Source organism: Pangasianodon hypophthalmus, chromosome 9, assembly GCF_027358585.1.
Source record: "Pangasianodon hypophthalmus isolate fPanHyp1 chromosome 9, fPanHyp1.pri, whole genome shotgun sequence".
Lineage (NCBI taxonomy): Eukaryota > Metazoa > Chordata > Actinopteri > Siluriformes > Pangasiidae > Pangasianodon > Pangasianodon hypophthalmus.
In genome coordinates this window covers 20,490,546-20,634,724 of record NC_069718.1, presented here as the reverse complement: position 1 = coordinate 20,634,724, position 144,179 = coordinate 20,490,546, and the positions used below count along the sequence as shown (strand labels likewise).

The 144,179-nt window shown below is 37.9% G+C and overlaps 1 protein-coding gene and 1 long non-coding RNA gene across 4 annotated transcripts; one reads left to right on the top strand and one right to left on the bottom strand.

Annotated features, from left to right (window-relative positions):
• Nucleotides 1–48,667: 48,667 nt before the first annotated feature.
• On the bottom strand, nt 48,668–135,032 carry LOC113529760 (A disintegrin and metalloproteinase with thrombospondin motifs 20). Of its 3 annotated transcripts, XM_026919192.3 has the most exons (38): nt 134,667–135,032; nt 134,038–134,387; nt 127,472–127,634; nt 111,739–111,992; nt 110,699–110,782; nt 109,895–110,019; nt 108,951–108,991; nt 106,276–106,381; nt 101,697–101,843; nt 98,306–98,447; nt 97,307–97,411; nt 87,388–87,533; nt 87,025–87,206; nt 84,846–84,982; nt 84,636–84,753; nt 81,710–81,805; nt 80,045–80,211; nt 79,783–79,912; nt 79,508–79,634; nt 78,246–78,456; nt 77,648–77,812; nt 76,781–76,945; nt 75,159–75,278; nt 74,961–75,068; nt 73,190–73,354; nt 72,819–73,082; nt 72,517–72,678; nt 71,589–71,765; nt 59,491–59,658; nt 55,718–55,891; nt 54,320–54,490; nt 53,914–54,123; nt 53,614–53,743; nt 52,582–52,771; nt 52,216–52,349; nt 51,856–51,947; nt 51,648–51,752; nt 48,668–51,495 (listed from the first exon to the last, which is right to left on the bottom strand). In XM_026919192.3, the coding sequence occupies exons 1-38, from the start codon at nt 134,755–134,757 to the stop codon at nt 51,406–51,408; spliced, it is 5,712 nt and encodes a 1,903-aa protein (XP_026774993.3). In that variant the 5' UTR covers nt 134,758–135,032; the 3' UTR covers nt 48,668–51,405. The 3 variants fall into 3 exon arrangements, with proteins under 3 accessions (XP_026774993.3, XP_034163224.2, XP_053092767.1); XM_034307333.2 differs by lacking the exons at nt 134,038–134,387; nt 134,667–135,032 and having other exon boundaries at nt 111,746–111,992; nt 127,472–127,610; XM_053236792.1 differs by lacking the exons at nt 127,472–127,634; nt 134,038–134,387; nt 134,667–135,032 and having other exon boundaries at nt 111,735–111,858.
• LOC128318825 (uncharacterized) lies at nt 59,672–67,088 on the top strand. The gene is made up of 2 exons (XR_008302277.1): nt 59,672–61,002; nt 62,649–67,088. It is a non-coding gene; the product is annotated as an uncharacterized LOC128318825 (long non-coding RNA).
• Nucleotides 135,033–144,179: the final 9,147 nt, after the last annotated feature.

Below are 144,179 nucleotides of genomic sequence, written 5' to 3'. Positions count from 1 at the left end.
CATGAATGAATACTTCAGCATTTTTCATTTTAGCTCTATGACAGAGGTCCACAACCCACATCATTTGGCTGGTTTTACTCTTAAAAAGTCATCATTGGCATTCATTTAGGCTTAAGGCACTCAGAAGGCTCATATTCCAATAAATACTGAGACGTTGCAGCAAAATCACAAAGTGACCGTATGGCATTGTATTTGATATAAATACTGTTGTCATACAGCCATTGTTTCCCTGGAACCTTCCTGTCGAGTTCCTGCTGGATTGGCGCCAGTTCCAACTAACAGATAACCATGGCGTTATCTTATGTTCATAGAACAGCAGTTACATACATAGTACAGTAACTAGCATTCTGTAAACACCAGATTACCACCATGCTTCTGAACAACATGGAGCCCTGGTGGTTATCTGGTGTTCATATGACCACAGTTCTATTTCACCCCCCTTAACCAGAGGTTGGTGAATATTACCAGGATAATGTATGGCACACTATCCTTATAAACTGACACACCCTGGGACTGATTAGAAAGGTTATATCATGCCAATGGGAGGGGCAATGTTAACCCTGAAGATCGTGAAGATCCTTCACAGAATGCTGCAAGGTCACGTGATTAGCTAGAAAATTGGATCATATGTCCTTGGGCAGAAATCCTGGGTTTAGCCACAAGTTCAACTGAGTCACCTGGCCACCCTTGCATGCAATGTGAGCTTATAACAAGATCATGCAGATTCCCCACTCTTTTTGCTGAGGTGATTGCTAGCAAAAAGACAGTTTTAGAGACACTCATTTCATTTACATTTACATTTATGGCATTTGGCAGACACCTTTATCCAGAGCAACTTACATTTATCTCATTTATACATCTGAGCAGTTGAGGGTTAAGGGCCTTGCTCAAGGACCCTTAATTTCAGTTTAATATCCTGCATGGGTTCATAAGGAGAGGCCTTAAGGGACTCCAGGGCAAGGGAGAGAACACACACTAGCTCTTGGGGAAGCATAGTGGACAAAGGGGCTGTGCTCTGTTCAGAACAGTTATAGGTACTAATTTATGAACCCCCACTGAGATGCCATCCAAATTGCACCTTTAGCATAGATAGGGACTTGCCCTTACAGTAGACCAGGGGCAAGTCATTGGGCAGTGCATCCTATTCCAGCGGGCTATCTGGCTCAGCCAGGGAGAACCACAGTTAACTAAAAGTTGACTTTAGTCCTATTCAGGTTGTTACCATTTAGAAAGTGGCTACTTTACTGGCTACTTTAGGGCCTGTCAATGGATCCGGACACTTTTCTGGACACTACTGAAGCCAAGTTTAGCAATTCTCCCAGACATAGCCATAGACCTAGCATGCCTACACTCCTCAGGTGAGGAACAGGAATGAAGACTGGACCTTGGGCTATAGGAAGGGCTATACTATAAATACTCCCTCAGTATGCATGTTTGCATGCTCAAGAAGGTATCCAGGTCATTCCCAGTATCCCTGGTGGTTAGGAGGGGTGCAATAGAATAGCAAAATTCACACTCTATATCAGCACACCTCTTTATATAACAACTGAATGTTTTTATGTTACGTATGCTGAGATGAACAGAAATGGTCATTCAGTGGGTGAATGAATTGATTTTATGTGCAGTCATTATAGCATAGAGGTAATCCATCACGTTCTGTGAATTCTTTTTGAAGTAATCTCCAAAGGAGTGATGAATACTAATGGTGTGAATATAGTTGTATAGAGGTATGGTTGTATTGTATAATTTCCCAAAGGGCTCATAAATTAGAAATGTAACACTATTTTTGTACACCTGGTACTTTTGACTTTAGCTTCTACAGACAGCCATTTAAAATGTGTTACAGGAACCCTGGGACCTGCCAAGGAGCACAAAAGGTGTTATAGCCTTGATGGTGTAGCATAACATTTGTGTATATGATCCTGTCAACTGATGTCTTTCTCTTCTTAAACTGTACATCCGTCATCTGAGACATGCCATTTCAGTCTCTACAAGACTTATGTCCCTGAACCTGCTATAATAGATGGTGGCATTAGGGTAGATGACTGGATGAGGGATGTAGGAGATGGATAGACAGTTGGACATTGCATCCCTTTGGGGGACAAATACTTGAGAAACTCAGCTGGGTCTGACCCAGCTTACCCCCTCCTGTCCTTTTGGGATCACTCCATCAGTCACTAAAACTCTTTTGAGAGGGGGTTCCATCATATGGGATAGAGCCTGTCAGCCGAATAATGGGTTGGCGATTAGAACTGTGGCCATAGTGGAAATACAACGCAGAAAGGGATGGTGTGACGAAACTGTGTCTTTTTTTAACGCTGCATTGCTCTAATGTGGTCTTCTCTTTGTCCTGCATTCAAGGCCAGAATGGACAGGAACAATAGGAATTATATATGACACACTGTAAAGGGGTGGCCTGGAAATATCATTCAGTGTCAGGATGTGGTTAATGTATGAGCCTCATTTGCATGCTGTTTTATTCAACCAGTGAATCACACAACAAACCAGTGCCTTAGGTAAACATAGTCAGGTTGTCCATCAAAGATGGATGACAGCCATTTTGGAAAAGTTAAAAGTACTATCTACTGCCATTGGGCACTGCTCAGCTACTGCTCAATTAAAAATCGGTTTGTCAATTAGTTGATCAATAATCAATGTATTTTTATTTGCAGTTTGTAAAAGAATGTTTTGTGTAGAAATCAAATGCTTTTTTCTCTATATCAGACAAATCTAATTTTCTACTAAAATGTCATTTTTACATGTACAAAACATGCATTAAACCAGCTGGAGCTGCCTGAGAGAAGCAGACTATACTACAGACGAGGCACACTGGGGTATACATTGTTCCTGCAATCTACAAAACCTGATTTAAATGTAACCTAATTTGAGTCATTTCTGTAACCCAACATACAGTATAAGACAACACAAACTGGATTTCTTTGACCTCATACTATTGGGTTATGTGTAAAACCCCATGTGTTGGGTTGCTTTATCTACCCAAAATTGGTTTTACATTTATTTATGGATTGTTTACTCTATTCCTGATTATTTATTATCCAGATTTGAAGAAATTTTGATTACAAAATTTAAAAAAAGACTGGAAGCTCACTTTTACTTTTATGGACTATATTTAGTTGTTAAATCAATAAATTAGTTTATAAATTAGTTTGCTATATCTCATTTTAGGCCAGTGTTAAATAATTTTAAACATGATAACCAATGACAACATGTTCTATTTACTTAATACAATTAATTTAATTTCACTTATTTATTTATATAATTCATTAAGCTGGGCACATTTAACTAGTATGTAAGTTTACTTACTGTATATATCAAATAAAACAGCTATAATATATATTTCAAAATACAAATGGAATCATTGAATATGTAAACATAATACAATACTGAGAAATATAAGCATTAACAATGCGACATAAATTGAAATTTAATCATTAAGCACTGGAATACTTGTGTTGAATGAAATGGTGATTATGTAGAAAACGATACACTTTGCAAACACCTATTTACAATAAACAATGCAAAATTAAAAAAAATTATGTTGACATTTAACTCACCTTCATGTGTAATTATCACCTAAACTCCACAAAATTAACTAAACCAAAGAAACTGGCAAAAGACATAAACTATTAAGCAAAGAGCAATACATTTCTTTTAGTATAGAGTCTCTCAATGACTGAATTAGCTGATGATGGCCAATCCCCCATCATTTAATCGCTGTCTGTGACTCACACCTTTAACATCATGTGACTGACATGACACCAGGGTACAGGTGTGAAACGGAGTGAAACCACCAGGGTAAACGTCAGGGTGATGTTGTAGGTGGGTGATAGGTGCTGTTGCAGACCTTCTTCTCTAACCAAAGAAGGTTATGCTCCAGTTGGACTTCCACAATTTGTACATTGTTGTCCCCAAAGGAGTATCTTTTAGTTGTAGGTAGACAGCGGGGTCCTTTCTTGAGGATGTATTCGATAGCTAATGTTAGCTAGGTTTGTTTTCTCAAACCATTTAGCAGTGCTGGCAGTGAGCTCATGGGTATCAGTTTAACAAGCTGGAGTTATAAAATCTGTCAATCTAAATGCTAAAATTAGCCTCGGCTTTTATATTTAATTGGTTATAGCTAACTTTGGAGATGATAGATAAGGTTATTTACAGTCTGAGGCTAACTAGCTAATATTTGATACCAAACTTGAGTAAATGCAAGTAATGCTGCAAAATTAATGCTCATTGCTAAAAAATTAAACCAAATACTGGGTTCTAATGCTGGCAGTTACATTGTGTTAACTATTTAAAAAATGGGTTAGCATGCTGAGTAAAATACTGACATTTACATAACCTAATCACTGGGTTCATCGGGTTGGGTTATTTTGGAGAACGGATGTTTTGTAAGGGGGTTATGTTATGTTGGAAAATATACAGAGTAGAAATATGGATACCCTGTAATATGGATTGAACTTGTGTTGACCTAATGCAGAGTCATCAACACTTTATCAGATCTGTTTAAATTAAAACAAACAATTTATTGCTGGGAAAAGTATGACATCTTTCCTTTCCTCTATATGAATAACTTTTATGTTAGGAATATTCGGGCTGTTAAGGTGTTGAAAGCTCTATATTTGAAAATCAATATACCGGTGTTGACACCCATGCTTTTGAAGAGAAAAAAAGAAAGAAACAAATGTTCTAGCATTGTAAGGCTCAAGCCAAACATATTAAACCAAATGGCTTATCACAGCTCCTTGCAGAGACACGGAGGATCTCGTATGCTAAAAACAACAAACCCCCCGAAGACAGATCTGCTGAATCTGAATGGGGGCAGCTGTGGGTATTACTACATGGATGAGAATGTGACGATGACAAATTGAATGTCACCTCTGAGTAATGACAAGGAGCTTTTTCAATGCTCTTAGTGTGTCATGCAGGCTAATAGGCAGTCGTGTCTCTGAAGCACTCAAGAATGTACGTGGCTTTTTTGAGTGATTCTGTGCACATGAGCATATCTATACTTTAAAATAACACAAATCCACAAAGACCACCAAAACTTTGTTATAAAAACTACATACATCTGCAGAGATGTAGCATTTTTGTCAGTGCATGCTCTGATAAATCCAACATTAAAGTATCATGGTCAAAGAAATGAAAAAACTTTGGTAGCACTTGTACTAATCTTTAGCACATCAGCAAATAATACAGTATATACTGTACATGTATTAACATTTTGTTAACTCATTCTGTTAATTAATATTATGACCTGCAGTATTAATTGCTGAATTGGATTGATAATTAATACAGTTTATTACTTAGTTGTGGACTGTTATGGTAAATTGTTCCCAAAATTGTATAATTAAAGTTATACCATGCTGTTCTGGGAGAAATTAGCATCAGTTAGCAATATTCCACCATATACCTTCATAATTCTCTAAAAAGATCCTCAACTGTAACATATACTATATAGTAGAGATACAGAAAGTCCTCAGCAACCTCAAAACATGTATTGATGACTCTGCTAGGTAACTAGGTTCGCTATCTACATCTAAGTAGTAATATACAACCTAAATGCCATGGGCATCACTGGATATCATAATGTTAAATAAGGTTACAGATAGCATTCCAGACATCTAGCTGGCTTACATGTTGACGGTAAGTATGTATCTAGTGATGAAAAGCTACAGTAATGTTTATTCTGGTCTTTTTTGTTTGCTTCAAGTGTTTTTTCCTGGTCTTTCATCATTCTAGAGACATGTTATGCACCTCATATTTTTTTTAAATCATCACTGAACATTATGCAACATAATGTGCAAAAAAGACAAAACTGAGATCTATAACAGCCCTGCAGCTGTATATTTGAAATGATGCTCCTCCAGCAATACTGTATAAGAGCCTCCAGGGGATCTGCAGGCATCTCAGGGTTTCGTGGACGCATATAGGGCTCAATTCCTGAGGGCAAGCTGTAGCCGTGCCAACAAAGCTGCTTTACTCCCAGATCTTCTGACGGGAATCTGTCAGTGGCTTCACAAGTATGTAAACAGAGCAGAAGTCTGTGGTCTCTCTCCCCACGGAAGTGTATACCTCATATTAAAATACCACCAAGTATAGGTGCTGCACGGCTTCTTTCAAACATGCTATATGTTAAAACAGGAACTCGTATGATGTGTAAAATATCTTATTGACTTGATCTTACACATTTTTGTATATACATAGTATTTTGTCAAAAAGATCAAATCTTTAAACTGCTTGGAGATAAATGCATTGAATAAGTCAAAAATGGACTCTGCTATCCTTCACTCCTAATATCTGTTTTTACAATTTGGTTTCATGCAGATGCCTGGCTGCAGACAGCACAAGGTATAACTGAGATTCAAACCTGAGTCCCAGCGTGGCAGATTGCATTCATTTTATGAGTTGTATTTCACATTGTGTGTCTGAACAAGGGTTGGAACACAGTTAAGTTTGATCTTACTGCTGAAAGAGCAAGCTCATATGGTTCCACTCAGCACATATGTTGTGCAGAAATGCGCTTCGAGGAGCTCTTGTTTCTAGCATGCGTAGGTGCGGCCGTGTATTTAGGTCATGGCAGAGAGGAGCAGCAGCGCTGTTTTGCTCAGAATCCAAGAGCAGCTTTATGAACTGCACTCTTGATGGCTGCAATGAGCCATGTCAGCTTGCATTTACATTAAAGTTCCTCACTGAACAGACTCTCATGAGAACTGGCTAAAGCCCCTGGGATGTAATCAACTGTGAAAATCACATGAGGTCATTGTGCTAGAGCGTATCAGTGAATTCATTCCAGTATTATATTCAGAAAATATATTAACACAATCAGACATGCATCTCTTTTGTTGTCTGCTTTACTTAGAGAGAATCAGTGTGTTAGACAATGGCAGTCATTTCTGTATTTAAATGTCTAGTAAATGAAACTCAGTCACATATTCTTAATTACACAGCAGTGCTTTCAAACACTGCATAGACATCCAGTTTGTGTGTGTGTGTATGTGTCTGTGTGTGTGTGTGTTCTTGAGGCTCTGTGGATTAGACCTAGCCTCTGGCTCAGCTCTCTTCACGCTGGTCTCTAAAGCACACCATTCATTCCATGTTGTTTTCATTCCCCCCTCTTCCACTATACGCACGGAAAAAGTGTTTTCCCAAGCAGTGGCGTTCCACAGAAAAAAAAAGATTCTTTCTTTCAGTCTCTCTAGCTTTCCGTCTCCCTCACATACACACCTGGATGAAATATGTTCATATGATACCCTGACTTTTGGTTTTTTACTCAAAATTATACTGTTCGATGTCCAAGAATATATCCTCTCTTTGTGGCAATGTAAAAACAGAACAAATTACATATTTGGATCAGCAAATACAAGCAAATACTGTTAGCTGAACATGTCTTTTGTGTTCTTTGCTTATTTAAGCAATGTATGTTTGACAAGGTCAGGTATATTTGAGTTCTGTCCAGGTACAGTACCAAGATCTTAATCCTGCTGTAAAATTAGTGCCGCGGCGTACAGGAAGCATCATTTCTTTCTGTAACGAAAGAAAAATAAATATTCTAATGGAGGAAATCAGTTTTTTATAGAAGCAACACACTGGACGCAGTCAGACCATTAGTATACACTGGCTTGAAACTCTACATTTCAAAATCTCAAAAGTCTGCTTATTTTAAATCTACAACATTTCATGAGACAGAGCACACTGGCTGGGATTACAAACGCATCATCTTGTCCTTTGTAAATCACAGCATTTCATGGTGGTTCTGCAGGCTTTTATTGCATATAGGTTTCCTACCAAGAGTAACAGTGCAGTGTGTGAACTGTGTTAGTGGTGTCCTGTTAGCCACGCTTTTTGTGCTATGGACATCTGATAGCTGTGTTCTGAGTGTGGGGAAGCTCGAGGCCATGACCTGTGCTGTGCTGATCATGATCTCCAGACCAGCATGAGAATATGTGGTGGCCCAGTCTCTGCCCGTATGGAGAGAACGTTCCAGCAGCACGCACCATTCCACAGAGATGAGTTGCAGCTAGTCGAATGAGGTCACCCAGTTAGACTCGCTCTCACTGCCAGCACTGCAGACCTGTTCACTCCCTTTCAAGACAGATGTCTTTAAACAGTATAGATACTGGCTCTCAAATCTTTCCCAACATTAGTGTGATTAGTACAATGTTAAAACTTTTTCTATTTCTTGCTGATTATGTACGTGCAAGTTTATACTAGCACTCTCCCAAGAGCGGAAAGTCTGAAATCTATTACGTTATGTGGTCAGATGTAGATAGCATTCACAGCTTTGTATCCAGCGGATGTGTCCACCCTCTCCCCACAAACCAGTGTGGAAATGGAGGCCCACGGGTACTTTGTTGTCAGTGCAGGCAGTGCTATCCCACCATCAGTCTTTCTCTCCCTCTGAACAAGAGCAGCTTTCAGGTATTAAACCCCTACAGGAACAGAATTAGATTCAATATCACCCCAAGCTTCCACCTCCTTCATAAACAAGATAAGATTCAGTCTCAGTGGTGGGATTGTGACTACCCTTGTGCACCCATATTTTTCTAATTTACTGAGACGGTTCTTCACAGAGCAAGTCTCATGTAAAGCCATGACATCATTGTGGACGATTTATGAAGTTCAAATTAGTTTGGAGCACATATGAAAGTTTGACGTAGTGTCTTAGAACACAAGTGACATTTATATGAAAAGGATCTGGTCTAAATAATGCTTTTTTTTGTTTGTCATGTTTTCACCTTGTAAACACCTAGGTGTCCTTATGGTGAAAGTTTGTACTCTTAAAATCTTCAAATCACATCAAAAGCAAAAGCTTGAAACATTTACATTTACAGCATTTAGCAAATGCCCTTGTTCAGAGCAACTTATGAAAGTGCTTTGTAGTCTCTATGAAAAACATGTCCTCATCCTCATACACATACGTCAGGGTCTAAGAATACCATCAAGCTGAAACCCTGTTAGAGTTAGATAATTTGTTTAAAAGTTTTTTTTAATTAAAATGAATGCTCACTAAACCCACTCAATTGAGCATGACTGCAAGTTAAATTATTCATATTATGTCATAATTTATGTGTTATATTTTATATCACATCAACTAAGTACTGACTCTAGGAAGAGTAAGTGTGAAAACAGACACTATGTCGAGTAATACTCTGCTCACTGGCTGCTGTACTACTTACCCTGTTACTGAATTCATATAAGCAGAACTTTCATACTGTGAGAAAGTTGTTTTTAGAGACAATGACACAGAAAAGATTACAATGCTACAGACTTTATTTTGGAGGTAGTATATTATTGATTGCCAAATAAAGCAGCACTGCTGTAGGAACAGCATTTTTTTATCCTTCAGCTGTATGCACAGCCTATTTTTGCAGGAAAGATGATTGTTTGCATGAGCATAGCACACTTGCTCCCTGTTCACTTTGTACATCCACGAATTTCATGTAGCAGCGCTCTGGTGCAGTTCTAACATGTTTCGTACACATTTACATAATGTGGCCAATAGCTCTAAAAATCTCAATATAAAAAACTACCTACTGCCATAATCATGTTTGAGGTAATCATGTTCCTATGCCCTTTAACAAAAAGTAAAAGCATGTCTCATGTAAAAATTGTGTCACACTGTGAGTCAGTTCTATAGAAAATAGAGAAGTCACAATGAGAAATGACATGGTGGATAGGTGCAATATTTTTCAGGACAGAATACAAACTGTTTAATAGTTTGTTTAAACGAAACAGCAGGACATTTGGTAGATGTTTTATTTTCTTTTTTAAATGTGGTTTTGTTCAGCATTTTAAAATTCTGTTATAAGGTCAAGAATTTAATCAATAGTTAAATAAGATAAAAAAATTGATGTGCGTTTTGGCTCAACTTCTCAACCAAAACATTTAAAGGTCAGGATTTTATATATGTGCAAATAACTTCTTTAGTATCTTCACTAGTAGCATTTAATGCATACAAATGAATGTTGAGAACAAAGGAAGGCATAAAAATATTAACTTCTGTATTTGTATTTATACTTTACTCTGAGAAAATGTTAGAATTGTAAGTGTGCTTGTGTACATTACTTGGATTACTATCATAAATTATTTAATTCTTTAAGCCCTTCCACTTAAGCAATGTGCTGTTATAGCAACAATACATAAACATTGGCATTCTTGGATTGATATGAAATGGTTTTGTTCTTTTGTTTTATTTCATCCAATGTAACCAATACATTGTGAATCCCTAGCAAATGTTGTGTGTAAACTTGCCCCTGTGAGAGGATAATTAGCTTTTAAAAGGCGACAACCAAAACAAAGTAGACCCAATGCAAATCCTGTTGGGCCTGGGAGAGCATGCCCAACATCGGGATGACCCCAGGGCAGAGTAAACATTCCATTTGCCCTTCATGACTCTCGAGTAATTATCCAGTCACCCCTGGGGCACCACTGCGTGCCTTTTACCAGCCACACACACTTGCCAAGAAGTGACCTTTCATTTTCAAGAATTGGCCAATCCACTACTGATCAGCTGAATGTTATCCAGGGAGGTATTAAAATTATGGAATGTGGCCAAAGTGACAGGAAGGTCACTCAAACTGTATAAAAATTTTTTTAAAGGCTGAAAATTCCAGTTTTACTTTTACATGGGTGCTACACCTTTGCGCCAGTGCAGCACCAATTCACTCAACAGCATATAATTTCCATAGACCAAGTGAAATTAATATGCATTTCCAAGTTTTTATTTATGATTTTAAAAATTTTACATCAAAAAAAGTACTACTAAGTTCCATAGCTTTGGCCGTTCAATATATTTAGGTTGTATATGTGTGTATATGTCTGTATTTGCATGATGCACATGTCATGTTTAAATGAACAACCAATTTGATTAGCTTTGATTTAATCTGACTTGCTCATTCAGTGTTTCTCCACAGCCTTCTATGACCTTTGCACAGTCAGGTTTACAATTAGATTTTCTACAGCCTGGTTCTCTCCCCACTTCAGTGAATGACTGAGAAACAACCAAATTAGTATCTGATTAACTGGACATGGGACTTGCTGCATTTTAGCTATACTCTGGAAGAGAGCTTATAGTTAACATACAGCAAGTTCCATTTGCAGGTAATCGGACACTAGTTCTGCTGATCAGTTCTAGCCTACATGTTTCTGAATATGGGTTGATGTAATTGCGAAGCTGTGTTTATTCAGGTTACATTAAATCAGTTATCTAAAACAGGCCATACTCTCAGAGCTGCAATGCCAAGGATAGAGGAGTGGCAGGCTCTACTACTACTGTTACTACTATTACTACTAATACTACTACTACTATGAATAATAATTTATTCATTCGCCTTCAGTAACCGCTTGGTCCTGGTCAGGGTTGTGGTGGCCATTTGGTATTTTCCATTGCCAGTCCCAGGAAAACTAGGTGCAAGGCAGATAAATTTACCCTGGATGAGACAACCGTCAATCACAGGACACCATTCACACACATATTCATGACTAGGGGCAATTTAGTATAGCCAATCAGCCTACCTGCATGTTTTGGAAAGTTGGAGGAAACCTGAGAATCCAGAGAAAACCCACGTGAACCACAGGGAGATCATCAATACATACATACATACCTGAGCTCAGGATCGAACTGGAGATATAATAATAATAATAATAATAATAATAATAATAACCACTACTATGACTACTACTACTCTTTCTTTTGTTGAGGAATATTATCACCATAAGTCCAGCTTGGTGTTGGAGTTGGAAAGCATTGTATAAGTTGTATGAGTTAATATTGTGGATTTAAATATGTAAAAATTTGTTTAAACAAAAAATTCACTCACTACTAATAGATACATATATTACTTAGCAAACCACATCTAAACGTTTACACAAACAAGATATTCACAGTTAAGATTTTTATGTGCACCCATAATTGCACTACTTGACCTTTCCCAAAAATATACCGTTTACTGTCTTTAAAGCAAAACACAATCTCCTTTTAAAACTTCTACTTTAGTCTGTATCAGTGACATGTCTTGCTTGTATTCTGTCAAATGCCTAATGGTCAGGTTGTTAGGCTGATGGATGTGTGTTTCCTAAAAAGTGGCTCCTAATTCAGACATGAAACTATACATCATCCGAATTGACTGGGGCGAGACTGTGACTTGTGACAGTTAAAGCCTAGCAAATGCAGCTAGTGTGGAGGCAAACAGTTTAGCCTGGTGCTAATGCAATCATCAGGCCAAAGTGCTCACCCTTGGTAAGTGATTTAAGACTTTGGCTACTCTGGCACCCTTCAAACTGTGTCTGTGTATATGGAGTATACATAATCACATATACGACTGACCTAAGTCTAAAATATTTGAAATGAACTTTGTTTATTTTAATGCTTCTATAAAACTTTTTCATATTTGTACAGTACTGTGCAAAAGTCTTTGGCACCCAATTTGTTGTAATACAAACATTTTATTTTATGACTTCTACATTATCGAGTTAATAGCTACAGAAAAATGTTTGTAAAAAGCAAGTGTAACAGTCAAAGTCTCCAGAAGAACTGTGGCTAGTTCTGCAAGATGCTCAGTAACACTTACCAGCTAATTTCCTTATAAAGCTGCACAAATTGTACCTGAGACTACTAATTTTTTTTTAAAGCGAATGATCGTCACACCAAATATTGACTTTGTTTCATTTATTACTCTTTACTGCTTTTTATAGTTTTTTTTTTAATGTAGAAACATTTAATTTCATTATTTTTGAAGGCATCTTTGCATGTGCCTAAGATAATATATATAACTGTGTAAGGATAAAACAACAAAAACAGGAGCAATAAAAGTATATTCACTTGATCAGAGTAGCTTATACCATGTAAAAACCCAGTCCAAAGACTAAAACTGTAGAGGCCTTTGCAGAGACTGAGCTGTCTACATAGTCTTGGCCTGAATAAGGCTACTGTTCGCTGAGACTAGCCTCTGAGTATGTGTTTACAGAACCAGTCACATGGCTACATGAAAAAGGACCATTACCTCTTCCAGTCTGATTAACCTTAAAACTCCAGGTTAACAAGTTTATGAGTGTTTAAATACATATTTTTACTGTGAAGGGAGAAACAGATATTAAAGTGCACACAAGGTTCTCTTTGATGAGAAGCAAGCATTAAAAGTCTACTTAGAAACACAGAGCAATACTGGTGTCGGACCAAGGGCTTTGAAAAGATCGTATGAGAGGAAAAGGTAATAACTGCATTGCTCACAGTTTGCATTAGATGACTGAAATTTGACAGTGGAGCCCTGAGTGTGCTACAGATGTACATTGACAAAGTGCGCTTATTTATTTGGAATTTTTACTGTAATTTCTTCTTCTTCTTCTTTTCAGTATATTAGGTATTGCGAAGATGGTACTATGGTAAAGAAGCTGTCAAATGGGGAAATATTTCCTTGTTTCAAATGACCCAGACACACAAATGCTATTTGTACATAAGGTCACTGGATAACTATGAATGAAGAGCACCAGGTCTCCAGGCTTTTGCCTTATAAGGACACTGTGTGATCCTGCGAGCAGTCCCAGGGACTCTGATCCACAGGAACAAATGGAAAACACTGTCACTGTTTCTACCAGGAGATCAAGCGCAGCAGTGGGGTGGTCCTGAGACATCTATTTTACAGATGCAAGCACTTGTATGTTTTGACAGTTCTGACTTTATATACTAAAAAGCAGTTGAGAACAAAAGTTAGGACAGGAATCCTTCTCAATGTTGAACAAATTATATTAAAATAGTCAGTAACATTATTTACATAGTGTTATTTTTGTATCTTTATCTTTGTTAGTTTGCTATTACTTACACATTCATGACACTTAGAGGAAGTATACTTGTAGAGGAAGTATACTTGTAGGGTATATATAGTGCTTCATAAGAGCATTATAAATGCCAATGATAAGTTTGAGGGCATTAAAAACAATTCATTTGGCAGGCATATTGGTATTGTAAAATAAGTGAAGTTGTATTGAAATGGTCAATACTTCATTAATGTGGTAAAGACCAAATAATGACCTGATATATATATATTTGAAAAAATACAGATACAACAGTCTCAAACAGTCAAAAGTTTATTGTTCTTTTCTTTCTTTCATGTAAAAACAAACAAAATATCTCATAAAATGTTTTATATCATTTAGTGGAGTAAACCTTACATAAATTCTCCAGTTTTGCTTTGTAAGTGAGCATGGCCTAAATAGGAAGTGCATGTTTGTTTGTTTGTTTGTTTGCTTGTTTGTTGTTTGTTTAAACAGAGGTAGAAATGCCAGCCTTGTCGGCAAGGTCTGTGAATTCTGATTCTGATTTCTTCAACATCAGCTACATCACTTGAGTTCATAATTGGTCTCAACTAAAGATGACCGTGGGACTGTTTTTCAATCCTGTTCATGCACATATTATTTTTATTTGTACCTATATGTGGTATTTCCTATTGAATTTAGGTAATTTCCTAAGATGTAAACAAACTAGCAGACTAATTTAAACCAACACAACCCTGACCAGGCAGAGACTAAAGATAAATGAATGAATGAATGCTGTTACTGAGCTTCATGCTTGCTCCTGCCTTCGTGAAAGGAAAGAACCTCCTGTTTTCGTGACTTTTTTCTTGAGTCCCAGTCCTGATGCACAGCAACCAGGTGCTCTGTGAACCTTTCTGGAAGCTTTCTAAAAAAAATAAAATAAATTAATAAAAAGTAGTGAGCCTCCGATTCATAGCTGTATCTGTTTAGAATATATTATCTGTTCATTCTGAATAATGTATTCATATTGGATTACATCCCTAACAGAGGCCCAAATAAAGTGTTACCTAATAATCTTTATTATAGATGCCTTAAATTAGAAAAATCCTGGTATAAGTCCAATATGGTAATAAACGAATGAACCATAACTGATAGCTGAATGTCCTCACGCAATACTTCACATTTAGACAGCTACTTAAAAACTGATAGTGGGTTGTATGAAACTATAATCATTTTAGTTACTAAATATTCAGCTTTATAGCTGAAACTGTCCCATCATAAAAGATCTCCCTAGCATAGCTTGGTTCCATGTGTGCATAATTTATAAGAAAGGCACCATGCCAGCACGTAGACACAAAACACAAGCTAACATCACTCACTGATGACTGCAGGCCTTTTGGAGCATATCAGCAGGGAAAAAAATAAGGGAGGACTGACAGAAATCCCAAATTATTCTTTCTTGCAGGATGAAAGGTTGGAATTCATCCATCCCAGGCCCTGTTGAAAGTACATCTCATTTCCAGGTCAGGGCAGGGTGTGGACTACAGTGGAGCTTAAACCCCTTTGGAGCACATGTGTCTTAAAGATGAGTTTAAGAACTGGCTTTTTCCCCTCTCCTCACCTAACAGTGGCTTAAAGAGATTATAGTATTACAGTTTATCATCCATGTTAGTGTGATATCTGTGGAAGAAATTATGAATGCTAATGAGATGAATGTTGAAAAGAAAGAAGGGTGAATGTGATTAACATTGGATGTGAATATACTTGGACAGAGCACATGCACTTGAGCCAATGCCATTTTATCTACACATGGCAACTATAAAAGTATCCAAAATTACTATGAACAAAAGTTCATGTAGCTGCATTTTGAAATATTAGTATCAATCTAATGCCTATTGTGTACAGAGGTAACTTTGGATGCCTTGTGTGCATGAAATGGAACTTACAGGAGATAAGCCTTAAAAATTCCTTTTAGTCTGGACAATAATCTCAAACTGCATAAAAAAAAATTCATCGTATCTTTATCCTTCACTCTATATTGGACAAATGCAATAAATTCCTACTTATGTCCTTGTTTAGGCATGTTTTGCAAACTTCAGCAAACCCTTCAATCCTGCAAAAGCATCAGTCCAGTACTAAATGTACAACATCTGTGCCAAATCATCACAATCTCTCGGCACATCTGTGGTATAAAAGCATTCCAATGCATTTGGGACACAAACGTGATAAAACTCCAGACTGTTCATTGGTTCATTAATAAGGCCAGCAGTAAAACACTGCATATTTGCTTGTTGATACAGTCCCAGGGGCCATATCTTTTCATCTCTCTTCATTCAAGCATCAGCCTCAGGAGACTGTGCTGGAGGAAGACACAGCTAAATATCTAAATACACAAACCTTCTGCTGTTCTTTTGGCTGGTGTGAAAATATGTAATTATCTTGCGAATATGGATTTTGGTTTTTTTAAAAGCAGCTGTCGTGGCTCTTCCCAGCTAGCAGAGTCAAGTGCGACGACCACCCAGCAGCTATGAAGGTCCAGAGCGTTCGTCATTCCTGCCATAACCATGCAGGTGTAGTGCTTCACTCCTGAGAGAGCTGGACTTCATCCAGCCCTTTTCACTGCTTCTCGTATGGCTGTTTTGAAGCTGTAACTCATACAAGGCTAATGCTGTTTGATCAAGACTTATTGTGTCAGATTAACTTCATCAGGCTGTTTAAATGTTTCACGGAGAGCCAGTTACAGGCTTTCAGCCTTGCTGCTACCACATTGATAAAAGATCTAAATGAACAATAGCATTTTGTTTGATTATACCACAGTACTGTCAAATTCTCAATTCTGATTGGCCAAAAGTTGTTGATTAATTTTATATAACAGCAGCTCTGACATTAGCACTGGCTGTATTGCAAATCACAGGTTTATATTAATTCTAATACATTATAATTTCTGTAATAACAATTCATTCATAGGGACTTGTACAGCAGATGCTCCACATGATCTAAGGCTAGTAACAAACAGATTTTGAAAAACGTGTTGTTATTTAACAAAGACGTATAATTGTTGATATGGTGATGCTTTCTGTTAGGAGATGTTTACTTAACATTTATGGAAGGAATCTTCAATGTCTGCACTTTGTAACAGGTTTTCCAATTTATGAGAGTCTTTCTGGTTTTGAAGTAATACGGCAAGATGCGTGTCCTGTCTTATTAATTTCAAGATAGAGACAAAACAGAGGCTGATGAAGGAATGACTGTTTATAGCTGCTCTGATGTAAGTGATGTTACACAACTTGTAACTGTTAAATGTATGGCATGCTGTTCTTTAGCAAATTAATAATTGTTACTGTTGGTAAACTGCTGTGGTATAAGAGGAATAAAACACTTCAGGATGTGCTGTTATTATAAATTAATCAAATTTGGACAGGAAAAAACATCACACCACCCCAACGTTGATTATTGTCCTGTAACAGCATGCCTTGTCGTGTTTCATTCCTTACATACACTGATCGTCCACTTTATTAGGAACACCTGTACACTTGCAGCTATCTAATCACTAATCATGTGTCAGCAGCACAAAGCAAAAAATCACACAGATACAGGTCAAGAGCTTCAGTTAATGTTCACATTAGACATCAGAACAAAGAAAAAATGTGATCTCTGTGACTTTGATCGTGGAATGGATGTGTGTACCAGAAGGGCTGGTTTGAGTATTTCATAAACTGCTAATCTCCTGGGAATTTCACGCACAACAGTCTCTAGTGTTTACCCAGAATGGTGGGAAAAACAAAAAACTTCGAGTTAGTGAGAGTTCTGTGAGTGGAAACACCTTGTTGATAAGAGAGGTCAGAGGAAAATGGCCAGATTGGTTTGAGCTGCTAGGAAGGATATAGTAACTCAAATAATCACTCCTTAAAACAATGGTGAGCAGAAAAGTATCTCAAAACGCACAAAACATCGAAACTTGAGGTGGGCTACAACAGCAGAAGACCACATTCCTCTCCTGTCCTGTTTTTTATATTAACAGACATTCTAAAATAAAATAAAGGAAAATGTTTAGTCTAAGTCTCTTAAAATGTAGACTTCAGCACAATATGGTTTTAATATAATGATATACTGAAACACTTGGGTCACAAAATCCCTCCTCTGTGCATCCCTCCTGCTCTGATCCCCCGTCCACTATGACGCCACTCTCTGTAAACAAATGGGGCAGACGTGTCCCAAATGACATTCTGACAGCGGAGTGTGACAGCTGGCCCTTAACTTAACACACAAAGAGTTAGGGCAGGACCCAACAGAGAGGGAATAGCCTGCATGCTCAATTCCCTCTCCCTCAGGGTTTTCCGTCTGCTAAGGGTGCTCTTCCTCTTGGAGCGGGCTGAGCTAAACTCTTAATCCCCCTGAACTCTCAATGGCAATGGGATTAACCTCACTGCCAGTTCTGGGACAGAATAGAGTAGGAATCCCATTTTTCTACTGAACTACTGTGTCTGGGCTCTATTTACATGCCATAAGGGCCCTGTTTTAGTCTGATCTTTAAGAGAGGTACTATTTTGGTCTGAGGGCATGCACTCTCTTTTTTTAAAATCACCTTCATAGCAGGCCTTGTTGACCAAAACCAGCTTTGCTTTCCACCAGGAAGGACTGTATAAATATCTCATTACCTGTTTGCCATTATTTGTGTTAAACTTACCCGATATACCAGTGGCATCTGTGACCATTTGTGTGTTGGATTGTAAATCACTTTAAGATAGGTCAAATGATAAATTTAAAATCAAACATTTTACAGTACCTTTGTGTACAAGAAAACTATATAAGAGAATGTCCCTGTTTCTAGCTTTTCCCCAAACGGTTCACGGCAGCAAAAGTAAACGAGCTAATGGTGGCACACAATAATATTTCCCATTTTGCCATGCCAAATATGGGCCATATATATATACACTATATATATATATATATATATATATATATATATATATATATATATACACACACACACTCCACTATATATAATAGTTACATTAAGCAATGATGCCCATCTGACTCTGGGCTCAATCATGCAAGTGCAAGCATAATTTGTAGACATTGTTCCCATTTTGCCATTTTTGTTGTCAGGATGCCAGTTTTAGCCTGTTTGCGCTCAGTTGCTGCTATTTTTAAGGTCAGAAATGAATGCACTCTTGAGACCTCCTCTTCACACAATGCCAACATGACATTTTCTGACCTAAAGCTCCGACCTAAAGTCCCATTCGTGATGATCCAGTTTAATGAATGTGAAGTACACTCCTGGGCAAAAAAAAAGGGGGCCAAACCCAAAATGTTAAATATTAAGCTTTTAATGGTCTTAGCAACACATAATTGGTCAGGAAATTAGCAAGAACTGAACAAATAGATAAAGGAACTTAGTATGGGATAGCTTTTCCCTTTGATTTCTTTAAATGTTTAAGCCTCGTGGCCCTTAAGATAGCAAAATTGGTTGTGGGCCTTATCTGGTTGAATTTAGGCCCACATACCGCCACGGCCCACTCCCCTCGAATGGCCCTTAAGCTGCAAACTCATGCCAGAGCTCAGCCTAATGCTGTTTCACACAAGACTGTGAAAAAAAACTGTGCCAGAATTAAACCAGAAGGGCCTAAAGTAAGCCAGATCTCGCCCAGATTTTGTTGCTATCTATTTTTTTTCTTAAAAGATTAGTGATTATTTGGTTATCTGCCACATGAGGCTACAATATTGTAATACAATATTGTAAGGCTACAATACCAAATAATCACTAATTGTTTAAGAAAAAAAAATCCCAGAAGATATTTTTTGAAAAAATAAAAAAGTTTGTACACCCAGACAGAGTTTGAATTTTACATCAAACATTTTAATCATTATAATGATTTTACCTTTGTGTACAAGAAGACTATATAAGTGAATTTCCCTGTTTCTAGCTTTTCCCCCAAACAGTTCACTGCAGCAAAAGTAAATGAGAAAATGGTGGCACAGGAGCTCTCAGGAGTGCACTTGCTTAATTCTTGCTAATTTTCTGACAAATGGTTTGTTGTTAAGGCCATTAAAAGCTTAATTTTTGCCTTTTTTTGCCCAGATGTGTATAATCTGTAAACTCTAATTATATATCTTTATGTAAATTGTCACTTCCACTCTTCAAAAACTTGTTTTTTACATGAGTGCTATTAGAAAAAAGGCTGTTTCAAATGGAAGTTTTTCTACATTTATTATGAATTACACTGCAGTTACTCCCTGGATTTTACTCCCTGGAAGAGTGGGAGCTACTCTTTGTCTCTCATCACCTGAGCCCTAAGTATTTTCTGCTGAATGACAGATACAGAAAACAACTGAACTGATACTTTTTTCCAAAGAATGAGTGACAAGTATGCAACTCCACATAAGACCAAATCAAACGCAGAGCCTTATTGTGGAGAAACAGCTGTATAGCCTTGAGACTGTCTCATATGACCCTGTTGTTGTGCTCTGTTCTGAGATCTCTCCCTGTGGCAAAGCACGACACTGAATATACTGTAGATCTTTATCGCTGGGAGTGGTGGTGATGGATTGCCTTGTGGGTTACTGTATACTCGTACAGCTAGACACCTGCAGTATATTATTACTGCACTGTTTCATTCGGGGACACGTATCTCCAAAAGACTTAGACCTTGTATTTCAGTAGCTAATCTCATTGATCTGAAGTTTTTGTTATGAACATTAGGTAAAAAAAAAAAACTATTATTTTGTAAAGATAAACTTAACATGAGGACTATTCCCTAAAAGCAGAATTATTTATCAAGAAGCATTTGAAAGAATGTATCTATCTGAATAATGTTCCACTAGGATTATATTTATTACTTGTAAAGAGGTTTTGGCCATGCACGTAACTTTCCAAAATAGTGTAGCTTTTCTAAGCATAATGGAAGAACTATTGACACAACCTGTCTTTGTGATTGCGCTGCTGCTGTATTTCTCGAGGATTAGTGAGTTTATTGGCTTAGGTAAATGGATTCTGGTATGTCCTGTAAAGTGGAAACAGGTGTCTCTGTTCTGAGAGCTTTTCACCGAAAGAGAGAAAAAGAGGACACTGTTGTACTGTAATGCTTCTGCTGAGTTTGTACAGGACATTTCCCTCCTGGGAATGATATCACATGGATTCTATTTTATGTTTAAAATAGAAATGTGTTTCATATTTTTTCCATCCATTCTCTAATGCTGAAAGTGGTTTCAATATTAAGTAGAGTAAGAGTAAGGCTTTATTATAACATTACCGTTAAACATATTTCAACATTTTCTTCTAATTTGTGTATGTTTGAACTGTAACCATATGAACTTTCACAGAATTCAAGCTGTTTAATCATTCCAACATATAACAATACATATTAAAAGGTAAATCAACAAAATATGTTTTCTCTCTTCATGATGCCAAAAAATAAACACCCCCTGACAAGTTAATAACTTTCCTGGCAAAGATAGTTGTTATACGTCTGAGCAGAAATCCTCATCTGGCTTCATTTCCAGCTGCACTGAGGTATTATGGAACAAATTTAAAGATGTAGGTGAGCTAAATTTCTAGCATGCTGGTTTACTGCTGAGAGAATTATGGCACTGCTGGCTGCCTTGTGGCTTCCCCGAGGTTCCTCTTGTCTGAGGGCTATCAGCCTGCTCCCTGGTCCACAGAGAGTATTTGGCTTACAGGATGCGGAGAGGGTGTGCCTAAGTGATAGGGTTTAGAGCTCTGGGTGGCACTCTATAAAGCAAAGAATCAGATTTTATCTCGTTAAGCTATTTTCTGACCTCTCCCAGGCACATTCCTCTCCATCAAGGGAGCTCCAGGGTCAGACTGCAGTTTGTTCTCTGATGATTCAGTGCCCATGGTACAGGAATAGCATCTCATTAAGGCCTTCAATTGAGCACTGACACATTATCTTTTGATAACATAAATAAAATGTTACTGACTGAACTAGGGCAGTTATTTTAATCTAGCACTTGTTTTTTTTTTTCCGTGTGAGATAAAATGCTTTTTGTGTTGCTAAAGAAAAAAATCACCCCTTAGGGTTCTTCTAAATATTTTATCTGAATGAATCCCTATCTAATCAGCCAACAACACATCAAATTAGTGTGTGAAAGCAGGAGCTTTACCTTTGCCCTTTGATGTTCTTTGAAGGAGCCTGGTTCATTCAGTCTCTGCTGGCTTGAGTTACATGCACGGCCTCTGAGGTTAGAGGAGGGTCATGGTAACTGAAAATAGGGATGCATGGATAGTCATAGATAAGAACTTTGTAGATAGTGAGGTAATGTTTACATCTGACAGGGGTGAGGGTCAGGTGAGGTCAGCATTATGCAGTCTCATGACCAGTCCCTCATAACGTGCAGTGTTTAGGTGCACATTATGTCTTTAGTATTGTACATTAGGTGCACATTATGTCTTTAGTATTGTATGTACTGTCTATGATCAAATGTGTAGGTGCACAGAATAAAATTCCAGCCAAGGTGTGTACGTTTTTAGGAAATGCCACAATGCAAGAAAAAAAAAAGATATCTTAGCAAGTGAACATATCTTGAATATGGGCAAATTTATCAAACAGTTATTATTATGAGATAATTATAAATCAAATATAAGATTAATAAGCTTAATTATGCTTTTTTTCATTTCGAGCTTTACATTTTCTTATTCTATTGGCAGATCATTTTGCTTCTTTCTAAAAATAAATACTTAAAATTTAAAGAATTATCTGCCAATAGAACAAGCTTATTTCAAGCTTGAACTTAGTAAAATATATCTCGAAAAATACATTTAATAATCTTATATTTGGTTTATAATAATTTTATAACAGGAAATACTAGATTAATTTCACTATATTCAAGATATTTTCACTTGCTAAGATGCGGGGTTTTTTTGCAGTGTGGTCAGTGAAGAGTTAATAAACATGATCTTAGATAGCTTGTAGTTGAAATGTTAACTATTGTCCACTGTAACATAAGTGTTTTATATGTAATGTAGGTCTTTACACAATATTTCGCAAAAGCTTATGTCTCAGTTTCATAAACACAGGTGACTAAGGCTGGATATGAGACCCTAGTTTACCTGTACAAGAGAAAAAGGGTTATAAGACACATTTGTGACCCGTCTGTGACACACTTTTTGTCACGGTAGTCACTTAATAATAGTAGTAGTAACTGAGTAACTGAGTAATGTGTTTTATCATGAATGACTGAAAATTGAGCACTGAAAATAAACACGAACTCTTATTGCTTTGCAATTTGAAAGGATAAAGAACTATTCAAGGGGAAACATGCTTCAAATAATTTCTTTTATGGCGTGAACTCGAAATTAATAAGATCATTGTATGGATTTTAATGGCAAAGGTCAAGCACAGCAGTACGTGTAATTGTATTCTTCTATTCCATCCTTCTTATGCTCTGTTATATGCTTGTCTATGTTTCCAGTTTTTAGCCCTTCATTAAATATTAAAACATTGAACAAAATACATCCATTATAATAAATCAAGTCAGGTCTGATATAAAATCAGCTGCACTGTGTGTATGTTTCCAGGCTGCTGGCTTATGACTTAATTGTTATGTAACTAATTTCCTTTCCTCACATACTGCATTCTTTATGTTTTTGATTGTTTTAAGATGCTGAACTGCTTTCAACAACTGAGAAGTCTTTTCTCTGTGGTTTCAGTGAAATGTGCATAATTTGTTTATTCTTCAGTGTGTGTGTGTGTGTGTGTGTTTGTGTGTGTGTGTGTGTGTGTGTGTCTGTTTTTGTTCAGGGTGCTGGCACATTAGAACAGCCATGGAAAGCTCTTATTTGGCCAAGTTAGGATCTGCTGCCTGGTTTAGTACATCAACCTTCCATATTAATCATGTTCCTGATCTCCACTGAAACTGTGCATAGAGCAGAAACAACAAGGAAGGATGCAGGACCATTCTCGTTCTCTATATTGTGGTAACATTCTCTTGTTAAATGCATCATAAAAATGGGGAAACCATGGTCACTATTGCCAGTTTATCCTGTAGGAATTAACAATGGAATATGAAGATATATTTGAACAAAGCAGAACTGAACCTCAGGAAGTCCTATAAATATTAGACTGACAAAAAGTACCAAAAAAATCAACATTTGCTCATAGTAGGAATTTTTTAGAATAATAGTGAAGACAACAAATCTATTTTATAACATAAGTAAGGAATAAAACACAATGGGGTATGCTGTTATAGTAAAATATAACCACATGTAACAGTACGTACCAAAGGGTTTTAGTCTTCTTATAGTTCAGCAGTTTTACCAACGCTAACAATGTTTTATTTATTAAAGAACGGCATGTCATACTTTTTCTTCATTTATAGTTATGTTTCAGTTTGTGGAACATCAGGAAACCATGTTTGTATCTATTATCATTTATGTTGTAACAGCCATAAAATTCCTTCACCAGCCTCATTTTTTTCTCTCACTTGAAGACAAATTGCAGAATGTCACGTTACTGAGAAACTGCCAAACTTTCCATCCTGAAGAATTTTCCGTGAAAGAAATTTACAGCTTTAGCTCTGATTGTTACAAAGCGCTGACACTGGAGACTCCATTAAATATGCTAAACACTATACGTTTCTCCCACCAGAAAACTTCACCATGTCTTCAATTCCATCCATTTTATCTGTTTATATGGAGAAATGATAACATATTAGAATAAATGCTTTAAAATAAATCTAATTTACGAGCCATGTGGTTACAGAAAGTTAATCAACACTTTCTGACCCTTCGGAAATGAGAATTCAATGATGCTGTGGTATAAATGGAATTATGCTCTGATCATAAAAGCATTAAACATAAAAAAAATTTATATTTTAGAATCATAGGTCTTGAGCCATGATGTTCTTCCAACAGTCTTAAAGAATGTTCCATAAATACTGAGCAATTCTTGGCTGCTTTTCTAAGAACTACTTAGTGTTACTTAGGGTGGGGCGACATTTTAAAAAATGATACATATTCATGTTGTTTATATTGCCTGTCAAAACTTTGGGAACATCAAGCTTCTCAAAATTGTTTTCATATTTAACACCTCTATAACTGATGCACACTTTCTGCATATGAATGGTCAGTTTTTCCAGGTGTTCCTGACAAATGCTCTACCGTGTCTCTTGCAGGACTTCTCACAGGATTTTAGAGCTGGCTAGACATTACTTTTAAACCTTTTGATCCAACTCCATGCAGAGCAGCTTGATTGGTTTAAAGTTGGGTGACTTGGCAGGCTGTTTCATTACAGACAGCCCTGCCTCATTCCATTCCAAATATGTCCTGAGTGACTTCGAGGTATTTGTTATCCCTGAAAATCAAATGTTACTTTGAAGATTTCAAAAAGAGACAAGGTGTCTGAGAACATTTGGTACGGAGCATGTACTTGTCTTATGTACAGATTTAACCCCCTAAATATACAGCCTATTATTCCATCACATTAATGCACATTATTTAATAACTAATATTAAATAGCGGTACTAAAAGGACGATGTGTAGGTTTGGAGTCCTCTGGGTCCTGAGCCTTAATGTGGTTAAAGTATAAACCTTTTCAGAATGTCTTTAAGATCATGAAAAACACATATTAGCTCAGGTGTGCCCAAACATTTGGTGCTATGTGGTGTGAAGGATTCAAGGATGCCACAGAAAATCATAAGCAAAATCATCCTTCACTGACTTTGCTTTCTTAAAATATGGTACTTTGCTCTCTGAACTGTTCCTCTACAACTACATAAACCCATTAGACCACTAATGTTTCTGTGAATTTTCATATACCTCTGTTTAGTTGAACTAGGGTATAAAGTTAAGTCAGTGAAGTTCATCTCTTCAATTTGCTAGCTGGATACAAGTCTGGAAACCCTTATAGCTACAGTCATAGCGGTATGTGTAATAGCAGCTCTGGGTAGCTACAGCCCATCTACATGGATCATTTTCACATATTGGCATGCAGCTGTTTTTTCCTGATTGCACACTTAAATGTTTCAGTCCAGGTAGTTGTAAAAGTATTTTATGGGTTTTCCCCATGCACTCCACAATCATTAGCCTAGAAATGATGGAAAATGTGTTCTCCAGTAAATTCTAGGGATTTGAGTAGAAATTAAACATTGTCACATGGGCGCAATAGGCTGATAATAGTATGGTGGAAAACATTGACTGCATGTAACTATAAGATGGAAAGGTTCATTGTTCATGACATAAATTCTCATATGTAAGAAAAAGTGGTAAAATAAACAATTCATTATTTTTACCCTTTTTCCAGATGTTTTATTTCCATAGTAATTTTGACTGAGGAGTGGACAGAAAATAAAATACCAGCTCCCCACTGAGAGACGACGAACACTTTTTACCTCATTGAAATACTACATAGTCCCTTGATGACTGTAGACAAGATGGATGGCTGAACAAATTAAAGGGTCTCTTTGATGCTGCTTTGTTCTCTGCGCTGTAGTGTTTCTTGGCCAAACACTGTAACAAGGTCAAGGACAGATGGTTCCATGCATTTACCACAATATCCCAACAAAACAGCGTTAGGAATTAAGTGATTTAGTTGTAACAGGGCATCTTTGTACTGTTCTGTGCACCAGTTCTTCCTTCAGGGCCAAATTTGTGTATTTGTTGAGTATATCCATATTGCGAATTAAGCCAGATATACTGTAAAGTACACAATAAGCGTTTTATAATGAACCCATTGTATGATATAGGTTCCAGCCTAAAAGACTGCATCTCTCGTGACAATGAGCCTTTACAATGAGAACCACTACAAAGGCTACAACTATTTGAGGAATGAGACTGTTTTCCACATGTTTGCTTGCGCTAGGTAACAGTCAGACTCTGTCTTAGTGATTGATGCATGTAGTTTGGGATGGAAATCTTGGCACGTGATCTCTCTGTTCTTTGTTTTTTTGAGGGCAGTTGATAGTATCAGTTGGACCATGCCAAATAGTAGTATTCTGAAGCTGTAGCATGCCATTTAGATGGAGGCATTTGGATCGGAATATACTCCACAAAGTATTTCAGCTCCATTCGTGTAGTATCTTATATTGTAGGAGGTAAGGTACTGGGCATCTTTGCATGTGAAAGCTCAAAGTGTTGTCATGTCACAAGGAATTTTAACGATTGATTTTAAGCAGATTCCCTGGAATTAAGGATAATAAAGATAAGGAATGCTACCTCGATGTACTGGTATGATCACCTAATCCACATGCCTGTAATAGGGCAAGAGGGTTGTACTTCATTTTTCCTGACAGAGCTCCTGATGCAAGAACCAAACCCAAAGAAACATTTTTTTTAATGTATCATTGCTCTCAAGACAGGACTGAACTTTAAGAATAAATGTTTGTATATAGAATTTAAATTCAACTAGTTTCAAACAGTTATAAAAGTTTGAAACAAAGGTATAATACTAATTCATCCTATAGCTGTCATGCCTAAACAAAGTCTCCAACTCTGTAAATCTGAAGGATTTCTACCAAAAAAGGAGTTAATTTGTTGAAGGGGTGTAAGGAAAAGATGTATTTTAAACAAAACTGAGCCATTTTAAGTGCAAAATGGAAAGTGGTTAAGTCAGAGTAAGCATACACACAACAGCTGACCACTTGCTAAAATATACAGGGAGAGGATTTATTGAATTTCAAATACAACCACTAGAAGAAGTGGGGATTAGGTTTAAATGTTTCATGTCTTTGAACCTGGTATATTTCTATAATGTTTCTGCCATGTTATTTTAAATTATATACACTATAAGCTGAGAGAAAACCATGAGTATAGTAAATAGTATATACTCTATTTAAATCCAGTCTGTACTTCAGTTTCTTAGAATTGACAGCTGAAAAAAAAAACAACTCAACTGTAGAAACTTGCAGTGTAAAAAGTCTATATGAGCACTGCTCAAATGTATGGGAATGCCTAGTTTCAAAATATTTTTAAATAAATAAACATTTATTCTTCGTGTTGACTTTGCTGAGATTAACAGATTAACAAAAACTCCCTTTTGTTACTAAAGAGAACAAAAAAATTCAGGTGGTTTCCTGAGATCCAGACAAAATGGTTGCTTTATTTCATAAGTGCCTGATTGAATGTAAGATTTGTAGAGGGATCCCTCTAAAGACTCACTTCAAAGCAAGCAGAGACAGTAGATAACTGGCCTTAAAAACGAAACTGCAGGGATGAAATGTCCTCATAAACAGAAACATGATACCAGATAGCCAGAGAAGCAGACAAGATCAAAATTCTAAAAAAAAAAAAAAAAAAAAAAGAGTTAGCAGTTAAGTACAAAACAGATCTACAAGAGCAAAATATTTAGCAAAAGATTAAATCTGATTAACACCATAAACTCCCAAACGTACATTCCTCACACTTGTATCTGCATGCCGTTGCTCTTTGGTTTCACTGCAGCTTTATATATACAGTATATATATATAAAACATGACTGTAAAACATGACTGGATGTGCTGTTACAGGAAAATAATCAAAAACAGGGTCTAGGCCTGATAATTTTCCAATTAAAGCGGGCATCAAATTGTTTTCTTCCTCTTATACCACAGCAATTTGCCAATGATTTCATTTTTTTTATTTTTAAGGAACAACACACTGTACTTTTATCCACTTATAGTTACATTTAATGTTGTGGAATACCTGTAAGAAAAGTTAGTTTCCTTTATGACTTACTTTAAAGCAGCTAAAAACAGCCAGTCCAACACCAGCCTCTCTTTTTTCTCGCACATGAAGTTAATAAGACCAAAAAGCAGCTTGTTACTTAGAAACCGCAAAGCGCATCCTCTGTCCTGAAGCCTCTCCCATGTCAAAAAACATATTGACTGTTACAAGGCGGTGACACTGGAGACACCCTCCTTAAATGTTAAATAAATAAATAAATAAATCTTTATGGAAAAATCCACCATATCAATGAAATTAATCAATCAAATTTATATTTTTCTTTGTTAAATAACACGTTGTTTTTTTTATCTATATCTTATTAGGCTTAGTGTATTGTGTAGAGTCTGCTGTACAAGTTGTTAGTATAGAAATGAAAATGTATTAGAATAAACACAGTAAAGTAAACCTGTGATCTGAGTTACAGCTTGCACTACACTCCTAGGCAAAAAAATGGGCCAAGCCCAAACTGGCAAAATATTAATCTTCTAATGGTCTTAGCAGTGGTCTTTGCCAGAGATGCTGTTGTAGAATATTAATCAACACCTTCTGACCAATCAGAATCAAGAATTCAACAGTGCTGTGGTATAAAATATTAAAATACACTATTCATACACATTATACATTCAACACATTACAGTGTAAGTTCAGTAGCTGGTTTTGCTGTCTAGGGTCAGTATAGATGAGGTGTGTATAGATGTCTATTCAGGAAACCGGGGTGAACAGAGCAGTGTGGAAAACAAGTGGAAAATTGGACTGTTATTTCCTGTGGTTGGTTTGCATTTTGGAGTCTGGCTGTGAACTGCTGGAAGGTTGTGTGACGAAATGCCTAAAGAGATCCATAAAATATGTTATGTTATGTTAAGTTAAAGCCCACCTACCAATAAGACCACCCACTAGTGTACACACAAACACACACACACACACTGGAGCAATATGAGCATTTCATATGGTTTTTATACCCATAAACACATTTTATTTCTCTCACTAATTAAATTACTGAAAAAAATAAGAAAAGTAGGACTGTCACATTTGTCAGAAGTGACAAATATGGAAGGACAACATTAAAATTCTGATAGAAAAGTGCATTTATAATTTATAAAACATAGTATATGCAATGGAATAACACAGGAAATCAGGAAGACAACTGGGGAAGTTGCTATGTGAGGGCAAATGAAGACATTTGGAATAAACCTATTAGATAAAAATGTGCTGGTCAAAAAATATTGTTTTGTATTATACTCACTTGTCCATGTATAATCATCCCTTACAGGGGCTTCCTTATTTTGTTGTTGGTGAAGCTGTAATTAGTGTTACACATTGTGCATGTTTTGACGCATTGTGGATGCTGTAAGGGTAAGCAGGGACTTCTGCTCTCTTGTCTAATTCTAATAAAAGTTTCCAGGTTCTGTGATTGTTCAAAAAGCATAAATACAAGGCCATTAGGATATATAAATATATTATAAGTCTTATTATTAAGTGTAAATGGTATTTTTAATGCTATTGGCCTTTGCACTCTGTGTGTGTGTGTGTGTGTGTGTGTGTGTGCGTGTGTGTGCACTTTAATCTGGTCAGGGTCATCATGGATCTGGATCCTATCCTGGAAACACTGGGCGCAAGGCAGGAATACACCCTGGATAGAGCAGGAGTCCATCGCAAGGCAACACGCACACACATCCACACCTAGGGGCAATCTACTTACCGGTCTGTTTTTTTGGGAGGTGGGAGGAAACCAGAGAACCCAGAGGAAACCCACATGGATGTGGGGAGAACATATAAAACTCCACATGGACAGTAATCCGAGCTCCGGATTGAACCAGAAGCCCTGGATTTTTGAGGTGGCAATGCTATGCACAATGCACCAATCTTATGCATTATTTTGCGTGCATTTCATGACCACGAAAAAGTCTTATTCTTCACCTCTAGTGTGTATAAAAGTAGGACATTCAACTCCAGCATTCCACAGATACCAGAGGATCTGATATTCTGCTTTAATTAAGAACAAATATTTTATCTCATCTGGTCTATTCCTTTACCAGTGTGGGAACTGTATCAAATAATGATGCATGCAAATCATAGGAGCAACTTGCATTCGTAATTTTTCTCAGTAGCTTTGATGTATTTCTCAAAATACTAAAATCCTTATCAAAACTGCATAACTGGTCCAATTGCTATTTCAGTTCTTGTTGTTTTTGTATAAAATGCAAATGCTAAAGCATATTTTGCAAAAACACAATTGTCATTGCAGAGGTGCAATTCTAATTTAACTATGACATGCTGCTCAACACAGAGAACACTTATTTTAATTGTACATTTCCCACTTGCACAGACACAGTTGTTCATTGAATGCAAAATACTTTTTACAGTGAGAATTATGTTTGTAGAAAAGAAGAAGCCGGTGTGAAGTAGCCTTGTCAGTAAGCTTCTGACAGTTGAAAACTGAAAGTGCACACCTACTGTCAATTCCAGTTCGTAGGTGTAGGCCACATTGTAATAGTACCAACATAAGTGCATGTAAATACTACAGTTCACTGTGATACTGGAGCAAGAGTTAAATGTCAGACAGAGGACAAGAACATGGCCTTCCAAGAGGAAAATGTGTTCAGGCGTAAGGTGTTATGGCAAGTGTTAAAGAGGACAAGAAAAAGGGAATGGGAATGCATGTGAATATTTCACCTGAGATCCACACCACGACCATGTAATCAACCACGGTGTAAACACAGATGTAGCAGGTGGAAAAGTGCAGCCTCAGCAAAACTGGGCTTCTGTAACCTCTATAATATAAATGTTCAGGAATGAAAACAGGTGTTAAACAGTACTAACTGTTACACAGTACTATCACCTACACAGTACTGCATATTACTGTATCCCTGTAAAGTGGTCATAGCATATGATAACATTTATAATCTTAAAGCAATGGTGTCTGACCAACTCATACAGTATATTTGTTTCTTGTACCACAGCCTCACTCTGGTGGTAAAGTATTCACACCAGAAAAAGACAGAAAAAATCAACAAGATGAGTCTTAATAAAGCCTTTAGACTTCCAGAGTGCTGCTGTGTTTCATAATATATCCTCTGTGAATCTCTCTGCCATAGACAGGTTGCTATCTAAGGTGTACCTCTAAGGCAACAATACAGGGTTCGGTTCAAAAGGAAAAAGAATAAGGGATTTGAGGAATAGTCTCCCTTTGCTGCTATAACAGCCTCCACTCTTCTGGGAAGGCTTTCCACTAGATTTTGGAGCGTAGCTGTGGGGATTTTTGTTCATTCAGCCACAAGCGATTAGTGAGGTCAGGCACTGATGTTGGGCGAGGAGGCCTGGGATGCAGTCAGCATTCGAGTTCATCCCGAAGGTATTCAGTGGGGTTGAGGTCAGAGCTCTGTGCAGGCCTCTTGAGGTCTTCCACTCCAAACTTGACAAAACATGCCTTTATGGAGGTCTCTTTGTGCATAGGAGCATTGTCCTGCTGGAACAGGTTTGGGCAGAAGTTTGGGGTAGGCCCACATATGGGTGTGATGGTCAGGTGTCCACATTCTTTTGGCCATATAGTGTATCTGTGTTTGCATTTTCACCAGAACTATAAAAAAAAACCCTGTCCAGGTATGATTTGTTTAAGCAGTGTATTTTATGACATGCAGTTGCTGTTTTGAGTGTTTTAGGTTCCTTGTACAATGGTACAGTGTTATAAGAATTGTTTACTATTTGGGGAATTGCACTTTTTTGATAATGAGATTAATATCTCAGAAAGTGTAATGAACCAATTGAGAAAAAAACTGTAATATGTTGTTGTTTGTTGTATAAATTAAGTTCCATTTTAATTACAACTAAACACGTTAGGCATAAGAGCACTTGAATCTATTTCTGACCTGCTACAAAACAAACAAGACCAGTCCTGGAACTCTTTAGAGGGTTGAGACTTACATTCCTCCCTCTCATAATTACACACCTTTCCTAGTTTCACTGTAGTTACTGAATAATTTGTAGTAGTTACTGAATAATATGCTTTAAGAGGAATAACTGAATAATAGGCTTTAATAATAGAGTTTAAAGGGTTAATATAAGTACTATTTATTCAATACTTCCAGAAACTGGAAACTTTACTCCAATGTATGAATCATTTGTGTGCATATAAGGCTTAACAGCCTTCAGCCTTCAAACTGCAGAGATGACATCATTACAGGGAAAAGCCAGAAATGCCTAAATAACAGAAAGGTGAGATATAGTGGTTCACCATGAAGCCCAGTGACTGGGAAAAAATCAGGGATTAAAGTCCAATGTCTCTCTGTATGCGGGGGTGAACTACACCAAGCCGTGCCAGCCTAATGGTTGAGGCTCTTGACAGCAAGTATCATTTATATTAATTTTTTTATTGTAATGCCCATAATTAATATAATATGTAATCACAGGGACGCCTCATCAATATGCTTTCACACTTTCCGAAAAACATGCTGGTAGGTGGATTGGCTACTCTGAATTGCCCCTAGGTGTGAATAACACTGTAAGTGTGAATGAGTGTGTATGTGTGTGGTGCCTATGATGGATCGGTGGATGGAGTTTTTGCCTAGCATCCAGGGCTGTCAGGATAGGCTATGTATCTAGTACAATGACCCTAATCAGGATTAAGTGGTAACTGAAAATGAATTAATAGATCTCATTATTAATGATGAACTGAAATATTAAATATGTTTATAGTCATTGCTCATTGATTTCCTTGTGATTTTATGACATTTGTATGAATCTATCAAAATCACTTTCATTCAAATCCTCTAAATTTTACACATGATTGGGTTAGACTAGAGAATCAGTTTGGAAACTGCTGAAGGGAAAATTGGTCTTAAAGAAACCAATATGTAGAATTCACATGCTTTAATCCTCATTGCGGCTAGTTTGATTAATGAAAGCTATGTATCAAATGGCAGTAATAGGATGTGGCATAGAGTCGAGTCCCCATTTTGGATCATGCTTTCATTCTCCACTATGCTTTATAAAATCAATCCTGGATATGTCAACATTTTCTCTAGTTCAACAGTTTCTTTTGTGTGTTGTGCATCAGTGCTTGAATGTTTTTTGATGTGGCTCATCCACAGGGAGAGTTCCTGAGACTGACTCAGGCATGATATTCAGTATAATTATTTTTATCTTAGATGGCTATAGGTCCACTAGACAGTAATGGCAGGGAGAGCTAAATGCAGAAATAAGCACATGCAGCTCTGTTTCACTTAATGATGGTACTGCCTCCTCTGAACACACACAGACTTTCACACACAACTATTCTTACATGCCTTACACTTATCCTTACACATAAATTCAGACCTTTCTCTCTAAGGTAAGTCTTTAACATATAATCTTGACAATGCTTTCTGGGCACAGCTGTCACATACTGCTATTTAAATAGCTAACATTCTAAATTCCCAAAAGCCCTCAGGGCTAACGCAAGTAAAAGTGAGTGAATGTGCAGAAACAGGTGTTCTCTCTCTCTTCCATTTGGCATTGTGGAACTGACTGTGTAAAAATACGCACTACACATGATTCCATCAGCACTCAAGGTGAAAAGGATATGTGTTTTTAGATTTATGAATTGTGAGACAAGGTCTATGATGATATCTATGATTTTTAAGTATTAAATGAAATGATAAACCTGAGGTGCAGTGAATGTTTCTATCTAGAGGTCACTTTGTGGTTAGTGCTTGGTTGAACAGTGTCTCGATCTGATCTGAGCGGAAAAGCAGCAGAATAAGCAATGACTGTGTGTAAGACATCAAACAGTATTACATGAAAGAGCTTGTTTTTCCCCTTGGCCTTATATGGAGAGATGAATTGTTCTCACTTTTTTCCCAGGAGGCCTGAATACAATTGTATTACAGACCCTCAACTATGCCAGCAACCACTATGTTTGCGCTGTAATATGAATATGAACCCTATGTGAATTTCTATGTGCATTATTGCTGAATGCTGTATTTCTCTTATGTTCTGGTTAAAACAAATACCTGTACAGTGATATGTTCCTACTGACTGTAAATTTTGGTGTGCTCTACCTTGAGTAAGTGGTCCATAATATTCCAACAAATTACATGATGATTTGTATCAGTTCACATATCACTTTCACGGACATCAGTCAATTTCAGTAAGCATTTATCCTGGTCAGGGTCACAATGGATGGGACACCAGTCCATCACATTCACATTCACACCTAGAGGCAATTTATCATAGCTGATCTACCTACTGGCACGTTTTTGTGAGGTGGGAGGAAAGTGGAGAACCCAGAGAAAACCCATGTGGACACAGGAAAAACATGCAGAAATTCCACACAGAGAGTTCTCAGGATCAAACCAGGGACCTTGGAGATGTGAGATGTTACTGCTACCCACTGCGCCACCAGTGGTTGTGGTTGCCATCATCTTGCTTGCTACTCTCAAAATGCTGCATCGAGTCTGCATCCTCAACAGGCTATCCAACCTCACCTAGATTCAGAATGTCAATGAATTGAGGACCATTTTTAACACCATTATGAGTAGATGGTGATGTCAAATATACTGGTGATCTACAGTGATGGAGGATCCATCCATGGTGAATGGTGCATCATCCACATCAGTGTAGCACTGGCTAAGTTACATGGGCACAGATTGTTCATAAAAGCAAAAAGAATGGATTTGGTTTGGATGATATTTAGTTGGTCAATGACAAAATCATTGAATAATTGCAATGCTGAGTATTGTTTCCCAAACTTTATGGAATATTTATCCTGTGCACCAATACCATCACCATTTATTACTGTCCTCCAAGGTCTTAGCACAGGCATCCTAACACCCAGTCTTTGGGTGAAATAATTTTTTTTTTGATTGTCATAGACCATCCACTACAACATTACATTAACTGAATAGCCCACTTATGAAAAGTGCCATTCAGCATTTTCATCTTACATGTATCAATTCATTTCAAACCTAATTTATTGGAGCAGAGAGTCAAAGCATTAAAAGAGCACCTGGTCATCAGGCTCACTGTGGGGAAGTGGCCTTTGATTTGCCTTCAACATGTAGGAGCTCCTGTCAAACCCGGTACAGCAGCCATCTATTTACCACAACCACTGTGTGCTGTGTTACCACAACAGAGTCAGTCACTTGCATCAACTATGTATCTTCCATGGTCATGATGGCAACTACTTCGTTACAGATCACAGACAGATCACAGTGTACGCCAACCAAATCTCAAATCTGTCATGTATAATGTGCAACAATCTTCTGATTACTTTAAAAAAGTGTGCTAACATTAGGGCTAATACAAAAGGACTGGTGTGTATAATAAATTAAATTACACTGATTTTGTTCAAAACAGGTGTCAGTGTTAAAGTATCAGCCAGTTCATTAAAAACGATGTCTCACCACATATGAGATTTGATGTCACTCTTTTATATAAAGGCTTTAAGTAGATTTACACAATGTATGGATTTACTCTCATGCATCATTCTGTACTTTTGTGCATGGATTTACATGAAATTATAATTCATTATTACAAAGTACCACAGACAAAGGACTTTGTCTTAGTTGCTTGGCTGTCAGCATTCTTGCAGTTATGAAATTTTGCTTGCTTGCAAGAACTTATTAAAGGCAAAAATCAATAGGGAGAAGAGATTAGTGTAGGCAACAATCCATTTTCGGCATCAGCTAAATGTTAAGCCAGACATGAAAGTGCCCAGTCTCTCATCTAACACTCTTTGACAGGCGCATAATGGAGCATCCCTGAGTCATGGCACTAAAACGTACAAAGCCAATGTCACCCTTTTTGTTGTTCCTGCTATGCTCTGCTTCTATGCTGAGCTGAATCTTCAGGCTGGGATAGAGGGATTTAAAACTAAAGCTCCTCTCACTGCTCTTGGAACCAAGCCATCGGTTTGTCTTGTAAGGCCAAAAGATTTCTTGGAAACAAGCCACATTTCTTAGGTATCCTCCACCCATTAACCACTAGGCTGACTTTAGATTGAGGGAATTTGACCCCTACTCAGTTTATATGTACTGTGACTCTAACTTGTTCATTTTTTGCTCACAATCTCTAATGGTCCCTTCATGAATGTTGTTGTGCCAACAGCACAATCCATCAGGCTGATGTAAAAGTCATAAATCACCTAATTCAGGAAATTACATTTTGGAAACACTAGGACAATTTTAAAGAGAGTAGCAGGCCAATAGCAAATTGTTAAACTGAAGGTCAACGTTGCCTCCATAAGCTTTCTTGTACAGTATGAAGGAACCATCTAGCATAATTATTCGCTATTAGTTCTGCATGTTTAAACTGTGTCAGATGCTTCTAAGGCTTAGACATAATCTCCCTAAACTCAATGCATTGTTATATAGTTATATATTTTTTTTACATATCCAATAAAACAAGCTCTAATTACCCAGGACAGTTAATGTTTCATTTGTCTATGACTAGCAAGATGTCCTGAAATGTCCTGCTAGCTTACTGGCATCTCAAATTGTATATGTAAGTAACAAAACAACGCAGTTATAGTAAAGTAATCAACATCAGGGTGTTGTGATGCTGTTAAAATGCCAGACTTTATTATTTTCCACCTGGAGTGCTTTATTCTACTCATACCGTGGAAACCTGCCACTGATTAATACACATTTAAAATATATATATATATATATATATATGTATATATATATATATATATATATGTATATATATATATATATATATATATATATATATATATATATATATATATATATATATTATTCTTACATTAAGTGTTGTGGAATGTTTGTGAAACAAGATATTCCCTGCTATCACTTAAGTTATAGCACCTACACTATATGGCCAAAAATCTGTGGACACCTGACCATCACAGCCATATGCGGGCCTTCCCCAAACTGTTGTACAGGTTGTCTTTGTATGCTGTAACTAAGGGGCACAAAGTGATGTCCATGAAGACATGGTTTTCCAAGGTTGGAGTGGAAAATTTCGAGCGACCAGCACAGAGCCCTGACCTCAATGCCAGTGAACACCTTTGGGATGAACTGGAACGCTGACTGCACCCCAGGCCTCCTCACCCAACATCAGTGCCTGACATTACTAATGATCTTGTGGCTGAATGAACAAAAATCCCCACAGCCACATTCCAAAATCTAGTGGAAAGCCTTCCCAGAAGAGTGGAGGCTGTTATAGCAGCAAAGGGGGGATAAATCTGGAATGGAATGTTCAAAAAGTGCACATGGGTGTGATGGTCAGGTGTCCACAAACTTTTGGCCAGATAGTGTATAGTGTATAATCAATCCATCACCAACGTCTTGAAGACTGTCAATATGATGGAAAACTTTACATTTGACAGTACCAAAGTGCTGACTCTAGAGTTTCTTTCATAAATGTTAAATAAACATTTCTCTTATAGAAATTTTAAACATACTAACATGTATATAATCATAGTTTATTCTATGATAAAGGATAAATGTTTTAGCCCATGTTTTTGTTGGGTTATATTAAATGATACAGAGCCAAAGAAGTCTCTGTGTATTAGTTGTTACTGTAGAAACAATAACATATTAGAATGAGTGCTTTAATCTGAACCTATGATTTGCCTCGCAGCAAAACTGACTACTTGTCAGAGCCAAGATGCTATGGAAAAACAATCAACACTTTATGACCAATCAGAACTGAAACTAAAACAGTGGCAAACTGACAGAAACATTACCATGTGTTTATTTATTTGCACATAGGCCTATTCACAACCATTCGCAATTTTTAACCACATTATTCTGTCAAAGAAAAATGGTACCATACAAACTGGTTCCTCATGGTAACCAATCAGAGCCTGTCTGGCTGATGGTGTGTTTTTGGTTTTGCCTGACTGAGTTTGGAGGGCAACATCATTTTTAAAACAATTGCCTTTTCTTCTTCTCCTCTGCTCAGAGCCTCCTCCAGCTCTCACAGCCGTGTCTCATTCATTCTGAAGGAACAAGCATGGACAGCCGCCAACAAAGACACGACAGAACAAACCACGGCTGCATCCAAGACCCTTCCAAATCCATGACAACCATGGCTCAAGCTCTTCTCTGATATGTCTAAAGATAATTCATGTTTTGGGGAGGCCCAGAGCAGTGTCTGTAGAAGAAAATGGGAGAGCCCTGAAAATAATTGATTCATGGAAACTCACATTCCAGACTTGGCTGAACGTGATCGCTTCGCCCTGCTTCCTGTTTTTAAGTGCTGTTTGAATATTAGAGGTGGAATGTTTGGGCATCACCACAGCTGGAGAATGGGAGGATCAAAGAAAGAGTCAGATAAAAAAAAAAGATGTTGTCGCCAAATGTTGTACTGTCTAGGGATTAGCTATATGAATTTGATTACTGATGCTCTCACAAGCCTTGCATCTTCAGAAATGCTTTGTTTTCATGGTAGCATTAAACATTTTATATAACGCTTTATACTTCTATTTTTTGATGATGTCCCTTATGTAAGCACACACTCCTGTTTAAAAAAAACCAACAAAAAATGGCCAAATGAGATTAAAAAAAAGTGCCAAAACTTTAATTACATACAATATAATATAGTTAAGGGTTCTCTTGCATTACACTCCAGTGTATTTTTATAGCAACTGTCAGAAAATGAGCAGAGCTGAAAGTAAGAAACCACTGGCCAGTGGCTTAAAGGATCTCTGTGACTGTGCTATTTCAGCTCAACCAGAGAGCACCATCTTTCCAGCAGTGATACTGCTTGAAATCTGGCAAGGCCTTGTTGCAAGGAATGCATGCATAAAGCACTTTCATGCTGTATCGTGTATCCAGGAAATTAAAATCAGAAGTTGGAGAGGAAGAAAGGATGGACAGAATCAATGTGCTGACCCTATTGACAGTGTACAGAACAAATATTCCCATAATTTAATTTTAATCCCTTCACAGCTGCTTGGAGATGAAGCCTGATCCCATGAAAAAGACAGAGGTTGAGAAAACAAAGGAACACTTTGTCAAAGCCAGATCAAGAATAAAGTGTTGTGATACGCAGGGAATCCAATTCATACATAATGCATTTGCCACATCTGGGAACATGAAGGAGACAAAATGTTTGCCTGTGAGAGAGACTGATCATGTAGAATTAATAGTTGTGTTTGTGGAGAACTTACATTTGGCATGAATTTCTAGGTGATGACCAATAATCCTCATTCATTCGTTTATTTATCTTCAGTAACCGCCTTATCCTGGTCAGGGTCACGGTGGACCCGGAGCATATCCTGGAACACTGGGTGTGAGGCAGGAATACACCCTGAATGGAATGCCAGTCCATCACAGTCCATCACACACACATTCACACCTAGTTGCATACTCAGTCCACCTACTGGCTTGTTTTTGGGAGAAAATCAGGGAACTTGGGGGAAACCTTACACCCTGAATGGAATGCCAGTCCATCACAGTCCATCACACACACATTCACACCTAGTTGCATACTCAGTCCACCTACTGGCTTGTTTTTGGGAGAAAATCAGGGAACTTGGGGGAAACCCATGCGGACATGGGGAGAACATGCGCAGTAATCCAAACTGGGGGCCCTGGAGCTGTGAGGTGGCAATGCTACCCACTGCACCACGGTGCTGCCCACCAATAATCATGTTTTCCATAGCCTTTGTAATCTGGAGACTCTCCAACAGGGTGATTTTTTTCTAATGAGTTCTACATGATGATGTGTATCTTGGCCCAGAAGAATGGCTTCATTTGTGTGTCCCCAACAGCATTTCTTTTGTAGTCAGGAAATATGTTAAGTTACCCTTAAGGCTGTTTTCTCAATCAGTGAAGCAATCACAAATGAACTGTTGCTGTTGCTCTTCTCTTTCTCTCCTTTATCATCCATGCCAGTATAAACCTGGCTTTACTTCTCTAAGAGATGATTTGTACAAGTGACGCCACAATCAGAGCCAGAAAACAACACAGATTTATATTATTAATTTTTGGCAGATGTGATTCATTTATTCATAATCGGCTATTTGTAATGAAGAAACACAGTCAATGTAGTAGAAAAAACTAGCAAAATCTTTCCATTCACAACAAACCCACGATCTAGGAAACTATTCTGTCCGTTGTACATAATAAGATGTGATGCGTTCTTTCTGATCCCATGATTGCTTGAATTCCAGGTGCAGAACTGTATGCGCTATAATTTAGCCTGACGACCCAAAATTCCAGTCAAAATTCCCATTATGGGAAAAAAAGACCAGAATAAACATACCTCCGGTAGAGATTATGACAAAGGCTCAGTAAACAAATGTGCAGAGCTATCATTTTCTACAGGCTCTGTGGTCTTTAATAAAAGCAGCTCCATTAAAATTGTCTATTTGTAGCCATGCGTCTGATATAAATCAGTCACGATAAGTTCTACCTCATGCAGTAATAAGCATTCTCCAACATTCTCCAGACAGAGATCAAACATTTGCTCAGCATTCCCCGCTGATAGGAAAATGCCTGCCAACTGAAAATTAGCATCTATACAGCAAAGCTCAGTGCCCTATGTTTTACCCCTGCAGCACTCCTTTTTTGTGAGGTGTCCATTGCTTTGACTTTTTAGTGCAAAGCTTTTTAAGATCCTTCTGATAGCTTTTAAAAAAGGTGTACGACAGATAATTTTGATAGTTTTTGAGCTTTTGTTGGAGACTAAAAGCTCATGAAAAAGAGCCATTCAGTAGTTCATTGTTCAGGAGCGTTCAGAAAGGCATGACAACATAGCAGTAGTAGTTTAGGTACAATAGGGAAAGATGAGAGAGGTGTAAAGGGCTTGTTTCTGAGGGATGAGACATGGCATTGCTATGACTATGAGACAGTTATCTGACAAAAACATCAACATGGTGATCAGATCACTCCTTGTGTGGCCGTAGACTCTCTGCCTTCTCTCTTATACTTCCACCAACAGTGTTGAGGAAATCACCATGGAGCCAAAATAATGAAGAAGGGAAACAAACACTTAAAAACGACTGAAGCCAGTCAGGAAAGACATGTACTTGCTCTCATGAGCTGTAATCTATTTCATTTTGGCAGTAGAACTACAATTTGCTCCACATCCTTAAAGCAAATGCAAAACAATAAGGGAATTATTTCTCCAGAGTGACTTATGTACTTCTATGTACAATTAAATTCCACTTATTAATTTAGTTTAGTTTTACTAAATTTAGTTAATGCTAAATGTCCATTGATGATATAATACATATTAAAAATAAAGCATGTGTAAGGGCAATGGTCTATTAAACAATAAATAGATGTATCAAAGTTTAAAAAAAAGTTTGAAAATGTTAAAGATTATGCACAATATGTAGAGCTTTGGGTAGACACAGGTTTTAACTAGCAATTGTATTTGTGGTTTTCCACACACGTTTGTTTAAATGTACATTTTATTAACATGTCTCTAAACCTGCAATGGACTGGTGTCCAGTCGAGTACTGTATGTATTTCCACTTCATGCCCAGTATTCCCAGGATAGGATCCTGGTCCTCTACTACCTTGACCAGGATAAAGTGGTTACTGAAAGTGAGTGAGTGAACATGTCTCTATGTATGCTAGTTCAACAGCAGGTCCATCCATCCATTTTCTGTACTGCTTGTCCTACATAGGGTCAGGGGGAGCCTATTCCAAGGAACTAAGGGGCACAAGGCAGGGGTACTCAGGGGACACCCTGGATGGGGTACCAACCCATCGCAGGGCACGATCGCACACCCATTCACACACTATGGACAACTTAGAGATGCCAATCAGCCTACTATGGACTGGGAGACAACCTCCAGGAACAGGGAGAACATGCAGGGAGAACACACCCCCCCCCCCCCAGCAGCAGGTATCTAATGTTATTCTGCCTGACCCTGGTGAGTGACCATGAGTTATCCAGTATATGTGACATAGTATCAAATGTACACTAATAGACAAAGCCTTGTACTTACCTGTTTTCTTTATTTTTACCATTTTTCTGCTTTTTTAGAATAATAAAAAAGACATTATAGGAAAATATAATATGATGCTATACATATGGAATCACACAGTACAGTGACCAAATCACTGACCCAAAATTAATGATCTAAGTGTTAAACAAATGAAAACTATTTTATATTTAAATTTCTTAACAGTATTCCTGATGAAGCTTTGCACAGTCTTGGCATCTTCACAACCAGCTTCATGAGGGAGTTTCCCCAGAAGGCTTTTCTTAAACTCAATAAATAGGCTTGATGGCTGCTTCTACTAAGTTCTAAATTTGTTACATTTGTCAACAAATTTCAACCAGAAGCCTTTATAATAATGGTGGCATAGTGGTGCTGTGGGTTGGATCCCTGGTTCAATCCTGAGCTCAGATTACTTTCTGTGCATGTTGTGTCTGTTTCCCCCCAAAAATGTGTTTGGTAGCTTTTTAAATTGCCCCTGCTTGTGCATGGTGTTCGACAGGGAGTCAAGGATATATCCTTACCATTCCCCCAGGGTCCACAGCGCCCATGACCAGAGCAAACATTCCCTGAAGTTAAACGAATGAATGAATGAATTCATATATTCACTCATTCATTAAGGCTATTAAGGCTATTAATTTGTAAAAGTGAAGATACTAATTTTTTTTTATTTTTCCATGTAAAACTTCTTATTTCTCCTTAAGCTCAGGAAAATCATTGTCATACTTTCTCCATCATCTCATAATTGTGCAACATCCCAACTTATTCGGCTGAATGTCACCAATGGATTGTTCATATTGTTTTGTGACATTCTAAAAATGGTCAGGTACTCCGTGGAGAAAGGGTAAAGAAGTATTTTCATCTTTCCCCTACTTATCATTTCTTTGAATTAGTGTAGACACTGGTGTAGGTAATGTGATATGTGTATGCATTTAAATTATGGTCTATGTCAAAAGGCATTATATACACAGTATTTCACATACCTAACTTTGTGATTTAGATTTTTTTAGGTGAACATTCTTCTTCAGGTCAGTTTTTGCATATTTATTATTCACACTGATTTATCTGTGAATAAGTATAAACAAAAATTTAAGAAACATGATCATTCATTTAGGTCAAGCAATGGGTTTCTGACTGAATCACCTCTATGAACGTTTTTTAGATGAACCAGCCTTTTTCCCAGGATCTGTGGCTGGCACTTCACTCAACATGGCCCTGGCAAAAGCAAAGCTGCGTGCCAATCATGTTGTCAAAATACAGCTGCACTCAACTAGTGCTTCACATTCCTGTGCAGTATGGCATGGCAGAAGTACAAAGGATAAGCATTTGTATGAAAGAATCAGTGCTGGATTGCAGGAAAGGCACAGGAAATGAGTGTTGCACTTTTGCAATGGTTTGAGCTTTAAAAGTTTGACTTCTAATGTTTGAGGCTAGGCTGAGGAAAACATTTGATTAAAAAAATAAACTCTGAAGGTAAGTGAGAGCATCAGCCAGATGGTTATGAGGCCATTTTTATTCTTAGTACAAATATTACAGGCATCCCAGTGGCAAAAAGATGAATACAAGGGCGAAAAGTAAATACAGCCCAATAATGGCCTCATAATATTAACAAAACAATCCAAACTTTTATTTTATTTCTAACTTTTACTTTATGGGTCAATTATGGCATAAAGCTTTTTAAGGTCCATTAGAAGTATAAAAATCATTAAAAGAATTATAAAAGAGAGAAAATAGGGTGTTGAATTCTCTTAAAATCCCCTGCCACTCTTACACAATCCGTATAAAGCTGAGTCACAGCAGGAAGCATGTTTGTTTTGTGTACACTCACTGTCCACTTTAATAGCAGCACATGTACACTTGGACATTTATGCAGTTACCCAATCAGCCAATCATATGCATCACAATGCATAAAATCATGTAGATACAAGATACAAGAGCTTCAGTTAGTGTTCACATCAAACATCAGAATGAAGAAAAAGTGTGATTTCTGTGACTTTAACCATGGCATGATTGTTGGTACCAGATGGGCTGGTTTGAGTATTTCAGAAACTGTCTATAGAGTTTACACAGATATATATATACATTGATGCCTCATGTCTCATCTTGTTAGGTTGTTATGAGCAGCAAGAGGTTACTGTTGTTTATCTTGGTGCATGTAAAGCCTTGTTCCAAATCCTAATGTAGATAGGATCAGCTGATCTTGGATCCTTAGCAATGGGTCGAAACAGTATGTGTTTTCAGTGTTCTAGCTTACACAACTGAACTCATCCGCAGTTTTTCAGTCTCTGAATGAGCTGTGTATAGGGCACTATATGGGCACTACAGCAAGATTCGTCAAATTTCCATAGAACAGTGGAAGAATAGATAGGTAAGCAACATGAGAATTTTTCACAAACGTGACACAAAACTTTTTTTAAGCGAGTCCTTCAAAATGAGAAGGTATATGGTCATTGTAGCAATAGAGCCCCCTACTGGGTGTTATATTCAGTTGTGCTGAATCCAAAAATACAAGTGCTTCCAGATGCAAACACAGTTATTTTAACAATTATAAAGTTGCAACCAAATAAAGAGGGGTTTTGCAAGCATTCTTGTTTGGTAACCAGATTTACCAGTTGATTGGTGCACATGTTTTTGTCGGTTTTGGTTCTCATTACAGACACCAAAGCAGTATGGTGTATCCTGTGCTACGCAATGTTTTGTGTATTGTGGTAGTCTGAGATGTGACAGTCTGTGAAACTCCTCACCATCTCTCACATGTAATCTTTGATGTTTTTGGGAGATTTGCCCTGGCATAGTAATGGCCTGTCAGAAGTAGCTCTGTTACTCGTCTCATTTGAAAGCCTATGAATGCTTTCATCACTGCTAACAACAGTGCAGACCAGCTTCAGTGTCTCGCAGTACTGTTTTTACACCAGTATCCAGACTGACATGTCTCAGAGTCGACTCCATCTTTCTTTTTATACACCTGCGGAGTCCTGTAATCACCTTAAACCTAAGAACGAAATACATACAAAAAGACAACATATCTTTTAGAGTTAATCGGCTAGAGGAAAAACAACCCAATATGGCAAATAAACATTTCCAAGACACAAAGGATTCCATATTATCTGGAGCACCTGAGAGAGGTGCAAAGATTGGGCAAGATATCAGCACTCAGATGCAGGGTTTGTGGTTAACTATGCATGACAGCTTTGGTGTGTGTGTGTGTGTGTGTGTGATCATGCTGCTCTTATTAATTCTGCTAACACAAAGACATCATTCTGCTTATACAGGCGTTAGTATGCGCCAGTGACGTCGTCCAAAACAGCGAGCTGTGGGGTTCAGACAGGCTCCCTCCACTGGAGTGTTAAGCCATTAAAAATAATGAGTCTTTTTTGGTGGGAAAACACCCTTATGACTCTATCAACTCCCTCTGAGCCCTTCCAGACACTCTGCGTCACTTCTGGCAGTGTCCACAATTGACGCTTATTTTTCCTCTTTGTTTAACTTAGTGTTACAGTATCAATTTATATATACATATATGCAGTTCTGCACAATAATCATTCACTTTCTTCTATACTTCCATCCACAATACTCCCTAGTTGTCTTCATCCAAAACCATGTATTTCTAAACCATAATCATATTTCAGTACAGCTGCACAGAGTAATTCATATGTTGTTGCATGTTCCATAGCAATGCCATTCACTCATTGCTGGAAAAGTGGAATATTTAAAAATCTAAATCATGCTCTGTCTCCACATGACTAATAAATCATATAAAGTATGTTTTGAGTCAGGCTTGTCATGTGATCCATCCCCCACCCCCAACTTGGTCTTATATCCTGAAAAAGCCTGTGAATATGCTGTCCTACTTCATCTTTGAGAACATCCTGGAACAGTAAAGCATATCTTCTATCTCTGGTGTAATTCAAAACATAGCACATGTGCAGAACATCTGCAGTTTTTCTGAATATTCAGTAAAGCTCTGAAGCGAAAAACAGGTCTCAGTTCTTCTGTCAGTTCAGACACCCTTGCACAGTGGCACATGGCGCTCAGGCGCCTCCCGGCCCCTCTGCTGGAATCTTCATGTGCCATCTGCAGCTGTCTCTGATGCAGCTTAAGACATGTAATGCAACACTTACACCTCATGCAGTCCTCCATGCAACTCGTGGCGACTGTTAGCACTTATCGTTTTATAACACTGACTGCCTGTACTCTCTTCATGTTGCTCCTGCAGCATGATCTGACCCAAATATGTCCCTCTAGACGCAACATCATGTGATGCAACATGTTTCTTGTCCTGATACTGACCAATACATGGTTACCTGACTTTCAGAAAAAGTGTTAATACACTATATTAGTACATAAAGACTTCATGGGAGATTCTGGGAGTCCTTGAAAAAAAAAAAAAGACCAGATTATCATGCATTGTTCACTGTCTCCATCTGCTGGTCAGTAGTAAATACTGAATACTGGGTGAATATTACATATGTACTGTACATTTGAGAACAGTATTGGCCAAAAATTAGTCATGATGTCAGATGAAATGCTAATTAAGACCTTCAAATTCCACTGATTAAAATCACCAGCTATTTTAACCAGGTTTAACCTTTTGTTAGAGGTTCTTCTACCAAAGGTCACTCCACACCATGCTGCAAATATAACACTGAGTTAAAGTTTTAAATGTGATGTGAATACTTTCCAAACCAACAATACTTTCCAAGTCAACACATACACATTTGGCCAGCAGACACACAGCACAACACTGACATCATGATGTGCATGAGGTTTCAGTGTGGGAGAAAAAGACATTACCTTATTATTCACGACTGTGGTATTATTAGACATAATTTTAATTTTAATCTTTGTAATAAAACCTATCCCAAAACATCCTTTCATAATAAATATCTTCTTACAGAAAGCTTCACTATATCAATTATCATTATACATTTTCCTTGTTAAATAACAGTATGTTTTAATCAATTTTTATATTATTATTATTATTATTATTATTATTATTATTATTATTTGGGGTTTCCACCATATACGTACCTGTGATTGAGTTGTTATTGTAAAAACTGTAACATATTAGAATGTCTGCATTAACATAAACTTTTAGAATTACTTATTCTTTCTGAATTACTTATTATTATTTTTTGAATTATAGCCAGTGCTAGGGTCAGGTCCATGCTGTTATAGAAAATTAACACCTTTTACCCATTCAGATTAAAGAATTCAGCAGCATTGTGGTATAAAATGAGATTAAGAATCCTTCAGTGTTTATTAATTAATTAACTGTACAACTGTGAACAACTGAATGAACAACTGTGGCCTAGAGTGATTGGCAAACAAGAATCCAACCAGAACTAAAATGTTAGTTTAAAAATTACAGCCTACAGAACTAATTCACCCAAATGTATATTTATTAGCTCATCCTTTTATCAAATAGCGCACAGCTTCAGTTAGCAAACAGTCATTATAAAATGCTATTGGCATGGTAAACACGTCAGCTAATCAGTTTGTTCAGTTCTTAGCCTACAAATAAAAAGTACATAGGTTTGTATAGGCCTATCTGAATTCGACACTAAAGATTATAAGACATTTTGTGAAATAATTTTATAGTGATGCTATTTCTCATCAAAATCACTGTAATTCACTATAAAACTTGTGAACTGTAATGTATATAGCTAATAAGAAGCTAATAATGTAACTACAGTCTGACAATGATCTGTGTTTGGACTGCTCTCACATTTCAGTATAATGTTGAATTTGAAAACTGTCCCCAAAGATAACATTACAATACTGGAACAATGTTTTGCCAGACTAATGTAAAACATACCTCCTCTAAAGCACTATAATCAGTCATTAAGGCAGAGGGCCAGTGTTCCCCATGGGCCAATGCTTCTCAGTCTTCTCAGTCTGGGTTTGAGTTTAATCAGAGAATCCCAGACTGATGTCAGGTTGGAGGTTGGAGACATTCAGACAATAGCCAGACCGCTTTTATAGACAATGGAATAATAATGTATTTTTACTCTGTGATCATGTCACTAGAACTATGTTGTGAACGTTTTCTGCCTGACTGAGGGCTCAGTATGAGTAGTTTGGGGATCATAAGGATTTTTTTTTTTTTTGCATTGATCAGTGTTACATGATGAAAGCAATATGTTCTGACACAATATGACACATGACTTAGAGCTTAACTTTCTTACTTATTTCCTCATACCTTACCTATTTTTTGTAACTTTTTTACTGGATGTGAGAGTGAATTTTTACACAGCAGATCTACATGTATGCATTATCCGGTCCCAGACACCACTGATTGCATTTTAAGCATGCTGGTTTAATAGTAACAGCAGATCAGATAATTAAACTTCATTCATTTTATTGCTCTTTTAAATTAGAGTTAGTACAGTGGCAGGTCTTACAGGATTGATCATATATCCTTTCTTACTACTATACATAGCATCAAAATTCATGATTTCATTATAAAAACTCTACACATCAAACATACACAGGTAAAATAGGCCTCTGTAAAACATCTTTGGATAATACATGGCCAATGGGCCCATTGTTTCATTTCACCATAGTACCTAGACATGATCAGTATGCATTATTTGCATTTCAAGTATACATGTTAAAAAAAAAGTTACAATTTTAAACTGTTATTATATGAATATGAAAGTGACATGTTCAATTTCTACACATTTCTTGGCACATTGTGCATCTAGTAATTGTTTTATTTCTGATACAGACCTCAGAGTTCAGTTGCCTATCAAAACAACAATAACCAATGTTTTGTTAGCTGCTCGCACATTTCTATAAGACTGATTCTACTGCTCTTTTAAATCGAAATAAACTGAAATTACATGGGAAGGTCCCTTGATTGGAGTACATGCACCTACAAGACAAGACTTTGGTCTAAGTATAGTGCCAGATCAGTTTGTTTCCAAAAGCCTTCTGGTTACTGCCACTGACAAACTAACATCAAAGGCAAAGTGGCAGCTGTTACATGTGGTGCAACACACTCAGTTAACATGCCAACACCACACCTGAGCATGAAATTACATGTACCACAAGTCTCTGCTATGTAGATAATAATAAGAACCTCTAGATCTCTTATTTTAAACTCAACTGTAGAGGTAATTTCAGTAGTAAAAAGCACCAGCAATTTAATACTCCTTTAGAAAGTTAATCAAAAAAAAAAAAAAAAGTAATGCCATTTCTGTAACATACAGTGAAACCTAAGGGTTTGCCATTGGTAGTAGTCATAGCAACAAAACAATGTACATATCTACACACATCATTACAATATAAATATTGTCATACATAAATAGCAGGAAAAATACAGAAACATATAGAAAAAATACATATTTTGAATAACCAACTTTGTAGGAGGTAGGGTCAGATTGTTATTCTATCACTGGTTATGACAGACGATCTGCATCTGAAATACAAATAACTAGCTAAATTAATTACTTTATTGGTTGAATAAAATGATATAACCAATGTAACAATTGATTGTATGAGTTTTTTTCGGTTTTACAACGGCCATCACATTGTAAAGTACATCAAATTGCAACAACACTGGGGTAGCAGGGAAAATCTGTTTTTCATAATAAAATAATTTTTATAATTATATTTCCCCACAGGTTATTCACTTTCTTGGCTATATACACAACAGCGATAAATTTGATTTACATTTCCTTCCACCCCACAGCAGATTTACTTCACAGTTCTTTACAGTGCTTTGCTGTGTGGTGCGATTATAACTTTGAATCCTAACTTAGAATGATCATTAGGATAATGTGAACACTCACGTTGGTCAGTGAGAACACAAACACTATTTTTTTGCTATGTTCATTTTCAGATCCAGCTATTTGCTGTTGTCAGGGTATTCTACTCTTTTAAAATATGTTTAATGAAACAAAAATATTACAGTTTTATAAAAATCTATCTACTACCCCTCAGTCAGTGTTGTCACACATTAATAGAGGGGACAGTCTTTCAGTAGTTCCATTTTTTTTCCCCTCCTGGCTAGGCCTTGGAGCCAAATATTTCCACAACCCTTTTGGAGGATAAGTTGTCCAAATGATTGCTAAGTCTGTAATATGCGAATGCATACGTAATACATAAGTGTAAAAAAGTCAACCCCTTAGATCACCTACTTGATGAATATGAAAGAAAACATTGTTCGGTTACAATAAAACAACAGAAACGCTATTCCTTTTATGAAAGCCTTTGGCAGCTTTTCCTTGCTTTGAACTTATACTTTAATCAGTGTATTTGCATACTGACTGACTACATTTCTGCAGTTTTCCCTGGTTAGGAATAAATACTTGTGTGGTATGAGATGAGCCTGTCCTATAACAAGACAAGAGGTTACAGTATTATAACAAACCCTTACCATGGAGGGAAGAGTCTGTTTTCCAGTATGCATGTACTGATATTAAATGTTCCTGCTCCAATAATTGTCTAACCTATAATCACAGCTTTTTGATACCCTTTAATCATAGTTTCATCAGAGTGCGGGTTGTTTTCAAGGTTTAAAGAAACTGTTGTATAGTAAATTTGACTAAAATTTGACTAAAATTATGCCTTCCAGATAGGATATGATTTATATTGGGACCATAAGCAATGCTGGAAGACGCAGGCACAATATAACAATATTGATATATGATATTGTGCATGTTATATATTATTATTAATTTTTGACACTTCTTGTCTGTAGTTCTGACTCAGCACAGACACTGTGCTTGTGAGCGCTTGAAGGAGGACGTGACATTTCTCCTGGGAATTATGGAAGGAGACTTGAGCTGTGGCTCACTACAGTCCTGATCATTAACCAGAGTTGCCAAAGAGCAACACAGAGTGTGCAGGACATGTCCCATTAAAGAGAGACATGACGCCTCAGTACACCTGCAAGGTAAACCACAGTGGTCATATGCATGTAAAATGCGTTTACATGTATAGACCAACAGTTCTTCACATGCATTCATGCAGTCTAGTATACGTGATAATTTTTCACAAAATAAACATTCCAGCAATGCTAAGACCCTGATGGAAATTTTCATGTGCGCACTTGCAGACTTGATCTGAGTGTCTTTCACTGGACCTGGACAAGGAGGCCAGTATGAGGATGAGGCAGACACTTTCCACAGAATCCTCCACAGCGCCCGTAGATTCGTGTTCCATCCTGAAAGGAAGATTCAAAAAGTTGCATAAAACACCGTAAAATGATGCAGGTAAATCTTATCTTAGCATGCTAAAAGTGCACCTTAGTTTGCTATGGCACTAAATTGTACCTATTAAGGATTATCACTAAACAAAAGGCATTCCTCTTCTTACCTCTGATCGATGGACTTTGATCGAGACATAGTTGCCTTGAGGTACCCACTTAGTCAATTCAGCCACTTTCAGTCCTGTTCCAGTGAGATTGATGCTGAACTGACCCTGACAAATGAGAAGATACAGTTTCACTACAGCTGTTGCACCTATTTGGGCAGCAGTTGCTGTTCCCACATCTAGAGGCTGATGTGGCAGTTCAAATCCCTACCTGAGGGCATCTAGCAGCACTGTAACAGTCCCCAGCACTGCCAAAGGGAACAGGGTGGCCAAGAAGGGTTTTAGAAAACTGCACATCTGTGGCTGCGTTAAACAATACAAGAGAATGCAACACAATCTGGTTAAACACAACACATGAAGAATGCCTGCCGTTATAGCTAAATCCCATCACAATAAGATTGTGTCTCATAATAAAAGCTTAGAGAAAGCTAGAGGCCTGATTTTAAGATGATAAGCTCTGTTATATAAAGATGATTAACAGGTTTTTGCTCTGAATTTCATTAGAGGCTATAAAGCTGTGTGTTGTCCTTCTAAATGCATATCATCAAGTAACCATTTACAGCATACTTACTGATTATTCGCATGGTGCTGAGGTCCAGTCTCACTCTGTGGAACAGAGTGTAGCCCACTGCAGGATAGTCATTTCTGCAAGCACAGTCCTGACGTCTGCTGCCATTATGCGGACACTCAAAGGGGTTATTCAGCCTAGAAAAAATAATAATAAATAGTGGTGTAAGAAACATTCGTCCGTTTGTTCATTCAGTCAGTCAGTCAATCATGCAGTCACTCCGTCATTCATTCATTCATTCATTCATTCATTCATTCAGTCAGTCAGTCAGTCAGTCAGAGTGTCATTCATTCAGTCAGTCAATCAGTCAGTCAGTCACTTATCTGCCTATTTGTTCTTTATATTGTATGATCATTAAAGAAATGTTACCTGTATCCATACACCTCTGAGTAATTGTCAGTGTGACCACTGCGTAGGGTCACATACTCTTTTGGAAAGCTGGTCTGCATTTCTGCACAGTAAATCTGGAGAACTCTCGATTTAACTTGGAGGTGATGTTCGCCATCTTTTCTAATGCCTTCTCTCATCTGTAGCTCCTTGCAGTTGGAGGCCAGTTCACCTAAAACATGAAATTCTTAAACTCAACAAATGCAACAGTGAAAATGATACAGTGACAATGACAAGAGTGTCTGTGTTCCCACCATACTAAAACCAGCATTTTTCTCCATTACATTTTCATATATTGTCATTTCCATGTGGATTGAGAAACGCGTACTTGGAATCACTAATTGGCAGTAATATGTGAATTCTGAACACCGAAGCCTGACTTGGCAGGAAAATTTACAGCAGAAATCTCTAACTATGTGCCAAAGTATCCGAAAGCCAGAGAATGATCCTACAAAGCCTTGGCAGAAAGCAATCTCTGATAGGGTCGAATAGGTAATATTCACAATGCCTGAGTCGTACAGATCAAAAAGCTTACATTAGCCAGTTTTAGAAGTCATCCTTGATGGTAGAGGCCTGGATATTTATTACTTCAAGGGTAAATAACTTCAAACTAACTAAATCCCCACTCCAATCCAAACATTAAAGAAAAAACATTTTTCCACTAAACAGTATCAAGTCTTGCTCAGTGAAGACAGTTTAATATTCTTATAAAGCATATGTGTATGAGCAACAGCCACAGGCAACACAGAGTGGAGCCATGTGTGGAAACCTGGAGCTGAGACATTGTTTAGGTGGTGGACGTCCAAGAAACCGACTAAGGTTTCAAAGGACACACACACACACACACACACACACACACACAAACAGCATTATATCAGAAAAATGTCTCTGGAAAATTAATATTAATCTTAATGTTTTACTAATATTATATTGTGCTAAACAGTAAGACATTTAGTAATAAATTAACAACTGATTCCAAATGAGCTCTACCTACGTATTTAAAATAATACTAACAATGTCTCTGTGTGCAGGCCGCCTGAGAATGAGGTCGGGTGGATAATGAGCAGTTTTTAGAGGGGAGATGTTTATCGTTGAGACACTCGACCGTCCTCTGCATCACTCCAGCACCACAAGTCTGAGAACACTAAGAAAAAACATAACAGAAAAAACTATAACGACTGAGCACAGTGGAAAAGGCATGGCAGTGTAGGCATACTTTAATACTCCAAAGACCTCTAAAATACAGACAGCATGGAGAGTAAGAACGGATGCGTGGAGAAAGCCATGATTAATCACACAGATACACTCACACACCTTGCTCCATGGACCAACTTTCCAGTACACAGGCAATAGGCATACTGTGAGCTGGCATGGTTGCGTGTTTGGTGGAGGAGGCTGTGGGCACTTAGAAGACAAAACCTGGGTATACGACTGAGCCCCAAACACCTGCAGGTTGGGAGCAGAAGGTACTGCAGTGCATGACACCATCCTCTGCTGGTAACCTGCTCCACAACTCACAGAACACTGAAACACACAAATATGCTCCCATAAGTGCATGCCTGTCTATACTCCACATCATCAACACAATATAATGGTGAAGTCCTGAATTTGTCTATTCTTGTAAAGCAAGACAGTACAACACGGAAAACTGTAAAGTCAATTTAAAAAGGATTATTAATATATTATATATTATAGTACAACAGTAATATAGATATGTCACCTGTGTCCATGTTGCAGTTACCCAGACGTACTGACAGGGGGCACTGATGCAAGGCTGATAAAGTTCAGGTCTGCTTGAGGGGTCACAGAGACTCTCGGAGACAGGATTCTTCACTCCATCCACACAAAGGACCGTCCTATGTCTCATACCTTCTCCACATGTAGCGTTACACTGGACACGCAAATGAGAGATGGACAGAACTTCAAAATGTTCCCATGTAGGAAATGCATATTTTTGTTCACTGTGCTCCACTATATGGAAGTTTTTTTTTTTTTTTCAGACCATAGTTTAGCAGTCTCAGCTTCAGGATTTCTGCTGTAGAAGCTGATCTCAGATCAACACACGGGAGCCCAAAATTAGTTACAATATTAAAAAAAAAATAAAATTACATAGCAAAGTCATGGCAGGAGTTACCACAAGGAGCAGTGTTGTGCTGCATCTAAACTAAAAACCTCCTGCACTCTTAAAAATGTCTGTCTAGCATTCTAAATGGCTCTGTACTTACAAGGTTCTATGGAGAACCCTACAATAGATGGTACTCATAAACCATCCAAAAAAATCAGTGAAGAATCCTTTCCTCTAAGAGTGCAGTCTCAAATAATGTGTATTTCGTCAACAGCTGATAATTGGGCAACATAATGATTATCACATCACAGGCTATGTGTGTGAAGAAATATTTCAAAAGTTGGAAATAATTTAGAAAGTGTAATTCATAAACAAATGCAGGCTTCTTGTTGGATATTTAAGAATATGTAAACTAGTTCGAGTATGTACCTGGCAGGTTTTTGCTTTAGGTCCATACCGAGGTCTCAGCTCAGGACAGATAAAAGCATGATGATAAGTAACAGGAGAAGGTTAAAGTTACCATGATATTGTTTCAGTGTGCAGGTGAGACTGAGAGTTTTGAATAGTCTCGGTACCTTGCTTCCTTTGCTTTACAATCTCTTTTCCTCCATATATCCCACATATTCACTCTATCACTGTCAGAAGGGGCATCTGAGAAAATCTCCAACAATGCCTTTGAAGGTCGCGTAAAACTTCTATCATTCAGACGTGGTTTGTACTTTATTAATTAAATGAGTGCTCTAGCCACTCTAGACTCTACTGATAACAGTAAAACTAAATTGCTCTCCTAGATGCTTACACTCTGTGTGAAAGTCCCAGGTTATGTGAGTTTGCTTAAGTTAACTCTGAAGAGACTACTGAGCCACCCACAAGAAAGAGGGTCACCTTCGAGATAATGCATCATGCCTACATGTGTAACAAGTAACAATTAACAACCCAATAACTGACCATTTTGTTGATGACAACTGGATTAGTTCAATAAAGGGACTAAATTAAATAATTTTACAGAGAGATGGTTAAAGAGCTCTGGAAAGGGAAAAGGGGAAAACTCACCTCCTGCCACTCATTGGCTGACCAGCTATAGCCATGGCACTCAGGAGACAAACACTGCTGCAAACTGCTGGGACGGAGATGAGCATCACACATGTCTTCCCCTACACGACCTTTGCCTTTCAACCTACAGTACACATCACGTTTCTGCACTCCAACCCCACAAGTGACTGTGCACTGTAAAGACACGCACAAATTGCATTCTTTCGTTATGATATGTAACGATGTCTTTTCTCTTAGGCTCAGATATATTGCTTTTTTCTCAGTCTCAAGAGCCTGAGGTGCAAATGCATCCAGCATCTATTATATTTCATAATATTATTGACCCAAAAGATGTTCAGAGCCATGGTTCTCAAAGTAGAACTCAAAATATAGTTATTAGTTATAATAATAACAGTAATAATACTGGTTATTATTTAGTTATTACTGTTATAATGCCAATTATAACTCTTCTCATTAACTTAAAATGAAGCATAAATATGTCAACATGAAATTTACTGAATTTTTATTAAACCTGGGAAGTGGCGTGAATATGATACAAAATTTTAAAATTGAAAATTTAACATTGTGTAACTGATTTGGGTTCTGTGTGAAAATAATATCTTCTGTATCTTCTATCTTCTGTAAGTCATGTCCAGTATCGTCTCTGCTTTTATATAATGTAGCACTAATTGCTCTAAACTGGTGTTGTTTTGTCTTCAGCACCTGCTTCACACACGGTTATTATGTCTCAACATTGTCAAGCCAAACACAAAGCTGACGCAAACATTTCTATTTCATTTCGTTTATATCGTCTGCGAGAACCACAAGGTTATGACAAACCAGGTCTTATCAAGATGAACTGTTTTAAGTTCCATTGTTACGAGCATAACTTTTTCTCCTGCCTAAAACACGAGGCAATGATCAAAGCAAATCAAAGGTGAGCCAACTGTGCTTGGTGCTTTCTTCCTTCCTTTGCTTATCTTGTTCAGCGTGTATTGATATGTGCTCTTTGTCACAATTTACTTTGTAGTTAAACCAGGATTTGGGTTGGGTATAAAACAAATGATGCGGGCTGAAATTTGACATAAGCCTGGTATCTGATCTGAAAATGAGGACTGGGAAACAATATATACAGTAATATGGAGATGGCTATAACACAGGGCTCAACAACGGAATAAAAAAATGATTCCTTTTACACAGACTGTTTGTAGGCCCAATATAATAAAATAGGAGGTTAATTTTTATTAACTTGTAATATCCTCTGTGGCTTATAACTTGTTGAAATACATTGCTGGTTTCAGTCTACATTCCAAAAAAAATGCAATTATTGTGTATTATTATTATTTAAATGGATTATATTCATAAGCTGTATTTCACTTGGTGTTTGTTTTAAATCAAATCAATTACTACTTTTTTGTGTTTGATTACTCAACTACAAAATTGGGTAGCTAATCAGAATCCTATCTGTAGTCTGGGTTAGCTAGCTACTTATTCTCAGGAGTGCAGTGCAACAACAAAAAAAAATAAAGCTATTAACTAGTAACAGATATTTCAAGTATATGTTTCTGTTTCAGAACAGTTGAAGATGCTTAAGTTTCGGTTGCATTATTATTTCTAGCAAAATACCATTGGTTTCTGGTTTTTGTTTTCATTCTTCAAGCCAATTCAAAGCCCTGATAGTAATACTAATGTTCTTTGAATCACAGTCCTTGTTTTTTATCTTTTTCTTTGAATGTTCATCTGCCTTTACTCACAAGACTAAATATAATGACCTTATCTTCTAGATGTCTTTACAATATATGGCTCAAGAAATTTATAAGCTTTAGATATGTTTGCCTTTAATCAGAACATGATGAGCAGACAATTATTTCCATCTTCAAATGTCACGGTGCATTACTGGCTTCAGGCAGACATTTTCCAAAAGTCCACCAGCTCCCCAACATACCACAATATGGATATTCACCCATATAAATGAAATTCCCTGGAGCGTGTGAAAAAAAGGCAGCATGCAGCAGTCTTACATTCTCTGCTTAGTCCCAGGAATCATGCAGGATTGAGGGATTGCTAAAAAGCCTAAATGGTGGGCACACAGGTTTCTAAAGTTGTCAGTCACAGGCATGAATGTTAAGATATAAACCATGTCTTTATGCTCTAGTTGTGGATTTCATGGTTTATGGTGGTATGTGAAGACGGCTGATTGCTTCCAGACTACAGTGGAATTGACAGAGGAATGGTCTCCTCTCTCAGGGGAAGTAAGAGCTAGCACCACCGGACCTGGGAGAACAGCTCTGAACCTGTCTCAGCACCACCAATGAGATTTCATGCTTATTCTCCAAGGGTGTGTGTGGTAGCTTAAGTAGGATGGCAGTAACTGCTCCACACTCAAAACTCTTTCTGTAACCAGTTCCAGACAAGACTTTCTCTGTTTATATCTGGCCTCAGGTTGAACCCGCGGAACAGGGGGAAATGAGCCCCTGGGATGCCACTTGTTTTACTCACGTACATACACCGTTTCTTTCCAGAGTATCCCATGATGGATTGCGTGAGAGAGGTTCAAGTGGTTTAGGTTGGCGATAAATTTTGGATTGCCTTTGTTTGTGGCTCACCAGCTGTGTATATGTGTGTGTGTGTGTGTGTGTGTCCTGCCTTGATGTGACAGTATGCTCTGAAAGTATGTCACCCCTAAAGGACTGCAAGATGCAAGCAGACATTTCCAGTGTGTGGTCGGCTCCGACAGGACTGTAACCTTTTCCTTTCCTCCCTTCCACATACACACACACACTCACAGAGCCCTCTTTGTCCAAGTATAAACATGCGTATAGATCCCCTGCTTGGATTTTGGGACTGCAGTCACAGAGCTGGGGGAAATCATTTTTGTTAATATTGATATTTTACAATTTGATTACTCTACATCCTGTGCCACAAGACCTGTACTATCTTTGAAACAGTAACAATCAAGTCCATGCTATATCCAACCTTGAAACACATGGATTTCTAACTGATCAAGGCCCAGCAGCATGGACTCAGGTCACTTAGAAATGGGCTGCATTTCCAGCATCAAAATAAAATTTTAAAACTCATTTTCTCTGAGGAGAGGATCCTGGCAGAACATCTGAGCTCTAGTGCATTACTAGATGACTGTTCCTAAAACATTCTTTAATGCTTTCATTCAGCTGGCTGTGAGTTGTGAATATACCCTTTATAGGACACCATTCCATTGCAGGGCACTATGTAAACACACACTCGCATGCGCATTCACATATAATGACAATTTAGCAGTGCCAATCCACCTATCGACATGTTTTTGGGAAATGGGAGGAAACCGGAGAACCCAGAGGAAGCCAATGCGGACATATGGAGAGCTTTCCAAACACATAGACAGTAATCTGAACTCAGGATCGAACTGGGGACCCTGGAACTGTGAGGCAGCAATGCTACCTGCTGCTTCCTAAAACATGTATTCACTAAAATACCTATCGCAAGAGCCCTGCATATATTCTGAAACAGACTTCAAACTCCCCATGTTCTCATTCATGTCAAATGTAGGCACTGACCCATGGACTGAATTGTATGGTGTGTACCTACTGTATGTGTGTTTTCTGTTTTGTATATCTTAATTGTATAATGGGAGGCTAATCCTACATCACCTTTAGGCACATTTCCATTGTTTCTAAGAGTTGTGACTGGATTTTCTGTAGTAAGAAAGCACATATTTCAATATAGTAACTTTTTCTCACTGTATCTTGCTCCAGCACTAGTGTCAGATGGTTAACTGGGATGGTTGTAATGCATACCGCTTGCCACTTGTTGGTTTTCCAGCTGGGACATGGTCCTGCCCTGCATAGTTTGCGTGTCTTGGGTCGGGGAAGATGTGCGCAGTGCTCTTCCTCTGTTTCAGTCTGGTTGTGGTAAACACAGACCAGTTCCCTCTGTATAGTCCCCTTGCCACAAGTCACAGAACACTGCAGAGGATGACACATATATGAACACCAGATTTAGCATTACATATAAACAGCAGCACACAATCTGAAAACAAATTTAAATGAAAGAATGCACTTTTAAACAAATTCAAATACAAATACAAATTCCCATGATGTATTATATGTACCGTGTACAGAGGGTTTAAAGTCACATAATTGTGTGTGCCCATGGGAGATACGAGGTGAGAGCGAGGCCTTAAAAACCTCAGTGCACCTGGTTTCAATAAACATAGGCAAAACATACAAGGCACATTTCTAAGAAAAAAAAAAACATAATGAAGCATTGGAGGAACCTCAAGGAGAAGCTGCAAGTCATTTTTCTAAGAACGTAAATGAAAATCCTCTTTATTCTATGTTTATTACTATAGATGGTAATTACAGAGCAGTTAAATCTATTTATCCATGCTAAAAGTTTATTTATACACAAGAAGAGTATCACCCTATACTTATCCTCTTAGCATATTTAGAAACTTAGAAAATGACACTAAATCAATCTGAAATGCATAATACCTGGTTTAAACAATAAGAAAAATGTTTTCATCTTCCACAGCATGCCAGTGGTCATACTACCATGGTAAAAAAAAAAACATTGTGAGATACATAGGATACAAAAGAATTAGAAGTTGAAAACAATCTAATGTAACAAAAGGATAACATAGCAAAAAGGCCTGCTGAACAATTTTGTGAACAAGCTGATGCAACACAATAACAAGACCTTCAGCCACAACAGTACCCATTAAACCTTAAAGGAACACAGAGGGAAGCCTGTGATACTATCTGACACACACACACACACACACACACACACACACACACAAACACCTCCTTCACAAACATGGCAATTACAGAGGCATGTTAAACACAGGGCTTAAGTTTGCTGAGAGGACATCAAAGTGCACTGTGTAAAGTGACTGATCCTGAACATGCATCCTGCTCACTCTTAACATGATTGTGCTCCTTTACTCCTCTCACCGCAGAAACAAAAACCAAGACTGGGAAAAATACGGGGTGGGGACAGTAGGTGTAAGCCCCTCCTCATGGCTGTAACAGAGTGAAAGAGGAGAAGAGAAAATGAGCGAGAGGGAGGAGAGGTGGAATTCACCGGAGCTGCGAAACAGACTTATGACAGTTATGACAGAGAGTGGACGGGTGTAAGGCAGTGAGCTCTCCTTCTGCATTCATCAAGCTCATCTGCAGCACATCAGTTAAGCTCATCAGCTAAGCAGAGATGGAAGCAAAGAGTTCTGATATGCTGCTAATGTGATCGATCGATCCACAATAAAGAAGAAAGGCAGAAAAAGGGAATCTCCATGGTCTACCTTTACAGTAAGTGAGATTTGAATATAGACAAAAATGTTTATTAGTGTTTACTACTAGTATGCAATATCAGCAAAATTCCAACAGGAAGAGTAAAATTTGGTAAAATTTCAAGACATTGCTTGATTGCCAGAAAGATAGACAACTAGTGTTATGGTAACTGCTACTGTAAATTTGATATCATAAGTGATCATAAGAAGCTCTTCCTTATATGTTCGGTATTTTTGTATAGTAGACATTTGCAACTGTATTTATTAATATAAAACCATTGTTTAACAGAGACCATTGTCAGAATCAAACTGGTGTGTTCTTAGAGGTCCATTAGCAGCTACAGAAGCCAAAAACAACCAAATCTTTATGACCTATAAATGTCTTTCATCCTTTCCTCTCATGGAATTAACAGGTATTGTTTTATGAGAATATTGAATTGGAGAGAACTGGCTTGCTATACAGTCCAAGCTACAGTTTGCCAGAGAAAAAAAAAAACTGTGTAAAACTATAACTGATGTGGGGGAAAACGCAGTTTTTTTAATCAAGTGCAAGCAGATTTTAGCCACTTTGTCTTCGATCACTCCAATAGCCTCTTAGACTAAGAAGGGTGTCTTCAGCTGTAATGTTGTGGAGCTCGCATGCGTGTTGTGCAAAGTAGCCTGTGCTTTAATGATAATTAATATCTGCTGTTGATCTGAAATTTCTGCCACAGTTAAATGTAGGCAGGAAACCTAGAAAGAACACAGATGAAGATCTTGAATGAAAGTGTGCCGAGGCTGTATACCATTCACTTTGCACAGCGAAAAAAAATAGCAAATGTCTGCCAAAGCCAAGCATGTGGAAAGCAGAAACTCTTAAAGAGTACAGCAATTTGTTTACACATAGAAATAGAACCTCATCATAGAAATACTATCCAGATATCAACGTCTAAATTAAACACACCCCTGGTATGGTCATTTCATGCTAATATGATTTCAAATATAGAGGTCGTACAGCTTGTTCATGCGCCTGTAGTAAACTGAATACAAAAAAGTGATTGTATATGCTACTGCATAGAAACTGCATACATGAATCTGCATTAAGACTTATTATTTAGAGTCGGGAGGTATAAATTCAGTTCAATTCAATTCAGTTTTATTTGTATAGCACTTTTAACAATGGCCATTGTCACACAGCAGCTTTACAGAAATATATAAATTCACAATATAGGTTTTAAAATTTATAAATTTATCCCTAACGAGCAAGCGGGAGGAACCAGACTGAAAAGGGAACCCATCCTCATCTGAGTGACAACGAATAGTGCAATTATAAATAATTCCCTCCTATAACTGTGTACTACATGGTCAAAAAATGCCATATAAATAAATAGCCATTCAAAGATGTTTTCTCAGGGTGCCAGAGAGAGTATGAACTAGAAAGTGTGGTTTTTTTTTTTTTTGGTTTTTTTTTAAAGATAGCTACAGGTTTGGGAAATTTTTAATAACAGTTAGGAAGACTCAGTTCTCTTTTATCTGGTTTCTGTTTTTCATGGCATAGGTTTATAATAATTACAGAAAAAAAATTAAAACGACATTCTTCGTACTTGGCTATGCTAAATTTGGTGCAAATGAGTGTGTAAATGTGTGTGTGCATGATGCCCTGCGATGGACTGGTGTCTCATCCAGAGTGTATTCCCGCCTCACACCCAGTGTTTCTGGGATAGGCTCCAGATCCACGGCAACCCAGACCAGGATAAAGTGGTTACTGAAAGTGAGTGAATAGTCATACTCGATGAGATGGGTGAAATGTATGATTGCTAGCAATCATACAGCTAGCCATTGTCTCAATCTAAGATTTTTTTTAGCAGTAGCGTCTTTATCTACTGCAATTATACCAAGCATAGAATAAATGTCTTCACTTCATTCAAGTATTAAAGTTAGGAAAATCACTGAGTATATGTAGCTAACTATAAGTGATCTTATAGTGGCTTCTGTAATATTCATTAGTTCACAAGATAGCCATGTTGATATTCCATAAATGAACATGTAAATGTTGTAAATGTGTTGCATTTCTAAATGTATGCTATCAATACATTAATTTACATTTATTAATTAACTGCAAAACAAGTAGTATAATGTACAAACATTTATTTTCATTTCAAACATATTCCACTTGCTGTAGCTACAATGAAAATTGAATTGAATTTTCAGTCATGAAATGTCTTTAATCAGTGCAACAATTTATGTCCAGGCACTGTTGTGCGAAACACAATGTCACAACCAATAGGCAACAAAACTCAAAAGCCAACAGTCCTAGTGTGCTAGTGTACTCACACTTTCAACACTACACAATTCCCAATAATTTATACTAACTCCACAACTGCAAGTTTGCCTATATGGATACACATCCCTGAACACACTGTGCTTCTGTTTCAATTTTTTTCTTCTTTTGCAGGAGAGACAAAACACTAAATTAGGAGCAGTCAACATGACAGTCTCTGGTAAGAATCAAGCAGCTGTGGAGTAGTATCTCGGTTACAGCCTTACAAATCACACAGCTGATGAATGGCTACTAATTGTGTGGTTAAAATTATTTTTAAAGTGCGTCAAATGTGATAAAGTACCTGAACTTTTCTGAATTTCAAACGCATGTTTGCAATTATTGTAACTCTCCCCAAATTAAAGCCAGACATTTGAGACAAATCTGGAAAAGATGTATATATTTTATGCAGAATTCAAAATATAACTCTGACAAAAGTAAGTCCTTTCATGAAACAAGTGAAAAGGCAATCTGGAACTGGTTTACAAACTATGCCAAACCATATGTCCACACACACACACACACACACTCACAGCTTCTCTTCCTAGAGAACTAAGACTACCTAATAAACTAAACAGAAAACTCTACTTTGACATTGTTATATATGACAGTCAACGTCACCCTGCAAAGACAAACACTGTAGCCCAGTTGGCACGACTGAAGTGACAAGAGGTAACATTTTCAGTTTCCAAATGCTCAATTCAAATACATTCCACAACTTAACTTACAGGGTCCATGATAATGCAATGGGACACACTGCTACTAGAAAGCTGTTTAGGTTGTAATCTGATGATTGAGACAGATCGAAAAGGTAAGTGTGTGTAATCTGGTTTATGATCCCTCTTTTACACTCCTCAATGATTCACAGTGTAATACACAGAACTGGCTATAATCAACATGACAAATAAAGCAAGACACACTGCTACTACACTTGAATAAAGCACGAATCATTACTACCACATTTTACCATATCCAGCGAAATGCCTGTTGATTTTTCTTAGAGTTCATGATGTTGGTGTCTCAGGATGTGTTATAAAACAGCTTTCAATGCAAACCCTCATCAGCATCCCTTCACCATTTCTTTTGGGGTAATCCATATCAGTGTTTTAATGATCATTTCAATGCTTTTGCACAAAGATTATTAGATCAGCCGTTGGGGTTACAGGGGGATCAATTCATTAGGCATTAAAAAAGAGCTCTTTCAATTTTCTCCCTAATTTGTTCTTGGCCAATTCCCACCCACCTGCCAGTTCTCCCCATCATATAACAGCTACTAGCCAGTGAGGATTAAATGCTACTCCCTCCAAGAAATAAGACATCATTTCAAACTGCTGCTCATGCTGCATCACAGGGCAGTGTAATATACTTGGAGGAAACAGCTATCTACCCTCTTCCCCATACATGTACTCATAGCCACTCACAATTGGCTAGCTTGATTGACAGAGTACAGAGAGTATTCCATCCCTTCCACCCTGAGAGAAAGCGAATGCTTATCTGGTGTATTTGTGTTTTGCTATGTTCAAATTGGGTTTTATGTAGCCAACTATTTAGTCTATGAATGACAGCTAAAATTTTCATTACTTTGTTGTCCTAGCTAGTTAGCATTCTAGCTAGTTAGTTAACCGACACCAATCTGTAACATTACTTGGTTGAAAGGGATCTAAATGCACAAATTTCCAACACAACTGATTCAACTACATGCAAGGACAAGTGTATTCGAAGCGCAAACTCCATTCCCTGCTACACCCTCCTTGCCTTGTGCTGCTAGTGGCCACTGATGATATACTTTTCCAAAGCCAGGAGAAGAAGCTGACAACAGTGTGCTAAAACATTGTAACACATGGGTGATTAACATATACTACCCTGTAGTTATTCTATTATTAAGCTGCTTGGTGATTAAAGGATACTTCAGGTAGCTGGTTCCTCAGACAACTGATAGCATCTATCATACAGAACAGGGTACACAGATGTTTTTGTTCTGGTCTGAGCCTTGCTGAAGTCTGACACCTGCTCCACATGTGTCTCATTAACACATTCCTCCAAGCTGAGAATTCTCTATTTATTCTGTCTCGTTTACGAACACATGACATGGGGATGCTATTCATCTCCTCTTTATTAGGATGCTGCATTTATTTAGCTTCACTGGTCTTTGGCTATATGGTATGGCTAAGATGTGATGTTAGCTATGCAGGAGTTCTAAAAGAGGTAAGTAGTCCATGGGTTTGCATGTTGGAAATAAATGAAACACAATTTATTACATATAAGAGTCCTTCAAATGAATAACATATTGGATTTATGTACATATAAATGTTTTTATATAAAGAAACAGCTGAAATAAACTATAATTTTGGGTTGGTGGTAATGATTTTCTAATGCACTTTCAAAATATATTGACTTGACATTGTCACTGAATTTTTAGATGTGACTTTTTCATATTTTTCAATTATGCACTGAAGCAGGTTTGGATCTATGTGAAGAGCTGTCTCAGACACAGACATGCTGGTATTTCCTCCCCATCTGTGCACCAGCAGTAGTCACTTCACACACACTTCAAGTAGAAACAGACCAGGCAGGTAATTGTGGTGCATAGAACGAAATACTGGGAAGAAGTCGGTATAATAATTCCTTCATCACAACTAAGGATGCTACTATTAGAATACTGAACCTCAGCAAAGTAATGTTTGTAGCTCTCAGATCTCAATTCTAGATCTACATGAGACAAGAAGAGACAACAATGTCTTCAGAACTTGTTTTTGACTTAAATAGGTATCAGTAGTTTTTATACCACAGGGCTTTTGAATTCTCAATCCTGATTGGTCAGGAGAGCATGATTAATTTTTCTAGTACTGCCGACTGCATGGCAAATCACAAGTTTATATTAATATGTTTGTTCTAATACATTACACAGTGACTTGTGTGGCAGATGCTCCACATAAACAGATTTTTTTAAGTGTAATCATTGATATGGTCAAGCTTTCTGTAAGGACATGTGTATTTAGCATTTCTGGAAGGAGTCTCCAGTGTCAAGCTTCTCCTGAAGGTTTTCCACCAAGAGACAGTCTTCAGGATGGAGAGTTTTGTTTTGGTTTCACTGTAACATGACATGATTTTTTTTTGTCTTATTGACTTCAAGCAAACGAAAAAGAGAGGCTGGTGAGGGAACGACTGTTAACAGCTGCTACAGCGTAAGTGATAACAGGAACTAACATTAACATTAAACATGACTATAATAAAACAATCATTAGCTTTGTGGTATACGAGAAATAAAACACTGTCAGACATACTTTTATAGGAAAAGAATCAACTTTGGGGTAGTAACACTAACTCTTGTGTTTTATTCCTTACACAGTTAAACAGTAAGTGGAATAATGTAGACTAAATGGCGTAATGTTTGATTGTTTGAACAAACTGTCACAGGATGAAAGCCCATTCTAAATATTTCCAGATTACAATCTCATTCTACTTGTATTCTGACACAATGCCAAGGAAAGTTTTCTTTCATGTCTTTTACCTTTCCAACTGTTCAGTTGTGCTTCAAAGCTCATCGGAAAGCTCATTTGGATTTATATGTTATGGGGCAACTTTAAGAATGTTATATGTACAAATTCCTTTGTACTTTAATAAACCTTTAATATGCATATGTATAATCATTTATTCAAATTATTTAAGTGAAAGCAGAGAGTGGTTTGTGGTTTGCTATTACTACCTGTTGGTTGCTTAAGTGAATTTCTTACATCACTGTATAGAGAATTTTTACAATTTAATCTTTATATGACTTATAAAGAAATAAAGATTGGTGAGTGTGACTGATTTTTCACAAGATACTTTATTGCATGTTGTTAAGCATAATTTGTAGTCTTTTGACCTAATGATTAACTACTGTGTGCCAAAGCAATGTCAGTAAATTTAAAGCGCTGAAGCTGAAAGACTGTAATAATGTGCTTATCACAGACTGTTTGCCATACAAGGAAAAATGGAAAACACAAGCTACAGTCTGCCCTGTGCTGACATGTCACTTCTGTATCCATGGGATGAAGCTCAACACAACATCCTGAGGATTTTCAGCCAGCACACAGTGTTTAGAAACAAGTATTAGTATTTATGGTTTTATACCTTTACTTTCTTATAAGAAATACTATGCTTTTTAATTATTATTATTCTTATTTGTAATTATAAAATTCAGACTCTCTGTAGGTTTTATTGGGATAAGACTAAAGTGTTTGTCTCAAGCCATATTTTTCTATTGTTTTTTTTTATTTATCTGACTTACAAAACAAGCACTAATCAACCTCTGAATGATCTGTTTCCGAGGTAAGTCCTAAGTATTTTAAAATGGTAATCACTGTCAAAAAACAAATCCTAACAAGGCCATTAAAAGTGATGCCATTTTTTTAAAAATACAAATGGCTAAATAAATAGCCATATAATGAGTCTATGAACTGCATCTGTATAAACATGCAAACAGTTCCACTAATATATCTGAAAAGTAAAGACTACTGCAACTCTGAAAAAGATTGCAGCAATGTACATATACATTGACATTTTCTCCTCTCCATGACGGATCATAAACCTCTAATAAACAGGACCCATTTGGGATATTACTGAATACTGATATGACTGAATGCTGGATTTATTTTCATAGTGAGGTGGTCTGGGAAAACTCTTCAGAGGTTGCTGTGGCTGAATTCTGGCAAACAGCCAAAATGATAAGTACTGGCCAAATTTTTTTTTTCTGCCTATATTATATTTTGACACCTCGAATTTGACTATCCATAAATATATTTCACCAAAACAATGTTACATTTTAATCTTGTCAAGACTATCTTCCATCAGAACCATGCTGAGTAAGGAGCTAGTTTGCTTAAAGATGTCTAAAACCTTGCTGGCTAAGTGTGAGTTTCTCACACAGTGAAAGTCACGCTTTGATCAGGATGGTGTTATAGATATGTGCCATAGTGAAATGGACAGAAGCCTAATCAATATTCAGTTTGTAATCAGATGCCAACTCTATAACTTTACTTGTGGTTGAGATGCATATTTTAGTTAAGGAAAACCTGTAGTTTTCACAACTAATAGAAAATGTCAAAGATTTGGCCATGTGATGTGTTTTTCCAGGCCATCACACATCACAAAGTTTGACTTAACGTGAGGTGTGATACAATTCACTGTACGAATTTGATTTTTTTTTTTTGAAGACTTCTCTAATCTTTATAATTGCATTTGCTGATAAATAAATCCAATAAATATTTATTTACATTTAATCTAGTCTGGTGTTTTCCATTTAAAAAAAAAAAAACATCTTCCATCACTACAGAACTAACACACATCCAGGATATGTGAGGGCAGCATTTCAATAATGCACATACATGAAGTGTATTATATGCTATGTATACTTGTACATAGTTATGTGCTGAAAAACAACAGCTAATAGGACATAAAGCCAAGTTTTGCTTTTCTAGAGTTCCACTTTGAAACTTTTTCAGTATCAGTCTTGCCAACACTGATTAATAGTAATTATATTTCTAAGTGTAATGCAATATGTGCTAAATCTCTGGCCAAATGCATTATTGAAGACCCAATTACCCTAATCACAACCAGATGCCCCTCCAAAAAAAACATTATTTGGAGATTATATTTGTTTTCTCTTGGGAGTTCGTAAAGTAAATGGATAAAAAAACAAACATTATAAGACTTTTTTGTACAATATACTAAATTCCTAGAAATTATTTATTTCTAGTATAATTTAGTAAAGAGCTTCACACATATGCACCAAGATGGTCAGTTTGGGTATACTGTGTGATAGGCACAATATATTAACCTTAAAAAAAAGTTATACAACTTAATGGGCAAGACTTAATGTTCATGTCAAGATACTAAGACAGCACAAATTACATAACCGTAATGAAATTTTAATATTTTTTTTTTATGAAACTACATGTAAACATAATTGTGAAGGTTGCTGGATGGAAAATGAAAACAAATACACCTGAGAACAGGACTTGTAGCCCATCATGGGTGAGCAGATTTGCTTAATACAATAAATAAAGAATGCCACCAACAGGTGGATGGTCAAACTCAGATTCCTGAATGATGATTATTTGCTGTTTTTTAGGTTATAAAAGTCAACAGATTGGAGAAAATGGAACAGGAAACACAAGGGCGATGTTTACACCTGGTCTTTTCATATGTCTTGTATCTGGGTTGTATCCTAATAAGTGAAATCTGATTGCAGTTGCATTAATATGCAAATCAGCTCATAACATGCAACATTATTGTTCTTTGTTTTCAGTTATTTTATGCAAAAGATATCAAAAATTAATGGTGGCTTGAGAGACAAATGCACATACTACACTTAACATACATTTGGCTACAATACGTCTGAGAGATTTGAGCAAGTCTTTGGTGTACTTCTTTTTAATGTAGATAATGCCTATACAGATATAACCCTGATGCATGAAAAGATCAAGTGTAAATGGGGCCAAGCAGTAAAGGTTTATCACAAGAAAACTGCCAAGATATAAACAGATGGTTATGATTAATGAAAAGCATTAGACAAGACACATATCACATTAAATGTGAAGTTCTCTGTGTTCTGCTGTAAACAAATAAATTAGTCTCTTGAAACAAATCCTTCAGAAAATGGAACTGGCCAGTCTAACATCAACAAATGTCCAAAATATAACTGAGAGAGGTATTTGTGTTCATACAGACTGGGAAAATAAGTCCTAATTAAGCAGCAAGAAAAAAAAGCGTTCATGAAGATGATGTGTCACCTCGACTGCGTTATTAATGGCTGACAAAGTGTGAGTTACATGCTGACTATTCAAGGTCTATAGGTTAGCTGTACTGCTAATCATTGGCGATAAAATAATTACAGTGAAGAGCTAATATGTTTTAACAAAACGCATTATTAAATAAACATTAATTAAATAAACATGACCATTGCTGAAAATCAAATATGAAAGATATAAGATGGAATGCTGTTCCTATTTCCAATCATACCGATACTAGAATATAAAAATAAGTAGCACCATATTGACTATGCAGTGCAGAATGACTGTCATGGTCACTGAGCAAAGTGCTTTGATTTGATATTTTATACTAAAAAGATAACTATAACTTTCTGAAATTTTAACACAGCTTTCACTTCTATAGCTTAGTAAGCTGTTTGATGGACTGAAGCATGCATTATAGTGCATTATAGGTTTTGGTATGGCTAGTTTCCCAGTCAGTGTTAACTAATAAAGAAAATAGTTTATCAGCAATGTTTAGCGAAAAATTTTAGTCCCTGATGGTGAGGTACTTTATTTTGCTACATATTATCACTGAGGGTTTTTATCCATTGCTTTTGCAAAACAGGAAAAAAAAAACTGCAATTCATGTTTAATTTATCTAAACTACTTTCTTTTCACAATGAAACATGCTAACAAAAACAGCATCATTACACTGTCCTGTACATGCTGTCATCTGCAATTTGGTCAGCACCAGTGAAAAAATATTAAATATTATTGTTTAAATCGGATAAATGAGTACATAAAACATTCACTGTACAAAGATACATATACAATATACAATAATAACCATTTGTTGCTGGCTGATAAACAACATATTAAAACTCTTATGCACAAATATACACTTTGTGTTCTTTGAATACAAGTTGCACCACAACAAATATTACTTCACAATATATCATTGCAAATAAATATCACATACTCCCAATAAAATAATCAGTGTTGTCAGCGTCGTCAACACAGGCCTGATCATTTAAAGCTTGCATTTAGGACCTTTGTAACAGATTGGCTCCATGTGTTTGTAATGACGTGATGCCTGGTGGGGAGCCACGCTTTTGTTTCTGATTAATCAGCACCACGGCTGCTTGGGTGGGCAGGAGACCCAACTAGAGCTACATGCTAATGCTAAGCTCGGTGTTTATCGCCACTAGAGGTGCATCATGCTGGGTTTAAATGTCACCCTGAAAAAGTTCACCATCTTGTTGCACTTTCTAAAACACTTGACTGCATTTCAGGAAAAAAAGATCAGGAGTAAACTGCCCTTACATCTTAATCACAACAATAAATCACAGTTGTACTGAATTGTGGCTCAACAGTGAGAGAAACCCAGCTGAATGCACGGCACTTGAGTGATTTTAGCTTCAACACTCATGATGGCCGAACGCAAAAAATCACAATCTTCATAGTGCAGAAAGACATCAGTGAAGTCAGCTAGACATGGTACAGTGAATGAGAGCACATGGCAACGACAGAGACAAATAGAAGAGCGTAAAAGAAAAAGGAAAGCTATCGTACCGGCTTCCATGGTCGCCTGTGCCAGGAAGCGCTGCCGGGGCACGGCTGCATATTGCACCGCTCCACATCGGGGGGTTTGTCGAGCATGTCACAGTTGTGTTCGTTCAGCCTCTGCCCATTCGGACGCTGACACACTACTAGCCGAGTTCGCTGCCCGCCACCACATGACAGACTACACTGAGGGGGGAAAGTGAGACAAGAGTTTTAGAAAGTGATAGGGGTCAAAAATGACATAAAATAATGTGAATATAAGGCAAAAGGGAACGGGTCCTAAGGGGCAGATAAATTACAAAATTATACAACATTCCACTTGTTTCTGCAAAATCAAGAGGACTGCCAAATTGTACATCCATTTTCAATTAGCCTTCTGTTAAACCTTGCTTTTACAGAACTGTCATGTTTTTGGCATAACATTTGTTTTGAATTCATTTCGTACTGAAGACGCAGATAGATCAATATTGGCAGTAAGAAGGGAAAAATCGTTCCACATGTACTCTTGTTCCAGCAGAGCATTTAACAATAATGGAGATTATAATGAGATTAATGTTTATGGTGTTTACTTAGAGACAGAATTTTATAGTGAAGTGCTGTTACAACAAACATCAGTTATACTGAAGGATGAGAGTAGCGCATTTTAGCATCTTATTCCTTACTTCTTTATACATACGTACAGGAAACCTAGCTTCTAAGGCTAATCCGAAGGGTTTTCTTGATTTGATAACAAAACAAATATGAATAAATGCAAATAACAGACTGACAAAATCTTAGTCAAGTAAGAACACTAAGATGGAGTAGCCACTCAGACACTCAGAGCTAGGAAATGTAGTGAATGAATCTAGTTTAAATGTTTGTTCTTGTGTTGATAAGGTCTGCTACAGGACAAGCTCTGCAACTGCAAAATAGCTATACTGTCATCATGACTGCTCACCTCTCCCCAGATACCGTAGTTCCACAGAGGACAAGGTCCTGAGTCACAGCTCTTTGATTCACTAGGTTTGACTCTCTCGTCGCAGTAATTAGTGCTGCGGCCCTCTGAGTCCTGACACACCACCACTCTCCTCTGGAAGCCCCCCTCACACGTACTGGAGCACTGTAATAGGGGCAAATCATGCCAAATAGATTGTTCATCAAAAAGGGAAGCAAAGCGTGTGCTTTGGAAAGTGGGACAATTTGCAAACACACTGCTGCCAAGTATGTGTGTTAATTTATGAGAAAGAAGAAGGGACATACTGATCCCCAGGGCCCGGTCCTCCACTGGTGGTCTGCCGAGGGAACGTTCCAGCTACTGTGCCCTGGATGACTGCGAGGGTCAGGGGGGAGGTAGGGCTGGTTATTGGGCCAGAGCTGGTAGGCTGAGTGGCATGGGGCTGCGGCACACTCCTGCTCAGAGCTGGGCTTCTCATCCAGGTGACAAAAAGACTCATCTACCTGCTGGTTGTAGTTCATACACACCACCTGCCTTGTAGCACGACCCACACCACACGACACAGAGCACTGCAGAGGGGAAAGAAGAGGTGAAGAACAGGAACATTATAATATATCTGAATAGGAAGGTGAAGATTAGATGCAAATGAGTGAGTGAGTGAGTGAGTGATACACACAGGTGACCACTCTCCCTCTCTCCATTGGCCACAGGGGCTGAAGCATGCTGAGGTTTCTGGAGGTCGAGGAAGATGGGCGCAGTAAGCCTCATCAGCTATTCGTCCTTGAGAGTCTCTGCAGCTGACATACCGTGCTCTCTCACCCTTCCCACAGGAGACAGAGCACTGGATACACACACACATAAAAAAAAAACACAGGTTATTATAATTATATAGTTATAAAAAGAAAATCTAAAACTAAAATTACAATATCACAGATATATTACAAAATCAGATATATCGGAGGAAAGAAAGAACGAATCCGATCTGCTTCTCTAACAAGCTAACATGCTTTTATAACATGCTATTTATTTTCATGTTAAAGTTATACAGGGACATTTCATTTCATTTCTGTTGCTAAGGGTTTACTTGGTTTTAAACTGGAAACAGTTTTGTATAATAATATTTCATATTTGGTATGAACAAGTAGTATACTGGAATTACAGTTCTACTATTTTAAATTTAAAATTTGCTCACGCACTGTAAACAATGCTTTAAATTAACAGGAGAAACACTGTTTTATTATTTTACAAGGTTATACTGTAAGGTTACAGTAAAATACCAAAATATGTAATGCATGGTGGGACAGCTAACGTTTTTGGCAGGGATGAGAATGGTAAAAATTCTTCTTGTGTTGGTCTTGAGTTTAACTTTATATGCTAGCGAAAACTTGAATCAGTGCAAGCTAGTTCAGCTAGCTGTGTTGGCTTAGTGGTTAGGGCTTGTTTAATGCCATGGTTGGGTCCTTGAACACGACTCTTAACCCTCTGCTCAGTTGTATCCTGCCTCAACTGTCGCCTTTTTAAAAAGCATCAGCCATATGAGTAAATGTACTGGTTTATGTGATAATTTATACTATGTAAGATATTATAGTACTTTACTATAAATATGTCTTACAGTTATTTACTGGCAACTCTGCAGCCATTAAATGACTGTAAAATTTACAGCATTTAAAGAGCATTCTTTTGAAAGTAAGTCATTTCGAGGGCTGTTATATTTCTTTCTGTAGGGTAGTAGAGAGTTTGTGCAGTTTTAATATGATCATTTTAGATGGCTTAGATCTTAAGTGAAGTGTTTCAGTTAAAAAACCCTATCATGTGTCATGGGTGATACTCAAGGTTTAAATATTGGTATTGGAAAGAAATAGTACTGTGGTGTAATCTCTATTAAATCTAATTCATTTGGGACAAACTTCACTGATTGAAATTTTTAAAAGATCTGTATAACTTTGTCAAGTTTTTAACTTGACAATGTTGTGGTGAAACAAACCTTTTTTCTAAGAACACCACAACATTGTCAAGTTAAAAGCGTCAATAACAGATAAGAGTGAAGAACTTAAACTTCACCCAAGCACAGCCCTGAATTTAGGAGTGTAGAAAGACTATGATTTGAGATGGGTTTTAGATTAGAAGTAAAGAGAGGTTTGTATTAAAGAGGCTTACAGAGTAACTAAAGTAATCATGGCAACTCCGGCTGGCATTAACTTGTGTGTAAACTCCCAGTCATATCAGTAACAACCGTCATTACCACAAGGCAGGGGGAAATTGGTTAAACTTTTTTCTGATGGACCACACAGTCTCTTTCTGACGCAAGCAGGAGTTCAAACAACGCTTAAATTCACACATACACTGAAATCTAATACTTGTGTCCAGAAAGTAATTTACATTCACCCTGTATTCATTAAACAGACACTTTTATTCAAAGTGTTTGTGTGTGTTTGTGTCTTACTCACTGTAGTCCAGGACCCAAATCTCCACTGAGTGTGTAAGTGTCCAGATGATGCAGGTCGTGGTGTGCTGAGTGCTAATGATGTTCGAGGACAGGCTGGCAACTCACATTCCTATACAAACACACACACACACACGCATTACTTAGTATCACAAGGATACAATTTGCTTCTGCCTGTGTGTGTCATTTTGGTTTTGTGTACCTGGCTATCTCGTGGTCTTGACGCTGCATTACACTCTCTATCATCCATGGTCTTGCCATAAGCACCAGACACACACCTCACTGCTCGCATTTGGTATCCATGGCCACAGGTCACAGCACACTGCAAACATGCACAGAAAGATTGTTATTTTTATAATTTAAACCAGTGGTCAAAGTCAGACGTTAGAACACTCTGCTTTAGTCAGGCCAAGCTCAATACAGGTTCATACACTGCCTCTCATTACGCTACATTTAACATAGAGACCACCCAACCAACAATGTATGCAATCATGCTCTGAAAACAAAATAATAGCATTTCACAATACTCACCCAGAACAACCGGAGTGATTGAATTTGTTAAATATGTAGCATAGAAAAACACCATAGAAAAACACCAATACTCTGGATATCATTATTACTCACTTAAGTCTAACTAATGTAAGTGTACTTTACCCAATCCAGATGTGCCTCATCTCTCACACACACAAAAACACACACACACTTTTGTCTTACTATCATTGTGCAGACCTTCAACTAAAATAATTATTATTGCAGCTAATTAATGCTATACCTACACCTAAATCTAACCATAACCTTAACCTCAGTAACCAAAAGGTTGTTGTTGTTTAAATGTTTAAAAATTTTGTAAAACCGTAGTTTGTCCTAACAAGGTCATAATTGTCAGATACTCCTACCATAGACATTTGGTCCCAACCAACATATGAAACGTGCCCACACACACCCACTCACAAACACACACACGCACGTACACACACGCACACACACGCACACACACACACGCTCCTTCTCTTTGACATATGACCAATGTCTGCCTAAACACAAGACAAGTTAAGTGTTTAAAAGGCTCAGAGGAAGTGTTCCAGGATGTGTTTATTTGGGTAGCAAGTTTTAATAACACAGGCATATGTCTCACACACATACCATTCATCAGGCATTATGGAATTCAGTGAATATCCAAATTGAATTTCTGAGATGCACTAGATAATTGTAATGCTAGCTTGTATATGACTTTTCCAGTTGCACAGTTTGATATAGCTAGTTAATAAGGCCCATCTGTTAACACTAAATATAATAGTATTGGCAATTGTTTTTCTCGAAATTTAAGACATCCATCAGCCAAGAAGAAGGAAAACTAAATGTGCTTTCAGTATGAGCTCACAGATGTCTGCGAATGGCTAGGGTCTTTCTTATTGCCATGTCCCAAAAGAAAGCAGGGTTAGCCATGGATGGCTGTGGAATCTGAAGCTGTGAATCAGATCTCCTGATAGTAAAGCCACTTGAAAACTCATATAGCAAAGCTTATAACAAAACTTTTGAAATACACTACAATGAAAGTATTACTGTAGGCATGCTAAGGGTTATGGCTTGGCTAGTGTATGGGCATGTGTGGTCTGAGAAAGTGTCAGACCTGAATATATTAATGTGGATAGTTTGACAGATTGAGTGTGTGAGGTGGCATGTGTGTGCTATCTGAAAGAATACATGTGGGGGAATCTGATGGTGCAGTGAGTTATGGGCTGCTCTGTCTAGACCTTCATTTCCTCTGAACCAGTCCTACTTCACTTCACACACACACACACACACAAGCACACACGTGCTCACCGTGCTCCAGGCGCCAACCTGCCAGGAAGCGCACTCTGAGTGCATACAGCTGCTTATGGTGCGGGGTTTGCTGTTGGGATCACACAGCTCATCGTTGAGCCTCTCCTCTGCCAAAACACAGAACACCTGTCTGCGCTTCACTCCCTTCCCACACGTCACTGTGCACTATGCAGACAGCAAAGCAGAGACAATTCATATAGTATATGCATTTTTTAAGCATGTAACAATATTTATATTGCGAAACATACCACAACGTTTAAAATACACAGTACTGATATCGTGAAAATGTGGTCGAAATGCCCAAAAAATATTATCCATATGGGAGATGAATACCTAAAAGATCTCTAAGCAGACACTATTTTAGGTAACATAAACTCCCGAGATTTAATACTATGGAAGGCAGCATAATAGGCATTTAAACCAAAGGTTTAAATCAGTGCATTCATTCTGATATGTTAATGTTATTTCTTAAAAAAAAAACTAACACAGTGAATCGTTTGTCAGACACTTATATCAAAAAGTGAGGAGATGTTTATTTGTCCTTTTTGGAAGGAGTCGCCAGTGTCAGCACTTTCTAACATTCAGAGGTAAAGCTGTATAAAACGTTAGGTTTTTTAGCATGGGAAAGTCTTCAGGACAGATAGCTTTGTGGTTTCTTGGTAGTATGGCAATTTGAATTTTTTTTTTGTCTTATGAACTTCAAGAGAAAGAAAAAAGAGAGGCGGGTGAAGGAATGACTTTAGCTGTTATAACGTAAGTGATAACAGGAACTAACTTGCTTCATGGATCTTTCACAATATTAAACATGGACAAAAAGTATTATATGTTATTCTTTAATTAATAAAAATTGCTGTGGTGTAAGCCTACCTCTGTCCACTCGCTGATGGACCAGTCAGGACATGGCGTGTCATTACAGGGTTCAGAGACAGCTCTCTGGTACTCGCTACACTCACGCTCTGCCAGTCTGCGGCCGAGGTTATTCATGCAGTAGGAGTCACGTGTACGGGTGCCTCGCCCACAGCTCTTAGAACACTGCAAGGAAGATTTCAAATCAGTTCTTCGAAAACTACAACAACTACAGCCTTACATTGTCTATTATAATACCGCAAAAGACTGGTTCTTATTGTCACTAAATGTAGCCTACTTTTACAGAAAGGACATTGTCGAAAAACCTTTTCCTATTGACTTTCAGCAAACACATAAGATTATCTCAAAACGTTTTTCACTGTGTCCAAAAGAGCTTTTTCTGCTGGAAAGATATGCACAGAATTGAGGAGAGCCAATCATACTGCACCCTCCAAGATCAGATGCTTTGTGGTCTACAGGTGAAGTGTCTGAGGTTGAGACTATTGTATAGATAACATTAACCTAATTCTAGGTAGTTGTCACAAAAACATAAGAAATAAATCTAGACTTCACTACATCAGAAGCAATCTACCAAATGGAGAAGTGGAAAGTAGCTCACCTGAGACCAGGCGCTGTACTGCCAGCTCTTCAGTAGACAGTCTCCATGGCAGGGCTCACGGCTCTGAGGTTTAGCCAGATCGGCACACGCTCGAAATTCCACTCTCTCACTCTCTCTCTTCACCTGGCTGTAGCGCATGCACAGCACTTCTAGCGTACGATACCCAGGCCCACACTTAGTGGAGCACTCACTCTTACCCGCCACATGCCACCTGAGCATAAAGGTGAGTTGTTTGAGACAGAGAAATGGAGCTGGAGGAAAACTGACAGTCATTTTGGCTTTTCATTATGTTTTAACCATTCAGACTTATATTTCTGAGAGTAGCGATTAAACAAATAGTGTTTTTCGACCTAATATCTATCTACTGCATCTGTAGTGTATGCACAATTACCACAGAGAAGAATACTGTCACATTTACCTGGACAAAGAATCAAACATAAGACCTGTTTATGTAACTATTATGCAAAATATGTAGTTTTGATCTGCTTTTTTAGATGAAAGTATTTGTAGTTACAAAAAGTAGGGAAAGACTAAGCAACTAGAGAGCCATATATACAGAGTTACGCACACATAGTGAGGAGTTAATATCGAAATTGTGCGCATAGGTATTCAGACCTCAGTTGTCACTACAGACTTAAGTGCTACCTGGACAGTGGCACAGAGTGCAATGGTCAAGATGCGATTGAAAAACCAAGGACTAATTAAACCAAATATAACCAAGGAGCAATTTTTATACTCTGAATGGGGAGCCAAGAAAATCAACTTGCGCATGTGAATAACTCGAGTCTGAATATGCTGAACTTTTAGACTTGAGATTCCAACTCTGAATTACTAGTACTACTACATCCCAGAATTATTACTGTATTGCTCCAGTGTTTGAATATCGGATGAAACGATACAAGATCAGCTCAAATAAGACTTTCTCTCAAGTGTATTTCATTCTAAGACTTTTATTCTTACAATGCTACGAATTTGTGTTATATAGTTGCATATTTTGAATGTTTAGTGTCAACATTCAACAACCACCTGTAGGCTTTTATTATAAGCATGTAAACAGGTTTTTCATTTATTTAAAATGTGCTGAAATTTTTTTGCCCTTGCTAAATCCTCAAAACTCTATAGCCTAAAACAGAGAGTGATTAGGTTGAAAAAAAAGTTTAAACAAATTCTTTAAGGATTTATTTACAGTATTCCTCAAGAGCATGCAGATTTGAATGAATGTGTGCATCTTTGTATTTGTGAGTTTGTATGTGTGTGTATACCTAAGTTCACAGTCTATATTGCAAGACTCCATAACTGCCCTTGGTCGAGGAAGATGCTCACACCTCTGATCTGAAACCACCAGGCGATCACTCTTACGTACACACACTGGTTTTCTCCGCCGCTCTCCTGTCACAGTACACACACACTTGTGAGGATGTCTAGTGTATGGATGTTGGGGGACAGATGGCTTCCAGTTTGATTTTGAGCTCTCCACTAGGTGTTAAAAAATGAGAGATCCAAATGGTTACTATCAAGGGATACTGCTGAACCTCACCTTGGCACATGCGGCTGCACTCCTGCCAGGGGCCTGAGGGGTCCCACACAAACTGCTCTTGGTGTTCCTCTATAGGAATGTTAAAGGAATAACGTACATCAGGACTATACAGGTTCCCCACACACAACACCTGAAAAGGAGACACATTAGAAAAAATAATCAGGATCAACTGAACTCACGGAGCAGGTATAAGAATGCTTGGTAACCTTCGTCCCTCTAGCTAGATTCTGTGTTTCACTGAAGTCAATGCTTTAATACTAACCTGTAGAATGAGCTCCTCTTCCACACGCTCAGTGCAGTTGATGCGCTCCTCTGTGGTGTTGGAACCACTGTACTCAATCTGCGTTCCTTTTAAGGAGATTTCTCTTTTAAACATGGAGACGACAAAGTTCCCATTCAGCAGGAAGTTTGACTGGCTGTCAGAAAGAGCTGGGGAAAAAACAGGGGCAGTATAGAGGATTATGTTTAGGATAACAAAAATAATCCTGAATTAACTGCACTCAATTTAATTATCTATACTAGATAGCGATAGTTACCGATAGTTACGAACTTTGGACATACAGTAGCACAGCAATCTTTTCTTACATTATATGTTTGTTTGTGCACATATTCTCTTTACTTCTGTGTATTTTCACAACTGTGCATGTGTGTACTGTACATGTGCTGCTCCGCACCAATGTTTGTTTGACCGATCATTCTTTAGAGTCAGTCCCTGCTATGGTGTGAGCAGTTCAAGCAAACGTTGCTCTCTTCTTAACATATTCATTTACTTTCACTCCTTATTATGGTCTCCCATCAACCACTTCCCTCCATCTGTCTCTAATTACACCTCTCTGCCCCTCATTTATCTTTCTCTCTCTGTTTCTGACACTCCGTTTGCTTTCCCTTCACCCCTGCTTTCCCTGAAATTTCTAGGACGTTGTGAAGGACATTTCTCCTTGCCATTCTCTGGGGAAATGCTTTGCACATATGATAAATGAAGACATTCAGATTGGATAATAAATAATCTCATTATAGTGCCTCTCAAAACTATAATTATCAATACATGGGAACATGCTGTAATTTAACTTTTTCCTATTTATGGGGATGAACAGTCAATACAGATGTATTTCATTAACATTTAAACAAACATTAATTAAAACATGTTAAGAAGGGAATAAAACTTGATGGGGCATGCTGTTATAGGAAAAGAATCAACAACAAGATGGTGTAATAAGGCCATGTGTAAAGTGATGTTTTATTCCTCTTATACTACAGCAATCTGCCAACGGTTAGAATTTTTTTTAATTAATTAAAGAAGAATCAATGTTGTGGAATGTCCATGAAATAAGTTCCCTCACTAGTCTCTCTTTTTTCACTCTCCTGAAGTTAATAAGACAAATAATGCAGCCTGTCATGTTACTGAAAAACCGCAAAGTCCTCCATCTTGAAGACTTTCCCATGTCAGGAAACTTAAATGAACAGCTTTACCTCTGACTGTTACCAAGTACTGATGTACTAACACTGGAGACTTCTTCCAAAAATGCTAAATAGGCTTAACCTCAAGAAAACCTCAGCACATGAATGATTACACATTTTTAAAATTCAAGTCGCTCTGTGAGCTGTTATTATAGATATGATAACACATTAATATAAATCCTGCAGCAGGAACTACTGTCAGAGCCATGGAGTGTCAAAAAGATGTTTAAGCAATACATTCTGATCAGAATCGAGAATTCAGCAGTCATGTGGCATAACTTATTTTTGTTACTTTGTTAACATTACTTATGGTTTATTTTTGCTGAAGTTCATGGTTTGTTAATGTTAAGTATTGCACTAAAAAAGTTAAGTTACAGAAACATTAATATAAAGCCTTACAAACTTAGCGAGACTTTCTGGAAAAGAGAAAATTTGGAATTACATTGTTGCACGAAATTGTAAGACCTACCAAGGTAGTTATCATCTTCTGGAGTTCCTGAGTAGCTGACCTGCCTTATATCAATGTTGGTTGCACCAGCTGGGATTCGGACCACAACATTATAACCTTGGGATTGGAATAAAAAAACAATGGGAAAAACAAGAAAAATTACATTTTCTATATGCTCAGAAGAGGAGTGACAGTTAATTTTCACTTTCATCACACCTTGAGTTAATAGCTTCAATATGCTGCATGGCCTAGTCCTGGAAAATCGAAGGCACCCTTTAGGCTTCAAATGTCACACATGGAAATGTAAACACAGGAAGGAAAGAGAAGAATAAAAACAAAGAATAAAAAAAAAAAACTTGCCCTCCCACATAACTTCATCAACCTCCTGAAGGCCCACCCACAAACACAAAAACAGGAGGGAAAAAGAAAAGCAGAAGTAATTATGGCCTAGAACTTAGGGTTATGCTGTAATTTTCCACAAGTGTTCCAGAGCAGACTTCCGAAGAGAAGAGAAGAGACGAGAAGAGACGAGAAGAGACAAGAAGAGGAAATGAAATGAAAGGAAAGAGAGGAGAGGAGAGGAGAAAAGAAGAGAGGTTAGGTTAGGTTACTGGATAGTTAGGTCCATAGATGGCAGCACTGATATAGGATTTGGCTCTTCTGCTTTACCATCCTTTATAACCCCTTAAAAATCTTACCTTATTTTTCAGTCATTTATCTTAAACCTTATTGCTCAGTAACTACTATGAATTGAATTACTTTAAGAAAATGTATGAGAGTTATGAGAGTCATGAGAATGAGAAACATGACATGTCCTTGGAGTTTAAAGGGTTAAACTAATCTCATTCAGAATGAATGAGTGTTCTTAAAACTATTAATTCCTGTATATGCACATGCCACACTGTGTAAACAATGCAACTCATATACAGACAGGTGACAGGGTAAAGAAAAAAACAAACAGTGGGTCTGTTTTGCTGTAGGAGGCATTTTGCTGGCATGGGTTGAGTCCATTTGTCCCCTTAGAGGGAAAGGTCACTGCAAAGGGAAAGGTCACTGCACTACAAAGTTATTCTGACTGATCACCTTTATTCTATGCTTAAACATTTCTATCCTGATGGAAGTGGTCTATTCCAGGATGACAATATCCCCATCGACAAGGCACAACGGCTCAGTAAATGGTCTGATTAGGATTAAATTGATGCGCTACGGCCTTCACAGTCACCAGATCTCAACCTATTTATAGACCTGGTCTTTAAAGAATGGTGTTTATCTCATCATTAACGTTCTAGAGACATGCAGAATCTATGTCAAGGTTCACTGAAGCTGTTCTGGTAGCTCATAGTGGCCTAACACCTTACTAAGACACTTTATATTGGCACGTAGTTCAGCAGAGCTCAGTTACCTTCACTCTTTTACTTTAAAAACTGCATAGTAAATCCCTACGATCTTATCTCTCTAAAACAGAGCATTTTCATAAAGCAACAGAGATGCCCTTTGTTAATTGGTATGGACAGAGTGTCTCTCTAAATCTCCCACAGAGGGAAAACCCACCCATACACACCAATCTAAGAGATCAGAGACAGCTGGCTGAATCCCAAACTACCTACACAACACCACAACCACACACACTCATTCATGTATAGCCACAAAGCTGTTAAAGGCATCAGTGTAAACCACAAATTGTCCGCACACACTGACCTGAGATCAGAGACAGTGAACTCTGCCTCAGGCTGTTCACACAAGAGAAACAGACCAAACCCTGACCCCAGAATACAAACATGGTACTGCAGCAGAAAGGGAACACACTCCTAGTTAAAGCTCTGGAATTCCTGTGGTCTACCTCAGACTGAAACCAAAGAGCCTCAACTCACTTCCGAACAATAGGAGTGTATGGGAGGCCTTGACCACAGCAGTTGGCATAGGTAAATAAAATTAATCCGTAATCAAAAAACCAAAATCCGTAGTGGGTTACTGTGAATTCCCTGGAATCTTTCATCTGCTAGGTTACTAGAGGACTTCTCAAGCCCTGTATATAGTACCTACGTGTATACTGTATAGATTAATGGACTACAACAGTTTAACTGTCATGGACTGGGACAAGTGTAAATAGTAAGAGTAATGGAATGATAAATGGAACCATGTAATACACACTAACTACACAGAGCTGAAAACACAAAAATGCAGTGCTAAGACCCTTCATGATGATAAATTGAAGTTCCTTGAATTAACCTGTGTTTAATATGACTTGAAAGCCTGTGTACCTGGACACAAAACTAGACAGATGAACATCAACCAGAACTGCAGTGGCCTGTGCAGCCGCACTGCTGGGCCTCTAAAAGGGTACACTGGATATCCTGCATTATCAATCAAGATATTAGGTGTTTTAGAGAAAAATCTGCTCAACCTCAACCTGCTTTGTCTGTAGTATTGTCACTTATTACATTTTAACAGCACTGTCCACCTATAAAAAGCTAATATACTATGTACTGATGCTAGTCAAGCAGATGATAGAGCAGAGGACGGGGGTATATCCTGAGTTTCCTGTCATTTTCATCCCAGGTTGTGATTATGTTTTAGGTTTTATTTTTTGTAAAAGAGGACACACATTGCTGGCACATTCTTGTCCTTGTTTTTGAGACACAAGACGCAACAATCTGGCTGCAGATAAAGCTTCAAAGGACTGATATCCATCATAATTTGAAATCGGAGAAGCGTGATGTACATGGAGACAATGATAATGTAACATAGAGTAACAGAAATGTTTCGTTTGAGAGACCATATATACAAATCATCCCAAATCCCAACTTGCCACTGATCCCAAATGGCAAGAATTTGGACCAAATCTGCTTCTTTGTTTTAAGGGTAAGAGACAGCAACTCTGGTCTAGCTACTGTTTTGCAGTTAGCAAGTTTACAGAAGCAATCCACCTTCTCTAGTGAAATCTTACCATATTGTGCATTGTTGAAGGTGCCAGCGACAGTCCTACAGGAGGAGTTGTCCCCTCCACACACTCCACACTTATCATTCCTGGCCTTGGAGTTCAAAACATGATCACAACCTGCTTGCTGGAGGAATATAAAACATACATATGACTAATACAGCACCAAAGACAGAAACAATCAACTCCAGGCAGAGTATATGAATATATGCATGGTACCCTGCAAAGGCCTTGAACACAGATGTCATAAGTGTCTGGACCACAAGGAGTTCCATCAACCACTCGATCTTGCAGCTGGTAGTAGGACATCGTCCCAGCAACACGACAGAACAGCTTACATCGATCCTTCATGAGGACTACAAATAGGAACCATGGATATATTCCATTGTAAGTAGCAATCAAAGCACAATTAATGAAACACACGTAACACTTAATTTACATTTTAATGTTGATCTGTCTAATGAAAATCAACTGACCTTCCCATTAAATTTGAACATTATAAGATTCCATAATGCAGATTTTCAGTGAATTAAAAATTCTCACCTGATCATTAGAAATATCTGACCAAAAACAAAGCTCTGTATTTTAGAGGAATCCAGCAGAACACTATATAGAGGTGAAGATTATAATTTCTGTGTTTCCATATTAAAAACAGTGTATGTAGAGTCTTGCAAGATCAGCAGTTTTCCTGTATCACCTTTCTGACAGTTTTCTGGCTGATGAGGCCTGTCAGCTTACTTCTATAAAGTGTTTATTGTAATTGCTTGAAATAATCCAGCTTGATCTCATCCACCTAGCCATGTGCTGCCAAACACTTCTCAGCGGCTGTGAAGACCAGAACAATTACGAATGCATTCACTGGCCTGACAGACACCCAAACAACATAAGGCATTCAGTAGTATATAAAGAGTTATATGTGTTGGCATATACAGTATGTTCTTATCGACACTGGCAACATATGCTACAGTTTACACCTATGAGAAAAGTGGAGTGTGCGTGGAAAGCCACCTGAACCATTTAGCCCTGAGGCCAAGAACAAATAACAGAGTCACTGTGAAAGGAGCATGGGTGTGTGACTTTGTTTTACTCTACTCTTGCAGGAAAACAAATGTGCATGTGTGTGTGAGGTGAGCACTAAGGAAGTACTAAGTTTAAGTAGAGCCTTGCAAAATAAACAGTCATTAGAGTACAAGGTGTGAGGGGGAAAAGAGAGCAGTGGCCTGTCAGGGCAAGGTTTTTTCTTTATCTGGAAAAATAACTCTATGGGGGCTACAGGGACTGCTGGGTAACAGGCCCCAAAATTCTTTCAAATACAATCCTGGGCTTTTGCCAGGGTCAAGCCCAAAATGGCAAAACATTAAACTTTTAATAGTCTTAACAACAAATCATTGGTTAGGAAATTAGCAAGAATTAAACAAATAGATAAAGGAACTTAGTATGGGATAGCTTTTACCTTTGATTTCTGTAAATGTTTAAGCCTTGTGGCCCTTGATGCAGCCCGCATTACAGATAACCAAATAATAACTAATCTTTTAAGAAAAAAAAAATCCCAGAAGATATTTGCCTAATTGTTAAGATCATTAAAAGTTTTGGGCTGGGCCCATTTTTGCAGTTTCTAATCAGATCTTTTTTTAAAAAAAAAAGATTTAATGGAGCACAAAAAATGTAGGTCAGCTTTGTAAACAAGCTCTTGCATGACAATATGCTGGAGATAATATAAACAGAGGATGAGCTCAATTCAGGTTAAATTCAGCTACAAAAGGGGCTTATAACATTGTAATAATCAATTAGTTAAATGAACAAAAAACGTGTTTCATGCTTGCTCTCCCTAGATTACTGCTAAAGTTAATGAACTGATGGAATAGTCAAAGTGGTGCAAAATCGAGTATTAAATGCTAAGCAAAATGAAAAAAAAAAATTCCACTGCCCAAAAACAGTTTATGCGCAAGTCTAACGGAAGATAACCTCAGTGGCAGAAAATACTTCATTAACTGTACTTCATTTCTGTATTTATTTAAGTACTTACTTAAGTACTAATTTTGTAATCATAAAGACTGTCCTGTGCTCATCATATGACTCTTATTCACAATCTGCTCATACTGAACATCGTTTCAACTCACTTAGGGCAGTTTGTCTTTACTTTTCTACAACTTGTGACAACTAATAATTCCACGCTTTTGACTCAGGTCCTTCTCAAGGTCTCTTCCTCATGTCATCTCAGGAAGTTTTTTCTTACTACTGTCGCCTCTGGCTTGCTCATTAGGATCTAAATCTACATCTGTAAAGCTGCTTTGTGACAATGCCTATTGTTAAACTACGCTATAGAAATACAATTTAATTCAACTGAAATTCTCTCTTCTTCTAATATATGTGAAGGCTATGCAGCTGAAATACTCACTGCCACTGTATTTGGGCACCCAGCGGACAGTGGAAGGTAGGCCACTGATGTTGAAATGTTTGCCATCAAACTGTGAGCACTGCTCCTCTCTAAAGTCTCTCCGGCCCCTTGGACACGGCTCTGTGTTACAGGAGCGGAATTTCATGCGGCGTCCGACGCAAAAGCGCCCGCCATTCCTCGGCCTATTACACACACACAATTTTCAGGAAAGATGCTGTAAAGAAATGGCATAAAATGTACAAGGTCCTGTGTACTCTTACAGCTAATAAACAGCTCCAGAACATCTCAGTTTAGAATAAAATTTCACAAAGATTAATTGAGGCTCATGCCCACTTTAACTATGTGCTTTCTCTGTGGCCTTACTCAGGTCTGTTGCAGTCTCTAGATGTGCTGCGTGTACCACCACCACAGGTCCTGGAACACACACTGTAGGGTCCCCATGGTCCCCACTCACCATGCACCGGCCTCGTCTCCATCTCTCTGTTTACACACATACCATGCCTACAGTGCTGCATGCACACACACACACACACACACACACACACACACACACACACAGGTTAAAACAAGACATATGGTGGTTGAAAATAATCCCCATCACAGTTTTCTGATATCCATGCCATGTATGCAGTGTGTCAAAATAAAACCATCAACATCTCTGACAGACTTAAGACACACAAAGTGTAGTCTGTGTTTCTAATCCACTGTTTACATTTAAATCTTTATCGGAAAAGAAAACCCAGCACATGCTAATTCCTCTATTATTTATGCAGGTGGAATGGCTCCCAGCTTCGAACACGCTGTGGGAATAATACAGGGCCAGTGCTGGTGAGAGGATTCAGATATGCAGCATTTTAAACACACATATACAGAGAGAGAAAGCGAGAGAGAGAGAGAAAGTGTGTCAGACAAATGTCAAGATTTATTGTAACACTTAGACTAAAGGCATCAGGAAATAAAATATTCAGATGAGGTAATAATTGTAACTACACTGGATTCCTGTTAAACCCCTACTCTACTGGTGTTACAAGACCTGGAGATCTCGCACTGTGTACAAGTGAGAGAAACTGCTCACTGATGCTTTCTCTTTCTCTATATCTTTTTATATATCTTCTACTTCTCACTTGAGACTGCTAGTTTTCGTAACTCACCATGGCCAAGTCGGCCAGTCTGTGGCTAGCGACGTCCCGCTGTAAAAGAAGCGCATCACTGCTTAATAACACCTGAGTAACATTTCCTTCAATGCTAGGCCGGTTCTATCTTCTTTATTTGCATTTTATAAGAACAGGGTTACTTCCAAGGTAAATCACATCATGAACTCTGATCTCAGGCCTGCTCTGTGTTGAATACCCAGTGAAAGAAAGCAGAGAGGGTGAGTTACAATGCCAGCAAGCACTATCTGAGTGAACATGGCAGCCTTTTCATGGGCCGTAACTGAATCCAGGGTGGTGAGGTAGCGTTGGCGATGGGCTTCTTTCAGAGCAGGACAGCATGGCGTCTGTCTCACCAGGTTGCCCCAGCATAGACCCACCACTTGCACAAAAGCAGGCATGGCAGTAGCACACACATACCCTGATACAGAAAACCCAAGAGGCAAGATAACATGGTGACAGAGCTTATTACAGTCTCCAATTTCCTGCTTTCCTCTCTTTCTGTCTCTATATCAATCTCTCCTGCTCCTTTCTCTATACCTCACTCTTTCTGCCTGTCTCAATCCCTCCACCCGAATCACACTGGAAAATAAAGACAAGAGACACTGTTATGGATGTACATAGATGTTCATGACTAGCTCATTCATAGGATGATATAATGGCATTTAGCACTGAGCAAAAAAGTTGTATAAAATGTGCTGTAAATTACAGACATGGCATCTGCAGTGTATGTCTGTTCACCACTGAACACCACTGAAAGAAATATTTCTTCCCAGTACTGAAAAAAGAATGAAAAACCTGTTTATTCAAAACTCACTTGTAATCAAGGCCAAATGGCATATTTTATGTAGAACACTTTGAGTAATTCTTTGTAAGTATTTGTTAATTGACAAATTTACTTTATTGTATTGTGTTAGTTTTGGAAGTTTGGTTAAAACTACACAAAAACAGCTTCAGCAAGACTTTCTCTATTCTCTCCTTACTGTTAGAATGTAAAAGCCGTAGATAAATTTATTCTTAGACTTCCATTATAAATGAGTTTCACGTATATATGAAAACTAGTATCCTGGAGTATTTCTTTAAACTCTAACAAATCTATAGCTCCTTTATCATGATGCAAAGACAAGAGCAACTTTCCTCTGTTTTCTCCCTGCGTTTTTGCCTTTTGCTTCAGTCAAAGTGAACATTTGTGAAATGCAATGAATTTGCTGTGAGAAATAAAGAATAAGGTAAGAGTAGACCTCCTGGCTACATACATGTGCATTATCTCCTCAATCTGGCACAAAGGTCCGGGTTAAAATGCAACACATTCATTACATGCTGTAAGGCAAGGGCTGAACTCCACACTCCCTGCATCTGCAAACAGCACGTTTTAGTGTCTGTTCTTTCTGTGGCTGTGTATAATGACTCCAGGAGGTCAGGAGAGCTCTATAAAAGCTGCTTTTCCCAGAGGAGATGAGAGTCAGGCTGGTACATGACTCTGAATAAAGGAATTACATAGCCATGACCTCGGAGTCGTTGCAAAGTGGATCCTACAGAAAATATAACATTCAGAAACACAGAAACACACACACATGACCACAAGACATAAAATGCTTATACTCCAACCCTTCAAGTTCTGCATTTAACACTAACCCAAACAAACACTATGTTCATTTAACTCTAGTCCAAATGAACTTGTAAGAGAGAAATATAGACAAAAAAGGGAATGACTTTAAGACAAGTATTTGCACAGAATGCAGCCCTTTTGTGCTACTCGTTTATTTATTCATTCATCTTCAGTAACTGCTTTATCTTGGACAGGGGCATGATGTCCTATCCCAAGAACACTGTACATGAGGTGAGAATACACCAGGGATACACGCCAGTCCATCACAGGATACCACACACACACACACACACACACACACACACACACACACACACATATTCATTCACTCCCCATGGGAAATACAGTCAATACTCCACTTAATGGAGAATTGGAGAACCCAGAGGAAACCCATGCAGAAACAGGAAGAACATGCAAAACTCCTGACAGACATTAACCTGACATCAGGATAGAATCCGGGACTCTGTGAGGCAACAACGCTACCCACTGTGCCACCATGCCACACTACTCATGTTACAATATATAGGTATAGTTGCAATCCTTTGGATTGTGTTTCTTTATTCAGTGGCTTATTTTCTCAGTTGCCATTCTTTAATGTGCACCACAGCAGTGGTGTATATGCTTCTAACATTTGCTGTGCTCCCTGTTTTGAACTGGCGTATCTGTCCAATTAGCCATAGCGTTTGTTAACATTAGGTCACTGCAGCCTCAGGCTCAAGCACATGTTTAGCGTGTGTGAAATAGTTAGGATAGGACAGTTTCGATGAAATAATGATGGAGTAAAAGCCTGATAGTAAATGTCACACAGGCGGTAAACGCTCCATGCTTGAACTAAATGAATGAAAATGTTTCTCTGTAATGCACTGTGAAGAGAGAGAGGAAGTGCACTTTTCATTCCTTTAACAAGGTCTCCATCAACATTTAATAGTTCCTGATCCACAGGTGGTTAGAAAACCTAATGTTATATAAGTCATATAATACAGACTCTCATCCTGAATTTCCTCTTTCACATCAGGACAACAAAGACCTTTACTAACATGTGTGAAAACATATACACACACACACACACACACACACACACACACACACGCAGTGGGATGAAAAAAGCACAGAGGAATTACACATAAGTACACTTGAATGAATGTTAGAAAGTGTCCATAATTCAATGTACTCAAGTATTTTATGAATGAAATAAGAAGGACTTTTTTTTTTTAATAAATTCAATCCCCTGGCACAGCTCAATTTGTTAAGGTCAAGTTTAAGTTTAGGAGCAGAGCTCCATTATCGTAAGTTATTTCATTAAATAACTAACTTAAAGTAAAGGCTAATACTCAGTCCTTGAGGCAAAGATGATTGGTTGTGATATCTACATAAATTACTATATATTTGATTAAATATTTTACATAAAGTGAATAAATAATAGAGCACAAATATTGATTTTTAGTTATACTCAGTATAAAGTACAAACCCCCTAAAATTATTCTTAAGAACAGTCACGTAGTACAGTTAACTTGAGTACTTTCTGTTTCTGTGCAATCACATACACCTCTAAACACGTACACACACATACACAAAGCATGCATATATTGTTCTTGACCTTGTTCCTTCCAGCAGAAGTTGTCATTTATTTACAGGGACCAACTGAACATGTCACCTCATACAACTACATTTTGGAAAAGAAAATGTTTAATGGTACTTCAAAACCATTCTAATTTGGAATGAGTTTTAAAAGGCTTATCTGAAGCAATGAAGCACTAATTATAATAATAATGCTTTAAAGATTTGAAGTGAGACATTTTGCATGTCTGTAAACCCCACATTCTACTGGGTTTCTCAATAAAATAACCTTTATATCAATTAAAACCTAAATATTCACCTATTCACTCTCAGACATTTTCCCATGTACAGCAGATCCCTAAACTGCCTACAAGCAATCCAAGCCCTGTATGTGTGTGTGTGTGTGTGTGTGTGTGTGTGTGTGTGTGTGCTGGCGCATTGTATATGAGTGTGTATAGCTCAGGACCACCAGTGAGCCCTTGTGAGCCGTGAGAGCTGTCAGACTGAAGGACCAGCCGCCTGTCACAGCCACATAGTCTGAGACCAGCCTAAGCCTTTAAGGCATTCCCTTCCCTGCTGCTATTTCATGTTTACAACACCTTTATTTAGCCTGAAAAGGTGATTTGGAGAAAAATGAGCTTGAAAAGGACTCAGAGGAGAAAGAGAAGAGATGAAAAAAGAAGTGTATGTGGCGCTATTTTTCTCACTATAAAAGCATCTTGGACCATCTCTACACTTCCAATTAGTGTAAAAATTGTTCACAGCAAAAAAAAAAAATCTTTCAAAAGAAAGAAAGAAAGAAAGAAAGAAAGGAGAGAGTACAATGACCCCCTGTAGGTTGCTATGTACTAACAAAATTGTCAAGATTTGGCCTTAATTGACAAAGTCTCATGAAATAAACCAGCCCAGCTGTTGCCAGCACTTGTTCCACGTTTTACACACACACACACACACACACACGCACACACATATACACACACACAATCACTCAGAGTCTACATTTATCTGCAATATTGTCATGAGAACACAATTTACCATACCTAATAATCTGCGTCTGCCACAACTCAAAGAAATTTACACATGTTGTGTGTGCGTGTGAGTGTGTGTGCGTGTTTGTGCGTGCACGTGTGTGCGCATGTCTGACTTAAGCCTACAATGAGTTGCCAGCAACAAACTCCAAGCAGTTCTGACTTTGCTCCTAGCATCTGCTGTGCTGTTCTGCTTTGTGGTTAGATGCGCCCTGTAATTGCAAGGAAGCCGCTTTCCCAGCACGTCATTTTGCTGTCCAAAAAAACAAAACAAAACAAAACAAAAAACTAGTATAGGAATGACATGACTGACTGAATGATTTAAAAACTTCGTACTCTTTCATTTTAACACAGGCATTTCCATAAGGCATTGTGTTGCCTTTCATGTTGGCTTTCTCACAGGTCAGGGTTAGAGTTCACCATGGCTGCAGCAGGCTTCAATTTGCACAGTCCACTAACACACACACACACACTCACCCGCACACACCCACTCACCCACACACAACCACACAAAGTGGAAAAAAGAAACTGGACATTATCACCTATTATCACCAGTCTCTCTATGTACAGAAGTTCTGTGCATACATGAGTAAACATTTATGTGCTCATTTTATTTATGTTCATAATTTTATCATTATTATGTGTATTTGTCATTTGAAAATATTATTGAAATAAATAGAAATTAAACTTCCAAGGAAACTCAAGAAGTTTAAGAAGAACACTATAGCATTGCTCCCTGCAACATGCATAACCAAACGTGTGTGTGTGTGTGTGTGTGTGGGTGTGTGTGGGTGAATGGAACAGCTGATGTGTCCAAAGCAGTCATTTTAGCTACTAATGACAGTCTCTAGCTTTCAACACAAGCCAGCAGAGCAGGAGATACCTGCAGAGAGATGATACATCATTCAGAGAGAACTAAGGAGTACACTCATACAAACACAGATGTTAACTAGGCCAAAACTTATAAAAAAAAAAAAAACTTCTTTGTAGTTTTCTTCTTGAACATTGATGTGTTTTTCAACACTCACAAAAGGCCATTTATCTCTGAATTATCAGCGACACAGATCAGCCTCAGTCTCACAAACCTGCTGAATAAAAACTGGAATTCAAACCAACATGAGATTAAAACCTGAATTAGATTTTCAGTGTTATTTGTCTTCTCAAGACTAACAGCAAATGCCTTAAAGAACACTTAAGTCCTCCTCACTAGATTGCTTGGCAAGCTCAGGAGCATGGCAACCAAAACAACAATTCATTTGTTAAATCAAATCCTTTTGGGCCTCTTCATGGAAGCACAGGCAGGTTAAGGAGCAAGGTGATATCGCTGCAGTATATCGAGCCAGAGAGTCGAATGGGGCTCAATGAGAGCTGCCAGAGACGACGGCCAAGTCGCCAAGCCAGTGCCAGCAAATTCTCTTCCACCTGACTTTTGCAAGACTCCTCTATCTTGCACTAATTGTGTGAGACGAGGGCAGGCTACAGGGAGCGTGAGCGTTCCCCTGAGTTTAATCGCGAATCAGGCACAATGCCTTCTTTTGTGCTGCTTTGATATAAAATGTCTTGTAAAATGTCTTGGGAAGATTAGAGAAAGGCACACATCACAAATGCAATTAAAATACAGTAACAAGTTAACAGGCTGTTTTTTTTTTACAACCATTTCACCCAAGGTTACAAGCATATATCCAGTAAATCACCCTTTAACAGGTTTTTAACAATTGCCTTTGAAACAAAAAATTAAAAACATTTTTAAAAACCTTTAAACCTGAGATCATTGAAAACAAATTTGATGTGTTGCCTTCCCTCTATAATGAGTGTTACTGAAATTTATGTCAGATAATAAAATTGGAGTGCAACAACACAGAACCTAATAAAAACTGAACATGTACTGCATGTCAGCGTTGGCAAAACACTGGGCTAATAAAGCATACAGACAATATATATCCTACTATTACGCTTTATAGAGTTGTATTCCTAAAAATTTTTTTTTTGCTCCATACTACAGTATGGTGATGTGTGATGTATATGTTGCATTCTCAGAAAACCCAGTGGATGTTGCTGTAATTGAATAATGATAAACAGCCGTAAAAAGATGGAAAACCGGGGTTTTGGCCAATCAGGGTTTTGCTTATAACATACTTTGACATCTCAACTTTAACAAAATATAAATATATTTCACCAAATCTAAAATATAAACGTAATAAATATATATCTGGCTGTAGAGATTATTTCAGGTGAGGAGCCAGTTAAACAAATGCGATAGGGAAAACAATCCTAATCCTAATCCTGCCTAAAAGATCTGAAAAAAATGTCTTGGGGTAACCAGACTTTACATCTGGTTGAGATATGTGTATATAACACATCATTTTCAGTTTAGGAAAAGCTGTATTGACTATACATAATATAAAGCATCAGCATTTCATCATATGAAGGTTTTTTCCAGGCCTCCACACATATGATGCACAGAAAATACCAATTAGCATTTTAGGTAGTGTAAAGAGGACTGGTTTTGGCTTCCTCTAGTCAGAGTTACAGTTGTGCCACATTCTTTCCATTTTCTAAAACCGGATTTAATGTTGTTCCACAGGATGTTTAAAGTTTGGCATTTTTTTTAGAACCAACCCTGACAGATATTTTGTCCAGAACTTTATAGCTCCTCGGTCTTCATGATGCTGTGTGTTTAGGTATGTTCTTTAACAAACCTCCAAGGAAAGAGATGGTGGACACAAGGTTCAAATAATTTACTGAACTACATTCTTCATGCTGTTGAAATCCAGGGCTCTTTATGTGTAGAGTCATGTGTGTTGTTTTCAGACAGCAGAAATCATACGGGCATACGGTGTTGATCTCCTCCACGCCAGCTCTGTGCTTGTTAGAGGAGAGCTGTGGTGCTGTTTAGAGATAACAAGTGACGGGTTGCCCGCTTTAGTGCAAGGCTCACTGAACCAGATGACAGATGGACCGCCAGGGTCATGTGACCACATTACTCACTCTAGTACCCAGCCAGTGAGATGTAGGGAAGTGAGAGAAAATAGAGTTTGAACTAAAAAAAAAAAAAAGTGCCAAAGGAATTAATTACCACTAGTACTAAGGACATGTCTCCAAAATGTCCTTAACTTTCTACATCCACTACAGTAAAGCCATCAATTTACTTTAAGACTAAAACAAAGTAACCTTATGTGACACAGCAGTTGTTAAATATTCAAATGTTACTTATAATAACTGACTCTGGATAAGATTGCATATGATTAGCCTGGTCTTTTCCATGATGATCCAGATTAGTACAATACATTTACTGATTAAATGTACACGTATGTTATAATTGCAGAATAGAAATATACATTCATTTCATTTCAGTGATCATTTAGGAGATGTCTAGTGTGAGACGGAATAAGATGGAGAATTTTAAGTGGCCTCCCTGACTTCTTCCCCACATAAAAGAACTCTAAAGAGACAGGTGAGCTGAGACCGAGAGCCCCTACTCTTTCAACTCCTTCCACTTCAAAGTGCATGGTATGGAGATGACACCAAACCCTCAGCACCACAAACAAAGGTGCAGGTGCCATGACGCGTAAAAACAGAAGAAAAGAAGGCGCTTTATGCTGCTGTGTTGTTCCATTGTTGTGGAGTTCCAACTAGCAGCCCACTGCACCAATCATCTTGACTAACGAAAGCAACCAAAACAATCAAGATACCAAGTTCAAAGTACAGCTCTTGCATTTCTGTAGACAGGTTAGCTTGTGGTGTGCCACTCCAGCTTGTCAAATGTTAAAGATTTAATAGGTAGGATACTAACAGCACAACATCATGCCAGAGACTCATTTCACTAATGTATAATGATATCAAGTTTAACACCAAGACAAACCCCTTCATGCCCGTATAGTTTTAATCAACCTGACTTGGGTCCTCATAGCAACGTAGCAGAGACAATGAACAAATGGTTCACATCAGCACGTACTCTTGTGCTGCATGACAGTCAGTTAATGAGAACAAGTGAAGGGTTTCCAAGTACATGAAAATCCCATGACATTGACCCTGTGGTTGTTTTGGTTGGATTAATGTACCAGCCATTCTGGTTAACTTTTCTGCCCTCAAGTGTAGCAATGCCTCCGCCTCTCCGTGGTATGATACTGGGGTTACTGGGAACACATTCCCACTCGGTGTTTTTGAAGTTTTCTAATGTAGGGGAAAAGGATATGTAGAAGGAATAGAGACCCCCACTTTTTCCACAGCTCACTCTTTACTGAACCTGAATCAGCAATGTGGGTCTTTTGTGTGAAATCTAGTCTGAGCCCAGAGCTCCCTGACCAGTGACCCACTTACCCACATCTTAAAGAGATTTGAGGGTCATGGGTTCAGAAGAAGGTAACTTGACTGAGAGCTGTATGGCATCCTGTTTCAAAGGCTCAAATGTCCTCCTCTTAAAAAAAAAAAAACACCTCCCTTCCCCCAGTCCCCCAATTACTCCTTTAGTGCTGTTTGCATGGCAGAAAATGTGGCTAATTAGCATAACATCACAGAGGTGGAGGACAACAAGAGAAGCCTCACAGTGAGTGCAGACTGCTAATGTAACGCAACACACAAGACGGCCAACCTTATTTAACTACACAGAGTCATTTACTGTTATTTTATATCGGGTGGCTACTACAAAGTCATGCTTTCCCATTTTCACATAAAAGAAAAGTATTTGGAGTAACGCAAACTTGCTCAGGATTTAATGGTTTTGTTGAGATTTATACATGAAACAATGGCTAGACATTATCTATATTGCATGATCTTCTAAAAATGGATCTTTAATCACTAAGCATGATATGTGTTTCAAGGCCAAATACCATGGAAAGCTCATATTACATTTGTCTACAGTGTTGACATTTCCATGCAATGCACCAGTGACTGTGAGACAAAAATAGCAGAACTAAATATTAGGCAAAGAGACTCACCATCCCATGTCCACATTCAGTTCCGTCGGCCAAGGGCATGTGCTGTGTGCGGCAGCCTTTATGGTCCCCTTCGGAGCTCGTGCACCAAAGCCTCTTACACTGTCTCTATGATAGGGATAGAACACACACACAAAAAAAATTCAGAGCTCAGTAATATAACTTTACCCCAAAGTAGTCCCAAACTGATCATTCTATATGATTTAGCTACAAGAATACAGCGTTTTAAGTTTTTCAGTGCTTCAAATATGTAATCCTTTTAATACATGGACAAAAACTAACTCAGGTGATGTCATTTTCCTATAAAACCACAGGAGGATTCTCTCTGACTTGTGCTGTGACCCCAGTGCAATCCCTCAAGGTTGTATAATAGATTTTAATATCCAGGCCTTTAGATCAGTTAAATTAGCTTTGATTATTTTATGACCTGCCCAAGTAATAGGAGATGATGCAACAGTACAAAACTCCACAAAAGTCAAACATATGTTTAAGGAGTTATGCTTATCATTACCAAATTAAGCAATCTTACTTACTCATAAGGAATCCATGACAGTGCAATAGTTACACAATCTATCAGTCTCAAAGATTAGCACCATGACCTTATGGTGACAGCATCAAAAAATACCTTTATTACTACAGGTTGGGGACCGTATCTATCAAACAGTACTGGAAACCCCTGAAGGCAATGATGTAATGCAGGAATCTGTGAAAGTTTATATGATACCCATATGGACAGTTAGTTTGTTTTGAAATCCACTCAAGTCTTGCTCCGTGAAGAGACTACCTCCCTGAAAATAGTGCAATATCCTCTGTGTTTATCAATGTTGTTCACCAAGACATCAGTAAATCATTTACACTAATAATCACACCAGTACTTACAATTTTAATAAAACAACAACAAAATAGTGAGTGATCATCTTCTTGTCACATAATTATTGTTTTGATTTCTGCATGACTGATCATTGATAAAGTCTCCTGAAATGTTCGAATATGAAGTCTTACCATGAACGGGCAGACTTGGGAGCCTGGTCCAAACATGAGTTCACACTGCCGATTAGCATTGTAGATTTGACCCGGGAGCTTGACAGGGAGGTCGTAGGACCTGCCAACTGGTTCATCCAACAAACACTCCCCATAACCAGTACTGGCAGAAAAAAAACACAGGAAAGCATTAATATGTATTTAGCAAAGTGCATTAGTTAGCTTTATCTCCATTGGCAAAACTGTGTCAGTTGTATTCATGCCTATTTTGCAGAACTTGCTTTTTGAATCGCTTTGCAGAAGCCAATCATAACAAAACCTTGAAATACTCTGGGTAACAGTGGGTGGTCTGATTTGCTACCTGCTCAAGCCACTAAATGTCTTGTCTCCATTAGAGCTCCTGGACAGCGCACAGAGGCTGTGTGTCAACTTGAGAAAAATCCCACTCTAACAGTATGTTAGTGTTCCTCTTCACAATGTGCAAAATGGAGGGATTTATAGGCGCATACACACCTGTCAAAAATCTAATTTCAAAACACTGATCCTGCACCACAGCCTACTCTCTGGTGACATGCAGCCTGTTCACCACACCCAACCTTTGAACACAGGAAGGTCACAAAAGAACAGCTGTTTAAAACATGTTCACCAGTGCACTGTACTCAATTGCGGGATTTACACTCTGAATAGGTCTTTCAGTACTATGTATTAGACAGTCATTCAGTAAAATACACTAAACGTCCCTGGAAAGAGCCTGCTCTGTGATCCTGCCCTCTCTGTCTAACTTTGCCAACAGAGGAAAAAGGAAACGGAGCACCACAATAGTAGTTTGATGTGCAATTATGAGACATGTTGACGCTACTCATGCAATTTGTCCACTAAGAGGGGACTAAACACCTGTTTCATCCAGCCCCAGCTGATCCTCCTAGCCTTCTCATTACCTCAGCTTATCCTCTGTCACTGCACTGGAGCTCTTTCAGGCCCACAAACGATCAGAGACACCTTTGTTATCAGCGAGAAAAAAAGGGGTTAAAAGCAGTATGTGTGTGTAAGGGAATTCATCTGTTGAGATGAAAACACACAGAAGTTTAAAAGAGGATGAGAAAACGTATCTCTCATCCACTACAGACTCATACAGGCAATCCTGAGACATTGTTCAGCACTGGGACTTTAGTACATGAAGTATTAAGATTTTATGGGGCTCATTAAAAACAGCATGACTACTGTATAAAAAGACTTTATAGAACTAATAGAACTTTCGGTTTTGATGCAAGAAATCTATCAAGACTGGAAGCAGGCCAAGCCCACAGATATAAAGTCTACACCTGGTAATGATTGGGAGGAATTCTCTAAAATTAGTTTATTGCAGTTACTTATTCTGTTTTAGTAAAGAGTGTGTATGTTGAGAAAAGAGACTAAGGTGGTATGTCTTGTGTTGCTTGACATATGGTTGATTAATAGTCCTACATGATTTGTAGCATAAAAAACATTTATACAACAGAAACTGTCTTTGGGTTACTTTAATAGTGAGAAAAAAATGAAAGGAGGTATATAAATCTAATTCAGGATAAATCAATCGGTTCATAGCTTACTTTTTAGCCAAAGATATGAGGATTGTATTTTTGGCCTGGTTCTGGTATTCCTTGAGAACTCAATAATCAGACAACTGTATTGGCCATTTCTCTTACTGGCACTCTAAAAGGGAAGATTAATGCCTCGCAAATGGAGCTAATTGGGCTGACACTGAAGATGGTGTCCAAATAAAAGGGTTTCAGACCAGCCAACTGATTAATTACTGCACATGAGTCCAAGTGCCTGCTTAATCCTCCACGTTTGCTCCCAGCTGCAGGGGACAGCCATTTGGTAGAAATTATGTGGATTCAATATCAGTGTGTACATCAATAACTGTGAAGCAATAAATAAAGAAAAGGCTTTTGGACCTAGGAGAAAAAAGCCAAGAACGCTGTTATTTTTTCTGCAGAATAATTGAATAAAAAGAGTGAGGCCACTTTTCTGACTTTCAGATACAACTGTAATGATTAATTAATTCCATACATAAACCGAAGCCAAGGAAGGTCTATTCTTCTCAAGTGTTTGGATGTGTTCCTTGAATGTGTGCGTATGTATAGAGTGTGTGTTTGTCTTTCTTTGCCAGACTGTGGGTGTACATGTGTCTTTGTGTGTGCATTCCTTCATGTATGCATTCTTTTGTCTCCTGACAGGAGAGTGTTAAGAGCTAGAGAGCTCTTGAAGGAGAATGGGCAGTCAAAACACTGATGTACTTAAGCACATTGCCTCTTGCGAAGTGCAACGCCGATCAATGCTGTGTATTGTTGCCTTGGCTGAGTGCAGAAGCAGTGGGCATTGCTTTCCATCATTCCCACCAACATAGAAGCACTATGACAAGGGCTCTAAATAGAGCTCTCAACTCTGTGTTTATAAAATACCACCATTGTTAAGCAAATCAATTTTTTTCTGACACCCAGCATGGAAATACATTGTTAGCCTTCCCACTGTTGACATTTCGAGTTTAGTGTCATAAGTTAGAAGTCGACAAAAATCAACCACGGGTCTCTTAATGCCCCATATGGAAAAGGTCCCCTCATTCTTCCCATGCTGTAGCGCGTTCCATTCAAAGTTTTTTTTTATGAAGTGTACGAACAGAAAGCAGCAGATTGTGTTGGACGGAAAGTTCACCCTGCATCCTCAACCTTCACCGCAGCGAGCGAGCCCTCATCAACAAGACCGTCTTTTGTGAAGAGCCGCAGACGGGTTTTGCACTGGAGAGCAGATCAAAGAGTCGCATGCAGCGGGAATCTAATTTTAACTGACATTTCCCATCTTAAAGGGAAACCCTTCAACTGGGGCCACTGCTTGCTGCTCCACTTTGGAAGCCCTGAATGGACCGTTGCCCTGGGACACCGTTGCTGAGGGACAAAGCATGCCGACGACTAAATGACTGTTTGTCCAGCATTTCAGAGAGAGGAGAGAGAAATAGAAAAGAAGACAATGACAGAAAAAGGAAGATAGGAAAAGGACAGAGAGGTGTGGGGTAGAGTGGCTCAAACAAGAGGATTGTGATTGATCCTCTTTTTCAACTAGCAAACATCCCCCCCAAAAAAAAGCTAAAACAAGTAGGAATAAGTGTGGCACAAACAACACTGACTTAATATTGTAATATGGAGAGGGAGAGAGAGAGAGAGAGAGAGAGAGAGAGAGGGAGAGAGAGAGAGAGATTTGCTGACATAAGCCATATACTACCAATGAGATTTTGTGTTAATCCCCATCAAAATAAGCCATATATAACTTTGCATTGTGAAACTAAAGCAGCAAAAGGGTAAATATGGAGTGTAAGAACACAATATTTTGAGAGAGTTGTTGACTGGAGCCAGTAATGAAAGATATTAGCACCTACTCTAGAAACTCTGTGATGTACTTTTGGCTGCACTTGGACCAGGACCATGGGCTGGTGTCGTAGTTCAGAGTCGGGGCCATGACATGATACTGATGCTTCATTCCTGCTTCCCGGCACTTTGGGTGGTTGTCGTGAGGCATGTTGAAGCTGAAACACACACATAGCCGTTGGGAGAAAAGTGAATGATAATGAGATCAGAATTAACAGGAAGGATTAAGGATTAGATTTATGTTGTCATCAACACGTAGGTGGTTTTTGGTTTATCACTCTCCATCCATGACCTGTTCTCTAGGTCAGAAAACATCATGGAGGTTGGCCCATGTTTTTTTAAAAATTCAAATAAGTCTTTACACAATTATAAGACTTCTTGTTAGCAAAAGATTCTGTGTCACTATATATCAAAAGTCCGCAGCAATATCACAAGGTTCGGTTATACCCATTTGGAATTATGTACACAGTGTAGGTGTTGCTTAAATACTGGTGTTTTGCTCTGTTGGTTCAAATGGAAGACCACCAGAAGAGAAAGTGAGTAATGGTCTAAATATATCATGTTGAGTAATTGTTAACTGTTGCAGTCGTTTCAAATTAGCGGTCAAGCATTATGAAAAATTCACAGTATGACAAATGTATAGCCAAAAATGGTTTTTGGTATATCACAGTATCAGCTTACAACACTGTAGTGGAATTCCATGTATTGACTTGTTTGGTTAGAGAAAGTATAGAATAGTATACTATATTATATAGTATATATATATATAGTATACTATATAACATACTAACATAGTATACTATACAGTACAGATAGTATAGTATATTATATTTTAATGAACCTTCAATAACACAACACAGAACTATATGTTTCTCTGACTGTTGTCAGATATGTTTATTCTGTGAAAATACCCCTGTGATAAAAATCTTGTACCTGTACTAGTAGAGCAGATTATCAGATTATCATTACACCAAAGCAAATGATTGCTCAGTACAATTTCAATGAGACATTGAGCTAAAATGAAATGATGCTGTTTTATGCAGCAGATGTTGTATGCTTGGAAAGAGTTTTAGAGAGGGCACTGTCCAGCTGTAATATCTCTCTCTCTCTCTCATACACACACACACACACACACACACAGTATACTCTCCTGATCAAGGTCACTTTGGATGGATTATACACAGTTGTGTTGTGTTTATTAAGATACGCAAGATTCCAGCTGTGAGATTACACATACACACTCATACATTCACTCAAAAAGAGATATAAGTATACTTAATGACATGTACCTAAACATCACATATACTGTGCTTTTTCATAGTCAAACAATCAATTTTAAGACATTTATATTGTTGACGTCTCTCTCACTCCTTATGGTGAGAAAATATTCCCAATTAGAAATCTCAGTGCCACCAGCATAGCAGTCTCACCAAGTGACACACATCAATTTCTATCAGAAAGCAGAAAAGAGGTTATGAAGACTTTAAATTTACTGTAGGCACACAGTTATACAGCACAGAGTAATTTCACTAGCATCGTGTGTATGGCAGATTTTCATGGGCAGGCAAGAAATAATCTAGCTTTAGTGATGAAAGGCATATTAATTTCATAGCATATTAATAGTAGCATATTTCATAGTTCTTTCATAGCCTCTATTGGCTTCTCAGGATATAAGGTTTTTAGAAGGTTCTTTTGCAAACAGTAGAGGAACCTCATGGTTCAGTGTCATTTAGACTTCAATTCACCTTTTACTTGATATAAAGTATTCAGCCATACACACGTCTACACTGCAGCACATGTGTGCAGAGAAATCTTTTTTCTAAATAACATAAGTACCAATCTGATAGAGCACAGCTGTACAAAGCTGAATCAGAGGGTCTCAATGAAACGGGTCATTTATTGCAGTACTTTTTTATTGTCACCCGTAGTATCCCTAAATTTGATCCATTGCTGGTACTTTCAACCTACACTGCCAGTTAAAGGTTAACATGGTTTTGTTTTCTTTTCCTTTTATTTATTTCTTCTTTTTTTACAGTTTACCCAAGATGGCAAATAATACAGAAAAAATAAGAAGAAAAAATAAACAAGTGTTCTATTAAATACACTATATGGCCAAAAGTTTGTGGACACCTGACCATCACACCCATATGTGGGCCTTCCCCAAACTGTTGTCATAAAGTTGGGGCCCAAACCTGTTCCAGCATGACAATGCCCCTGTGCACAAACGAGGTCCATGAAGACATGGCTTGCCAAATTTGGAGTGGAAGTGGCCTGCACTGGATTACTGGTCTAAAATTAACATTCAATTTAATAAGGCTGTAGCTCATTATGCAAACTGCACCTGAGACTCCCTGCTAATTGAGCTCTGGGTGAAGCACAAATTGAGATTTAGAAACTGAATCCCAGTCATAGAGCCATCAGAAAGCTCAGGACTAAAGATAACGTGTAACTTGGCCTATAAAACTCAATGAACACAAGCAAGGCTCTGACTTAAACATGGTTTTAGGAGGTGGCCAAAATGACGCACAAACCTGTCTTCCCATAATTACACAGAGTTTAGTATATCAAGCACAATATGTGATGAGCCGCACTTTTCATTTCTCCACCACTTTCTGTATTAACTTTCCCAAATGATCCGCCTTCAACTGCATATGTATAAAGGGGGAAAAGATCATTTTGTGTCTTTTTACATCGAAGGTGCAAGTTTTGATTTGTACATCAGTTTCATACATAACCCAAACAATTTTTTCAGTCAAAAAGTAGCCTAATTACACCTGGGAACAGGCACAATCGGCTTAGAAACATCTGGCCATCAGCTGTTAATGGGACTCTAAATTAGATTAGTGTTTCATTACAGGCAGGTGTCCTTGTTTCGTGAACCAGAATTTCTGCCATTTCTATTCACTACATGAAAGTCAGTGCACTACTGAGAATTAGGCACAACAGCTTTGGAGTGATTGAGTCATACGTTAAGAGCCAGTCATCTGTCCACAATGGCTTTATTCATAAGGCACACACCATACATTCACACATGTGGTGATAGCGGCATGTTGTGAAAACAGACCCCACAGGAGGCCAATGTCATCACAACACAATCTACACGTGGTAATTACATGGTATGTAATGACATGTAGTGCTTTTTCCAGCTCAGTACCGAAATGTGAGGTACTCGAATAGACTTAATATTATGTTTTGGTATTATTCCGTAATGTCACCTCTCAAGTAATTTTCACTTTGAAAATCATGCCTATATATTTTATAATAAATTGTTATTTATTAAAGTGTGCCTTTCTTTTCGCACTCAAACTCATAGCCTGTTTTTTACTGAGACTGCCCACTGGTTAATATTCATCAGCAGACCCTGGATGCTCAATAATTAACTTACAAAATATGGCTGATATATCGATCAAATATTTGTATGATGCTGAATTTGAAGCATCATACAAATATGAGAAAGAAATGGACCAAAATATTCACCTTTGAGGAAGCAGTACTACAGTTTATCAACAGTAGCCTTATTAGCTGTTGGACTTGAAATTAAGGTTAAGGACTTGGGACAAAAGTAGGATGATTACATAAACCAGTGAGCAATGGTGGCTCAATGGTTAGTGATGCAAAGGTTGTTGGTGCACATCCCAGCACTGCCAAAGTGCCACTATTAGGCCAATTAGTTTGCCAAATCAGAGAGAAATCAGAATCAGAAACACAGACATGAGAATAAACAAATAATATAAATAACTGTTTACTGCATCCAGTGTTTATTTTTTGCTTTTTTTCATCTGTCTAGATATCCAGAATACATTGTATTTCTGGCTCATTCGTATTGTTTGGCCCAATTTGCACTTTGGGAGTCAGTTTAGCAGCTTGTACCTACAAAAAATGGCACCTGCAACCTGTAATGCACAGGATGTTCGGTTCACTTCCTGCAGCTGGGTTGATTCTTGGTCCAATTACTTTCTCACTACAATCAAACCTTGGATCACTTGGAACTGGACTAAGCCCAACTCGCTCAGAAGGTCTCGGACCAGTTGTTTTGGTTTGATCCTGAGTGCTGGGTTCTCAACTGGTGAAACAAACCATACAAAGACTGACAAAGCACCAGGGTTTGATTCATATTAACTAAACACATCATATGTGGAAGCACCCTAACCCTTTCTGCTCAAGGGATGCCATATTATGTCTGACACTGCACTTTTTCTTGAACTTCTTGAAAAACATCATTGAACACCAATATAAAGAAAGGTTGAATTTTGTCATATTTAGTTAGGGCAGAAACAAAGCACAGGACTTTAGACAACAACAGAACTGTATCTCACATCAATATTTAAGAATTTGCCCTCAAAACTTTACCCTTGGTATGGAAACTCAGTCTTATGCTCAGTCTTATGGACTGAACCATGCTGGGTGCAGTAGGGAAGAAGAGAGGTCAGAGTACAGAGGGGGTATTAAGACTGGCCTGTTATTAAACATGCACTGGTTTTATTATGCTTTGCACCTGTGTGTGCCCCTGTGAGGGGGGATAAGAGGGCTTTTGTGTGATATAAGGGAGCACTTTCAGCTAGGCAGTCCCCTCCAGGGGCCGAAACTTACACATGGCCCAGCTCATGGGCAATGGTGAAGGAGGAGCTCAGACCATTCTCTTCGCTGATGGAGCAGCTCCGATATGGGTCACACATTGTACCCAGCTCTGCCAGACCTAAATGGAGAACATAGACACACAAAAAATCACAGCAGGACAAGTTACACAGTATCCCATTATTTTCAGCTTTAGTTCAATTACAGCAAATTTGAAAACTGGATCCATCAGTGGGAAGAACAGTGAAAGATAACTGACGCTGACCTACACACCTGCTCGCGTGGAGAAAGGCTCATCATATGTCTCATTATATGTTATACTGTACTTTGATTCCTGCCTGGCACTGAGCCAAGAAGACCAACACAGCTGCTCCCACTACATACAGCTAACTCATATGAAAAAAAGTCACACAAACATTTGAAGCTATACACTAACTTTAATCTTTCAGCACACCTAAAGTTTTCTGTCATGGGTGTAGCTGTAGTCTCAGGGCATTTCTGGACAAGGTCACCGCAGACATCTTACAAGGTTATGACTGACATGGCCTTTAAATCTCAGTGATTCTAACCAGCTGTCAATCTATAGAATAATTAATATCTTATCATGATGTGAGAAACTCATGTCAACACTTAGACATGACCCTTTTGAAATTGTGCAAGGTTACAATCTAAAACATTCGAACTTAAATGCCATTTAATGTTTATATATTAAATAAACAAACTTTAAGTTAAGTTCAAGTGGTTGTAAAGCTGAGAATTCATTATTCCTGATTGCATACATGCAGTACTGAAAACAATAATCATAGTGCAGTGCAGGTTTGAGGTTTTGTTGTTTTGCTCCTGTGCTTCAGGACACTGCATGTTTTGAAAAGAAAAAAAGATTATTGTTGTAAAGTAAAGCATTAATTCAAGGCTATTCAAATTCATATTGGTTAAACCAGGTGCAGGTCTTTTTTATAGAAGATCAAAAGTAAATACATGGCTGGAAGATTTAGATTAGATTAGATTAGATTCAACTTTATTGTCATTGTGCAGAGTACAAGTACACAGCCAACGAAATGCAGTTGCACCAGAACTGCAAATAAAAATATGTCTGTGTGAGTGTATATATATATATATATATATATATATACATACATACATACATACATACATATAAAGTATACATATACTGTATATGTATATATGTATATGCAAGGTATGAGGTACAGAAAGTAGAGACAAGCTCAGTGCAAATGACAAGGTGTATCGAAGGTGCATTGTACAGAGAAATGAAGTGACCATTATATCCGGTGACCATTAGGTGACCATGCTGACAGCATCATGTAGTAATTAGTTAGTAATGTGCAAGGAGGCAAGTTGAGAATGAGGTATAAGGGCAAGCTACCATGGTAGTGCAAATGACAACAGATCAGTTTCTTATAGTCTAAATTAGCTGAATCGTGTGGCGGAAAAACTAGGCCTCCTCACAACAAAAGTGTTAAAAATGACAAAATGAACAATTTGGTACACTGTTATGCAATATCAAACAACTTGACAGATGTGGACAAAAGCCTCATATACAAATGACTTCCATACTGCAGTGATGTGCCTTCTTGTGGCATCAACTGCAAGAAGATCAGACCAAAATTCCAGAAGAAAAGATTGAGCTTCACCACTGCAGCAGGACAATAACATGAAATATTCCACTAAAGCAACGATGTATTTTTTCAGGTCTAGAAAGTGGATTGTTTTTTACTTTCCAAACCAATCCTCTGACCTGAACCTCTCTGAAAATATACTATATATATCTCACTATGTATAATAATTTGATAATATCTAGGTGTGAGCCACTTTTCATTAACATTCTGCACTTTAACCTCATAGTTATTATTTGCTTCCCAATTCAGGGTGATAAGGTAAAGAGGCAAAACAGCCAAACTGCAAGACAGTTCGATTAATTATGGATTGCACTGTATGTTAACGTTTTTTAAATTAATTATTTACTGACCCAAAATTTATTCACATGAAATTATTTGATGACACAAATCTATTGACAGAAAATCCATCCATGAAAAATGGCAACTTTACTCTGTTTATTAACCTAGTTTTCACTTCATTATTTTTCTGTATAGTGCCTGTTCTTTTATTTTTATTTCATGACGCTGTGTCACAATGTTGTCAGTGATATGATTTCTAATGACTGAGATAAGGACACAAATATGACAAAACGTATATATGTCTTACTGAAATATGACAACTATGAATACAGTAACATAGCAAATGGTGAGTTACTTTTTAGTTTTAGTGCTGGTCTAACAAAATAGCAAGAATTTTCTAATTGGATTCTGAAAAAGCAGGAATTGCCATCAGTCATCAACTTCAAGCCATTTATTGTTCAAGAATTTAATAACAGAATTTAATTGGAAAGTTTTTCTGATTAATTCACTTTGCAGAAAGTCAGTTTTATTTCATGCAATGTTCTCCTGTGTCTCATGAATCTGAAGAAATGGGGGTTGCTGAAGACTAAACCAGAGCTTTCATTTCACAACTACCATCAGTGTGTTTGTACCATAGTAGTCAGCGACATGAGTATTTCTGCCCATAACATATACAGTTATATGACTAAGTGAAACAAAGAGCAGTTCTCTTACTTGGAACATCTGATAAATATGGCTTCTAATGATTATGATAAAAAGAGTGAACCTTACCTAATGTGTCACACTTGTCTTTTTCCCGACAGATATCCTCCCTGTATGAAGAAACAGGAAACGATTTCAGAGGTTTACAGCAGTCAGAAATGTGGCACAGCTAGCTGGCTAACATTAACAGTGAAGATTATGAACATTTATGGATATGACTTAAAATCGTCTGAGAAATCCTGGCAGATTAGTTCATGTTAGGTAGTTGGCTAGCATTAGCACTGAAAACTATCAATATTTATAAATATGACTTAAAATCCTCTCAGAAATCCCGGCAGATTAGTTCATGTTAGCTAGTTGGCTAGCATTAACACTGTAGATTATAAGCATTGAAAATAACACTCAAAAATCCTCTGAGAAATCCTGTCTGATTAGGTCATGTTAGGTAGCTGGCAAGAATTAGCACTGAAGATTATCAATATTTATAAATATGACTTAAAATCCTCTCAGAAATCCCGGCAAATTAGCTCACGTTAGCTAGTTGGCTAGCATTAACACTGAAGATTATAAGCATTAAAAATAACACTCAAAAATCCTCTGAGAAATCCTGTCTGATTAGGTCATGTTAGGTAGCTGGCAAGTATTAGCACTGAAGATTATCAATATTTATAAATATGACTTAAAATCCTCTCAGAAATCCCGGCAGATTAGTTCATGTTAGTTGGCTAGCATTAGCTCTGAAGATTATGAACATTAAAAATAACACTCAAAAATCCTCTGAGAAATCCTGTCTGATTAGTTCATGTTAGGCAGGTTTTTTTCCCACATATATTAACAACATATAATAATAAGATTTCCATATATGGACATGCCAACATTATAATATATGGTCTTTAAGACACACCCACACAGAGCTGTTATGCATTAGCACAACTTCATTTCCACATATTGACCTGCTTTCTGTGGTCTGCAATCTCACTGGAAAAAGTCGAAAACTAAAAAATATAACATACCTGGTGATGAGCAGAGCAGTGTCATGATGAGAGGGATGACTGTCATCCAGAACATTTTGACTTTGTTGCCACACACAGAAGTTGTGTAGCGTCGCAGCAGCATAGCGGTTGACATTTGGTCCTTCCTAAAACAATTCAGCAACAGCCTTTATTCCCTCATTTTGAAATGTATACAATTATTTGAGAATTCTGTGCTAGTACATTCACAGAGTCAACAGTCAACATAATCATGTCTTCATTCATCAAAATAACTCCTACAAAACCCTAAACACATTTCAGCCCATCAAACTCCTTGTGTTTAGTGTGATGTTACACTGTATAATAACTATTTTGAGGGCCGGATACAGGAGTGAGTGCTTCAGTGTTATTGTGTCTGTTCTTCATTATGGAGCACATATTCATTTATTCATTTTCAGTGCAGCAGATCCTCCCTGTCATGCTGCTCTATATCTAGCTATATATTGCTAGCATTACCAAAGGTTAGCCAATATCCTTACCCACCCTTTAATGACAAAGAGTTTTTTTCTCCTCCTGATTAAAGTCCCCGGGATACTTTATCCACCCAGAAAAAAAATATGGCAATTTTGGAATCCAATTCCAATTTAATTGGAATCAGCAATTCAGGGAAAAGCACATAAGGATCACAGGCTAATTTTAACCATATTTCACCTCTACTGATGGTTGCTTTGAGCAGCGAAGCCAGAAAATTAGTCCCAACGGCAACAGAAAAATCATGTTACTGAAACGCTAGGATACTTTATGATCGGGCGTCGAAGCTGTTGAAATGTGCCAGATGTTATGTACCTGTTCATTGTGAATAATGATCAGTTTGACAATCATGATATTGATGAGGTTTCCAACGCTAGGATCTTTGTAAACAGCAGCTACCTGAAATGAGAGGCACACACAGAACAGACAGCAAACAGATGCTCAACCATGTTTGTTAAAACATGCATAGTTTAGCCTGATTTGAAGTCAGAACAAATGGCCTGAGGCTGAGGTTAACTTTTATAACCCAGCTTTCTTATGTTGCAGTGTCATTACCATCATGTTAAGGAACTTCTAAAACAACTTTGCCCTAAAACTGAGACCCTGTAAAACTAAAAGGCACTGTGGAAGACAATTCCCCAATTGAGTCTGAGCTGCTCCTGATGGTATCCTAAAAGCCTGACAGGAATTCATTAGTCCTCTCTATGTTACAGACCTTGAGGCAAAACCACAACCAGAACACCTTAAAAGATCTTAAAAATATATTACTACAAATAGAAGAGGGAGGGGAAGGAAGAAAAAAGGGGAAAAGAGTGTAGATGTAAAGAAAGAAGAGACAAAAGGGGACCCCCAGGATATGAATCAGTCACTATAGGGCACTAATGAAGGCTTTCAATGGGTTGGGGTGGTTCCAGACTGTTTTCAGACAGCGAACACGCCATAATGACATCATCAGCATGCTAAAAACCCCATTTAAGATCCCCATCCATCAGACAGACACTCCACCAGACGACATGACAGTCTGTTCCCTCTGGCTAACACTGAGTTTTTGACCTAATCTGGGTTTTTTTCTGGAATTAACTACTTAAATATACAAGCATTTATAACATTACTGCACCATTTCTGACACTTTAAAACATAAGATTTATCCATACAAACTCATTTACAGCAAAGCATATAAAGCATAAATTGATGAGATAAAATAAGGGAAAAGACACCAAGGGAATAAGGGAAAAAGGGACCAAGTCATGTTAAACTACCAAGAGGTTGTTTTTTTTCACAAAGTATCTGACCATCCCAACAATTCCAAAATAAAAGTAAAAGTAAAATATAGTCTTGAAAAACATCTTACTTACTACTGACATGATTGTCAGAATGTAGTGCTCCAGATTGCGTCCGTGGTGCCGCACCATCTTGGCGTCTGCCGTGACCATCAGTTCCACGAAGCGCGGATAAGACAGGAAGCGCTTTCTCCTGCTGCCACTGGGATGATTTTTGGAGGTTGACAGTTGCATACCAGGCAGATGTTTGTCCATAGCTTCCCATACTGAATTAACCCCTTCTTCAATGCTTCCATTGCTATGGAAATGATTATGATCTTTCATGTGATCTGCAGAAAAAAATGAAAAAAACTTCGATGTATGGTGGTCTGATAAAAAAAAAAAAGATGAAACTTTTGTAAATGTTGTGTTTACAATTCATATTCAAGGTTTTTATTTTAATAATATGTACAGATTTTGCAAAGCAAAATATCTACAGTGGATATAAAAAGTCTATACACCCCTGTTAAAATGCAGGTTTTTGTGCTGAAAAAAAAAACCAAGATAAATCATGTCAGAACTTCTTCCACCCTCAATGTGAAATTACAACATATAAAAATTAAGTGAAAAACAATCAGAAACATTTAAGGGAAAAATAGTTACAATAAGTTACAATAACCTGGTTGCATAAGTGTGTACACCCCTTTATAATTGTTGATGTGGCTGTATTCAGAATGAACTAATCACATTCAATCTCATGCTCGAAAGTAATTATCATACAGCTGTCATCAATTAAATCTTTCTGATTAACCCCAAATAAAGTCCAGCTGTTTCTGTAGGATTTCTTGAGATCTTCTTCGTTTCATCTGACTGTTGAAGCCATGGACCGCAAAGAGCTTACAAAGCATGTACAGGGTCTCACTGTCAAAAGGAATCGATCAGGAGAGAGGTATAAAAGAATTTCCAAAGCATCAGATGTACCATGGAACTCCATGAAGACCATCATCAACAAGTGGAGAAAATGGAGCAGCACAGTGACATTACCAAAAACAGGACGTCCCTCCAAAATTTACAAAAGGACAAGATAAAAACTTACCAGGAAGGCTGCAAAGAGACCAATGGCAACATTAAAGGAGCTCCAGGAATATCTAACAAGTACTGATTACCCACAACAGTGACGCAAAGCGTACATCCAAATCAACAAAGGAATGGCTTAACCAAAAGAAGATCAGTGTTTTTGAATGGCCTAGCCAGAGCCCAGACCTGAATCCAACTAAAACTCTGTGGGGTGACCTGAAGCGGGCTGTGTGCAAGAGATGCCATTACAATATGACAGATCTAGATTGTTTTTGCTAGAAAGAGTGAGAAAATATTGCCAAGTCAAGATGTGCCACGCTGATAGGCTCTTACTCAAACATACCGAGTGGTGTAATAAAAGTATTAGTTCAGGTGTGTGCACAATTATGCAACTAGGTTATTGTAAGATTTTTATTTTTCCTATTTTTCCCTAAAAATGTTTCTGATTGTTTTTCACTTTATTTGTATACTTTGCAATTGCACATTAAAGGTAGGAAACAATCTGATATGATTTATCTTAGTGTCATTCTTTTACTTCACAAAAACCTGCCATTTTAACAGGGGTGTGTAGACTTTTTATATCCATTGTAGTAGAAAGCTTTTATTTTATACTATATAGCATTCATTGGTTAAAAAATGCATAAAGAGGCTATACATATAAAAACAGTTTGTGATAAGCTTAATGTGGGGTGCTTTTTGTTTTTTTGTATTTTATGGCATCATTCTGTTTTGCTAGTGTTTATTATCAACAAAGTTTTAAAGAATTGTTTCATCATCACTGTTTTAATGTTGGTTCTTTCAGCGATATTGTTTCCTTATAAAAGATTTGTATGGGAAAAAGCTTAATGCAAAATTCTGTGCTTTATACTGTAACTGGGTTACGAGATAATTAAGTTTGGCAGCAGACAATAAAATACGAGCGAATTAATTGCTCCTAAGTCCAATATTGTGGTACATTAAGCCATGTTAAACTGTTTCCTTTAGGCCTAATGGGTTTATATGGGAAACGCTTAACACGAAACACCCGAGGTTCTGTTTAGGTTATGACACTGGCCTTTCAGCCAGAGATAATGTTTATGACAAATAAAGTGAGAAGTCACTGTTATGGTACATTTGCCACATTTACTTGTTTACTTATAAAGTAATTGTATGGGGAATGGCTTAACATAAAACTTAGAGCTTTATGTTTGGTTTGTAGCATAATCCTTGGAAGAAATTTGTTTTTATCACATAAAGCCATGTCATAATAGACATATACAGAGAAGACTACATTCATTTATTCATTTATCTTCAGTAACCAGGTCACAATGGATCCTGGGAACACACCCTGAATGGGACAGCAGTCCATGAGAAGAAAATACTTCATCATAAAAATCATAAAAATTGCTCTGACATTCAAGCAATAATGATTGGAAAGTTTTGCAGTGTATAGAAAGTTAAGTTTATGCTAGAATTGGTGTTTCGTAACAAATATGTTAAATGAAATGTTCTGGCAGTTGCTCCTGTCCAAATTAAATTTTTTTTGTCTCATTACAACTGGAAGAAATGGTTTAATTGCTTAGGATCTGATCTTTAGATGTCAAAGTTCTAGCTGTTAGTATTTTAGGCTCTTGCAATGCAACTGAGCTCTTAATTGTGCCTTTAAAGAATCAGATCAACCATCTATAAGCCTCCCTTTTGTCTTACTGCTCACTTTGTACCATATGACATTCTGCATGAATGTCATCATCCTGGTCTCTGCAAATCAAGGTCTTGTCCTAAATTTCACCGAAATGGAATGAGGTAATCAAAAATCATTTTTTATATATAACATTATTACCCTGTAAAATGAATGAATGGCAGTTCAGAAGTTCAGAGTCATGACACTGAAATGTTAACACACTGAAACGCTGGCAAGCTCCTGTGCCGCCTGTGAAATCCCATTCCCTCGCTTTCTTTTCTCCACTCTCTCTGCTTGAGGAATGAGAAGCACATGGACAACAGAACACACCAGATTCCCAGATTCTTTAGCAATGACAGCTACAGAGAGAGAGAGAGAGAGAGAGAGAGAGAGAGAGAGAGAGGGAGCTACCCTCAAGGCAAGTTGAAAGGATGTACATTAGCCATGTTTATCTAGTGTCAGTTTGGTCACATCCTCTTCTTTTATTTACAGGAGTTTCCACTTCAGTGTTACATGAGCCACTTCAGAATTGTTTGGTTCAATCAAAGTCTATCCAGCCGTCCCTGGCTATACACACTGCCATCATGTCTGACAGATGAATGGTTCAAGTGCTATTAGGAATGAGAAGGAGCAATAATTCACGCCAACATTTCGCATTCCATGGACAAACAAAAGATATGATATATTTGACAGTTTTCACAGAATGCAAAACCTCTTCTCAGAGCTGATGTGTGCAGCTGCTGCACGCAAATGATCAGTTAGTGTTGCTCTACTGCAATAATAGAGATTTAGAGGCAGATAGTAATAGTAATATTACATTTTTCTATTCTATCACATCTAACTGACACAAGCCCACAGCTGGTTCTGGCATAGATATATGTAATCTGTGAGTGTATTTGTTTACATTAGCTAAGGAATGGCAATTTACTTTCCATAGAGTGTATGCCTGTGTGCTCTGGACTTTGTCTTCAAGCTGTTTCTGCTCCATTGCAGTGTGATATATGGGTGCATGGGCTGTTATGTCAGAAAGAGAATTTGTAATATTTTGGCATCATGCCACACATGAGCACAGAGCCGATGTCAGTTCTACAGACTGATCCATTTCAGAAACTTTAAAAACAGAAACTTTAGCTTTTGTTGGCTGATATTTCAAGATTTTTGAAATGGCAATTATGATAAATTAAGTAAAGTATAAAACATGATGGGGTGTGTTGGTAAAATAATTAATGATCTGGTGCTGTTTTAAGTTACCACCACAAAGTTAACAGCATACACTCCTGGGCAAAAAAATAGGCCAAGCCCAAAATGGCATATATTAAGTTTTAATGGTCTTAACAACAAATCATTTGTCAGAAAATTTGCAAAAATTAAACAAATGCACTCCTGAGAGCTCCTGTGCCACCATTTGCTCCTTTACTTTTGCAGCAGTGAACTGTCTAGGGAAAAGCTAGAAACAAGGAAATTCACTTATATATTCTTAAAAATTCAAATTAACACATATCTGGGTCTACAAAATTTTCCAAAAACATGTTATTAACTTATTAGTCATTATTTGGTTATCTGCCACACCTGATACAGCCCATCAAGGGCCACAAGACAAAACATTTAAAGAAAGTAAAAGGAAAAACTCTCTCATACAAAGTTCCTTTATATATTTGTTTAATTCTTGCTAATTTCCTGACCAATGATTTGTTGTTAAGACCATTTAAAGCTTAATATTTTGCTATTTTGGGCTTGGCCCTTTTTTTTTGCCCAGGAGTATATAACAGCATGTCCCAGTGTTTATTTCCTCTTATTCCACAACAATTTGTCAAAGATAATCATTTTTTTATTTAAACAATGACACATTTTATCAGTTTATAGTTACACTTAATGTTGTGGAATGTCCATGAAATAAGTTAGTTTCTGATATAACGGCTATAAACTGTTGTTCCTTCACCATTCTCTCTTCTATTCTCTCTCTCTTAGGTTAATAAGACAAAAAAAACACAGCTTGTTAAGTTACCAAGAAACCAGAAAGCACAAACCGCTCTGCCGTGACGATATGGCAGAAAACTTACTGACCGTTACAAAGGTAGGACACCCGAGACTCCTTCCATACGGTAATATTATTAGGTTTAGGTTATGCTATACAAGCGTCTGCCATACAAGTCACTGTGAATGAGCTGTTACTACAGAAAAATTAACCTATTAGAGCGAGCACCTTAATATCATATACTGTCAGAACCCTGCTGTTATAGAGAATTAATCAACATCTTCTGAGCCAGATTTGGAGACTGACACTAAAGTGCTTACAAAAGTGTTAAGTCATACTATATAATAAACAGCTGACTAATAAAATTAGCCTGGATATTTTGAGTAAGGTGAGCGGTCACTGAGTGATGTAAAATGCCAAGCTGAAAACCAGGGTTTAGCAGTCCTGACCACAGGCAGTGTAAACATCATAACGACTTCCTGCTCTTAGACAGGACCCCTCGTTTCCTAAAGTATGATCACATCATTTCTATGCAATTTGTCAATGAGAAATACACAACAGGGAGGGCTGCCCTTTCAGCTGCAACAATGTTATTTGTTAAAGTTGGTGCTTTAACAGGTCCACATACTGTATCACTGCTTAGCAAGATGTTTTTATTTGGAAGTGTTAAAAACCGAATGGGAGGGAATCAAAAGTGTGAAAAAGAGAAATTAAAATAAAATAAAATAAAGAAGAAGAAAGAATGTACAAGAGTACTAGACTGTCACCAAAGAAAGCACGTGGTATTATACAGTAACACACAATCTCGTGTCATCACAGGGACTATGAACCCATAAATACACTGCAAAAAATGACAGCTAAGTGAAAATACGTCTTCTTGAAAATAGTCAAATGTATCTAGTATTTCCTATTATAAGATTACAATAAACCAAATATAAGATTATTACTAATTTCAAGCTTGAAATAGTCTTGTTCTATTGGCAGATAATTTTTTTTTTTTACTGTTCAGCATTTAGTGTTTAAGCAAAATTTTCTGCCAAAAGAATCACAATCATATTTTAAGCTTGAAATGACTAAAAGCATCTAAATGCAGGCTGAATAATCTCATAGTTGATTTATAATAATCTCAAAATAAGAAATATTACATAAATAAGCACATATTCTAGCACAAGATCTTTTCACTTGCTAAGATACAATTTTTTGCAGTGAAGTGCAATAACATGCTTATTGCATGCTTCTGCCACATATATACCTGCTCATATTTGTCTCTATCTGGCTAATATCCGTTGAAAAAGTGGCACTAGTTCAAGCTGTTAACTCCACGTGATGTCTGTGGGACTTTGATCTAGACGTTGGTCTATCACATTTAGAAATGGAGAACTAGTTTTCAGTTTTTTTTTTAGTTTTTAGTTTTTGCAAATATCAACTTTCATACCATTCACAGGACAAACCTTCATTGTTTAGTCTACACTGAAACAAGAAGCTCATTGAATTTGCGTCAGATATGTACACCAGTTACACATGATTGAATTGTGTTACATTAACACAATTATTTTTCATAAATCCAACATGATTTGATCATGTATTTTCAAAACCCTGAATAAAATCAAACTCTGCACACTCACCTGATCTGAGGCTTAGACCCAGGTTGCTGGTATTGTGCCACAATCACATTACTCCAGCTCTATTCTACCGCACAGTGCAACCGCATGTATATTAATGCTATAGATAAAGTTCCCATTAGTACCAACATCCCTGTGAGATTTCATAATGTAATTGGTTTACGGTCATACTACGTGAATTGATCTTGCTCACGCTACATACTAGGAAACTTCATATTTTTAATTAAAAATTATACATAATATGGTCTCTTAAATTTGATTGACCACGTATTCCAATTTTTTTTTTTCAGTGTGTAAGGAGTTGTTTCTCAAAAGCACCTTGATATGAAGTCCTTTATTATACAATGTTGCAATTACTATTATTACTGTTATTATTCTTGGCTGTTTTTTAATCTTATTTTTACTCATCAATCATAAAATTAGAGGCCTGTTGCAAATATCCTGACTCAGAAACTCTTGTACCCTAAACAGCATCGCAAGAATTTGTGCATTGGAAAGCTTGTGCCACTGATTCAGTAATTACTCCCGTCTATGGGAACGAGCAGAAAGGCAGCACAGTGAGTGGTTAGTGGAGGCGGAGATGCAGGCAGTGCATCCAGCCATCTGTGCATCTGTTTATTCACACTGATGTGAGAGTACACAGCTCTCCCATAAACTATACACAGTGACTGTAAACAACAGCCAGCAAACTCAGTCGTAGGGTAAAATCAAAGCAACAGACAAGTTGCCCAGTGGTGCATAAACTTTGTTGATATGATGTGTGAGCAAGAAACCTGGAAAGCTGTATACAGTTTAAACAAAACGAGGGAATCTCCTCTTCAGTCAAACCATGTGCAGAGAGCACACCACAGAGGGCAGGAAAGTGTGGGATCTGTTCAAGGAATGTGTACCCAGGATAACTGCTAGACACTACTACGAAGAGCAACGCAATGTTTAAAAAATCAATGTACAGAAAAATAATATTTTATAGGTAGATGTACTTATTTTTGATATAAAATTACTTTCATTTACAATTAGGCAGAATTCGACCCACCATTATCCAAGGTATTGAATTTATTATTGAGTTTTTATTTTATAGTTAGCCTGTTTGACCTCAATAACTCAAAAACAAGTAGCCTGAAAATAATGAAAATCAGAATCTAACGACAATTTTAATAAAACATGCTCTGTGAAAGGAAAGTTCAGGAATGAAAGCTCCATGGTTCCGATAAATAGCCAAAAGTTTATTGTGCACATCATTTAAATAATGTTCATTTAAATAATGTTCATTTAAATTATGTTCATTTAAATTATGAGCCAAATATTTGAATAGTTGGAATATATTCATAAAGTAAATCAGTACTGAGGGGGTCATGATTTTTTTTTTTAACAGTTAAAGGAGTTCCTGTCTGCAAAAATTTAAGAACCCCTGATCTAGATGGTGAGTAAACAGTTTAGGTCATTAATGTCTTTTCCCTTTCATGTTTTCACGTTTGGATCACATTCAAAACGCATAAGCAGGGATATGTCGTAACGGATTAGTTTACAATCTGCGTAAGAGAATCTGATCTCATGTTACTTGCTTCTTCTTGATGCAAAGAGCAATACGATACACAGAATTCGGCACTATGCTAATTAACAAGATTTTGCAGTAAACAGCTGTTCACTACAAGGGAGGTATTATTTTCAAGTGGTTAAGCTGACTTAGCAAAAACCAAAGGCAAAAAAAAATCAGACGCAATTAAGTGCAATCAGTGACTAGACAGATAAAAATACTAACAAAACTGCAGTTGTAAACATGTGCCATTTGAACTTAAGCCTTAGGGAAGGAATACATAGCAAACATTGCAGACAACCATCCACACACCCGGTTAAAGTAGCTTTGTCTCAGATTGTGAATCATTCATTTAAGTTATGCTTCAGTGGTGTTACATACCCGTGAAGAGGTATTTGATTAAAACAGTCCTCAAAGCTACTATGCAGAACTAACAACACTGATTCAGTAAGCTTAAGTAGGTTTAAGGGATCCAGACACATTTATATCAAAATGAATAACAAATACACACATCTTTTAAGAATATAAAATTTCCCAACTTATCATGATACAGGAAACACAACTTATGATTTAAAACAGTAGAACAGCAAATACTATTTTAATTTTCCTTTGAAACATGAGTAATGTTCAGAACCACTATAGTGATATGGTTGGTATTTTTTTTATTAAGACAAAGGCCACAAATTAATATTTTGAGGCCATGAGTTAATTTGCCACAAACTAAGTATCTTGTGTCTATAACATAATCATTTCTACCAAAGTCATGGCAACTAATTACCAAAAAAATTGTGTTGTGTCATACTTAATACATGACCTCCAATTAAATATTGGGTGGAAACGGCCAAAAAAATGTATTCACTTAAGGTGACACAGGCTAATGGTATCCATGTCACAATACCAGTGACTCCAGCGTGTCTTTATGGGTCATTACAAGATTAAAGTATAATATAATCAACCATCTCTATGTTCCTGTGGCCACAATGATCTAATTTCTCACTCTCACCATCTCACTTATATTAAAATACAATAGTTGGCTCAAGTTTTTAATGACCACAAAATTTATGACCACTAAATCTTGAGAAATTTAACTGGTGGCCGTAATATATTATCTCATGGCTTCAATATATTAATTTGTGGTCGCACCTTATTAAAAAATAACCACTAGGTCACCTCAGCGGCTGTGTAGCAATACAGCTGTAATAACTAGCGTTATAAACAGCAAGGCTGATGTCAGGAAACCATTTTATCAACATTCATTTTAGCAACATGACATTCAGCAGTTATGACATCAGCTATGACAACACTTGTCATATGGTCAAATGGTTTATGGTTTAGATTCATACTGAAATCCAGTCTTTCTATATCTTTAAGTACACAGACAAACACACACATAGAGTATATTCAAACATACAAACTACAAGGCCACTTGGACAACTAAGTTACAGGTACAGACGTGTCACTTGTCAGCACCAGGTTTTAGCGTGCAGACGGCTCCTGTCACAACGCTGCCATTGACGTCAGTCCAAAATGCCCAGACAGTGGATCCAGCCATGCAAAAAATAGACACGGAATTTGTCACAGGATTTTTCAGTCTCATCTCCTACCACGACGACATGGTGAGATCATTAGGTCTAGCTCTTTATTGATGTAAGTATTTCAGCTCAACATGAGTCAGAGGTTAACATCCTACATATTAAGTGCATATGAGTTATACTTAATTGAGGTAGAAAAAGAAGAATCAATCAATTTAAAGTGTAAATGCATTGTGACGGTGATGGTGGTTCCTAAAGACTGTTCTGTTCTTCAATCTCTCAACAGATGAATGAAACTGGAACTTCTTTTCTTTTCATAAACATACTAGAACAGTAATGGGGGCCCCATGACCTGCACACCATACCCTGCACTAACACTCCTCAATTCAGCTAATTATCCAGTATGTTCTTGAACACCACCAAGTCCAGAACATGAAGACCCAGTAAACCATTAACCTAGACAATACTGTCCCAAATAAACATGAGGTTTTTGATCTCTTCAGTTTACGTTAGTAGAACATGGGGTTTGGGTTAAAGTAAGCTAGATCACATCAAAGAATATCCTCCACTCACAGAGTGAACTAACAGCTATGCCCCTATGTAAGACAGCCTTGGTCTACATCCTTTCAGGCCAGCCAGTGAGTGACCCCGAAACAAAAGAGGAGGCTGAGGTCATAGTCAAACAAGCAGCGCATTTCTCTCACATGAAAGGTTTCAGGAACACTCAGAGAACGGCTGATTCAGTCACATGGCTAGAAAACATAAAAAGGGCCACGGAAACCCACTGAAGATAACTAACTCCCGATCACATCTAACAGGAAACTTGGCTAAATCTGAATCAGGATAAAGTCCTGAGTCACTGTTGCAGCTGTCCTGACTGATACAGAAAGTGACCATCTCTAAGCTAAAAGCTGGTATATAAACACAAAGACACAATATTATGTTCCTAAGCATATTCATTTTGCCCCAACACCTTGTACCTGCAATAAATCCTCCTACACAAGTTACTAAACAAGTCAGTGGTGTGTGTGTGTGTGTGTGTGTGTGTAGTTAAGGTTAGGGTTAGTTTTAAGATTAACTCTAAAAAAAAGTTTAAATATTTATTAAATATTTAAATATAGGTAGTTATATTTAGTTATATAGGCATATTTTATGTATATACAGTCAGGTCCATAAGTATTTGGACAGCGACATAATTTTAATAATTTTGCCTCTGTGCACCAGCACAATGGACTGAAGCAATCAAGATGTGTTTGAAGTGTAGACTTTCAGCTTTAATTCAATGGGTTTAACAAAAATATTGCATTAACTTGTTTAGGAATTACAGCCATGTTTTACAGAGTCCCTCCATTTTCACAGGCTCAAAAGTAACTAGACAATTGACTGATAAACAGTTTCATGGCTATATGTGGCCTGTTTCCTCCTTATTTCATGAAAAATTAAGGAGATAAAAGGTTTGGAGTTGATTCATACTATATACATACTACATATTATCCTATAATCCTATAATTCCAAAAGCAATAATGTGTGATGTTAGTGGGAGTGTATTCTGTGCAGTCTTCATTAACTTCATGCACTACACACTGCATGTTTTGAAGAACTCACCCCTATCCCGCTCTTATGTTTAGAGTAGGATGCTCTCCAGAGCACACAGATAAGCACCTGCATGTTTCATTAGTCCTCCATGCAGCTAAAAAGATTAATCAACGAGTTTATAGGCAAAAACATGTTTTACATTTCTTCATTCTCAAAATTTCTGCGGCTTCTCAACAGCCCATAATGGCATAACAATCAAATAACACGATCTGGGCCACCCAGCTTTGGACCCTTTTATCGAGAATACACTAGAGTAGGGTTAGTGTCCCTTACCCTAATAATCACAAACAGCTAGCCTGGTCTCAGATTAACATACAAAAACCTCATATTAACACCCACACGAATCAGCAAACTCCATGAACTCTGGGAACTTCAAAACGCTGTGGAGCTGGGTGTGGTCCCAGTTAGAAAACACATTTTAAGTACTTAAGTGAGAGTTTCAGGGATGTTTGAAGTAATAAGTGGAATACACTTATACAGGCGTAAGCAGTTTAGTTCGTACAGTAATACAACACATACTTTTATTGCAGCTTTGATCACACTACAAACTGTGTTGATACCAAACATCCTGTAAGGACAGACAGTATAAAAACCTCATCTGACAGAGAGGTCAAGGCAAACTATAACATTTATATTAATAGTCATTATCAATGCCAGAGGTTCTGTTGGCAGACTGTTAAGAATAAAGTAATTAGAGGACACAGCCAGGCTTGTAAAAACAGTGCAAAAATGTAATGCTCTCATCTTTCCAAGGCGAGTCCGTGTCTGCAATTTCCTAATGAAGATCAGGGCTCTAAACAGTAACTGTGTATTTTACACGTGTAACGTAAAAGTGTATTTTGTTAGGAACATAAATGCAGCCAAAAATATAAGTATCCTTACCTGCTCCAGAACAAAACTGTTACCATTTAATAGTGTTATTGATATAATACCATATCATTTTTTGCCCCATGTTGCACGCTAACTTATTATTTATGTTTTACATCCATATTTCCAAACGTTTTTGGAGCAACATCACATCTCAATGTATCACTTTATTAGGTTAAGCCTACATACAGCTTAGATCTAGGCAATAAAAAACAATATCGATATTGCGATAAATTATATCACCATAGACTTTTCAGAGATATACAGTATCTTTTTATAACTTTTAAAAAATCATCACAATCTCTGATTGGAAGCAGCTGATTACATGTTAAAATTCTGTTCTTAATCTTTAAAATTACAGAATGCATATTTTGTAATATAATCTTATTTTTACACCATTTCAGCGTGGTGTGGGTTATTACGAAATCTACATATCACACATCATAAATATCATGTATCACAGAAATGACTTCAAGTGTTTTATTATTATATTTTGGTCATATCACCCACCCCAAATTCAGCCTATGTAAAAGGAACAGTAAGTACCAGGTTTTCATTTTGTTCTAACTGGTTTAGGAAAGTTATGGTGGAACACAAGAACGAGTACACACCTTTTTACACACCAAGTAAAAAGGCCAATATACTCAAATATTCAAATCTACAAAACACTGAGCAAAACACTTGCAAAACCCGCATTCAAAACACAAGAGGAATCCCTCAGGGCCGGTCACGTTCCTGGTTTCTAACTCGTGTGAATGGCATGAACAAGGTCGTATAAAAGTTATGAGGGGTTAAGTTTAGGGTTGAAGGTTAAGCTGGAATTTGATACTTTCCAAACAACAGAAGAGCCAATATAGATACACACATTTGAATGTTTACCTTTTTTTTCCTGCAAATCCTTCATAAGACATTGTTCATCTGTTAGATGTTTAACCATAACTTTAAAGAAGAAACAACAAAATTCATATCATTCAATTTATATTGTCTTTCCCCTCTCTTGAAATTTCCCTCGCTTCTCCCTGTCTCCTCATCTCCTCTTCCATTCTGTCTCATGTCCTATCAGAAATCAGATGATGGTGAGCAACTCCGATTTAAGACAAGACTCCTCTTTCAAGGCCAACATAAAGAATGGAGGCATAGGCCATGCGATTACCGACCCTCACAATGGAAGCTTTTATTCACCTCTGCAACCTGCTGAGGACTGCTGAAGGGAGAGGAATCTGCACGCTATAGACTCAGGTGCCTAAATCATTCACAGTAGAGATATTAGGACAAGAATTGTTCTAATGGGTATTTAATACTGTAAGTTGCTGAAATGCTGTGATCTGTAAATCAATTATAAAAACCACAGGAAAGTGGCCCTGGTTTTCAAACGAGGGTGATTCAAGGGCGAAAAAACAATAAATTCAATAGCCAGCTTAAAAGCTGTGCTTGCTCAATCACATGTTTTGTTTGCCCCGAAACCTAATTCACTATGCAAAAAAAGTGACAGCTAATGTAACGTACCAAGCTAAGTGAAGTGCATTAGTAGAGAATAAATGAAACATTTTTAACCTCTTCTAATAAATAGTTTGACAAAAAGTAAGCAATTCATTAGTCAGCATTTCAGCTATGAAATGTACTGTTCTGCCCTCGCTTCACATATAAAACATATCTGAGTCTGTGGAGCATATTAAACCTTGAGGTGACTACGCTTTGCACTTTATTTTGCTTGGTTTCATCAGTGTTTCAACACACCTGCATGTTCCTGACTCTGAAAAGATTGTCTGTCATCTGTGCACGCTAAATAATGCACTTAGTAAACATCATTCTGTCAGCAGGTTGCGCCCTGGCTGAGGTGTGTAGTTCGGCAGGCGGTGGGATTCGGAACGAGCAGCTCGTGCTATGGTTAGAGCATCGAGGTGTGGCGCACCACTGAAGCACAGTATGTTTAAACATAAGTAGCTACATGACAAAAGGAAATTTTTGTTTTGAAAAGTCAATAAGGAGTTGTTTTTTCTTTCTTTTCGGGTTGTTGAACTTACTTGTCCACCAAGCGGTTACGAAAAAAAACCACATAGCAACAAAATCTGTCTGTCCTGGGAGCCCAGGCTAGTGATTTGTCCATCTGTGATTTTAATTTTCTGAAGGAGAAGTTTTACAATTTGTTTTCTGAACTAGAATAAATTGTAATCAGTAGACACAATGACATGCAAGGGTTTACATGTTTAATACTGGAAACATAAGCTGTCTCTCTCTCCAAAAAAAGTTTTGCAGCTGCTCAAAAACCTCCTAACAGCATTCTGTACATCATGTGAGAGGGTTAAATCCTAACCTAAGCAAATACATTTCCAATATCGTCACATTGAGTGACATGGCAAAACATCAACGGACAAACATTTCCCAAGACCTTCCCTAATAGCTTATGATCTCAGAGAGCCATACTGCATTCAGGGTTTTGGCACTAATTAAAGACATAGATTAAATAGACCCTAAAAACAAATTTTCTTGTCCCTCATTTACGACAAGTGGTGAGGCAGTTCCATATTTAGCTTTTGCTGGCTGAGACTGGCCGGTGCATGCAGCGAGTATGCTGTCTGACTCACGACTTTAAAGTGCCTGGCTCGAGTCGCTGGCACGGACTCGTGCAGGAGCAGGGTGGTGCAGTGGGCAACGTACTAACAAAGATAGGTGCAGAATGCTTACAAGTGATCACAACATTCCATGCAAAGCAATGATTCTCAGTCACACTTATCATTATCATTTCTGAACACGTGCTTTTGTTCCTGCAGACAGTGATAGCTGAGATCTTTGCTTTCTGAGAATGTCAACCTGAACAGCGAGAACATGAAATATTCTTCAAACAACATCTATCTCCAAATCTGCCAAGTGACTCCTGTTATCTGATAGTGGTAAGATCCACCAATTAGGACACTTTCAACTGTAAGCACACATCTCTTTTAATCCTGCTGCATTGTGTATCAGCTGCTTTTTAGTCGCTGGCAGCAGATCCTCTTTCTTTCATTTCTGTGCACTCTGGACTATACCACACACTTAGACTTTACATTTGTGCAAAATGTAGGTTGCAGAAAAGCTTGTGAACATATAAAAGGTGAAGTGTGTTGACACCATGACAGCCACAGCCCCGGCCCATCAAAGAAGAGCATATGTGAAGAAATTGGATCCGTATGGTTCTATTCAGGCCGCACGTTTTAAAACCTTGGCAGAGACAATCCAAACTGCCTATACCACACACAGACTACTTCGAAAGAAAAGGAAAGATATTAAGGAGGTATCAGCCTCACCCTCTGAGTCATTCAAACCACTCCCCGTTCCAGCGCGCACAATGACCCCGAGCTGGGTACAATGGCTGAGTTCACACAACAAGCAAATCAAGCAGCCGACACACACGAGATTTATACGAGCTGGCATAAAGGCCGCCCACGAGGAGGACCGCCGGTGATCCTTTAGGCTTTCGTTGCATTGAACTTTGCAGGGTCACTCTTCTGAAGGAGGCACTGACACCACCAAAAGACCTAAGCCATAAAAATTCTAATTAAATGGGAGGCTTTGGGTGGTATAGTAATTATAGCAAAGGTCCCTGTTTCTCTACTTAAGAAACACGATTGCAAACTGCACGCCTTTAAGGATCTGATTTGTTCTTGTTAAAAGAAGAATTTCAACAACTTCACCCACAAAGAAGGCTTTAATCCTCTCACTAAGACTCGTGCCAAAGTCCTGATATGTAATATATTTTAATATGCAGTTTGTTCGGTTGTTCCCGCAAACTAGCCAGGCAAAAGTCCAAGCTTTTTACATCAAAACATTGCACTAATATCTTAAAGAATGCAAAGCTGAACTCCGTCGCCATAACAATATGATAATCAAAGATACTGAGGTCATAATTTTCAGAATAATAGAGCTAATTAAAATATTTTCACTTGCTCCACAATGCATAGAATATGCAAACTAGACTTTGGTCATTACCTGAAGATGCACAAGGCTCAGATGTGTTGTTGTCGTGCTTCTTCTTCCTCTCGTGCTTGTATACCAGATGAGGTTTGTTGTGTTCTTCCTCATACTCCTCCTCATCAGCTGTCATTAAAGGTTCTAGGAAGTATTCTCCACTGTGGGTTGTAAATGTACCAATCTGCAGAGTCAAATGAAAAAGCAACATTAGGGAACAACAAAAAATTCACATAACAATCTTTAATACTTTAGACCAAAAAATGACTTGCAGAGATCAGGCCAATATTGTGCAGACATGGAATTACATAATATAGTGTTTAACGTTAAAAATCCTTCGTAACTGGCAATCCGTGAGTTTAGTGGAAGATCAATATGAACGTTAAAAGAAATGAATAAGTATTGGGGCAGACTGTATGAAAGGTATTCTAGAAATTAAAATAAATGATGGAATATTTGAGATTATCCTCCCAAGATATCCAAGATATCACTGATAAGAAGACTGATAACATTTAGCCTTGATTTGGTCAAATAACCAAATTAATAAATAACTGTGACATGACAGGCTAGAACAAAATTGTGTTTTCTGCAAGTGCGATGATGTTTTTTTGTGTGTCACAAGCACAGAACATACACCAAAACAACAATTAATGTTAGATCAGTGCCTTATTAGGACATTGAACAATAATTCATTTCCAGTGAGGTCTGATGATATGTGGGTGTGCCCTGTGATGGACTGGCATTCCATCCAGGATGTATTCCTGCATCACACTCAATGTTCCCAGGACAGACTCCACCACAGAATCCACACCCCTGACCATGATAAAGCGCTTACTAAAGATGAATGAATGAATGATGAATGATAATATGTGGGTCTAAAACGTGAAACTGTTCATGGCTAGCATTGTGCTCTAAGAATTATGTTACTAAAACATTATTTGCAGGTATAGCAAGTAGACACTGGGTATCTTATTTACCAGACAAACAAAAATCATGCGAATACAAAAATCAGAGAACGTTTTAGTTTCTCACTGCATTATTGAAGGCTAGGTTCAAACCTCTTAGTCTGGTTAAAATATTTGATGAGATATTTGATTAAAGTATAAAATAAGGCTCACTTTAGGTATTAAGCACAAAAAAACAGTGATTTCAAACATCCGAACAATGCCCCAAGATTTCACTCTCTAGGCATCACAGAAACATGGTCTTATACGTATTGCACACTACGGACTGTCAAAACCAGGCAGTTTGTTCATTTTACTGTTTCGAGATTAAACTCAGCACTTAATTACCAAGTTTAGTAGATGTGTTTAGCAGGGAAATAAAACGAACTGTGCTGGACTCCAGGACTGAAGCTGATAACTCCTCACAATTACTCAGTTCCTACAACAATAAGAACCTAGAAACCTAAAATGTCACATGCTGACAGTTATTAATTAACAGTCATCTGGTTCCAAAATTTAGATAGCTGTAAACGATCAGATCGAGAGAGATTAAATCAAGTTATCTAACTGACTGAAATCATGTCGGAGAAGAAGAAAGGCATCAGAGTAAGTATGAGCTTGCTCAGTACATGGTGGTTGTGTTTACATGGTAATTTCATTTGCTCACTCTAACAGGATATTGTCGGTTTGAACACTATCTCTCTGAGGATTATTTCCACTCAGAGCAAAGAGGGGGAATTCTGACAGGAGAACACATCCGGACACAGCCTTAGGGATGGAAAGATGACATAACTCGGCCAGGCACGTGCTGTAGCAACACGTCCACTCTGACACGCCGCTACACCGTGGATACTGAGATACCGTGATACTCACATAAGTGAGTCAAGCTTAAATCCAATAATTTGTATGTTACAAATGGGTTGTATTCTAATACAGCAAAGAAAATAACTTAAAAGATCTTATCACGTTAATTTTTATGTTTTTCTGAAACCAGAAAAATGTCAGGTTATGCAGAATATTCTCTGTGAATCCAGAGAAAGAGAAAATCCTACAGAAACAAAAGTGCCATTTTTTTCTGTCTTGCTAACCTCACAACAATGCTTCTTGTAGCATTCTTGTACTATCTGCCAACTGTTATGAAAGGCACTGTATTCATGAAGGGTCATTTCACCAGGTTTAGAGACGACATTGCTACAACAGGCGTGAATGGAGGAGAATTGGCACTGCATTATTGCCAGTTTTTTTTTTCTAGGCTCTAGTTACAGGGTATCTCCTCGCTGAATAGCTGTGAGCATCTGCACACAAGGCCATCAGAAAACAACTTGTAATCGGGGTTATTAAATCAACGTGCAGACAGGTACTGTCATCTGTGGTTTGAAAGAGACAGAAATGCTGCTGGGAGAACTAGGTGATTATCTCATCTGACACATAGAAGCTGTGTTTCTAAATATAAGGGGCCATATTCAGTTATGAGCGTTTGGAGAAGAGGTAATACTGCAGTCTCGCACATTGGTATTCAGACCTCAGACATAACTACAGACTTACACTTTACTCAGATACAGGGAGCAGCAGGGTGGAGTGTGCCGAAAACAGACGTGTGGCTCAGATACACATGATTCTTAAGGCTACGTCAAATATTTCTGCACGATATCAGCACGATATATAAGGATCACTATTAAGTTCAGCTCCACTGTCTGAGAGTTTGATGTAACCACAATAGGCTTAGGCTGAAAATAATGTTTTGGGCTGTAAATAAACTCAACAACATTATGGAATATCATTCAAGGCCAATATTAAATATAGAATATAGAAAATATATAAATATGACACGAGTTAATTAATTAATAATAATATTGTCCACAAAGGTTTTTTTTTTACCAAGAGGAGGCTGAATCCTAATCTAAGACACCACTTATCTCAAGGACTGAATTTTATATGAATAAAATTTTAAACAAAACTTACCATTTTTACCATTTTTAATAAAACTTTAAATTTTATACTTAACATAAACTGTAACCATTGCTGATAAGTGTATGGTCAGCTTATCCTTTAAACTGTGGGTACATGGAATTAACCAAAATATTGGCATTATTTTATCTTTTTCAAAATCCAGATTAAAAGTTTGATTAAACAATGGTTTGCATCATGTCCACAAGTTATTATTGCATGATCTTGATTGAGTATCCTGTGGCTGCAACTCTCAACAGTTTATCATCCTTGTCTAAACATCAGCCAAATAATAGGATGTGCTGGATCAAGTGCTATTTTATAAGCTGCTGAATAATGAGGGTGGAAGTTATATTGTTAAATGAAATCAAATTTGCAGTGATGAATGGGATAATTACACCTAGGACTACTCATGCAGCAATATATTGGCAAGATACTAAACTCTGATGAGATTTTTACTTGAATGGTTGCTGTCTTCTCATTTATATAATCAACATATTAGTCTTTCCTTTTATTAGTTTGTTTTTTAAATGGTCTCTTGCTTTTATTTTACTTTGTATTGCAGTTGACAAAAATGCTGCTTCTTTTTATCCCCCTTTTTTTTCAGGTTTAAAAGCAAGTGCTTTGTTTAAAGGCAGTGGTCTAGACGTTATTGTAAAACCCTTTCTCTGACACGTCTATTCAAGAAAAGTCTAGAAAAGAACACCATGCAGGTACTTTTAATGCTCCAAATGGGAAAATCAACTTAAGAATGAGTGTAAACTGGCTCAAGCTTTTCCTGCATAAATATTAACATAAATTTTGGACATAGTGTATGGTCGACTCTGAATATGACCCATGGTGTGTAAACACACGAAAGCTGATTATTACTAATCCTTTAAGGTAAATACTCAGATGTAATATTAATGTTCCAGACTGTCTTTGTTAGTTCGTTGCTAGGTTCAAACCCAAAACTGGGTGATGAATTTTGGTGTGTTCAGTGTAGCCCATCATCCAGTTAGGAGCGACTTTTTAATTGCTTGTTTTTTCCTTGTGAAAAAGGAGGAAATCTCAGTAAAGACCTTACTTATCGGCCAGTGATATCAGCAGGAGAATTCACATGTGCAAAGTCATGCTGCTGTTCAGGAACGAGTGCTGAAACGAAATGTTGAATGCAGCTTCTCCATTGCAGCCTCACTACTCTCTGCAGAGAATTTTAAATATAGCATAGACAAATACCACAGTATACAGAAAAAGTAACAGCAGTTGCTAAATCAAGTTATTTAGAGTAAATCTCCCACTGCCAAAGGGGTTCTTTTTCCACTGTGCTGGCGTTCGCATAAATATCCTTGTGCAGAAGTGACTGCAATATGGACGAACTATCTTATTACTGTATACTGCTATATCCATATTGTTGGTAGACATAGACCTTTCTGCTTAATCAGACTCCGAAGTGTTTCCTACTGAGGCACATTTAGATAATAATTCTCACAATTAACTTTCCAGAGTTTTGCTGTGGCATCCATAATACTCCTGATGAATGAAATGCATACTTCTACATTCAATACCATATCCAGTATTGTATGCATCCAGAAGGCAAACTGATATTTGAGTACACATACATCACAACTAATAAAGGTCTGCACAGGACTCTGTTTGGATCTTTCCTTTACGACATAAAATAATACCACATGACACACAGCCACAACAGTAATGCTTATTTGAGAGACCAGTCCATCTGCTCTAAAAAAGCTGAATGATGTATGGCCTATTGAAGCTCACCAGAGTTAAATGACTTGGGTCCTCTGTGCTACTGCCAGTAGCACAGGGAATTCACACAGCTCCTATTTACCACTTTCTTCAGCGTGAGTAATCCCCTCACTAAGATAACTAATTAACGAATGGGCACATGCAAATTGGTCATTGAGGCACATTCTCAAAGGGCCAGATCAAAGAATGGGAAAGTACAACCACCACAGTGCCAGTTAACAGAAAGCTAGTGACCAGCATTTAAATCCAGCTACTGAAGTAGCACAAATGAATGCTAAAAGAAGAAAATCCTGGACTAACCCTGGACTGAACATCTTAGTGTTCATGAAACTATTAATCAAAAGTCCAGAAAATAGAGTGAATCTACGGCTAACGAAATCACTGAGGAGTCCTAACCTTGTATATTGTATATAACCTGATTTGCTTATACAAACCCAAGGTGATGCCAGCAAGGAAAAGGAAGAATTATCAATTACCATTATCAGTTGTGTGAATGGGTGTCCAAACATTCCTTACACAATACAGATAAATATTTTAATACCGAAATTACACTGACGTGCATGGATGAGAAATGATTTCAAATTGACCTTTATTATATTGCTAAGAATATATAGACTTTTTGGAGCATGTTTCATTCATTCATCTTCAGTAACTGCTTTATCCTGGTCAGGGTCACGGCAGAACCCCACTTTATTGTGGTCAGGGTGAATCCGGGGCTCATGTTGGGAACACTGCTCATAAGGCAGGAGCACACTCTGGGATGGGATGCCAATCTATCACAGTGTTGGAGTCTGTGAGTATCATAATTCATCAAATCACGCACAGCTCACATTTGCATAGTGATGTCTTCTCTCTACTGCAAAGGCCAACAACATGAAAATATGTGACAGACACATATTTTCATGATACATATTATTTCACATAATATGCAGCCCTATACTCTAGGCAGAAGAATATAAATATCTGGTAGCCTAGGCCTTTTTCACTGCATTATGTAGGATAATGTTTGTCAAGGAAGTGTCAAACTTCTGCCAGCTGGCAGATTCACAAGTAACCTGCTTCCTGCTGCCAATCTCTGGTATTTAGGTACGTATTTAATCATATCCCGATATCTTTTCAGCCCCACACAAAAGACCAGAGCAAACATTCACTGAACTCAGCTCTGGATTGTTCAGTATAGACTTGATCTACTGGCACATGCACCAGCTGGGAGAAACGTGAGGAGGAAAGCGTTCCGCTCTGCGACATCATGACAAGACTGGAGACGGTCAGCTGAGACGCTGAGTGATTGAGCGTTTTCTCATGAACATGGGGAAACAGGTTCACAGAGATGTGGTCACAGAGATGGCACAGGATGGCACCTACCAGCCTTAATATAAACCTTATCATCCCAAATACTACCCCTACTCTGATCTCTGAGACACTGAGATCTCATCTGCTGAGATGTCATTTTCAGTTACCTCTTTTTCCTGGTCAGGATCCAGAACCTATCCCGAGAACATTGGGTGTGAGGCGGGGACACGCCCTGAATGAGTTGTCAGTCCATTGCGGAGCACCATGCACACACACATCCACACACCCTGTTTGCACCTATGGCAATTTAGCATAGCCAATTCATCTACTGGCATGTTTCTGAAAGGTGGGAGGAAACCGGAGAACCTGGAGGAAACTCAAAAACAGTAACCCGCGCTCAAGATCAAACCAGAGGCCTGGAGCTGTGAGGCTGCAACACTACCTGCTGTGCCACCCGTGCCGCCCCAGATTTAATACATCATATCTAACTATAATGTTGTATTATATTATCATAATGTCCTAGGCATTTCAATAAGTAACTATAAAGCAGTAATGAAGCCAATACACTGTGCACTTTTGTCTTATGTATGAGTGCGCGGTGCCACCATTTAGGGCGTCTGGTAAACGTGCCACTCCAGTTCACAGGCTACTCACGAGGCCGGTGCACAGGCTGAAGACAGCGCGGTGCTGGCGTTGTCCATTGACGTGTCCTTGGAAGAAACAGTGTCGCATGTCCCCGGGGTCGTGTCCTCGGCTCTCCGGCGCGCCCAGGTGCGTCACTGCGTAGGAGGGCGCGATGAAGGCCGCGTCGGCGCTCAGGTTAAGGTGGAAGCGCTCGCCGAACGCCTCGATGCGGTAGTGCGCGCGCAGCGCCGCCGCCAGGTCCGAGTCCGCGCTCCTCCGCCTGCGCCGGTAGTGCCGCTGCTGCGGGAACGACTCGCCGAAATCGTTCACGCGAACCGGCGTTACTATTTCATACGCGGACAGCTGCCTGACGAAACTTTCTGAAAGGGAATAAAACGTTAGTGTAGATCTAGCCTCATTCAACTTTTAAACGCAGTGATCTTCAGGTTGTAGCCAATAACACAAGACTGTATTTACTAGATCTGTTGCAGTAATCTAGTTGATCCAGTGATCTAGTTTTAACCCGGCTTTTATTACATGAGTTATTTCTAACTCTAATTGATTTGTTGAGCATGCACAGAAGTACATTTAGCTGTACCCTGACATTATGCATCACTCATTCATGAACTTAATCAGACTTTCTGAAATGTTGTAGATACCTTGCTTTGGGTGCAGTCGATGCATGTGCAAGCTCCAGGCGAGTCCAGCAAGGTGACACATGAGTCCCAGCAGCCAGATTGCCAGCGGCATGGTGCTTCTCCGGGAAGCAGAAGCCGCAGCCTCCTCCCCACCACCGGCTTTCTGCTCTCCTTCTCCCGGCGTGTCAGCAGCGGCTCATGGGATTCTCGGCTCTCTTCTGCAACGCCAGTGTTGCCGAGCGCGCTGGCCTCATCGCAAAGAGATTCCGCACATCCGCGTCAGGCCTGAAAGTGCGAGCGGCGGCTATCCGGGGCGCGTCTGAGAGCGTACTCGGAGTACTAGGCTGAGGGGTCGCTGCCAACTCGGCTGCTTTTCCCTCGGCCATCCATAAGACACCCCCCTACACTCTCAAGCGCTGCTCGGAGTTCAGAGCCTGGCCACGCCCACTCTGAACCCCTAAGCCAATCAGCAAGGCCTCCTCGATCCAGCGGGTTGTCTGCTTCTTCTTCAAAGAGTAGTGCAGCAGATCCAATGGCCAGAAGTTGGACTAGGCAGTGATCTTCAAAAATCACTGGCGCTTTTAATGATCACTCATAGTCACAAAATAACTGACAAGCAACACTGACATTTGTGCCACGCCACACTCCTTAAATACACTATATGACCAAAAGTTTGTGGACACCTAACCATCACACCCATTTGTGCTTAATGAACATCCCATTCCAGATTTAGTCCCCTGTTGCTTTTATAATACTCTCCACTCCTCTGGGAAGGCTTTACACTAGATTCTGGAGTGTGGCTGTGGGGATTTGGGCTCATTCAGCCACAAGAGCTTTAGTGAGATCAGGCATGGGTGCCAGGTGAGGAGGTCTGGGAGCAGTTGCCATTCCACTTCATCCCAGGGTTGAGATCAGGGCTCTGTGCAGGACACTCGAGTTCTTCCACTCCAGCCTTTGCAAACCATGTCTTCATGGATCTCGATTTGTACACAGACGCATTGTCATGCTGGAACGGGTTTGGGCCTCTTAGTTTCAGTGACGGGAGATTGTAATGTTACAGTATACAAAGACATTCTATACAATTGTACGCTTCCAACTTTGCAGCAACAGTTTGGGGACAGCTCACATATAGGTTTGATGGTCAGGTGTCCACAAACCTTTGGGCATATAGTGTACCTTGACATGGAATTTGTGTGACCAAAATGTAGACTAGTTTTATTTTGTGTTCAATTTGTTTAGTCTAATTTTACTTTTAGTAATTTGTCATGTACATATTTCAATTATGTCCAATTTAAGTCGAATGACGTCTCTGAGACGGTTAAAGAGACAGTTAAAGCGGAAGGGGTGGTTCTAAAGTTTACTTGTGCATGGTCATGTCATTATAACCATGTGCATCTTTATTGATAAAGAAAGCAGTATAAATATGGTAGAAGATTATTTTCAGCATATGGAAACTAAGAAATAAGACAATGCCCTAAAATATGTAATAGTTCTGAGCTATTCTGATACATCTATCATTTTCCAAATCTTTTTTCACAGGATGAGAGTGTACCTTTCCATACCCATCTCTGCAGTGTTTATGTAGAAAACACTAAACGTCAGGTAATTTTAGTATTTCCTGCAGCTTTGGTTCCTTCAGGCCACTGTTAGTCAGCATCAGCAGAGCCTCCAAATAATGAAGATGCCTATAGAGGCATACAGTTTAATTTCACACATGTGGAGCTCTTCATTAAGAAAATGCTCAGAGATGCTTTAGGAGATTTTAACCCCAGCAGATGTTCTTAATAATGAATCAGTGTCATAGCCTGCTTTCAAGAGCTGTTATGTATGGAAATGTTTATCATGGCTGTTAATGACTGTCCACAAAGGACATATAGTAACATAGTCTTTTATTTGCCACATATCTAAAATGCACTGCTAATTATTGCTTATAGTTACACCGAAAGGCAATCTATACAGGATTCTTAACTTTTAACTAGCAGGCAAAAGGTGCATGACCCATAATTTAATGGCATTTACATGTAATTATCACAGTTTAGTGTTATTTAGACTCTATGAGGTCCATATGTTGAGCTCAAATTAAGAAAGAACGCCAAGCCTGTCCTCTTTTAGTCTTAGCATTGACATGAACCTCAGCTCACACTGGAATATGGGGTTAAGGTGAATTGGTCAATCTTAAAATGGTCCATTTTTGTGTTTTGTTGAGTGAACTGAATTGCTTTATGTAAATTCTATACATTTATACCACAACACTGTTGAATTCTGAAATCTGATTTGTCAGAAGGAGTTGGATAATTTTCTATATAAGCGGCTAGTTCTAGCTGTAAAGTTTATAGTAATACACTCATTCTAATAAATTATCGTTTCTATAGTAACATCTTATACAGGAATCTGATATGATTGATATGGTGAAGTTTTCTTTTCTTTTTTTTTTTTTTTTTTTGAGGAGATGCTTATTTAACATTTTTGGAAAGAGTCTCCAGTGTCAGCATTTTGTAACAATCAGACGTAAACTTCAGGTTTTCAGACACAGGAAAGTCTTCAGAACCTCATAGTTGTGGTTTCTCAGTAACATGACAAGATGCATTTTTTTTTTGTCTTCCTAACTTCACAAGAGGGAGGGGAAAAAAGGCTAGTGAAGGAATGACTGTTTACAGCTACATGCCACAATATTAAACTTGACTATAAAGATTAAAAAGCATAATGTATTCTTTAAATATTATAAAAATTGTAATTGTTGGCAAATTGCTGTGGTATATGAGGAATAAAACACTTTGGAATGCGTTATTGGAAATTAAGCAACTTTGGGATGGTAACAGCGACTCTGCTTCTACCTGTGGCTGCATCACACCACCTCATGGTTGATTATTTTCCTATAACAGCAAGCCAGCCATGTTTTATTCCTCATGAGCATAATGTTTGAGATTAAAATCAAGCTTTCAATAATGTAATGCTGATTCTAATGTTAACTGTGATGATGAACTGAATTACTATGGATTATTACGATAATGTGAGTATTATAACTTAAAGAGTAGAAGAACAGATGACCAGATTATTTCCACAAATCAAGGTTATATCAAGGAAATAAATGAGTTTACAGATCTAATGGGATCACACTAGAATGTAGATAGTCACAGTGGATAATAATATATACACTGTTTTATATGTATTGTGTTATATGGCTTTTTATACATTTGCTCTCACATTTGCTCTCTTCTGCCAGGATTTAACTCTAACTAACTGTACTCTTAGTTAGAGTTAAATCCCAGTGTTGGAGGTCATTCTACAGTCATTATAAAGCACCAGTGTTGCAGCTTACTCAGTGACAAACATCAACCACTTACCTCTGCACACAGGTCTGCTCGGTCTTCCCATCCAATGAAAACCCCTGGTCATTGGACATGGCACATTAAACAGTTGGTCACAGTCATATATGTGAATCTAAATTGACCCTTAAAATGGAGGAGCCTCTCATTCTACAGGTTGTGTAAATACACATGTTCTGGGATTGGTTTTTAGTGTTTTTAACAAAGAAAAATGAACTTCAATCAGATAAGTTGCAGCAACTGCAAATGTAAATTACAGCTCATTTTAAATGAAAAATCATCATTGAATATGTGAATTAGGTAGAACAGTTGCACACTGAAGATTTACTCTGTATGTCTTTCTCCACTTTAAAATCATAATGTTTAAACAGCACTACTATACTGTACATATCAGTGTTCCTGCGCAAAGTCATATCTATCCTCTGAACAAATACTTTATTAGCATGAGTTTGGCTACTATAGTCTACTATATCTTTCACTCAGAACATTTGGTACCTGTGAATATATTTCTATATTGCTGTCATTCTTTCTCACTTTTGGTCCTTTACCTTGCATGTAGATTATTAACCCAGCTGAATGTTCTCAGCACAGTATATACAGTATTTGTTGAAAAATCAAGCCAAGTCAGTTAAAGCACTCAACAGTTATTGGAGAAATAAGGTTGGTGGTGATGAAATGAAGATTTAACAATCCACAGATATTCATAATTGCATTGTTGGACTTACAGCCACCTTCCTTCAGGCTCAGTGTTCCTTTTCTCTGTGTTTGAGCTGGATGGAACTTCAGAGCAGCAGTGGTAGCCATATGCCCATGCTCATGTAAAATGGCCTCCATAAGGAGGTGGTCAGTTATTCCTACTGAAAAGCCTGACAAGCCTTTCAACTGACAGTACTGAGATTTACTGTCCAATGCACTAACCCCTGTGCTCATCCCACAGCTTGCACTGCTTGGCCATCAGGGTTCAAACACTTTTCCTCTCTCCCTTTTGGCCCTGCAGTTATAATGATCTATAAGTCAAGACATGTAGGTCTGACTTTACCCTCATTGGAAACCAAAACCAGCAAGCTGGATAACATCGCATAGCATAACTGAAAGTACTTTTTTCTGAAAAACTGATTTGTTTTTGTTGTTGCCTTGTTTAAAACAGTTACCTTTTCTGAAAATGCTGAAATATTTAAAGTTGTCATTAGAATGATTTTAGGATTGATGTTTATTTTTCTAAATATAAAAATAGATATATGAAATTGGTAGTGTAATAAAATAAAGAATACTCTTTAGACACTCACCAGATTAGTGTAAAAAGTTACGCTGGTCTTGCTGTTTTATAAGTAAAATTAACTTAATTGAGAGGAGAGAGTCATGTCTTGCAAAGTAAATGAAAATGTGGGACTGATGTTAAGAACATTTTATAATGGCATCAGTAGTTAAGTGGTTACTTACCTTGCTGTAACAAAACCATTTTCCAGGTTAGATGAAGTTGATTTACGTAAGGTTAAAATAGAAAAAAAAGATCATCAAGATCAAGTAAGACATATGCAACTGCTGAAGGTACACTAAAAATCCATCACACACACACACACACGCACACACGCATACAAATATATCTAACTATGTTAAAATCAGCACTGAAATCAATAATGTCTGTTAAATCTGTTGTGAAATCAATAATAATCTGTTCCTAGATCCAGACTTAACACACAAGGTGACCGCGCCTTTGTGATCACCGGTCCGAAACTCTGGAACAGTCTACCTCTCCATATTAGATTATCCCCTCCTATTTCAGTTTTCAAGTCTGCTCTGAAGACGTATTTATTCTCCAAGTCTGCTCTGAAGACGTATTTATTCTCCCTGGCCTTCAATATTCCATGAACATTGGTTTGATCATGGTTTTACTACTGTATTGGCTGTACTTTGTTGTCTGTTTTGTTTTTCTTGTAGTTTTACTTTTTGTATTTTTTGCAGTTTTATTTGTACAGCACTTTGGTCAAACTTGGTTGTTTTTAAATGTGCTTTATAAGTAAACATTGATTGATTGATTGATTGATAATGTTCCTTTCAGGTCCAAGATTGGATTGCCTCCATATACTCCATTACATTCCCCTAATGGAATTAGCTTTTGCCTTAAATCATGGTATGGTTGTGTTTTAATCACATAGACACCATGTGGGAAGATTTAGACTGGTAACAAAGGGGTTTAATCCTATGACATCACCAATCTCCAGTCATATTTTCTTCTTTTTCTCTCCACTAGTCCACTTCCTTTTCTTCATTTCTCAGATGCTATCCCTGTCACGGTGTGCAATCACGAGACTATCCATCAGGCCATCTGTGACCTGTGTGTTCTTGCTTGCCAGCTCTGCTCTTTTCCTCCCTAAGTCACAAATTCCACGGCCTCTGAAACTCTGAGGTGTTCTGTCTGCCGTCTTCCTCCTCGCCAGGCTTATCCCTGAAGGCAGCTTTAGCAACAATGTCAAAACTGAGCTCTCAAATTCTCACACTTATGTAGCCCAATTTAATGTACTGGTTACAAAAGTGGGAAAAGAGAGAGTATGTGTAAGAAGAACATTATGACTCTGCAAGCAATTCAATGGTTTGGTACTGTTATAAACGGAAGAAAAGTTAGTAATGAAAGGCATATTTCTTCTACGGCTTAAACAGCTATAATTCATGCTTTTTCTAGTTGCATACTAGCTGCATTGTCTATGTTTCCATTTAGAAAGATCAAAATAAGGCTTAAAAAAAGCATCTATTTTTCCATCTTGGTCTGAAAAGTGCATTGACAGGCAACAACTTGCTGAAAGAGTCCCTAGCAGCTCAACATTTACAGAGGCTTTGTGTCTCTGCACCTCAGTCTGTTTATTCTATCCGTGCTAGATGCCACTAGTCTTTCAGTGTCTTTTAAGCTACGTTTTTTTCACCTGGAAAAACTCATTGACAGTCCCAAATGCTGATATTTCATTTCTCCAACACCCTTGAAATGGACTACATTTACTATTTTTTATAATTAACTTTCAATGTTATTATAAATAATTTTATTAAGCATCTCAAAATTCTGCTCTTCAGTGAACACTTGTTCCTGTGAATGTTCTCTTTTGCTTTGTGCTTTACTGCATGACAATGTTACTTGAAGTTGCTCTTCTTGTCTCATGTTTATTTGAACTGTACCATCTGCACTTATCATAGTTCTTGGCCTTGTGCTTGTGCTTGTGTTTCCCTTTTTACCTCCTACAACTATCTTGTGCTATTCCTCAAATAGAAACATAGACAGAGCAGTTGCATTGAAGTCATCACTGTATGCTTGGTTTGTACTCTCCTCACTCGTAAGTCAATTCAGATAATATCATCTACCAAATTAACGTGTAAATGTGTAAACATCTGCTTAGGACTTGAATGTGGAAAAAGTGTCTTGACATGGTAAAAGGGTCCACTGAATGACAAGTTTCCTTGCTAAATGTACAACAAATTTTAATTCTTGTGTTTACTTGTGTGTTTGCTCAGCTTAAACACCAACATATGAACACATGAAATACATGAAAGTCTTTCTTTTCCTTTAGGATGACTGCAAGATAGCTACATGTTTTATGGGAAATGTCAAGTCAATTCATTCAGCCCTTTAATTTAAACTTTACGTCATATTTTTTCACTGAGCCCTCAGATCTTATATTGGTTTCCAGACACCAGCATTTTCTTTTTTGAGTAAAACACACAGTAGAACACACAAGATGGTAGGAATCCTGACTGTGATGGCCATAGACAACTAAAGATAAAATGATAACATATGATTGTTAGTCCATTTTAGTTCTACTTCTTCTTCTTATTATTATTATTATTATTATTAAAGCATGACATCAGTATTCAATGGCAATCTTAGCAGGTAGCACTAACGAGATCTGTCCAGCATACCAGCTATATCAGCCACATGAATGTGTGTATCTTATCAGGTTTCACTGAGAAAGACAGGGGTCTGTGCAGCAGCTGTTCTGTTTTCAGCCCATCAGCCCACCATCTCCATACTCAAGACTGTTGAAAAATTTTTACAAGGCAATTGATAGTGTAATGCTTACCTGTGACATGCTAATACACCATGATGCTAACCTTTAGGCACAAGCAGAAATGTTTACCCTTCTCTTACCTGGTAGCACCTAAACAACATGCTGGTTAATGTTGCAGATTTTGTATACTTATGTATGGTATAGTATTCATTTTATAATACTTTAAGACAGCCACACAGCTGGAAAAGATAAGTCATTGAATGCATCACTGCTTTTAAAGAAAGCATACAATTTCATTTTGAAAGCTATGCATTCCAGTAGTTCTGTAATCATTCATCCTAAGTGCTCTCTTTGCTGCTGGGACAGCTGTCCACTTTCTCAGATATGACCAGCTGTCAGCTTTTAGCTGCTCTGACTGATAGGATCTGATGACATGTTCAGTAAAAGACCCTCTGCATCCTCAGGCCTCCTTAGTGTATTTCAGAAATTGCATTTTTAAAAAATGACCTCATCACTACAAACTGCCTTGATCTGAACCACCTCACAGTTTTCAGAGGCTGCATTGTCCAGCCCTTCCTCTTTCCCAAGCTGACAACATAATAACAGCGTCTACTTATCCGCTTGTGTAATTCAGAAAAGCGAGGACAGTAATTACTCCATCCATATCTTCCTTTCTGTCTTTCTGTCACTCCTGCACTTAACATGCAGTGTTTAGCTGTTTCATAGTACAGGGAATTAAGCTTGTGTTTTATATACAGTATTTTTATAGGCTACAGGTATAATTTTTACTGATTCTGCTCAGAAATATTTATATGCTCCAATGAGTTTTAAATGATTTTATTAATTTTGTGAAAATTTTTACATTAAATCTATGCGGGAAAACACATAATGCAACTTTAAATATTCTACATGCTATAAATCATGTTAAGGGCATGTTTACACTTGTTAATTTAAAACACAAATAAGAAAGAAAACAGTAATGAAAAGCGTATCGCTTCAATGGCTTAAACAGCTATAAATCTTGCCTTTTCTAGTCACAGAGTAGTTGTCATTGTCAGTGTTTCCATTCAGAACAATTAAAAGAAAGTATAAATCCATAAAGGCATCCATTTTTCCAGTGTCTTGGTCTGAAGTGCATTGACAGGCAATGACTTGCTGAAAAAGGCTTTGTGTCTCTGCATCTTAGTCAGTTTATTCTGTTCATGCTAGAAGCCAATACTTACCACTCACCACTTATCCAAAATAAGTTTTTTTGCAATGGCACTGACGTTTACAAATATGTATTTGCTATTTTGCTATTATGTTTAGGACGAAAAGAGAACAAGAGAGAAATGCTAGTTAATAAAAGTAGTGAAGTCTACTGCTGAGACAACTGTAGCACTATTTTTGAACTGCAACAAAAATAGAAAGTTAGGGTACAGGGTACAGTTTAAACCAGAGTAATAGTGACCCTTACAAACTTCTTGAGAGCCAGTCGGGAGCCAGTCGGGACTCTCTTGTCTGATCTTAACAGTGTGACGTTACCAAGGCCTAATAATTCAGTCAACACAGCTTGCTGACAGCTGCAAATCAGTCAATTTTCTAAAGGTAAGGTCAATTTAAACAACAATACACCTTAAATACAGCAAACCTTAATACAGCAAAATAGCATTTTTTTCATTATTCATAATTTATGATGAGTGGATTCAATTTACCCTCTCTGTCTACTGTATGCTAATAAATCCTTTGCTGTTATATCATCCACTCTTCTTGGAAGGCTTTCCACTAGATTTTGGAGCGAGCATTAGTGAGGTCAGGCACTGATGTTGGGTGAGGAGGCCTGGAGTGCAGACAGTGTTCCAGTTCATCCCCGTGTTCAGTGGGATTGAGGTCAGGTCTGTGCAGGACATTTGAGTTCTTCCACTCCGTCCTTGGCAAATCCTGTTTTCATGGAGCTTGGCTTTGTGCACAGGAGCATTGTCATGCTGGAACATGTTTGGGTCTCTTAGTTCCTGTGAAGCGAAATGCTACAGCATACAAAGCCTCCTGTAATGCTACAGCATACAAAGCCATTCTATACAATTCAGTGCTTCTATCTTTGTGGAAGAACCACATATGGGTGTGATGGTCAGATGTCCACATATTTTGGCCATTTAGGTTACACATCACACATTCATTCATCATTCATTCATTTTCAATAAGTGCATTATCTTGGTCAGGGTCGCGATGGATCTGAT

Excerpts from the sequence above, each read along its gene's own strand:
- LOC113529760 (XM_026919192.3), bottom strand. The coding sequence starts at position 134,757 with ATGCCGCTGGCAATCTGGCTGCTGGGACTCATGTGTCACCTTGCTGGA. Across the intron at positions 111,993-127,471 it reads TGAGCCTTGTGCATCTTCAG|ATCACATGAAAGATCATAAT; the intron begins GTAATGACCAAA and ends TTTTTTCTGCAG. Across the intron at positions 79,635-79,782 it reads GTGCAGCCGCATGTGCCAAG|GAGAGCGGCGGAGAAAACCA; the intron begins GTGAGGTTCAGC and ends GTACTGTGACAG.